General features: G+C 46.4%; 7 protein-coding genes across 15 annotated transcripts; 2 read left to right on the forward strand and 5 right to left on the reverse strand.

Moving 5' to 3' along the window:
• Positions 1–16,461: 16,461 nt before the first annotated feature.
• Positions 16,462–42,227, reverse strand: SHD (Src homology 2 domain containing transforming protein D). 2 transcript variants are annotated; one of them, XM_072978149.2, is made up of 7 exons: positions 41,901–42,227; positions 34,842–34,971; positions 33,673–33,900; positions 30,328–30,414; positions 28,546–28,714; positions 26,040–26,159; positions 16,462–17,685 (listed from the first exon to the last, which is right to left on the reverse strand). In XM_072978149.2, the coding sequence occupies exons 1-7, from the start codon at positions 42,225–42,227 to the stop codon at positions 17,499–17,501; spliced, it is 1,248 nt and encodes a 415-aa protein (XP_072834250.2). In that variant the 3' UTR covers positions 16,462–17,498. The 2 variants fall into 2 exon arrangements, with proteins under 2 accessions (XP_072834250.2, XP_072834251.2); XM_072978150.2 differs by lacking the exon at positions 30,328–30,414.
• On the reverse strand, positions 42,166–67,434 carry YJU2 (YJU2 splicing factor homolog). Of its 6 annotated transcripts, none has more exons than XM_078378862.1 (10): positions 67,304–67,434; positions 65,955–66,055; positions 65,171–65,315; positions 63,552–63,686; positions 62,070–62,251; positions 61,798–61,918; positions 60,951–61,104; positions 44,075–44,186; positions 42,580–42,697; positions 42,166–42,392 (listed from the first exon to the last, which is right to left on the reverse strand). In XM_078378862.1, the coding sequence occupies exons 1-9, from the start codon at positions 67,325–67,327 to the stop codon at positions 42,619–42,621; spliced, it is 1,053 nt and encodes a 350-aa protein (XP_078234988.1). In that variant the 5' UTR covers positions 67,328–67,434; the 3' UTR covers positions 42,166–42,392; positions 42,580–42,618. The 6 variants fall into 6 exon arrangements, 5 of the variants coding, with proteins under 5 accessions (XP_078234988.1, XP_072834254.2, XP_072834257.2 ...); XM_072978153.2 differs by having other exon boundaries at positions 42,166–42,398; XR_013537927.1 differs by lacking the exons at positions 42,166–42,392; positions 42,580–42,697 and adding exons at positions 44,968–45,076; positions 47,211–47,436 and having other exon boundaries at positions 43,963–44,186.
• Positions 67,435–67,941: 507 nt separating this feature from the next.
• On the reverse strand, positions 67,942–73,313 carry EBI3 (Epstein-Barr virus induced 3). 2 transcript variants are annotated; one of them, XM_072978159.2, is made up of 6 exons: positions 72,239–73,313; positions 71,863–72,120; positions 71,663–71,777; positions 71,085–71,257; positions 69,322–69,488; positions 67,942–68,454 (listed from the first exon to the last, which is right to left on the reverse strand). In XM_072978159.2, the coding sequence occupies exons 1-6, from the start codon at positions 72,324–72,326 to the stop codon at positions 68,380–68,382; spliced, it is 876 nt and encodes a 291-aa protein (XP_072834260.2). In that variant the 5' UTR covers positions 72,327–73,313; the 3' UTR covers positions 67,942–68,379. The 2 variants fall into 2 exon arrangements, with proteins under 2 accessions (XP_072834260.2, XP_020649940.3); XM_020794281.3 differs by having other exon boundaries at positions 67,942–68,459.
• Positions 73,314–77,580: 4,267 nt separating this feature from the next.
• On the reverse strand, positions 77,581–83,582 carry LOC110079244 (cathepsin K). 2 transcript variants are annotated; one of them, XM_072978160.2, is made up of 7 exons: positions 82,445–83,582; positions 82,168–82,290; positions 81,293–81,448; positions 80,236–80,460; positions 79,543–79,708; positions 78,679–78,784; positions 77,581–77,856 (listed from the first exon to the last, which is right to left on the reverse strand). In XM_072978160.2, exons 1-7 carry the CDS (start codon positions 82,595–82,597, stop codon positions 77,763–77,765), a joined length of 1,023 nt encoding a protein of 340 aa, XP_072834261.2. In that variant the 5' UTR covers positions 82,598–83,582; the 3' UTR covers positions 77,581–77,762. The 2 variants fall into 2 exon arrangements, with proteins under 2 accessions (XP_072834261.2, XP_072834262.2); XM_072978161.2 differs by lacking the exon at positions 80,236–80,460.
• Positions 83,583–84,809: 1,227 nt separating this feature from the next.
• LOC110079242 (cathepsin K) lies at positions 84,810–91,344 on the reverse strand. The gene is made up of 7 exons (XM_078379092.1): positions 91,222–91,344; positions 90,277–90,402; positions 89,306–89,464; positions 88,362–88,586; positions 87,878–88,034; positions 87,506–87,608; positions 84,810–86,707 (listed from the first exon to the last, which is right to left on the reverse strand). The coding sequence occupies exons 1-7, from the start codon at positions 91,342–91,344 to the stop codon at positions 86,611–86,613; spliced, it is 990 nt and encodes a 329-aa protein (XP_078235218.1). The 3' UTR covers positions 84,810–86,610.
• Positions 91,345–93,008: 1,664 nt separating this feature from the next.
• LOC140701692 (cathepsin L2-like) lies at positions 93,009–105,225 on the forward strand. The gene is made up of 8 exons (XM_072978163.2): positions 93,009–98,637; positions 100,185–100,313; positions 100,470–100,592; positions 101,227–101,385; positions 102,313–102,537; positions 103,132–103,297; positions 104,065–104,170; positions 104,946–105,225. The coding sequence occupies exons 1-8, from the start codon at positions 98,635–98,637 to the stop codon at positions 105,037–105,039; spliced, it is 1,005 nt and encodes a 334-aa protein (XP_072834264.2). The 5' UTR covers positions 93,009–98,634; the 3' UTR covers positions 105,040–105,225.
• A 4,502-nt stretch (positions 105,226–109,727) lies between these two features.
• LOC144584017 (cathepsin L2-like) lies at positions 109,728–113,461 on the forward strand (the record flags this gene model as incomplete). Its single annotated transcript, XM_078379093.1, has 5 exons — positions 109,728–109,872; positions 111,168–111,280; positions 111,432–111,554; positions 112,216–112,374; positions 113,120–113,461. Coding segments are annotated over 5 exons (840 nt in total), but the record flags the coding sequence as incomplete, so codon positions are not given.
• Between the last annotated feature and the right edge of the window lie 14,724 nt (positions 113,462–128,185).

Genomic DNA, 128,185 nt, shown 5'->3' on the forward strand with positions numbered 1-128,185 from the left:
GCAAGTAAATGACTCATGAAGATTTTAGTGATGGAGTTGCTTCTTTTGCTTCTGGTGGGATCAGCCTTTTTTTTTCCTGCAGAAAATCAGGGGAAAAAAAGAATCTGACCAATGGCTCTGAATCCAGCTTGTCTTTTCTAGAAAACCTAGTAGCCCTGAATACGACATGATGTGGGAAATAAATGAATGATTTTATTCCCTCTCTCCCCCTCGGACTCTCACCATCTTGCGGTTTCCTGTTCGAACTCTGTAGATCTCTCTGTATGACCACAGCGCTTAAAAAAAATCTAAACCACTAAATGTGACTCCAAAGTTCATAATCTTTCCGGCCATGCAAAGTGTTTCATGGTGGTTTAGATGAGAATAGGAAATTAAGAGCCGTTGGCTTTACAAATGACCGGCTCTTTGGTATGGCCCGACCCAACTGTGGTTTTAGGATTCTCCTCCTGTCTTTCTGCCAGCAGGAAAAAGGCATTTTTATATGTCTATCATTTTCCTCTCAAAGGATGAAGAATTGCTTGGGAAACATATAGGAAGACTCAGAAGCCCTCAATCAAAGAAAGAAAATACAGAGAGAAATCTATTTCAGGATGGCAGAGAACCAAACTGGGAGGGTTAAAATGGGTTGACAGAGCCGTCTCTCCAAGACACCCAGAAACATGGCAACTTCCACAAGGGAAAACCTGGAGATTATGTTTAGTGGTACATGGAATGGACGGATATAGATAGGGGTTCTCTGTCATCCATCTCCTTCCATTATAGGGTCCTAATAGGTTTTCAAAGTGCCTGAAAGGTTTGAGAAGAAATTTCCCGTCGTCTCCAGTGAATTCCCATGGCTGATCAGGATTTGAACCCGGGTCTCTGAATCCCAGTGGGATGGCCAATCCGCTAAACCATGCCAATTGGAGACACAGGTAGGTGGACTTTTAACCCTTTCCCTGATTGCTAATGAAGGGAGGTGGTTCGTTTAGTCGTGTCTGACTCTCCGTGACCCCATGGACCAGAGCACGCCAGGCCCTCCTGTCTTCCACTGCCTCCCGGAGTTGGGTCAGATTCATGTTGGTCGCTTCGGTGACACTGTCCAGCCATCTCATCCTCTGTCATCCCCTTCTCCTCTTGCCCTCACACTTTCCCAACATCCGGGGCTTTTCCAGGGAGTCTTCTCTTCTCATGAGATGGCCAAAGTACTGGAGCCTCAGCTTCAGGATCTGTCCTTCCAGTGAGCACTCAGGGTTGATTTCCTTCATAACGGATAGGTTTGTTTTCCGTGCAGTCCAGGGGACTCTCAAGAGCCTCCTCCAGCACCACAATTCAAAAGCATCAATTCTTCGGCGGTCTGCTTTCTTTATGGTCCAGCTCTCACTTCCGTACATCACTACTGGTAAAACCATAGCTTTGACTATGCGGACCTTTGTCGGCAAGGTGATGTCTCTGCTTTTTAAGAAATTGTCAAGGTTTGTCATTGCTTTCCTCCCAAGAAGCAGGCGTCTTTTAATTTCGTGGCTGCTATCTCCATCTGCAGTGATCATGGAGCCCAGGAAAGTAAAATCCGTCACTGCCTCCGTATCTTCCCCTTCCCAGGAGGTGATGGGATCAGTGGCCATGATCTTGGTTTTTTTGATTTTGAGTTTCAGACCGTTTTTTGCACTCTTCTCTTTCACCCTCATTGCAAGGTTCCTTAAATCCTCCTCACTTTCTGCCTTCATAGTGGTAGCATCTGCATATCAGAGGTTGTTGATATTTCTTCTGGCAATCTTAATTCCAGTTTGGGATTCCTCCAATCCGGCCTTTCGCATGATGTATTCTGCATATAAGTTAAATAAGCAGGGGGACAATATATAGCCGTGTCGTACTCCTTTCTCACTTTTGAACCAATTAGTTGTTCCATATCCACTTATAACTGTTGCTTCCTGTCCCACGTATAGGTTTCTCAGGAGATAGATAAGATGGTGAGGCACTCCCATTTCTTTGAGGACTTGCCATAGTTTGCTGTGGTCCACACAGTCAAAGGGCTTTTGCATAGTCAATGAAGCAGAAGTATATGTTTTTCTGGAACTCTCTGGCTTTTCCATAATCCAGCGCATGTTAGCAATTTGGTCCCTAGTTCTTCTGCTCCTTCAAAATCCAGCTTGTACTTCTGGGAGTTCTCGGTCCACATACTGCTGAAGCCTATATTGGAGGATTTTGAGCATAACCTTGCTATCGTGGGAAATGAGTGCATTGTGCGGTAGTTGGAGCATTCTTTGGCAATGCCCTTCTTGGGGACTGGGGTGTAGACTGATCTTTTTCAGTCTTCTGGCCACTGTTGAGTTTTCCAAACTTGCTGGCATATTGAATGTAGCACCTTAACAGCATCATCTTTTAAGATTTTAAATAGTTCCACTGGAATGCCATCACCTCCACTGGCCTTGTTGTTAGCCAAGCTTTTTAAGGCCCTCTTGACTTCACTCTCCAGGATGTCTGGCTCAAGGTCAGCAACTACATTGTCTGGGTTGTCCGGGACATCCAGAACTTTCTGGTATAATTCCTCTGTGTATTGTTGCCACCTCTTCTTGATGTTTTCTGCTTCTGTTAGGTCCCTCCCATTTTTGTCCTTTATCATGTCCATCTTTGCACAAAATGTTCCTTTCATATCTCCAATTTTCCTGAACAGATCTCTGGTTTTTCCTTTTCTATTATTTTCCTCTATTTCTTTGCATTGTTCATTTAAGAAGGCCCTCTTGTCTCTCCTTGCTATTCTTTGGAAGTCTGCATTCAATTTTCTGTAACTTTCCCTATCTAAACTCCCTAAATCCACTGGAATGTACATCGATCAAAACTGACCTCAGTCCCATGGATTCAACAGCTTTCCTCTCCTTGACTCGAGCCTCTGAATTTAACCCGATGGCCTTGAATTATAGCTGTTGGCTTCCTATTTGTTATCTGATTTTTCTTATTTTAAATCTTGGTGAGATGCTTTGAACCCCATTTTTGGGAGAAAGATGGAAGGATGCACCAATTGATCTGTAGATTAATTAATCAACCCGATGACCCAAAGCAGGTGAGGACCTGAAGAAGCTGTCAACTTTTCAGGCGAGGGGGGGGGGGTAGGTGAGTTAAGCCGTGAGAAACAAGTGGCCTCAGGACACATGGCTAGATCTCAGAGACGTCTAGGGTGGGACCCAGAAAGGAGATGGTCTATGCTTTGATGGGGTGTTTCTTGGTTCAGCAAGGTCTTTCCCTGAGAATAACAGCATTTGGAACTGAGATTTGATGCGAATATAATTAATTTCATAAAAAGAGAGAGGGATTCGGTCGTCTTTGCCCTACTCTCCCCGATCAGATGCTTCCCCTTGGAGGGCTGGAGAAACAAGCCTTAAGTAATTAAATACTCACGTTATTAATGGTAGGGGTCTAATCCAGAATCTGGTTGCTTTCTCCAGGTTAAGTAGAAAATTCATGCCTTAGAAAAGGGACCCCGAAGATCATCTAGACCAGTGGTTCTTAACCTTTGTTACTCGTATGTTTTTGAACTGCAACTCCCAGAAACCCCAGCCAGCACAGTTGGTGGCGAAGGCTTCTGGGAGTTGCAGTCCAAAACTCCTGAGTAACACAAGGTTAAGAACCAGTGATCTAGACCAGACCTGGGCAAAGTGCAGCCTGAGGGCCATATACAGCCCGTGAGCCACTCCTGTCCGGCCCGTGGGCAGTTTTGAACATCAAAACCATTTATAGCTTTTTGTCTAAAGTTGATTGGTTGCTTGTCTTTAACCTACTGCAAAAAACCTCTTTATTATTTGTGAAGATTAACAAGTTTAAAATAAAAACAATCATAACATCACTCTTTCATTTGATTTTTAAGTAAAGTTGGTTCGGCCCCCGAACACAGTTCAGATTTTTCATGTGCCCCCCCTATAGAAATTAATTGCCCACCCCTGATCTAGACCAACCAGCCTACTAGAGATGGACACAAATGGACAAAGTGGTGATTTGTTGTGACTTGTAATTCATAAAACCTCATGGATAACGAATCACGAATTTATGATTTTTTTTCGACGGACAAACTAATTGTTGGTTGGTTGGCTGGCTGGCTTTTCAAAATGCTAGAGACATGTATATCATTGGGAAGCTTCCCCTGACTCTCCTCCCTGTATGTTTGGTAAAATTTGGGTAGGTAGCAGAGATAAAAGTTCCTTCTTCCCCTGGGTCACAGAGGTAGCAGATGGGACATGATGTACTCTGAACGGCCCTCTGCTCCACCAGGCGGGACACCCCGGTGCACGGTGCCTGACACCTCAGAGAGCACAGAGCAAGCATTGGGATTAAAAATCTGAACAGAAGGGGGGAAAGGCTGCAGGGAAATGGCTTGTAAACATTATGAACAAGCCACTTTTCCCAGAGGCCTTTGAGGCATATGATTGGCTGCCTCACCTGCCCATTCAGAGATCTCTAGGTCCCTCCCAGGGTTGCCTAGAGCTTCTGATGGACAGGGGCAAGCTGCAAATGGCAAAAGGGGTAGACGAATGGACGAATCAAAAATGGGCGGAAAATCTGTCGCTTCCTATTCGTCCGTTGAATTTTCAACGAATCGACAATTTAATCTCGTGATTCATTTCTGATCTGTACCCGTCTCTGCCCCACACCAATGTAGGGCACCTCCAGCTAAGGCTTCCCCATCAGCTGGTTTTTCTTGATGTTGTACAATTTAGGGCAACCTGAAGAATGTTATTGTTTTGTCATTTAGTCATGTCTGATTCTTTGTTACCCCCATGGACCAGAGCCCGTCAGGCCCTCGTGTCTTCCACTGCCTCCTGGAGTTGGGTCAAATTCATTTTGGTAGCTTCGATGACGCTGCCCGTCCATCTTGTCCTCCGTCATCCCCTTTTCCTCTTGCCCTCACACTTTCCCAACATCAGAGTCTTTTCCAGGGAGTCTTCTCTTCTCATGAGATGGCCAAAGGATTGGAGCCTCAGCTTCAGGATCTGTCCTTCCAGGGAGCACTCAGGGTTGATTTCCTTCAGAACAGATAGGTTTGTTCTCCTTGCAGTCCAGGGGACTCTCAACAGCACCACAATTCAAAAGCATCCATTCTTCGGCGGTCGGCCTTCTTGATGGTCCAGCTCTCACTTCCATACATCGCTACTGGAAAAACCATAGCTTTGACTATGCGGACCTTTGTCGGCAAGGTGAGGTCTCTGCCTTTTAAGATGCTGTCAAGGTTTGTCATCGCTTTCCTCCCAAGAAGCAGGCGTCTTTTAAGTTTGTGGCTGCTGTCACCATCTGCAGTGATGCCCAGGAAGATAAAATCTGACACTGCCTCCATATCTTCCCCTTCTATTTCCCAGGAGGTGATGGGACCAGTGGCCATGATCTTAGTTTTTTTGATGTTGAGTTTCAGACTGTTTTTTGCGTTCTCCTCTTTCACCCTCATTACAAGGTTCTTTAATTCCTCCTCACTTTCTGCCATCAGAGTGGTATCATCTGCATATCGGAGGTTGTTGATATTTCTTCCAGCAATCTTAATTCCCATTTGGGATTCCTCCAGTCTGGCCTTTCGCATGTGGACATTTATGTGGTCCTTGTCTAAAATCCTCAAACAGGGGTCCATATATAATCATCCTGTCAAGATGCTGATGCTCTAGGATCTAAATAAAATTGTTAATCGGCACATTGGGTGATTCAAACCCCCAACCTCTGGCTCCGCAGCCAGAGATTAAAACCAAGACTAGAGGATGATTATTGCAATAGAAGGGGAAATGCTGATCACATCAGGACAGAAGCTAATACTTTAAGGTGGAAAAATGCTCCCAGTTGAAAACAAATCTAACCAAATTTAGGGGGACATTTCCCACAAATAAGCATGCCTTGAACTGTATTAATTTCCTGAGGTGTTAGCCCATGCCGTGACCAGAAGAGGGTGGTGAAACCATACAAATCGGCCCAACAGCCTGCATGAACCTGTCCACGCCACAAGGTGGCGCCATCCCACCACAATAAGACACTCTTCCCGGCTCACCCCTTGCCATAGGTGAAGACGGAGTGTCCCTGTGCCATCATCCCCATCACCCTTGGCTAGAAAAGAGATCTCCATCTGCCGGCAGACCGGCCGGGGGCTTCTTTTCCAGCAGAGGGGCTATGCGAAAATGCAATTAAAAATCAACGTTTGCTGGAAGTTGGACAAGCCATGTGCACGGTTCAATGGTGAGAGATAACTCAATCGATCCATCAATACTTTCCAGGTGGAGAATACACGGAAGTGGTTTGCTGTTCCCTTTTTCTGGGGTGGATACTTAGCACTAAGCAGCTTGCCCAAGGCTACATGGTTGGCTCTTCTGGAAAGCCCACTGAGGGATTTGAACTCCCAGCCTCTGGGTCTGAAGCCGGATAACTATCCAGCCAACTCCGACTTATGCTCCTTTCCTGGGTTTTCCAGGTAGAGAATACACATAAGTCCCTTCTTCTGGGACTGTGGAGCTAGCCCAAGGCTACCCAGGCTGGCCCTTCTCCTGAGAGCCCCAGTGGAGATTCGAACCCCCAACCTCTGACTCCATAGGCAAAGACCTCCACCCCTGAGCTGTCCAGCCAACAACACCTTCAATAACCCCTTTAAAGTCTGGACCGCAAGCCGGAGCGGATTTCCTTTCCCCATGGTCAGCCGGGGAGCCCCATGGCTTTAAAGAAATCAGAAATTGGAGTCCAGAACACCATAGTTATCCCTTGAAGCCTCTCCTTTCTTATTACCTGTCTTGGCCCCCTTTTTTGGCAGGGGGTGGGGAAAGAGCCGAAAGCCAAGATCGTGGAAGGCTCCTTCCGGAAAGCCGAAAGGAACTGGGCCCTCGGCCAAAAGCCGAGTCTGACTCCTGCTAAGCTCTTTCCCGTAACCAGACGAGACGGAGGCAGCTTTCCAGCTCCATTTATCTTGATTAGCCGAGGGCCGGGGCTTCATTTATCAACCTGTACGGATCAATTGGAGGAATGGAAGCGAGTCAGAGGACAGGAGAAGGACCAAAGTTTCGGCCCGAACGGGGTTTTGAATATAGGAGGTTTTGGGAGGCTGGAGGGAAAGCGAGAGAATGAATAGGGGGTCGGCCGCTGGCATCCTGGGAGGCCAAACACGGCCGGCCCCCCAGGGCTACCAGGTCCCGCTCTGCAGGGAGAAATTGCAGTTCAGTTCAACATTGCAAATCACAATCCCCGGATTTGGGGTCATGATTTGGGTTTTTTTAAATACATCGCTCCCGGCTGGGCCCTCCAAGGCTTCAAATGGCCTTTAAATGAAAGAAGGCTGTTTTCATAGACCATGTGCAGAGTGCCATCACCGCCATGACCTTTTGTGCATTTCCAGGATCGATCCACGAATAAGTGGTTTCCGCTGAGCCCAATAGAAAACCCACTTTGGCCTCCTCCTGCTATGGGTCTCCTCTGAGTCTGAATCAAATCCGTTGGAACTGCCGGACACTTGATAGTTCTATTAGCAGATGGAGAGGCCGGGCTTTTCTTTCCTATTTATTCATTTATTTTTAAAAAACAAATCAATTACTTTTATTGATTGCTCTGCCTTTCTATTAAGTGCACGGCCTTGGAAGCGCTCCAGATAGAGCTGTCATCCTCTGCCACAGCTCAGGAGAGAGGGGGAACCCTCTGCACATACTCAGAGAAGGGCTTTTCAAAAGTAAAAAACACACACTCTAAGATGGAAGAAACATTTTTACATGCTCAGGGAACAGCATTTTTTAAAACAAAAATGCATGTGTTCTAAAATGGAATCAAGAAATAAAGGAGGAGAGAGAAGGAGCAAGATACAGAAAAACTCTGTACATGCTCAAACACCGTAGCATCCCCGTATCTATGTGGAATACGTTCCAAGCCCCCTGGGAGTGCTGGAAAATGCAGATTATAGCAAAAACTGTAAGAAGCATGTTCTCCGACTCCCTCTCATGGCCAGTTCTGGTAAATACACCTTCAAAAATATGTATTTCTAGCATTTTTCTTTTCTTATTTTCAGACAGTGGATAAGTGAATCAGTGGTTACTGACCCGTGGATAAGGGGTTACTGTTATTATTACTATTAGTATTTATTGTACATCATTATTCCTGAAGCCCATGGATGATCTGTTCTTTTCTGGTTACTCAAATGAGGATGATGAAGATGATGGCTGGCCAGTTTCTGCGCAGATGGAAATCTGTTAAACAGGGGGAAATTTTGCCAAGTGGGATATAATGGTGATCCTGTGCAAAATATTTTGTTGGCTTTGCTGAAAAACAATTTTCCTGGACCCCAAATCTTGATTTATGGGGAAAAATAAAACGCTATTTTTTCATATGCCTCTACCTTCCCATCCACACGCTTAAAAAAAAAAAGCAACTTCTCGGCTGCTCAAGACCCCTTAAAATGCCAGAGATTTTTGCTTCTCATAGTACGTCCCTGTAGCAGAAGCCAAAAAAGGTGACGTCATTCCTGCCTGTCCATCACAGCCGCTAAGGGGGAGGAGCCAAGGATAGAGAAGGAGGGGCGGAGCTGGAGTGACAGTTAGAGGGAGTTGAAGGGACAGTTGGAGTGAGGGAGAGGTAGAAAGAGTCAGGGACCAGAAGATGTACAGAGAGTGTTAGGGTTTAGGAACAGGTTAAAGAGGTTTAGGAGAGAAAATTGAAAGTAAAACACATGGAACAAGCAGGAATGAACGCATAATGAGATATAAAATTGATAGTAAAGTGATCGACTACATGATCTTAAAATTATTATCACCTGAACCAACTCATATATGATTTTCCTGTTGATTTGGTCTATAATAAAAGAACACTTAATCCTAAACCCTGCTTCCTAAAGTATATGACTTTTTTGGGGTGGCAGCTCCTGTGTGGGACTTGAAGTGGTATTACAGAATACCTGGTGGCAGCAAAAAGAGTGTGTGTTCCTTTGTGAGGCCCAAAGAAATAGGGGCAACAAAGGGTTGATCGCCACAAGCCCTTCTGGCCTTTTTTTAAAAAGAGGTGTTTTTTTAAAAAAAAAAATACACATTTCAAACTATTACAGCAAAGTTGTAAAACCGCCCCCCCCCCAAAAAAAAGGCTTAAGAAGAGGAGATTAGCCTGCTTTTTAAAAATGAAAAACATAACACAGACTCCACAGTGTTCAAGGTCATGCAAAGATGGAGTGGAAGATCAAGGGTTTCGCTGCCATTCAGAATCTGGTGGCAGGGGGTTCCGCAGCCTCCCGGATATGGGAAGAAAGGGGCTTTTTGAAGTGGGAGGGGGTCTTTCCCTGCCTTGACGCCTCCCCTCCTTCACTGACAGCAAGGCAAGGGGAGACTAAGAGGATCCTTGAGGATTTCGCGCTCCCCCCTGCCAATTTTTGAGAGCCCCGGCCGCCCCTGAAAAGGGCTCCGTTGACTGCAGAGGCTGGGATGAATCCCTTCAAGGCTCTCCCCTCCCTTTCTGGATCCTTTCCAGACCTGATCCCTGTGCAAACACCTCCCTGGCCAACTGGCACATCCGCTTTCAAAACCTGGCAGAGTTAGTTTTAGAAATGGATTCATCTCTTTCGCCAATTTTGATTAGCGCCGTTCCTCCGTAACAGACCGGCCCCTGGAGGGATTAAATTACTCTTTCTCCGACAAATAACAAAATGATCCTTTCCCCCTAAATCCCTCGTCTGCCGGTTTTTATGTCCTTCGTCTTTCCCCCCATCAAAGCCCCCCCTCTCCTTTTCCACTGCTTTGATTTGCTAACTGATCAGAACACAGAAATTCGAAAGGAGGGGAAGAGTGGGATGATGAGAGTGGGATGACGAGAGGCGGGGGCCTCCTCCCTCCTCTCGTGGAAAAGACCGAAAAGAAGGGTCTTTTCTCCGCTTCCTGGTAAGTTAATGAATTGCTTTCCGTTGCTTGCAATGGTCCCCTGCTGCGACATTTCTTTACAGCGCCGGCAATCCCCGGGGATGCCAAACAGATGCCAGTATTCTGGCAATTAATTATAAGTCCCCCCTAATTTCATCTCTGGTATACAAGGCTGAGACAGCAAGATTCGCTGGGGGGAAAAGACCATCATGCTGGGGAAAAATCGGAATGCAGGAGGAGGATCCAATGTGAGACGGATCAGCTCCCTTAAGGAAGCCACGACTTTTGAGTTTGCAAGAGCTGACCGACGGATCAACTTCACAACGCGCTTTCGTGGCTCCAAATCCTTTTTAGACACAGGTTGTGCTGCATACTGACATATATCCTCACGACTTGGCAAGGGTGGCAGTAATAGACAAAGTGACGGCCGTCAGTGGACACGGAAGGGGCCATCAAGTGTTTCCTTAGCAGACCCAACTCAGGATGATAAGAAATGCTGAGAATTATTTTAATGGGATGAAGATCAGAGAATCATAGGATATGACAGAAAGCTGGGTTTATTAATATTTGTTGTGAGCTAAAAAGCCCTGATCTCTGTCCATTCCCTTAGAGATGTCCCTGAATTTGCTTATGCAGCCAATTTCTGCTCCCTCTTTCTTCATTCTCCCTTTCTAACTTTATCTTTTCTAGAATAACCGGGAGACTTGATCAATCTGGATTCCTAGCAGGGCCACTTCAGGGGTCAAAGCGGGGAGACCCAAAGACGATGCAGCCACTCTCTTTGGGAAGAATCGCCACATCCATAGAAGATTGATGGGGATGGAGAAGGGGGAAGGAATCAATTCATTTGAAATGGGGTGTCAGAATTGAGCTTTGCTGAAACCATGGAAAGATCAATAAGTAGGTTCTAGATCAAATCCAGCCTGAACACTCTAGAAGCTAAAAAAAATGGTGAATTGGAGGCGATTCACACTCGAGACAAAATAATAATGCTGGGAAAAGCTGAAGGCCGCAGGAAAAGAGGTAACTCAAAGGTAAGATGGGTGGACTGCCTAAAAACAGATCAGTTTGCAAGACCTGAGCTGTTAATGAGGGCGACAGGGATGCTGTAGGTCTGAAGGGACCCGACTTATCAAAATCACCATCTTCCAATTCCTGGGTTTGATTCCTACCATTTCAGTTCTGGAAGGATGGAAGGGGGGGCAGAAATGGTAAAAGGGGGTTCACCAGATGTTCAGAGCAGGAGAAAGCTAATTGTTACAGACAGAGAAACCCAGGAGGGTATCAATAATTCAGCCCAGAGAAGTGTTAGAGCATGTTGGATTAATAATAAATCAGACAGCTGGGGTCCCCTCGCAGCCCCACAGTCGGGGCTACAGACTAAAAACACCCACGGCTCATCTCTGATGCCTCCCGAAGCTTCTTGGTTTCCAATTAGCTGACACAAAAAGGTGACCCTTCCGAGGTGGACACAGAAAATGCAGCTGGGGGGGGGAATGTCTCGGGGCTAATGAAAGCGAAGAAAATCTGGCCGTACAGAAGACAGGGACCTCAGAGGCCAGGAAGGGCATTGTTCTGTCAAAGCACTCCTTGTCGGCACCTTTTTGCTTTTAAAGTTGGCTCACGTTTCATGGAAGCCTCGACGCCCACCCATCTTATGTGGGGCGGCCAGAGGCTGGCGGTCTTGAATTTAAAAGGAACTTCCCAAAGATTGGAAGGGAGAGACAGAACACAACGATCTTTAATAAAAAATGATTGGGAAGAATAAAAATAAAAACAGAGACGAGCACAAACTTTTTGGCCCATGAAGGGATTCAGATTTCCGGCCCCGGGCAGTACAGAAGGAGGGGATTTCTAAGCCCAAATCAAGGCTGCGCCGGAAGAAAAGAGAGCCCCCGAACGTGTGCCTGGGTGCCTGCCACCTCGTGGCACCACCGGTGAGGTTGGTACATGGTGCTCCATTTTTAAGTCTCCACGGATCACCCTGTTGGCATTGTCTCACGCTTGGCCAGTTCAGGGCCAAGCTGGGAAAGCAAGAGGCAGGGCTCTTGTGAGGTCATGAGTATGGGCATTATTCCAGAGAATATGGGGCGGGGGGGTGGGAGGAGGAGAGCTTCCCTCTGGCTTTGGGTAGCCAGTGCCTGAATTGTGCACCCTAAGAAGTCTCGGGAGTCAAGACACTGGTTCTCCACCTATTTCGATGGGCCCAAAAAAGCCAGGAGGAACCGGGGGGGGGGCACTGATAAAGAATGATTATCAGGATCCTCATGGCATGGGGTATAACACCCCACAGGGGCGTGGGGTGGGTGAACCCCCAGCCTCAAAATCCACCTTGCCTCAAAGCACGCCAATTTAATTTCCCTTTCCCTCCAACTCCTTTTGCCAGGAGAGCTGCTCTCCCTTGGGGGTCCAGGGGAAGGAAACTGAACCCGGGAGACCTGGGATCGGGTCCCAAGACCACGAGGCAACACGCCAGATGCGCCATGGGCGTTGGGTGCGAAACAAGGCCATTTGGGGAGATAATGTGGGCAGGGAGGTAAGAGGAAAAAAATTAAGCCTGCTTCCTCGGTATCAATAAAGGGGACTTTACAAGCAGAAAGTGGTCGGCTGGAGCCTGGCAGTGTCATGGTCCCTCCCTCCCCGTAAATCGGCGCCACCGCTTCTGCTTGGGGGACCATCAGGCCGGCTGCCATAATTCTGCTCTTTTACCTCTTTCACCTTGAAGTGACAAGGAGACGGCCATTGGTAGGATGGCTGGTTTCTATGGTGACAGGTCTCCCTCCAGGAGATGTGGCTGGGATGGAGCCAAAATGAACAGGGGGTGGGAGGGGGTGGGAGGGCCTATGCATTGTGAGTGTGCGTAGTTGTGTGTGCACAGAGGAGGGAGAGAGAGAGATGAAGGTGAGACAGAAACCTCTTTTCCCTCCCGTCAAAAAAACAAAACAAACACCAAAATCGAATATAGCGTAGTATGGTGCTATGGCAGTACAGCCCACATCCATGCCCAAAACAGGCCCGCATTCTACTGCCTTGAATTGTTCAAGCGACATAGCGCCTGTTCGAGATGCCGGAAGGGACCCAAAGGTTACGTCAAAAACCAGCCTAACCATTCACACCACATGCTCCCCCTCAGCCGCCGTTTCCCATCACGTTACTGCTTCCCGAGCCGAGAATGACCCCGATGCTTCCCCCGGGGAGGTTGCAGATGGAATGAAAAGCGGATGCAGGGCAGGAAAGTGCAGAGAAAGAGACCCAAATTTGCTCTTTTTGAGAACCCAGGCGCCGAGTTTGGCCCGTCCCTCCTGGTCTCTCTAAATCTGGATGACAGGCAGGGCGGTGTAACAGCCAGAGTCACCGCTATCTGCTGGGGAGACCTAGATCGCGGGATGAATGACGTCCGAGACTTAGGGGCCCCAGACTCCATGGGGTGAGCTCGGACCCCTGTCCCTCTCTGACCTACCTCATAGGGCTGTGGTGGGGAGGAGGTATCGGAGAAAAAAGCCCCAAGTGTGTGGCTTTCACTAAGCAGAAAGCTGTTGGAACTGCCTGTAAAAAGTTGTTGTTGTTTTATTTATATGCCGCATTTCTCCCAATAACGGACCCAAAGCGGTTTACAACATTAAAATTCACACAATTAAAAACACAATAAGTTAAATATTAAAAGACAAATTAAACAAATATGATTTAAAATAAAATTAAAAGATTAAACATTAAAACATGGAAAAGAATAAAATTATCTGCTAAAATGGGGTTCAGGGTATCAATTGTATTTGTTAAAAGCCTGCCGGAAGACATGGGTCTTTAGCATTTTGGGGGGAGGATAACAGGGAAGGGGCTATTCTGATCTCCCATAGCCTGGGAGCTGCCACAGAGAAGGCCCTCTCCCATGTCCCCATCAGCTGTGCTTGTGCTGGCAATGGGACCAAGAGGAGGGCCTCCTCTGCTGAATTTAATAGCCAAGAAAGTGCATATACAGTGGTGCCTCGCTTAATGAGCGCTTCGTTTAACGACGAATTCGCTTAGCGATGGCTTTTTCGGAGCGATCTTGCGCTCCGTTTAACGATGTTCCCTATGGGCGATTTTCACATAGCGATGTTTGGGATCATGCTTCGCATAGCGATGACAGTTTGGGTCCCCCTGTTTCGCTTAACTATGGTTTTGACAGCCTCATGTTGGCTGTTTTATATATGTTTAAAAATGTTTAAAAATGTTTAGAATGCTTGAAATCATAAGTGCACTTAATAAACCCTTTGTTAAACTAATTTGACTTTGTTCCGACTCTTTTTAAATTTGTTGTAATTTTTCCCCCCATTGAGATGCATTGAATAGGTTTCAATGCATTTCAATTGGGGAACGTTTCGCTTAGCGATGCTTCCTATGGCAATTTTCGCTTAAGGACGGCAATCCATTCCCATTGGAACAGATTATCTGGTTTTCAATGCATTTCTATGGGAAACCGTGTTTCGCTTAGCAATGTTTTTCCATAGCGATGATTTTTTTGGAACCAATTAAAATCGTTAAGCGAGGCACCACTGTACAGTCCTTCAGGTAGCCTGAACCCAAGCTGTTGAGGGCTTTATAGGCAATGACCAGCACTTTCAATTGTCCCAGAAACAGACTGGCAGCCTGTGCAGTTCTTGTAACAGGTGTCTTATATTCTCCCTCTAGCTGGCTCCAGTCAGTAGTCTGGCTGCAGAGTTTTCCACCAGCTGAATTTTCTGAACCATCTTCAAAGGCAGTCCCACATAGAGTGCGTTACAGTAATCCAAACAGGATGTAACTAAGGCATGTGTCACTGTAGCCGACATATCAAGCAATGAGCGCATCTGGTGCACCAGCTTTAGCTGTGGCAAATGCACTCCTGGCCACTGCCAAGACCTGGGCATCCAGGCTTAGGGATGAATCCAGGAGGACACCCAAACTGTGGACCTGAGTTTTCAGGGGCAGTGTAACCCCATCCAGCACAGGTAGTATCCCTATTCTCTCATCTGCCTTCCGACTAACCAGGAGCACCTCTGTCTTGTCTGGATTAAGTTTCAATTTGTTTGCCCTCATCCAGCCCATTAATGATGCCAAGCACTGGTGTAGAGTCAAGACAGCTTCCCTGGAATTAGGTGGAGAGGAGAGAGAAGAGTTGTCACTGCATACGGGTGACACTGAACCCCAAAACTACGGAAAACCATTCCCAGCACTTTCATGTAGATGTTAAAAAGCATGGGTGACAAAGCAGAACGCCATAGGCCAAATGGCCAGGGTGTTGAGCAGGTGTCACCCAGCACCACCTTCTGAGTTCTCCCCTCCGTGAAGGACTGGGGCCACTGTAAAACAGGGTCTCCAAGTCCCATCCCAGAGAGATGGCCCAGAAGGATACCATGGTTGATGGTAGGACCTCCTTATCTACAGAATCAGTACCCACTGATTCACTTATCCACAATCTGAAAATATTAAAATATCAAAAGAATGCAGAAAAAAAGTTTTCTCATGCATTACCAGAACTGGCCACTAGAGGGAGACAGAGACCATGACATGAATACTCGTTAGTGAAGAATACATAGCATGGTCTCTCGCGCCCACCAGTGGCCAGCTCTGGAAATGCATCTGAAAATAATTTTTTTTTCTGGTGGGAGACAAATTTAATAAAGAAGTCAATGTCTTCCTTCATTTTTCGCCGCTTATGTCTGGAGTTTGCAGAAATTTTCTGGGTTAATTTTAGCCTCCGAACTTTTTGTGTCTCTCTGTTCTCTCCAACCACTTCTCTCTTTTTCTGCCACCCCTTTTCTCCCCTCATCATCATCCTCCCCACCCACCCAGCTGGTGGGAGACAGATCACGCCATCCAGGAAGGCCCACAAAAGACCTTCCTCAGCCACCAAAATTTAGAAGAAGAGGACCTTCCTGCTTCCCTCGCTAAAACGGCCCCTGTCTGGGCCAAATGGTTTCCTCTCCTGAGCCAATTCCAGTCTCATCCGCATGGCAGACCAGGGTCTTTGGAACTACCAAGCACTTGATTGGAATCACCCGCAGATTCCAGGGTCTTCGGCACTACCAGATACTTTGAAACATTTATTATTCAGCTCAAGACTTGAAAAATCAGATCCGGCATTAACTTATTCCTTGGGCAATCACGTTTCGGATTCAGGATCTGAACGTTCGTATGCAAAACACTGCGTCTACCGATATATTTGTAAAAAGACGGGCCGTGACTTCATGCTCAGGGTAGCAAGAAGGTTCTGGGGTTCCTTCAGAAAGCTGTAATGCCTTGAAAACACAACCCAAGGCAGAAATGTGGGGCGCTGGGGTGATCATGAGAGAGACCACCTTAGGTCCAATCCTGCCATTCCAGCTTTGAAAACAACAGGTAGGGCAGTGCTTCCCAATCTTCTCCACGTCTTTGGAGGTTCCTGAACTACAACTCCCAGAAATCCTGGCCAGCATAGCGACCGGTGAAGACTTCTGGGAGTCGTAGTCCCCAAACCTCTGAAGACCCAAGTTTGGGAAGCAGAGTTTTGGGTCCATTGGAAAAAAAATCCGAGCGTCCCCGAGCGGCCACAGCCTGGAGAGGTGAGCAGAAACATCCATGACTATAAAATAACTTTTGGGAGGAAAAAAAAAAAGATAAAAAGTCAACCACAACTGAGATTGCACAGGACTGTCAAACCCACACACCGTCTGTGGCATTTAATGGAAAGGCAAGACTGTCAGGGTGAGGAGGAGAGACAGAGGAAAGGATAATATTGCACCAGAAACACGGAAGCAACAGCACAGAGTCTTACACAACCAACACCTGAGTCGACAGGAGAAAAACAGGGTGAGAATAACTAGGAACAGGATCCGGCCGGAAACCTCCTTCCCAGGGACGGGGGGAATGGATGAATAGCAGCCAAACACCTCCAATAAAGGGGTCTCTTCCTTCTTCTGATGGACATTTCAGCTGCAAATGTAACTTGACGGGGGTCTTTATTGGATGCCAAGCATGTATCTTCCCCTCCTTGGGCGATGAAATCGCTTCCAAAGTCCACCGCGGCCTGTTCCTCTTCCGCCCCCAAAAACGGCAAAACCGAGATATATTGTGCGATCGGAGAGCATACCTATGGGCGTTTTGGGGGCGCAGCTGCTCTGCGAATTCTAAGTCAGACGAACTTTGCAAGAGCTAAGCTGCACGGCGAACGTCAGCTCCCTCTGCAGGAAGGACGGGAAACCCTCAGGACAGTATCCAAGCCCCTGGTTTGTGCCGTCGCCCTCCCCTTGCAAAAACTCAGCCCCCTCCGGTGTTGCGTCCCAACAAAATAAGCTATGCAAGAGGAGAGCTGTTAGATCAGGAGAACAGATCTCAGCTGGACACTCGCACAGGCAAGAGCCGAAATGCCGACCAATTCTGGAGTGTTTTGCAAGACCTGAGCTCCCCCATCCATTCCTGCAGATAAGGTCTGCCAGGCGGAACGAAGAAGAGATCACCGCAAAAATTGGAAAGAGGTGCGGATCGGACGTTTCGAAAACAAAACCGGCCCCGTTATTGCTTGAAAACTGGAGAGAGAGGGAGGGGTGCCCCCTTAAAAGATTGCCCCAAAATATGAGGCTTTTTTCACCCAGACAATCATCACGCCAGACTCTTTGGATTTGGAAAATAAAAATAAAAATTTAGCCCCTTTGCCTGTCTCCCCAGCGTTTGGGTCCTGAGTTCAAATCACAGGGTCTGCATGGCCACCGGATAGAGTAAAGAGAGGTGTTCGGCCCCCTTGATGGGCAACTCCTGGGAGGTGTAGTGGTGGATGACCTCTGGGATGCTGTCGAACGGAGCGCTGTTCTGGCCCAGAACGAACTTGTTCTCCTTGGTCCTAGTGAATTTCATGTGCATAAACCCCTGGCTGCTCCTAAGGGAGAAAACAGAGGAGGCATCAGTCAGATCCAGCCGTGGATTTATCCCAAGAAGCACTGGGTTCCGTTTCACAGCAGAGGAAGCCCTGAAAAGATGCTAGTCCCCATGGTTTCACAAGCTTGCAAAAGGCAACAGCAAAACCAACACACACACACATACACACACACCAAGGAGTCCTAAAAACGAATGATCCTAAAGGCATCTCTCAGGAATGCCAGAAAGACAAACCAGGGGTCCCGGATCAAATCAAGCCTGAACAGTCTCTGGAGGTGAAAATAGCAAAACTGAGGCTGTCCTGGCATCATGAGGATTTTCCGGAGAATGGAATAATACAGGGAAAGGCAGCGAGCAGCAGGGAAAGAGGAAGACCAAATATGAAATGGACTAACTCCATAAAAGAAGCCACGACTTTTGAGCTTGCAAGAGCTGAGCCAGGCGGCAGATGGATGGGGCACCTTCGCCAGACACCCTAAAGTTGGAGATGGCTTGACAGCAAGAACCCCAAAGGTGTCCTAAAGATTAGTTAAAAGTCCTACTATGGATTAACCCTGTTGTTACTAAACCCTATCACTCTTTATTACAGAGAAATCTCTCTTTACTATGGTGGAGATATGCAACCAAGGTTTTTGGGAGAAGGTGCGCGGTCCTGCTGTCACGCGAGCCAACCCCAAGCGATGAATATTTCATTTGGCTCACGCAATGATCAGAGACCCCCGTGTCTGTGTGTGTGTGTTCCTGGCGTGCCTTCACTGTCTCTTGATTTCAGAACTCAATATAAAATATTCATCCCAGCACCAGGAGGTGAGAGAGGAGACAGCCCGGCTTTGCCTCAGCTGGTGTGCTCCAGGCCATCCCATAATGCCACGGACACCCTTGACTCTTTCCTGCCAAGCTTCTGGAACAGCGAGAGTTTGGCAACACTGGAAATAACTCATCTCTTCAAACAAAATCATCATCTTAGAACGGCAGAAGCTGGAAGGGACCCCCTTAAAGGATCATCCAGTCTCGCCCATCAAGTGGGGGATTCGAACTCCCAACCAATGACTCCCCAGGCAGAAACCTAAACCGCTGTGCTATACAGCCATTCCCAGAACGGCAGGGCTGGAAGGGACCCTGAAGACTGTGACAAACCCAGACCTACTGGGATATGTCACACAGTTACACTAAGCTGCCACCAACCATTCCCTGTAAGAAGTCACACAGACCAGGGATGGATTTTTAAACAATAAAAGAATAAGGTTTATTTAAATACACACAGGGAAAAATAAACAATCAGGTGAATAGGATAAAGTAACGTGGCTTATTCTCACTCATACATGCATACAGTTTGGCTCACCCAGAACCCTTAACTTGAAGCACAGACCCTGAACCTATCAGTTCTGGCTAACCAACAGACACCTGAACCTATCAGGTTGGTACTCTGACACACAGTAGTACCCTGTCTGACACACAGACTCCCACAACAGCTTCTTCTTCCCAGCTGCTGCTTCGTCACAACCCAGAGTCTCCCAGCGTCTCTCTCTCACCACACAGGCATCACATATTTATACAGTACAGCCCCTCCTCCTGATGTCCCGCCTTCCACTCTCCATAGGATGGAACTTTCCCTCCAAACCCATGACAGACAGGTAACATCAATGCTGTATGTAACACCTCCCCTCTTTATAAGTTGTTTTGTAGGGGGAAAGCTAACGTGCTTTTCACCAAAAAACAACCTGTATAAAATACACAACAACAGTTATACATACCATATTATACTCACTTATACTTACATTCTAAGTTAAACCATAGCAAATAGGCATTTAAACATTTACCATATACATTACATCCATTTACCTTTATTCATACAAACCAAATTCAAAACCAGGTACATTTAACTTTTTGTCATCATTATATACATATAGTCCATGTTCTTTCGCCGTCTTCATTCTTCAGGTCTTCTTGATAAGGCGTCAGCAACACAGTTCACTGACCCTCTGACCACCTTCACTTCAAAGTCATAGTCCTGTAGGTTTAAAGCCCACCTCATAAGTTTGCTATTGTGGGTTTTCATTGTCTTTAACCATTGCAATGGTGAATGGTCAGTACACAGAATAAAATGTCTTCCCCAGATGTAAGGCTTGGCCTTCTGGATCGCGTAGACTATGGCCAAACACTCCTTCTCCACGGTTGCCAAATGTCTCTCACCTTTTTGAAGTTTCCTACTCAGGTAGGACACTGGATGCTGGTCACCATTCTCATCCTCCTGGCACAGAACTGCTCCTACCCCGCTGTTAGACGCATCGGTGTAGATGATGAACTCCCGGTCGAAGTCTGGAGCACGCAGGACAGGATAGTTGATTAACGCCTCCTTTAACCTCTGGAACGCCGCCTCACAGTCGCTGGTCCACGGGATGCGGTCATCAGCCGTCTTCCTCGTCAGATCGGTCAGCGGAGCCGCAATCTCGCTAAACCTCGGGATGAACTTTCTGTAGTAGCCCACCAACCCAAGAAATGATTTGACTTTTTTCTTGGTGTTGGGTCTGGGCCAATCACGAACAGCTTCTATTTTGGCCTCCAGGGGTTTTATCATTCCTCCCCCTACCATGTGACCCAAGTATTTTATTTCTGGGCTACCCAGCTGACACTTGCTGGCCTTTACTGTTAGCCCTGCTGCACTTAACCTCTGCAGCACTAACTCCAGGTGTATCAGGTGATCTTCCCAGGTATTACTGAAGATCCCTATGTCGTCAATGTAGGCCACTGTAAAGTCACTGAGCCCTGCTAAGGTCTGGTCCATCAGCCTTTGGAATGTGGCTGGTGCATTTCTGAGACCAAAGCTCAGGACTCGAAACTCATAGAGACCAAAAGGGCTGCAAAAGGCAGTCTTTTCTTGATCCCTGGGATCAATTCTTAATTGCCAATATCCCTTTACCAGGTCCAATGATGAGATGAACCGACAACCCCCTATGGTTTCAATCAGGTTGTCTAGCCTGGGCATTGGGTAGGCATCAGGAGTGGTTACACGGTTTAATTTCCTGTAATCGACACAAAACCTAATGCTCCCATCAGGCTTGTCCACAAGGACTATCGGAGAGGACCAAGGACTAGAAGAGGGGACGATTATGTTCTCCCTAAGCATCTCGTCCAGCTCCTTCCGCACCTTGTCCCTATAGGGTCCCGTTACTCGGTATGGGGATACTGCCTGCGGGGGTGCATCCCCTGTATGGATCCGATGCATCACTCCCTTCACTATCCCCGGCTTGTTGGAAAACACCTGTTGATATTTGCTAAGCAGCATTTTTAGTTCTTGCTGCTGGTCTTGGGTGAGTGCAGGACTGATCTTTACCTCCTCTGGGTTGTATTTTACTTCCCCTCTACCCTCCCAGAAGGGTAATTCCGCTTCCTCACTCTCAGCTGCTTTTATCGCAAATAAAACCCTCTGTTCCCCTCTGTAGTAGGGTTTTAGGGCATTCACATGAACCACCCTCCTTGCTTGGTTCTCCTCCTGCTCTATTAGGTAGTTCAGGTCTGACATCTTGGAAATGACCCTATATGGTCCTGCCCATTTGAGCTGCAGTTTATTCTCTCTGCAGGGCCTAAGCCAAAGCACTTCCTCCCCTGGGTCAAAGTGCCTCTCTCTAGCTTTGTGGTCATACCATGTTTTCTGTCTGACCTTCTGAGCTTGCAGGTTTTCTGCTGCCAGCTCTAGATTTCGCTTTAGGTCATTCATCAAGGTGTCTATGTAAGTCACAACGTCTTGTGGGTCATCCTGGGTGATCTGCTCCCAATTTTGTTTGATCAAATCAAGGGGCCCTTTCACCCTTCTCCCGAATAAAAGTTCAAATGGACTGAACCCGGTACTGGCTTGTGGCACTGATCGATAAGCAAACAAAAGGGATTGCAGCTTCTGGTCCCAATTGTTTGGATTCTCTGCCAAGTAAGCCCTAATCATGCGCATTAGAGTCCCATTGAACTTCTCAGTTAACCCATTACTTTCAGGATGATAAGCAGTGGTTTCCTTGTGCTTAATTCCACAGATTTGCCATAAGCGTTTCATGAGCTTTGATGTGAACGATGCGCCCAAATCTGTGATTATCTCTGAGGCAAATCCCATCCTGGACATATACCCCACCAAAGCATCGGCCACTGTGTTAGTTTCAATGTTAGTCAAGGGTATGGCTTCAGGATACCTTGTGGCATGGTCCACAATTGTTAGAATGAACCTGTTCCCCCTCTTTGTGGCCTTGGGCAAAGGTCCCACAATATCCACCCCTATGCATTTGAACGGAGTGTCAATCACAGGCAAAGGGCACAACTTTGCTTTGGTCCTGTCGCGGTTATTCCCCTGCCTTTGACACACATCACATTGTTTACAGAACTCCCTGATCTGCTTCCCTATGTCAGGCCAGTAGAAATTCTGTGTGATTCTCTGCTGTGTTTTGTTCACTCCTAAGTGCGCAGCAAACATGTCAGAGTGCCCCCTTTGTAAGATCATGGGGCGATACTTTTCAGGTACCACCAGCTGACTTCTGATCCCATCTCCCCCTTTTGAGATATTCTTCAGGGTTTCTCTATATAAAATCCCCTTTTTCTCCAGAAATCTCACTGGGGTTTCAGGTGTTAGCTGGGCGTCAGTCACCTGTTCAAAACACTTTTGGAGAGTGGCGTCTGCCTTTTGCTCCTGTCCAAATCTGCTGTCTGTGGTTAAGGTTTCCACCACAGCTTCTGAACTTCCCTCTGCTTCCGTCTCTGGCTCATCATTACCCCCCTGAACTGTCCCTGTGGTGGCTTGTGAGCGTGTAATCACTAACACCCGTTTCACATGTTCAGCCAGGTCATTTCCCACGAGCACGGCTGCTGGCAGAGTCGATGAAATTGCTAGCCGCCAATCTCCCCTCCAGCCTTGAAAGTTGACAGGTACCTCTGCTACTGGCAGAGAGATTACCTGCCCCTCAATCCCTGCCACCTTCATGCTCTCATTTGGGATTATAAACTCCCTAGGGATGATATCTGGATGGCACAGGGTTACCTGGGAACAAGTGTCCCGCAGCCCCCTATACTGACGGTCAAGTATTCCTACGTCCACCCCGGCTGTCTCAAACAACTGAGAATCTGTTTTTATCAGCAAGCAGCGCTTTACCTCTACAAGAGGACCATTTTCCTCAGCCTGATCAGCAGAGGTAGCTGTTCCAGACTGAGTAGCCATGGCAACAGGCTCCCTCAGTGACACTGAGCCTTGCTCTTTCTGGACACAGAACACAGCTTTTGGCTTGGTCCCACTAGCATTCTGAGGCACCATTCCTTTTAGCTGCTTTAATTTCTCACACTCTGAGATTAGATGACCCTTTCCCTGACAGAAATAACATTTTCTGGTGTATTTTGATTCTCTCTCATCTTGTTTTGGTTTTCCCTCCAAAATCTGAGGTCTTGGTTTCATGTCTGAGGGCTTCCCTTCACCATGGGCCCCTCCCCCTTGCTGGCTTTTCCCTGGTCCCTGAGAGTACTTGCTGTAGGTTTCTTTGGGTTTACCCACAGATTTCCCCTCACCCAAGGGCTTTCTTATTTGGGAAATAAAATCTGCGATCTCTGCGGCTGCTGCCACAGATTTCGGTTTCCTTTCCCTCACCTGGAATTTCAATTCCCCCTGCAGGACTGAATAGAACTGTTCCAGTGCTATCAAGTCTTTAAGCTGCTCATAGGTCTCTGTCCCTTCCTGCGATAGCCATTTCTCAAGCAGCCTCACCAATTGGGCCCCCACTTGGGTAAAAGTCTGTTCTGGTTTTTTTGTGAGGGACCTGAATCTTTGTCTCAGCTGCTCTGCATTTATCCCATGTCTGGCAAACACCAGTTTTTTAAACTCTGCAAAATCTTTCATCAGTTCCTCAGGCATCTCGGCATAAACCTCAGCCAGGCTACCACTGATTAAAGATCGCATGATGGTCATCTTCTCAGTTTCCCTCACTGAGAAGTCCACAAACGCTCTTTCCACTAAGGAAAAGAACACCTCAGGACAATCTCCCTTGTGGTACACAGGGAATTTCTTCAGGTCAGCTTTAGACAGTTGGCCTCCCTCAGAATCCCTATTGTTATTATTGTTCTGGTTCATCAGTTCCAATTTTCTTAATTCAAACGCCATTCTTTCTTTTTCCAGAGCAATTTTCTCTCTCTCCCTCTCCCTCTCAAACGCCATTTTCTCTCTCTCCAATCTTTCTTCTCTTTCCCTTTCCTCCATTTCAAATTGCCTCATCCTCAGTTCATGCTGTTGGGCTATGAGCAATTTTCTAAGTTCTGGGTTCTGCTCTCCTGTGCTGTCACCCTGCACTGAGCCAAATTCATCCTCAGAACCTTGGTCAATCTGGGGGTCTTTCACGTCACTCATTTCTGCCATCTGGCTTCGAGTCAAGGGCATAATCCCCCCTCAGAACAGGCTGCTTTAAAAAGTCAAGCCTCAGAATAAAACGACCACTTTTTTCCTTTTTGCCTCAGAACCAGCTCTCCCTAGAGATTGCTGCTGTTCTTCAGCACTAACTTGCAACAGTATCAAGTCAGAGCCTACCCCCCTCTGCTGGGCCTCTCAGCTGGCAAGCTAGATCACTGTTACTATGCAGTTTTGCCTCAGCTTTTTTCCCGCCAAAACTAGGCTGCCTCAGAGCACCTTAATCTAAGTCTCCCCAGTTGGCACGTTCTTCTACTAGCGCACCTCCCCGTGAGGTACACCTAGAAGATTACCTACGCGCCTCAGACTGTCCCTGACTAGACCCCCCTTGCTCTGGGCACACCTGCCAAGGCTTTGCTGGACCGCTGGACAACTGGACCAGTCGTATCCCACACGCTGGACACCAATCAATGTGACAAACCCAGACCTACTGGGATATGTCACACAGTTACACTAAGCTGCCACCAACCATTCCCTGTAAGAAGTCACACAGACCAGGGATGGATTTTTAAACAATAAAAGAATAAGGTTTATTTAAATACACACAGGGAAAAATAAACAATCAGGTGAATAGGATAAAGTAACGTGGCTTATTCTCACTCATACATGCATACAGTTTGGCTCACCCAGAACCCTTAACTTGAAGCACAGACCCTGAACCTATCAGTTCTGGCTAACCAACAGACACCTGAACCTATCAGGTTGGTACTCTGACACACAGTAGTACCCTGTCTGACACACAGACTCCCACAACAGCTTCTTCTTCCCAGCTGCTGCTTCGTCACAACCCAGAGTCTCCCAGCGTCTCTCTCTCACCACACAGGCATCACATATTTATACAGTACAGCCCCTCCTCCTGATGTCCCGCCTTCCACTCTCCATAGGATGGAACTTTCCCTCCAAACCCATGACAGACAGGTAACATCAATGCTGTATGTAACAAAGACCATCAAGTCGAGCCCCTGTGAGGGTGGCACAGCGGGGATTCGAACGCCCAGGCCTTGGCTCTGAAGTCAGAAACTGAAACTCCTCAGCGATGTGCGGGGTGGACGGATCGGGCAGAATTGAGGGAAAAGAACTTTATTTCTGAATTTTGGGGCAGGGAGAGCAAATATATACAGGGGCTCAGCCTTTGAAGGGCTTATTGGATTCTTCTAGGGAACAATTTTTAAAAAATTCTCCCTCTCAGAGGCGATGATGAGATTTTCCCCCACCACCACCCTGCGGTTTAACGAGATGGAAATCAGAAACAAGCCACGTTCTGGCCACGTTTCTGCAATGCTGGAGTTTCATTCCTCCCACTGAGCTCCCACTCTGGAAACCTGTAGAGCAGTGGTCTCCAACCTTGGGCCTCCAGATGTTCTCCCAGAAGCCTTCACCACCACCTCTACTGGCCAGGATTTCTGGGAGTTGAAGTCCAAGAACATCAGGAGGCTCAAGGTTGGAGACCACTGCTGTAGAGGGAGGGCCGGGTCTATGCGGCCCTGTTGTTGCAGGCGGAGATCCACTCTGAACCACTTCGGATCTCATGGCTCCGTCTCGAAGGATCTTGTGATTTAACGGCTGGGAAGGCCACTCAGAAGCCGACGCTGCTCTAGATGGCGCTTGAGTGCTCATAACGGGGATCTCCATGTCCACCACCAACTACAAATCCCATGATTCCGTGACCAGTATCAATCCAGCTTAATCAGGGGCAGGAGAGTGCAGTTTTTAAGTTCTGATTCCAGTTCCACGGGGGCATTGGGAGTCCACTTCGGGTTTTCATGAGCCCTTTGCAAAAATTATCCAGGGTTCAGCACCTCGGAGAGGGGTTGAGGAAACTGGGCACACAGCTGGACAAGGTATGCACGGGGGGGGGGGCGGGGAGACTGAAATCAATGAATAAGGGAAAAGGCCAAGTCCAGAAGGAGGAGTCGGTGGCATCACCTTACCTGAGCGAAAGGGAGTAGTCGTTTCGGCTGGTTTCGCTGTTCCTCACCAAGTAGCTCCCTTCCTTGCAGAGGGTCAAAAGGGACTCAGTGTCGGCCCGGCTGATCGTGCCGTGAAACCAGCTGTTGGGGGTGAAAAACAAAAGAGTCGTTCACGGCCAACCCTCGCCTTTCGAGTTCGTAAACGTGGAAGGGACGTCGACGGCTGAATTCGAAACTATCTCTGAATTCTCAAGTCGGGAGGGTACCCCAGAGGCCATCAACTCAACCCCCCAGCTCCACTCAGGGAAAATCTTGAATTCAAGATGGTCTACGCCGGGATACCCTGTTGCACTCGGCCGCGCACCTGAGGTTGAGAGTTCGAGTCCCCCCACTGGGCCTCCTTGACAGGATCTGGACTTGTTGATCTATAGAGTTCCTTCCAGCTCTGCATTATTATTATTATTATTATTATTATTATTATTATTATTATTATTATTATTATTATTATTATTATTATTATTATTATTATTAAAGTCTACAAATCCCAGGATACACTAGGGATGAAGCTGTTAAAGGGGCATCGATCTTAATAACATAGACAAATCTTCAATTTTTTAAAAAAATAAAAGTATTATTATTATGTTATCCTCCGGCTGTCCCGCATTCTAGCAAAATAAATCTAATATGCCCAAGCCATTTTTCCAATGTTCATAACGGATAGAACACTCTCAGTATTGATTAGAAATAGGAACACTAATATTTCTTTTCTGTCCAAGCCACCCTCATAATCCATCATTGAGGTTTTCCTGTGTTTTGTCAAATATATCTATATCTATATATATATATTAATATATCGAAGCTTGCTCGTGCACTATTTCCCCAATAATTTCAGCTCAACAGCAACGCACGAGAAAAGCTGCAGGCGGGCAAAATAATTAGAACATCAACCATTCCTTGAGGGAAGTTGTCAGCAGGACAATAATAATGGTAATAATGAGTTTGGATCAGTTCAATACAACACAGTAAAATAAAATATGCTTTAAATTGGGCCTGAATGGGTGGGGAAAAAGCAGGTGGAGGTGAGAAAGAGGCCATTACTGAGTGATATTGCCCCAGAATGGAAAGGATTTATTTTCACTGACCAACACCCGTATTAACTAGGAATTAAATACGACTTCTGGTACAACATCTTTATTTTAACAGGCATCCCTCCCCTAAATCATGATCCTCTTAGAATTGCAGAGTTGGAAGGGAACTTATAGATCATCCAGTCCAGCCCCTGACAAGGAGGCCCCGTGGGGGGTTTCGAACTCCCAACCTCTGGCTCCACAGCCAGAGAACTAAACCATCCAGTTGTTCAAAGGTAGCTAAGAGAAGAGTTCTGTGTCACGCCAAAGCTCGCATCCCATACTGTCAGCTTTGATCAACCCTGAACGCCACCCTGACCTCCCCATCTGTGTGACTTTGGCTCTCCCAGCTCCATTGCTCCCGAAAAAACACACACAAATTATTCCCCCCCTGTGGAAAACCAGTGAACCCCGACATTGGGGAACGGATGTGCTTTGGGTCCAAACTTTACTTTGGCCCGAACTTTATGTGGAGCTGTCCGGGGTGCTGAGCCCTAATCCAAACGGCAGGCCAAGTGGGTTCAGGACCCTGAAGAGCTCCTTGTAAAAGGCCTCTCTGAGCCCAAACAAGGAACAGGGCCGCACTCACAAGCTCCTTGACCCACAGGCGCTTGGGGGGCAAAGCCGGCCCTGTGATTTCAACACACGGAGGAAAAAAACCCTACAAACCACTCTCAACAGTGAGAATAAAAACACAGCAGTAACATGTGATTTTTTTTAAAAAAAATCCATCCCTTTGGGAAACCTGGTGCACCTTGGAATCGGTTGTCCGACACAGGCAGCCCCTCACAAGATGCACTAAATCTCCTGCTCTATTTTTTTACACTTGGAAGGGACATCCCAAACACTCCAAAGAGCTCCAGATCTTTTATTTCCTCCCTGGGGGGTGGGTGCATGGGGGGGGGGTCCAAACTCACAGCCATTGTGTGTCTTCTTGTCATGACCCCTCCCTACAAGCCCTGAATCCCATTCTCCCAACAGGTTCGGCACCGGTAAAGTTCAGGCTACAACCCGGAATGGATCCAGAGACACACCCCTGAAGAAATCCAAAGGACCAGCTACCACTGCTTCTTCTACCTTTAACTAACTCATTCCCTACGTTCTTGCTTCCTTTAAGGCTTAGACTTCCCTTGAGTTTCATAGACCTCCGGCTCCTTTAACTGTCTCCACTCAGCTTCTTTCACTCTCCCTTGCTGGCCTTACATATAGGTTGGGAGTTCGAATCCTCCACCATGCCTCCTTGAGAGGAGCTGGACTCGATGATCCCTAAAGTCCGTTCCAGCTCTGCTGTTCTAAAACTATGGATTATAATTTACGCAGGTGTTCAGCCTTGCTGGCATTCGTCTTTTCCATTATTCTTGCACCACCCAGCCCTCAAGCTGGCCGCCGCAATCACTTACGCTTGATTTTCCAACGGGATTGAAGGGTCGATGCGCTCGGCGACAAGAAGGCTGGGCTCGGGACTCTGAGACCGGCCAAACTTGGATGTTGCGGCGAGCTGCTTTGGCGGACGCCAGCGCTCTTTAAGCGCGGAAGAGGTGTGCTCCCATTCCTGGGTGTCAAACTGGGCTGTGAGAAACGGAGGACAAAAAAGAGTGAGCACGAGAAAGATGCTGAGTAAGAGGCATCATTATTGTCCCTTTATTAACGAGAAGGCACACCTACGCACATGGAAAAGCTAGAAGCACACCAAAGGTGTGCCAGCGACAAATCCGTGTCCAACCCAGAAACCATAGGAATTTTATTTGCAACCTCGCATGCTGCCTGCGGTTTGTGTGGCTCTGGTATCTGTCAATCTCTCCAGCACTAACCAATCATTCTTTCCCACCTCAGAATTCCAAGAAAGCCCCGCCTCTCTGCTCAGTGTTTTTCCCCCTCTCTTTAACGTGTTGGAAACAATCACTCTGCTTGTTCGGTCGTTGCTAATCCGTTCACAACAGTTAAGCCTTGAAACATTTTTTTCTCTTTCACCTATCAATGTCTCAGAGTTCCTGAGACCTTTAGGGCCATCGAGTGAGAAAGGGATGGACTATCTGGGGAAACTGTAGGCTATTCTTCTCTCTTGAGGCTTTGTACTTCTGCTGTGTAGCCAAAAACACACACACAAATACACACACAAACATAAAGGATTTTATCAGAAATTCCAAACTCTACAACAGAAATGAGGGATGTGACAAACAAATGGTGTAAAAGAAAGAGGAGTGGAGGAAAGAGTAAAGAGAACAACAGGGAAAGGGTGTCACAGACAGACTTTGGGAAGTTATGTCAAGTTACAAAAAGTAATTTTGTTACTGTAAAATATCAGAAATTTTACTTTCTTGAATCCCCCAGTCTATGTATGTAGTAGCCACAGAGTCTGGCTGATTCTGGAAGCTACCAACTCAATATATATATATATATTTCTCCACCACCAAGTTACACAGAAGTTACACTTTACACACACCCTTACTGTAACTAACTACTAGTTACTTTTCGTTGCTTTTTAGCCCTTTTTATAAATCCCTGAAGGTGGATAAAAGAATGCCATAGAAGCTTGGAAAACCTTGCACATTTTCCCTGCACAGCCTTAAAAAGTAACTAGAAAAGCTGTCTTTTTTTTTTTTAAGCCAAGTTACTTGTAACTTATTCTTTCCAACCTGACCACAGGGTAATGAGAAACAGAAAAAAAGAAAATCACAGATGTGCAAAAGGGCCTTTGAGGAAATCCTGACTTCGTAGTGTATGGTTTGAGGAGGAGGAGAGTCTGGCTCCCCAGAACTGGCTGGACTACAACTCCCATCAGCCTTTACTCACTGGGCAAGTGGTGAAGGAGAATGAGGACTGGCATGCAGAAGATCTGGAGGGCTGCAAGCTGCCCGACTCAGATGTAAGGAAGGCAACCAGCTTAAGCTACCCCTGTTCAATTCCTGTCTGTCACAATAGGCTGCCACCTTAAGCCACCCCTGATGAACTCCTGCCTGTTGTGTCTCATTTTCTATCTATATACTGGCTACAACCCTGACATTGCCTATATATGGAAGGCAAGAAAGCACAGCTCCAAGCAAGGTGAACGGAAGATGTCATTCATCCCGTGGGCCTGATCCGGCCCGCTGGGAGGCCTGATCTGGCTTGTGCTAACTTCCAGAAAGAAGAGGGAGAGAGGAGGAAAATTGGGGCATTACAGTTTTTAAAAAAGATGTCACCTGCTGGATTTAGGCCTTCTTCCTCACTCCCTGCGAGTTCTCCTACTGGCGGTGGCCAAGGCAAAACGTTTGACTCCTTAACGTCTACTGCAGTGGGAAGGGGGTATTATGGGGCAGGAAAAGTTATGGGGAGGGGAAAGGAGGTGGAGGGAAACATCACGAGGAACCGGAAGGGCGGGGAGGAGATGGAAGAGCAAGAAAGGGGAGACAAAAACCAACATGGTAAAAAAAGAGGAAAGATTTAACGGCAGACGGACAGAGAAAGAGACAAAGGAAAGACAGACGACGTTCCTCCCAGACAACCCCTTCCAACGTTCCCTTAAAGCAAGAGATAAAACAAGCAGGATCTGGACCACCGATTATCCCAGATCATCCCACTCTATTATCCCCTCTCCCCATATATCCTCTCCCCCACCCGCACAGGATAAATAGGTAAAGGGAAAAGAATAGGGGCGGGACTTGAATGTTCGTTGAACATTATTAACGTGTGCATCCTTTGAGCTTAAGTGAGCGCTGTGTCACTATGCTGCGCAAGGGAAGTGTCATAGCGCTGCAGCACTGTAGCGCTACACTATTTCTTTATCTGAAAGGACGTCCAAGTTTTCAGAGCAAAGCTGTATTTTTTTCTTTAAAAACCAAAGGTGTTTTTGGTATTTAAATGATTGCGGGGAGGGAGTTAGGCACTATAAAAACAAATAATTTTAAGATAGCCAATGGGAATGCCAAGAGAAAAAAGCAGACTGTGTAAGGTGATGCTGGTCTTAACCTGGTGACAGACATTGGTAAAGAATACACGGGTACAAAATGGATATTTGGGTCCCAAACTATTCAGACCCCCTTCGTTTTTCTAATCTTTCTTCATTTTCTCCCATCCCGCTTGGGAACCCATCACCCACAGCTGGGCACAGTCAACTGTGAGGGATGATGGGATATAAAAATATATACCAGTGGGGGAAAGGCCGGGAGCAGAAGTTTCCCAGATATTCAGCACTCAGGTAACTCAGGACCTCAGACAGAGAAGGGAATAACTTCCTCCACAGAAATCAGAGTCTTGAGCCTCCATGTGGTCCCTGCAACACGCATGCCATTACTTGAAAAGCTGGCTTCTTTATTTATTTGTCTGTTTTAACCAAGTTTCTAGTCCTGATTCTAAATCATGTTTGGGGAAAGATCAAGATTTTCCTGTTTGCATCCGCCTCTCATCTCATTATCTCGTCAAGGCACGTTCCACCCCGAGAGCAGAATCCGGACGGGGTTTCTTGCAAAGCCCAGCCACTTCTGCCCTCTTGAGCACGCTGCCTGAGCATGTCTGTGCATGCACAGTTGAGGTCTTAGAAAGCAATTTCTTCTCCACCAAGCTTAGCCTTAAGATATCGGGATTTTGCATTGATCTTGGCATCATCCTGCCACGGTGCAAAATGCAAAGGAATCACCCGGAACGAGGCTGTCCTTGTCGACAGGCAGATGATGATAAGGGGGAGTTGTGGAGCCCCCCCCCCCGTCTCCAATTCTTTTATAAGATCAACCTTTCAGCTGCTGGCTCAATGCTGCAACCCCTTTTTGGCTTCCCCCCTCACCTTTATTAACTGGTGTTTATGCTTCTTTGAACAGCCGCTTTGAACAAAATCGATCATCGCCAGGCGTGATAAAGGCCGCACGGTGAGAAAAAGGGGGTGTGCAGACTGGGCCGAGGGGAAAAGATAACAGGGAGAGCGCAAGATAAAAATAACGGGAGGAGCCTTCCATGGAAAGCTTTTGAAGCACAGTAGGGGAGGTGGGCTTGTGGAGTTTCTCAGCTCAAAGACACTGGAGAGGATTTATTTGTTCATGTATATGGGATGTCTTCATCCTATTTTTTTCTGAAATCAATGCAGCCTCCATGGCTCTTCAACCAACAATATCCTGCAAAGTAGATCCACTCTGAAGGAAATCATCCCTGAGCACTCACTGGAAGGACAGATCCTGAAGCTGAGGCTCCAGTACTTTGGCCATCTCATGAGAAGAGAAGACTCCCTGGAAAAGACCTTGATGTTGGGAAAATGTGAAGGCAGGAGGAAAAGGGGACGACAAAGGATGAGGTGGCTCGACAGGGTCATCGAAGCGACCAATGTGACTTTGACCCAACTCCAGGAGGCAGTGGAAGACAGGAGGGCCTGACGGGCTCTGATCCAGGGGGTCACAAACAATCGGACACGGCTTAACAACTAAACAACAACAACAAAAGACCAAGCGAGGGCAGGGAGTGACCAGTCCAAGGTCCGAGCCCCAAGCTTTAACTACCACACTGGCAACGTTGGGCAGTTGCTGGAGAGGTAGACCAACCAGCCACCATTCAGAGCAGTTGAGCAAATATCTATGAGGAAGGGCTTAAAGGCCTCGGGATCTGTTTATCCTGGACGGGAGAGGATTAACTGGGGGGGATCATATCAACCTAAAGGGAGATCGCAGCCAAGATATCATAAGAAGACTGAGACTCGGAAAGGCAGCAATGAAGGAAGTGGAGAAGATTCTCAACTGTAAGAATGTGTCGCTGGATACCAAGGCGAACACCGTCCAGATAATGACGATAATCCCCAGTTATTACGTACGGGTGTGAATTGTGGAAAAGTCATGAAAGCTAACCGGGGGTGGGGGGGGGATCAGATTTGTTCATAATATGGTGCTGGAGGATATATGCTGAAAGACAGACAAGTGGGTCCCAACCTAAATCAAGCCTGAACTCAGCTCTAAAAGCAAAAATGATCAAACTGCAGCTGTCGGGCACATATAAGATCTTTAAGTCAGTCATATTTTCTCTTCCCAAATTGTCTTACAAGATGGTTGTGAGATTCATCTCAGTTGCTTTTCCCCTGGAAGTCAGGGAGTCCTGTCTGATGTTGGGCTCTTGTGTCTTGAGGACATCATGAGAAGGCAAGATTGTCATGCTAAGAAGAGTGGAAGGCAGCGGGAATAGAGAAAGATCGGACATAAGACTGACTCCATAAAGGACACCACGGCCTAGACTAGAGTTTGCAAGATTCACTAAAAATATAAGATACAGAGATGAGGGGGAAACCGCATGCTGTGACAAGCAGACACTTTTTGCTGCTTGAAAGAGCACCACTTCAACATACACGATAAGCTCCTTGCTTGGCCTTTGTACAGCTTTGCAGAAAACATAACAAACAGAGTTTATCTCTGCTACATAGTGGGACTGTTTCAGCAAATTTATCTCCGCTACATAGCAGGACTGTTTCAGCGACATGCGTCCATCTTAAGGAATAATGGGATTTGTAGTTTTGAGGGACTATGAATGCTCTGCATTTCAGGCCAGTAGTTCTACTTCAAAGCATGCAAAATACTTACCAGCAAAAGCCCGAGAAATGTGATTTTTCTTCCATTCCCAAGGCTGATCGTATTCGTCCGCCGGCCGCTCGTCGTCCTGGGGGAGGCGGCTTTCCCGGGGTTTCTCGGCCGACGGGCCCTCCGGGTCAGCCTCGGGTTCTTTCTCCTCGTACGGGGTGTCGTAGAGCTGGAGACCAATCCTGGATTTCTTCACCCGTCGGTCGTCCCAGTTGCTTTTGCTTTGGAAATCTGGAAGTCAGTGGATTGTGGAGGGGAGGCTCCATCAAAAGTGAAACCAAAACAGAACAACAAAGCCTATGTGGTGTAGCTTGTCGAGCAGGAGTTTAGTAACACCAAGATCCTAGTCCTGATTGAGTCCCTGAAGTCTCTCTCTGTTTCACTCTCACTTATCTCTCAATTAACAATGCAGTGGGAAAGAAGAGTTTGAGGTCCTTTTTTCTTTGAAGATGATGGGTCCTGTTGTCTCTCACACACATGGTACAGCCTGAATGAGGCCTTCCCAGTCTTTTGCGCTATTTTATACACTTTGAATAGAACTAAATATATTACTCAGCTTCTGGCATTTCGGTTGCCCTGCCTTTTCTGATTTCAAACAGAACTCGACATCCATAGGGACCAGGAACTTACAGTACATGTCTGATGCCGCATCAGCCTTTAAAACCCGCAGGCCAGAGGAAGACATGGCTGGTACCACAGACAGCTCCAATTTCCAACAACTATCAAGCTCTGAACAACAAATTAGACATTAAGGGAAATATATATTCCCTGGGATTAGTTCATTTTTTTCCTTCCAAAATACAATTTTCCTCAGAGATATGAAGTGTGGGCAATCAGATACACAAATGATGCCCCGTGCTTCATTTCCTACGACCAACTGCAATCGGAAGCATGCTAAGTATAAGATAACAGAGGTGAGGGAAAAAGAACTTGGTGTGACAGACAGACCCTTTTTGGCCCTTGAGGGAGCACCACTTCAACGTACATTCTAAGTGCCTTCTCTAATTTAACTGTACCTTCAGCCGAGAACTGAGCTTTCTTTAGGGTGAGTGACCATTGCACACTGCCTGCACCCTTTTAGGTCCGAGGGGAAGAAATTGGGGGGGGGGAACCCTCCTGTGGACCACATGCGGCTCAATTCATTGCAAACTGAACCCCTCTCACTCACTCACCGGCCACCACCTTCTGAGCATCGTAGGGTTCCATGTATCCATTGTTCTCCACATCAACGGCCTCCTCAGTCTCTTCGTTAGGCTGCCGGTGGGCGTCAAAGGGATCCGAGTACTCGCTCTCCCCCGGGGCCTGTGGCAAAGGAAATATTTGAATCTATTAAAAACACTTGTATCAAATCAAGCCTGACCTCTCTCTGGAGTCAAGAAATGATGAAATTCAAGCTGTCCTCCTTTGGGCACCTCATGCAAAGGATCCCTGGAAGAGACCATCATTCTGGGAAAAGCTGAGGGGCAGCAGGGAAAGAGGAAACCCTAATGTGAGATGGACCAGCTCGCTAAAGGAAGCCACGACTTCTGAGTGTGCAAGAATCGAGCAAGGCTGCTCCAGATGGGATTTTTCTGGAGGCCTGTCATTCATAAGGTTGGTAGACATCAGAGTCAACATGCAGGCAGCCAACGGTAACTGTTTGTTCATGCGAACAACCCCTGTGAATTCAGATAGAATCTGCCACCGCAGGCGGCTTTTTGCCCGACGTGAGAAAGGTTAAAAGGCTTTCTCTCCCCCACCCCTTTCTCGCTCATCAGACTAGCTTTGTCTCCCAGGAGAGCTGTCCTCCTCCTTTTCTGCCTCTCCAAACGCCACTCCATCCTTATTTCCGCTTAATTGCTGTTGTTTCCCCAAACGGGGTCCCTCTCCGACGGCGCATTAGACGCTCTCCAGCAGTCTGCAGAGGGAAAGGGGCGGGCTGGAAATGCTTCGAGAACCCGCAGGAAAGAAAAAAGAAAAAAAAGAAGAGCCCGGCTTATGGAAATCGGCGATCGGCTTCTCCATGAAGCAATTACCCCCATCCTCTCCTCTGTGCGTGACAAGTGGGCGCCGCGGAAAGGGGCTTCGTTGAAGGACGTGAGAGGCCCTTCTCCATCACAACCCCAGACGTGACCATCTTGAAGTGGGTTCGGGAGCACGGAGGTACGCTCGTCTCTTGAATCCGGACCGGGGCCTCTCACAAGGCAGAGAGAGAGGCAAGGGCCTCAGTCATCGCATGTTGTGGGGGCGGCAATTCAACCCAAGTTACCCCAACCAGTGCAGGCAGCTGAGTCGGATGATCCGGGGACCTCAAAACTCGGAAGCACTAAGTTCATTTCAGCACCTCGGGTAAGTTCTTAAAATTTGGCCTAGAGCTACCAGGAATTTGCCTGTATTTGGATTTCCGTGGACCACCGTGGCTCTCTCTCCTCCCTAAACAACCCATTTCGGGCCACGTGGTTGTTCCTGTTAACACGACTCAGGCAAGAGATGGTGAAGGGTTCGCCACGTGACCCGAACCCAAGACATTGGGTCACTATTCCCGTCCCTATCTCTGTGTTTTTCAAAACGAACATGATGTTCTGTTTAGCCAGTCTCGATAGGGCGTGGGAGGGTATGGGGTGGCCCTCCAGATGTTGTCGGACGCCAACTCTCATCATCCCTCACTGCCAGCCACGCTGAGGGCAGCCAGGGTCCCAAAACATCCCAATCTTGATTTCCATGCTGGTCAAACAAGCCAAGATAGAATCAACAAGTACGTATCATTTGCTCACAGTAAGCCAGGATTCCTGCCAAATCCAGGCTTACTGTTATATATAAATGAAACCCTAAACCACGATTAGGCAGCAATCCTAGCTTAGTGTCCCACGTCAATGAGCCTCATAATTAGTTACAAGCGCATAACACACTGCCCTTTGGAAAGCTGAAGGCGAGACCTGAAATTTGGAAGACTTCTTCAACATTATTCAACGTTCTGTGTCCAAAACAGCATTTGTTTCCCCAAATGTTCAACCTCTGGGGTTTGTGAGAACATTTGGGAATGTTACAAGATGGCTGCCAGAGGAAGGAGGGCCAGCATGCTCATTGACAAGGACCAAAAAAAAAAAAAATCTCTACCAAAACTCATATTATAAACCTCGAGCCTTTCTCTGAATGTTTTGGCCCACTGTGCTGGTTCTTGGCTTCACGGCCCAGAGACCCCTCACGACCCAGCTGGAATTGGCATTTCCGCCTCCCAGGCCTGGCACTCTGCCAGCCCCGTGCCACACGTCCAGGGTTGACCAGACGAGTCGAAAGGAAACGAGGAAGAACCAAGGGTTTCTGTGTCTTCCAAACAAACTCATGTTTGTTTGCAGAAATTGCTTGGGGATTTTTAAAAGGAACACATGTACACACCCACCCTTCCTCGGTTCTTTCCAGCATTCACACATTTATAGACTCAGTCTGGGGCTGAGAGGAGGGAGGGAGGAACCGATGAGGAATAGAAGGAAGGAAGGAGCTGATGATGAATAGAAGGAAGGAAGGAGCTGATGATGAATAGAAGGAATGAAGAAAGGAGCTGATGATGAATAGAAGGAAGGAGCTGGTGATGAATAGAAGGAAGGAGCTGATGATGAATAGAAGGAAGGAACTGATGATGAATAGAAGGAAGGAAGGAAGGAAGGAAGGAAGGAAGGAAGGAAGAAGCTGGTGATGAATAGAAGGAAGGAAGAAAGGAGCTGATGATGAATAGAAGGAAGGAGCTGGTGATGAATAGAAGGAAGGAGCTGATGATGAATAGAAGGAAGGAACTGATGATGAATAGAAGGAAGGAAGGAAGGAAGGAAGGAAGGAAGGAAGGAAGGAAGGAAGGAAGGAAGGAAGGAAGGAAGGAAGGAAGGAAGGAAGGAAGGAAGGAAGGAAGGAAGGAAGGAAGGAAGGAAGGAAGGAAGGAAGGAAGGAAGGAAGGAAGGAAGAAGCTGGTGATGAATAGAAGGAAGGAAGAAGCTGGTGATGAATAGAAGGAAGAAAGGAGCTGATGATGAAGAGAAGGAAGGAAGGAAGGAAGGAAGGAAGGAAGGAAGGAGCTGATGATGAAGAGAAGGAAGGAAGGAAGGAGCTGGTGATTAATAGAAGGAAGGAAGGAAGGAAGGAAGGAAGAAAGGAAGGGAGGAGCTGATGATGAATAGAAGGAAGGAAGGAAGGAAGGAAGGAAGGAAGGAAGGAAGGAAGGAGCTGATGATGAATAGAAGGAAGGAAAGAAGGAAGGGAGGGAGGGAGGGAGCAAGGAAGTAGCTGATGATGAATAGAAGGAAGGAGCTGGTGATGAATAGAAGGAAGGAAGGAAGGAAGGAGCTGATGATGAATAGAAGGAAGGAAGGAAGGAAGGAAGGAAGGAAGGAAGGAAGGAAGGGAGGGAGGGAGGAGCTGATGATGAATAGAAGGAAGGAAAGAAGGAAGGGAGGGAGGGAGGGAGCAAGGAAGGAGCTGATGATGAATAGAAGGAAGGAGCTGGTGATGAATAGAAGGAAGGAAGGAAGGAAGGAGCTGATAATGAATAGAAGGAAGGAAGGAAGGAAGGAAGGAAGGAAGGAAGGAAGGAAGGAAGGGAGGGAGGGAGGGAGGGAGGGAGGGAGGGAGGAGCTGATGATGAATAGAAGGAAGGAAGGAAGGAAGGAAGGAAGGAAGGAAGGAAGGAAGGAGCTGATGATGAATAGAAGGAAGGAGCTGGTGATGAATAGAAGGAAGGAAGGAAGGAGGGAAGGAAGGAAGGAGCTGATGATGAATAGAAGGAAGGAAGGGAGGGAGGGAGGGAGGGAGGGAGCAAGGAAGGAGCTGATGATGAATAGAAGGAAGGAGCTGGTAATGAATAGAAGGAAGGAAGGAAGGAGCTGATGATGAATAGAAGGAAGGAAGGAAGGAAGGAAGGAAGGAAGGAAGGAAGGAGCTGATGATGAATAGAAGGAAGGAGCTGGTAATGAATAGAAGGAAGGAAGGAAGGAAGGAGCTGATGATGCATAGAAGGAAGGAAGGAAGGAAGGAAGGGAGGGAGGGAGCAAGGAAGGAGCTGATGATGAATAGAAGGAAGGAGCTGGTGATGAATAGAAGGAAGGAAGGAAGGAGGGAGGGAAGGAAGGAAGGAAGGAGCTGATGATGAATAGAAGGAAGGAACTGATGATGAATAGAAGGAAGGAAGGAGGGAAGGAAGGAAGGAAGGAAGGAAGGAGCTGATGATGAATAGAAGGAAGGAAGGAAGAAAGGAAGGGAGGGAGGGAGCAAGGAAGGAGCTGATGATGAATAGAAGGAAGGAGCTGGTGATGAATAGAAGGAAGGAAGGAAGGAAGGAAGGAAGGGAGGGAGGGAGGGGGGAGGGAGCAAGGAAGGAGCTGATGATGAATAGAAGGAAGGAAGGAAGGAAGGGAGGGAGGGAGCAAGGAAGGAGCTGATGATGAATAGAAGGAAGGAAGGAAGGAGGGAAGGAAGGAAGGAAGGAAGGAAGGAGCTGATGATGAATAGAAGGAAGGAAGGAAGGGAGGGAGGGAGGGAGCAAGGAAGGAGCTGATGATGAATAGAAGGAAGGAAGGAAGGAAGGGAGCAAGGAAGGAGCTGATGATGAATAGAAGGAAGGAGCTGGTAATGAATAGAAGGAAGGAAGGAAGGAAGGAAGGAAGGAGGGAAGGAAGGAAGGAAGGAAGAAGCTGGTGATGAATAGAAGGAAGGAAGAAAGGAAGGAAGGAGGGAAGGAAGGAAGGAAGGAAGAAGCTGGTGATGAATAGAAGGAAGGAAAGATGAGAAGGAAGGTGGAAGAGTTAAAAAAAAAGGAAAGGGAAAGTGGAAGAAAGAGAGAGGTGTACCAGGGACATGTGAGGAGAAGGTACAACTAGAACCTGTGATCTGGTTATCTGGGGTGTAAAATTCTCTGCCAGGCCTTCGCTTCTGCCGACAGGGGAGGAAAGTGGACAGAGTTCTAAGGAAGAGAGAGCAGAGGAATCGGTGTGTGAAAATCCCTCTAGGGCAATTAACACCTCCGTGTGGATCCGTGCAATGGAAAAAAGGAAAGAGTGAGAGAGTGAGGAAAAGGAGGGGAGGAAGCAGCCAATCTGAAAGAGTTTGGGGGAAATGGTATCAACACCTTGGTTTAATTGGCAATTTCTCTGCTTCCCGCAGTCCTGGATATGACACCTCCGTCTCTTTCTGTATAAGGTCAGGGGAAGAACATTGCCCTTTCCAAACTACACCTGAGCCACAGGAAGGATCAGAAAATCTCTGGATGGGTGTGTGTGTGTGTGCACGCGCGTATGCACAGCAAAGCCAGGTCAATCCTGGTTAAACCCTTGATCTCAACCTGGGCCTGACCTCCATGGGAGGAACGGGGGACAACGTTTCTTTTATTTTCATTTTTTCTCCCAAACCCATGCAAAACATAACTTACAGGACACACACTAGACTCTTTGTAATGGTGTGAAAATGCTGTAGCGCTCCAGTGCAATGCGAGGTCTTCTGCAGATGGAAATCATGCCACAGGAGCTGATGATGGAAGGAAGGAAGGAATAGCTGGATGGATGGAAGGAAGGAAGGAAGGAAGGAAGGAAGGAATAGCTGGATGAATGGATGGATGGATGGATGGATGGATGGATGGATGGATGGATGGATGGATGGAATAGCTGGATGGAATGATGGGAGGAAGGAATAGATGGGGATGGAATGATGGGAGGAAGGAAGGAAGGAATAGATGGATGGAATGATGGGAGGAAGGAAGGAAGGAAGGAATAGATGGATGGAAGGAAGGAAGGAATAGATGGATGGATGGAAGGAAGGAAGGAAGGAATAGATGGATGGAAAGATGGAAGAAAGGAAAGAGGGAATAGGATGGAAGGAAGGAAGGAATAGCTGGATGGAATGATGGGAAGGAGGAATAGATGGGGATGGAATGATGGGAGGAAGGAAGGAAGGAAGGAATAGATGGATGGAATGATGGGAGGAAGGAATTGATGAAAAATAAAAGACCCTTCTGTCTGCTCGGGAATCGCTCAAGCATGGTCCCAAAAGGCGGAAGACCTACAGCCGGAGCAAAACGGTCCATCTTGAGTATGGAATGGGTTCAAACTACTACGCCTCCCCCCGTGCATCATGTGATCACCAGGAAATAGATCTCACCAGGCTGATCCATCAGCAGTCCAAATGGCCATCTATTTCCCAGGACGATCCCGCCCTTAGTTTGCATTTCTGGCATGAACTTTCCAGATTTTTCTGGTTTTTTTCAAGTCTTCAGATTTCACTGCACTGTTTCTCCAGATGAACAAACCAAGGGATAAGCCATTAAGCTAAAAAAAAAGTATGGAAGGGGGCACCTGGAAAAAGAGAGAGCAACGCCCCACTTCAGAAGGTGCTTATAGCGTGAAACGTCAGCACCAGAGCTATGAAAATTCCCCTTGCAGCTCCCGGATGCTTTCATGAGGACTAGAACCCCAGCCTGGTGAGGCAACGGAGCACCCGGCAGCTGAGACAGGGGGGGTCAGGCGCTTGATTCCCCACAATGCTTCCCAACCTGTGTGGTGTTGGGCAAGTTGCAAAAAAGAGGGGGTTCCTGCCAGAGTAAAATGCACCTGTATTTTTACAACACCTGAAGAAGGGAATGGTGAACCACTTCTAAAGGATGCTTAGAAACCTCTGGAAAGGATAGCCAGAGGTCCGAATCCATCTGACGGCACATAATCATTAGTAATTAGACCCACGAAAAAGACATCATCCTACACACTGTCCCAAAGCTTGATCTCTCCTATAATAAGAAGTGTTCCAAGGACTTCTGTGCCTCCATAAACCTCATGGGTACCACCCAGTTGCTCGTTTTTCTAATCGTATCCATGCGCTTGAGCATCGCCGGATATTGCTCACACGAATCACACAGCCCCTGACCTGCCTTTGGACAGACCTAGAAAACATTCAGTTCCATTATCCAAACTCGTTGCTTTCAACCCCTTTTCCTGTGCCATCTCTTTCTCAAAAGCCATCCTGACTTCATGAGGGCCAGGAACTTAGCCTCTGGTTTAACAGTTCCATGCATGGATTAGTGGATTGCACTGTGTGCACTCAAATACTGACTAGGATGTTGGCTTTAATGTTTTTTTGGGGGGGAGAAACCCTCTCAGTGTGACCGGGCTTCCATAGGACAAGTGCAAAAGCATGGCTGGTCCTGCGGAACTCCCCACCACAGTGTCTGACAATGGTTTTTTTTTTTTTTTTTAAATCAGGGCTTATTTTAGGAGCCTTACCTGATCCGGTTGGGTCAACCCTTCTTCGGCAGCCAAGAGGGCTTTACTCCTGTTCAAGTCGGACGCGTCCACTTTGATCAGCCGGTGTTTGGGCGAGCTGTACTTCCCGTCCAGACTGACGCTGGGGGTCACCCCTTTGCTCGGGGACCCTGCCGGGTCGGCCTCGGGCTTGGTGGCCTCACCATCCTCGTAGGGGTCTTCGAAGTCCAGCGATTTCTGTGCCCGATAAGCCTTGAGGATCTCGCTCTCGGTGTAATCGGGCTTGGGGGGCTGTGGCGGAGATCTCTTGGCCCCAAAACTCAGGTAATCTTTCAACCACTTGGCCATCGGTTCCGTTCGCCCGACGGCCGGGGCTGGCCAATCCCTCCCCTCAAGCCGAGTTCGAGAGAGGGCGAAAAAAAAGGACCAGACCCTCAAACGGAAATGAGGGAATCCTTCATGGTGCAACGGGATTTATAATCCAAATTACGAACAGTCTGTCTTTTCCTTTCCCTGTGCCTGCCGTGAAGAGAAAAGGGGACAGAAAATGAGAAATAATCGGGCTTGCTTCCTCCAAGGATACGCTCCCGGGCTGGAAAGCTTGTTTGATTTCCTTTAACCCGGCGTCCTCTGCCCCGGGAGGACGTCCGACGGGGTTTGCACCATCGGAGAGGCAGAGGAAAAAGAGATTAAACATTACCTCAGCTGGTATGACACACGGGCTCGCGAAATGAATTACTCAGATCCCGAGTAATAGGTGCACCAGGTGGGCGGGAAGCTCTGGCGCTGAACCGCAAGCAGCCGCTTCAAAGGCTGACCTACAAAGCAGAATGCCTTGCGTTCGAATCCCGGGACAGCAGATCACAGGAAACCTTCCTCTCTTCCCCCCCCCCCATGCAGCCACCCCCAGGAGGGTCATGAACCCCGGCCAACCTTGCTAGGCTGTGGTCGAGAATACGGAGGTCACAAACTTGGATGTAGGGGGAGAAGTCGTGCCCTGGGCCCGCCCTAAAGGGTCGTCGTACAGAGAAATCCTCACAAGCATCTTGGGTCAATCTTCCAAGATCTACCAGGCGTTAAATCTTCTGGTAGCCGCCCAGACTAGTAGCTTGGGTGGGATACAAATAAACAAACAAATAAATATTCTTTTTTGCCAGCTTTCAGGGGTCCCTACCCCACTCGCCCTATGCAACAGCTTATCTGAAGCACTTTGAACAGCGTACCAACACCTACTACCATCACCGTCATCATCATCATCATCCTACCAGAAGTTCAAGGCACCACCAAAACCCTCTCCTTGTGCAGAATAGGCACTTTGGACATTATTATTTATTTGTAGTTCATTAGTATATGTTTGATTTACTGTTGCAAACTGAGGCTATCTATCTATCTATCTATCTATCTATCTATCTATCTATCTATCTATCTATCTATCTATCTATCTATCTATCTATCTATCTATCTAATCTACCTACCCCCTTCTCTCTTTCTATCTACAGTATCTACCTATCTACCTACCTACCTACTTCCTGGTAAAAATCACCACTCAAATTTTGGGTTCAGGGAACACTGAGGAAGGATTTTTTTAAAGGAAGATTTCATCCATCAACCCTCCAAAATCCACACTGCAAAAAATCTACAGTTACTTCTGCCTTAAGCCTAGTCCTTTCTGTCTTCCACCAGAGTCCCAAGAAAAAAGCCGGTGCGTTTTGTAGGAGACTGGAAACCATTCAAAGGGAGAGGGAGAATGATGATCGCCTCACTAAAAAATGTGAAATACTTCTGCACTCTTTTACTGGGGAGTAAGCCGCACTGAACCAGCTGAGGCTTCCTTGAGAGTAAATACAGAGAGAGCATCAGGCGATACACATACAGCCCTCAAAAGAGCCGACCCACCATTATTTATACATATTTAAAAAGCTAATTATGTCTCATTTTGGGGTGGATTGAGGAGCGAGCGTTCTCTTATTTTTTTAAGTATTTTGCACGCTCGAAACAGAAGGAAAAAGAAGAGAGGAAGCAAAAACAGGAGGGAGGGAACGAGACGCACCATTTCCGAGGGAAATGATGGAGAAAAAAGCAATTTTCGGAGACGAAAACGTTTTTGTTTTGTTTTTTTGCAAAACCTAAAAACACAAGACAACCCCTTAACCCCTTCCATCCTCCTCCTTCCCTAACCATCCCAGAACCGGTACCTTGCAAGTCCATGGACCAGCCATGGTGGTTTTGTTCTTAAAACTCCTTTTTTTTCCTTCTCTCTTTTTAAAGAAACTTCAGTGTTTTGTCGCCATCCGAGCCCCGATGCATCTGGAGAGGAAATTTAAACACACACAAAACACCCAACGAGTTGCTGTTTTTCTGCCTTTGTTTGCAAATTCACATGGGGCTGCATCGCCTGCCCCCCTAAAAAGGGGGAAATTTGAGATTATTCCCAAGATTCTTCATGTATTCTTATTTATTTTTTTTTCTCCTCGCCCTCTCTCTTCTTTCCAACAGGCGAGAAGGGTTCTCCCAGCTTAAAGCTCTCTTGAAATAAGAGATGGAGAAGGAGGAGGAGGAGGAGGAAGGGGGGGGCGAGAGAGAGAGAGGAGAGATTTTTTTTAAAAAATCCACAAGCAAAAAGAGGCACGTGCCATCCCATAATTTGCTACTTTCAAGCCGGCTGCTCCATTGATCTGTTGCAAAGGGAGGCCCAGCAGGAAAAAGGAGAGAGATGGGGAGAAAGGAAAAGCCAAAGGAAAGGATGAGCAGTTTTTTTAAAAACTGGAAATTAAAAAAAAAAGAAAGGGGAAAAAATAATCTCCAACCCACCGAATTGCTTGCCATGCCCTTTTCAAAGGCGATCAGCAAAAAGAAAAGGAAAAAAGGAAAAACTTTACATGTGCGACTTTGCCAGCTTTTCTCTCTCTCTCTCTCTTTCAATTCCCTTCTTTTTGATTTGATTCCTTTTGCCTTTTTTCTTCCCTCTCCGTGCAAAAATATTTGAATTATTGCTTTCCTCCTCTGGGGGAATCTTTCAAAGAGAGGTCGCTTCTGCCGAATCTACCAGCCAAAATGTAAAATAAATAAATAAGTAAATAATGCATACATGCATGTGTGTGTCTATCTGAAGTGTGTACATCTGTGCATTCATCACTGCACACCCATCCATCCATTGAGTCAACGTTGGATACAAACAGGCGCAAGTGGGGGCTCGCCTGGCTGAGCAGAAGAAAAGAGGAGGGAGAAGGAAAAATTACAACGGGGCAAGAAAACAAAACAAAACAAAAATCCAGAAAGCAAATATACATGTAATAGAGACGCAATTCACAAACCTATCCTTTCCTTTCTCTTTCCTAACAAAAGCTCCTACAGGTCGGGGAAAAAAGATGAAAAATTGGCGACGTTCCCTTTTTCTCAACTACAACTCCCATCGCCCTGACGGCAATGGAGGGGATATGCTGGGAGGTGGCCGTCTGGAAAGGAAATTTGGCCAAGTCAGTAGGAGACACGGTGGAGGAAGGCAATGGAAGGAAACGCACAGGGATAGGCATATACAGCCCTCGATGTAAAAGGCCTTACTTCTGAGTAAGTCTGCGGAGGCCTGAACTGCCTGCTGGCTTCGTTTCTCTCCCCCAACACTGTAGATGGAGGACATGGACATATTTGCATGCTTAAAATAATAAAAGTGGGAGGACCTATGGGCTTCTAATTGGATGGAAGGAAGGAGTTAATGATGGATGGATGGAGGGAGGGAGGGAGGGAGGGAGGGAGGGAGGATGGATGGATGGATGGATAGAGGGAGGGAGAAGTGATAGATAGATAGATAGATAGATAGATAGATAGATAGATAGATAGATAGATAGATAGATAGATAGATAGATAGATAGATAGATAGATAGATAGATAGATAGATAGACAGACAGACGGACGGACGGACGGACGGACGGACGGACGGACGGACGGACGGACGGGATAGAGGGAGGGAGGGATGTAAAGATATAAGATTATAAAAGTAGATAAGATTATAAAATCTGATAGATGGACAGATAAGAGAGAGAAAAGAAGGCATAGAGGGATAGATGGATAGACACAGAGAGAGAAGATTATAAAATTAGATAATTATAAAATCTGATGGACAGAAGGGATGGATGGATGGATGGACAGATAAATAGATAAACTCTTAAAGCTGGTGGGAAAAAATTGCCAGATGAAAAGGACAGAAAGGTGGTATTGATTGGGCGATGGGGGTGGTCACATCTCTCCCACCCCCCACGTTCTTTGACCTTAAAGCTAAGCCCTAGAGAGAATACATTTTCCCCCTTTCCTTTCCACCCCTCCCTCTGCTTTTACTGTTTTACAGTTAATGGCTCCCTCGATTTTTGCCCCCTCCTCCCCAATTGTGTCCAGATATTGAACGAGGAGAGACAAGGTGCCTGGTGTGAGCGCACGCGGATGAAAAGAGCCCGTAGGAAATTTTGAAATTCGTGCGCCTGATTATAATGGGGAGGTGACAGGGGAGAACACACCGAAAAACCCGCTTGCTAGCAATTGTCAACAGAGCGAGACACAACCCCTGGCTTGAGCAACTCCGCAATCCGCCGGCTAGACTACAGCACCAGGATGCTTGCGGGACCACCCTTGGAGACAGGTCGGAAAGAATGATTTGTTCAGAATCTAGGCGCTCTCAAGCACGTTTTGCGAACACACGGAGGGGAAGATTTCCAGGCCGTGTGGGTATCTCGTGTTTTAAATTCTAAGCCTGCTCCCTGCAAGTTTCTTTAGGGGAAAAAAATTGAAGAGACACATCTAATTTGTATGCCACATCCTTCTTAAACGATGCAGAAATCTCCCTCGATGTCTCTCTTCAGCACACAAACACATATCCACACCACCAGACAACACTGCCCCCCCGAGACCACGTCATCTCTAGTAACACAAACAAACTATGATGCCCATAACCAGAACTAACACCAGATGATGGTTTACGAACACAAAGAGCTTGAACCAAGAGAGAAAGAGATCAATGGACGAAAAGCTGAAACCGTCCCTCTCTCTTAGCAAACCTGACCATCATCATATTCATCATCATATTCAAACTCCAGAGCTGGAAAGGGCCCTACCTCACCACTTCCATGCAAACCCATGAAAAGGCCTCATCAAGAAACAAGAAAATCAAGCAACCATTTCCAATTTCTGATTAATGAATCAGATTTACAGCCTGCTTCCCCACCACACTCCCCAAGAAGCTGGATGCAGGACGGGTGACCGCATGCTTCAAGAACAGACATTATAATAAGTATGAACACATAACTGGAATCCGTTTTTGTGCTAAAAACATGTGTTCCATACCTTTTGAAATCTCCGGAGTTCAAATCATCGTGCAGAATAATGAATTCTTTGTTTACTATTCAGGGTTGTTGTTTTTAAATTGGTGGTCAAGGGACAGGACTAGTAGAAGTGCAATTTTTTGAGTGGGGGATAACCTCACCAGGTTGTTGTGATGACAGAGCTCAGACGAACTCCACATATGCTCCTTTTTGCTCACTTCTTATCTTCCATCTGCTATGGCATTTGCCTATTAGAGAACACCAGAGCGGAAATGTGATTAATTCTACAAAGTCCTTTTTTCTGTAGGACGCTGGAACTCCCTGCCACAAGATCGCTGGAGGAAGAAGCTGAAATTTAGGCTGGGAATTATGGCCACAACAATGTGAAGATCTTAAACCAAATGGACCGCTGCTCAGGAGACATACACACACACCCCAAATATTCCTGAAATACTGACCCTGTCCGGATAAGAACTCGGACCCTATTGTGATTGTGCGAAGAGGTTTTAAAATTGGATTTCTCCCCGGCTCAAAACTGGGCAACCAACACTCTTTGCTTGGCCCAAATCTCATGCTTGTTTCCGCTCCTTACAAAACAGAAGGAGAATGTCTTCTACGACATTGCGTCCTTAATTGTCAACAAGACACCCGTTTATTCGGGATTTAATGGTGATAAATATTTTGCCCGCCAGAGCCTCCCGTTTTCTCTCAGCAGCGCAAAAGGCTGGACATCAATTCGCCGTGAACAAAATGACAGATCCTGCCGGGCGCCATCTGTAACGGGAACAGAACAATGTGCTGTTCTCCCTTTGATGCCGTACCAAGTGATTCGAACTCGTGTTCTCCTGCCCAGATTTTATAGCAGCCCATTTTTAAAAATAAACCCGCTAAGGAGAGAAATCTCTTATCATTCAGAGGCTCCAAAAGTCCTCTTTCATGGGCTATTGTGTTAAAAGCAAAATTACAATAAGACCCACTTGCTTCAGCAAACTGGGATTCAAATTTGAAAGACTGCAATTAAAATATGGGATTTCTGCTTGGTTCAAAAACAGGACTTGATCCTCGCTCTGCAGGGGCGGAGCAAGATTTCCAAGGAATCCTCTGTAAATTGGCTGCCGAGCCCGGGGTCAGGAGTTCGAATCTCCCACTGGGCTTCTTTGACAGGGGCTGAACTTGATGATCTATAGAGTCCTGTCCCAGTTTTGCAGTTCTAACATTATTTGAAGATCAATATAATTGGGGAGGGGGGGGGAGAAAAGCATAGCCGTCTACATTTCTGCATTTGGAAAATGGGGCAAACCCCCAATAAACCTATGGCTTGCTTGGAACGCAACTTATTGCATCATCTTTGTGTGTTCAATTGTGCAAAACAGACCAAATATTCTCCCCCCCCCATGTACTGACACTATTTTTATTTTATTGGACATACTTTTTCCCTGCCGACATTTCGCTTTGGCAGACATTGCGCCAACACAGCACCCCAAGTTTTGCAGGTTTCAGGGACCCACACGTCAAAATGGGCCGCATTTGCTTTTCGAAAACCGACAACCTTCAGAATCAGTTAACAAAGCCAACGATTCAATTCTTCGGGGGCCTGAGATCCCGTTCGGCCTTTTTGATTTCAAAGAATATTATTTAATTTTTTAATAATGATTTTATTTTAAAAAGCACCACTCTTTTTATTCCGAATATTTTTCCACTCCAAAACCACCTGCCCAGTGTCAGCATCATGCATTTCTCTCCGGGCGATCCAGGATGGATGTGCCTCGGCCATGACCCCGTGTAGCTTTTTTAAAAAATGTCACCTTCGTAAAAACACACACAGTCACAATGGCTTGTCATGTATCTCACCCCGCTCGGCGGCGACGAGGACAATAAATCTATTTTCCCCCCTTTCCTTAGGAACAAAGATTCAGCAACACTCGCACACAGAAAGAGACACACACATACACCCATGCGCACACCGCCCAAGAACAGCCGGCGCGGCGCACGAGCGCCTTTCTAAAGGGAATAACCGTAAAAGCCGACTAATTGTTCTGTTTCATGTGCACGGCTGGAAATAAGGTGCACCAGGGAGGAAAAAAAAAGACAAGAAGGGGAAGGGAACAGAAAAAAAAGGTTGACCAGCCACCCTGTTGATAGATCTCATCAAATATAAATGCCCGGCCTTCGACAAATACCCCAACTTGGAGCGCATGAATATTTGAAGAGGGAGCCTCTAATTATAATTTGTACGCCGCGAATGTTAATCGCTCGGCTAACGGGGAAATCAAGATGCCATCTCCCGCGCTCTCCTCTTTTTTATCTCTCTTCACCCCCTTCAAACGCGAGAGGTTAACCCGTGCGCCGTCGCAGGCCGCCGGCATGCGCCCTGCGGCATTGTGAAGTCTGAAGCTTTCATGCGCTGGGGCTGTTTTTGAACACCAAGGTTAATTAGATTGGGGAAAGTGGCCGGGTGGTTTTTTCCCCTCTTTAAAGGATTTTAAAATAAAATAAAAAAACAGCTCGTTAATTAGATACCTCGCGCATGGCTTTGGGAATGCCAAATCCAGAACCTCGGGGCACCTTAGCATCGATGCAATGGGTTCGATCCCATTAGCAGGTGTCCGGATCAATCCTGCCTGCAACAACCTTGAAGCGCTGAAGGAAGCTGCTTATGCTTCCCAAATGCGGTTTTGATGTGCTTCGTCTCCATCATCCAGCTTGAAACGAGTCAAGGTCGACGGCTTTCGTTCACAAAACAGTCCAGAACACAGGTCTGAGCACTAACAGCTTGCATGAAGGGCTTTTCTATCAGCCACCCCATGGTGGAAAGGGGGGGATTTCGGGTGTAGGAGATGGTGCGCAACCCAGGCCACCGCATTTTTAAAAAAGAATACAGAAGTGGAAGAAGAGAAAGTTGACAAGGTTGACAAAATAAGAGAATTTTCTATGACTGCTTGTGGAACTCCCTGCCACAGGAATGTAGGTTTTTCCCCTCCCTTTTGAAATAACTTTTTGCCATCAAGTAAAGACTTTTTTAGGGCCCTGTGTGAAGCTCACTTTGATGACACTGTCTCTCTCTCTCTCTGTGTGTGAGTGTGTGTGTATGTGTGTGTTTAACTCTCATGGAACTTTTGCTTCCTTCTCCCAGCCGAGATGGGCCAAGCTCAGTCCAGATGCAAAACCGAGATGGGTCAGAAGGCTACCCCACGCCCTTTGACCACGGCAAGCTGCCCACGGATCTGGATCGGTCCCACGCAGGAAGCAGTATCTGACAGGACCACGGACAGCTCCCAGTTAATGGAAACAGGTCTCCGGAAGGGAAAATTTGGAGTTTTTCGAGAAATCCCGAAAACCTTCTCTGGCATATAAAACAGTGACAGACTCTGGGAAGAACGTCCAAAAAGTTCGGGAAGTTGATTTGATTTAAAATATTTTTTACTCTGTCTTTCTCCTTGAAAAGGGTTCCTGAATCACTGCCTCGCCAGCCGAGACACCCGAGGTCACCTCCTAAATCCTACCATTCTCTCAGATAGAGCCACAAAAGTTTCTCAAATTGGGATCACCAAGTGTTGTAGCCCCGAGCCACTGGGATTTCTTGAATAACGGCCAAGGAGTCCTCGTGAGATTCTTTCTCCCCACCCCCCGTTCTAAGCTTACCTGTAATCCTTCTTTCTGTGCACAGGAGTAAAATTTCCAAGGGATGGTCTATTATTGTTTCTCCCCAGCGTATGGCGTTTTGCCACACCTCGGGCAATCAAGAGCCGTTATCTCTACAAAAGACCGGCTGCCGACGGAGAGGAAGAGTCAGGTTTATGCGGGGATACAACTCAAAAGCTCGGCTCCAGCAGGAATATGAAAAAGGTGCCTTTAAGATGGTGAAGAACGCCGTTTGCATAGTACTGAAGGGAAAAAAAGCTTCCTTTCGAACACCCGAGAATCCCAATTCCACTCATACGAGCGTTATCTTAATTGCGTCCTTGTTTTTCCAGCGCGCCACCTCGTTTCCCCACCCACGGCCCCCGCTGGTTTAATTTTGTTTGTACAATACAATACAAAATATTAATAGCATGCATTAAGAATCATTTCCCATGAGGAACCACCAAAAAAAACCCTCAAAACACCCCGAGGCGTTCGTGACTCATCGAGTGCCGGAGAAGGAAACACATATGCGTATTTCAAACACAGAAGCCTGTGACTTGAGAATGTTTTCTGGAAAAAAAAGATCTGCAAATGGATTTAGGATTAGGAGGGGGGATTTGTGGAAGGAGGACAGGAGATGAGTTTGTAATAATGTGGGGGCAGGATTAGGGGTCGTCAGAGACCTCCTGAATCATCCCAGTATGGCCACTTGGATGAATAATTTTGGAAGGCCTGGGAAGGAGAGGTTGCGAGTTCAAATCCCCCATGGTACCTCCTTGACCAGGGCTGGACTGGATGACCCATAGGGTCCCTTCCACCTCTGCAGATGATGATGGACAGTTCAGGGGCTTAAGCATTTGGCTGTGGAACCAGAGGTTGGGGGTTCGATTCCCCCACTGGGCTTCCTTGAATGGGGGCTGGACTGGATCAGTGGTTCTTAACCTTTGTTACTCGGATGCTTTTGAACTGCAACTCCGAGACACCCCAGTCAGGACAGCTGGTGGTGAAGGCTTCTGGGAGTTGCAGTCCAAAACTCCTCAGTAACCCAAGGTTAAGAACCAGTGGACTGGATGATCCTTCGGAGTCTCTTCAAGTTCTGCAGTCTAAAAGGATGAGGATGATTTCATTCCTAAGATGATGCTCCTGGCTTCAAGACAGCCAAAGGAGGAGAGAGGGCAGAAGCAAATCTGGAAGCAACCTAATATCTACTTATCTACTTCTATTTTTTTTATTTGGGTTTTCTTTCCCTCATTGACTGGGGGCTCCCAAAGACCCTTAAAACACCCCTAGCTATGGAGGGGGGGAGAGAGAATATTTTTCTAATGCATGATTTTAATTGCAGTCTTTTGACCCTGACAGCAGGGAAGTGAAATACCCTTTTTAATTTTTTTTTCTTGCTGGAAAAAAAATAATAAGTGGAAGATTTGAGGTTTTTAAACCTGTGAACACAGATGGCGAGGAGACCGTGTTAGCTCATCAAATTGAATATTCTCTCGCCTAGATCTTTTTTCCTCCCCTTCCCTGCTCGCATTTTTACATTAAAAAAGGGAAATTCCTAAATCAAACAGCGCCCTGATGGGTGAGAGAAATACTAATGAGAACATTAAATTTGAATTTCTGGGAGCCTTTGGAGGCAGTTTGGTTCAGATTTCACAGGCACCTGCGGGCATTTTTTTGGGGTCCCCATGTCAATTCTATTTTTTCTTATTTCTTTTTCTATTTTGGGCCTTTTCACCCCCCAAAAAACCCACCCGCACCAGGCCCCTGCTGGACCATTCTTCCCAGCTCCCTCCCCAGCAGCTGGGGAGATAAATTACCCCTCCAGGTAATCAAACCAGATGAAGAAGCTAACGGAGATGACACCTCCAATTTATTACGCCGCCACCAGCCGTTTTTAACAGGGAATAATGCAATTCCCGCCAGCCGCGGCCATAAAGGAAACGACACACATACAGGCCAAACCGGCTCCAGAACATGGGGGTTTATTACGGTCGTTTGTGTGTGCGTGTTGAGTTGCCGGAAGCCAGAATACAAAGGGAACAAGGGGGTGAGGGAGAAAATCCATTTAATAATAATAATAATAAACTTGGAACGGCAGAGCTGGAAGGGACCCTATAGATCATCGGGTCCAGCCGGTTGGGAGAGCAGGAACCGAGATCAGAGGCGAAGGAGGTAAAGGAGGATCTTAAGGAGGAGATTGGCAAGTTTTGAATCGGGAGCCAAGTTCAAGTCATTGGGGGAAGAAACCTGAGTCGCATCGGTGGTGCAACTTAAGCCCCATTTGACATTGAGTCCCGCCACTTGAGTCCTCACGCCCGGTGGTTTCAATGGTGGTAAGCTGCCTTAGGTCCCCCTTTTCAGGAGAAAGGCAGGGGGCCTAAAAACATTTGAAAGAAAGAAAGAATAAAGAAATAAAAAGTCCAAAAGGGTGTCACAGAAAGGAAGGAAATGGGTATCGAAAAGTCAGGGAGAGAGAGGAGGAAAAGGCGACATGGAAAGGGGGAGAGAGAGGAGGCAGTAGCAGAGAAGAAAAGATGAAAGGATGGAGATAAAGAAAGGAGAAGTGGGGAGAGGGAGAGAAAGGGGGCAGAAGAGAAAAGACAACCTTCCTGAAATCACAAGCAAGGCCCCTCCTGTTTTGACCGCAGGATGAACCAAGTAACGCCATAAGCGCCCGTCATCTCCCGTTCTTTATCATATAAATCTCTCCTGCATGGCAGACGCGTTGGCTTTTTTCCCAAACAACCCACGCAAGCAAGCAACTGGCTTCAAGGTAAACGGTCCCCCCCCCCAATTCCAAGAGGAGAAAACACAGAACAAGACGGACGCCCTTTGTCACATCATTGTTTCCGAGCCCTCCGTGGCTTGAATAGCTGCGCCTCTCCATCTGCCGTTGGTCTGAACCACATCTGTTGTATGAAAGCTTTAAGGATTCACAGCACCCTTTGTCTCGTCTTCGGTGTGATGTCTGGCCTTAGCCTGGGAATCCCATCATTTCCAATCAATACAGCTGATTAGAAAGGATAATGGGAGTCCTTTGAAATATACATAGCTGTCCCCCCCCCCATTTCTTCAGAAAGCTAAAGAAATCCACTCAAATGTTCTGTTTTGGATTGGGAGGGCTGCTTTTTCACAGCTCAAGGGGGAATTTGAATTCCCAGCCTCTGACTCCTCAGCCAGAGACCTAAACCAGGGGCTGGGACTTCACGATCTATAGGAACTTTGCTGTTCTAGGATGATGATAAAACATAAAGGCAAGCGAACAAAGAACAAGAAGTCAGAAAACATACAAAATGCAGAAAGTGAGCCGATTTCGATCACATGGTGAGCAACAGAAAGTACAGGTTGTTACAGCCGATCCTTCGAGGCTCATAAACAGACGATCGTCTAAGACTATAAAAGATAACGGGAAAGACCCCCCAAAAAAGAGATGAAAAATCTCAGGGACTGGTACAGCCGCAACATGGCGTCAAGGCTTAGAGCAGCTGCCTTGAAAACCAGAATACAGTTACCCCAAAATCTGGTCACGGAAGAAGAAAGGTTTCTTGAAAATCTCATTGCTATCCAAGGATTCAGAACCAATTACCCACGTCCGCCGCGCCTCGGATGGAGATATCTCCGGTGCGGAAAGACTCCCGGATAAAGTTTGACAGGACTCCCGGGAGAAGACGATCACAATCGAGGAAGACAAGCCCATGACGGATGGAGAAAGCAGAGGGAGGGCCGCTAAGCAGAAAGAGGGCTTGGGGGGGGGGGGGAGAAGGAGATAGATCAGAATCAGCCGGAAGCGATACAATGGGGTCAAGAGACCTTTTTGGGGGAAATCAAGGAAAAGGGGACAACTGTCATCTCAACACGGAAAGCCTGGGAAATCAAGCACGGTGTGAGAGCACTGATCCAGGTCTATTTGCTGATAACTGGATCCCTTCTGAGCTTAAAAAGGATTTTTCTAAACCCCCCCCCCCTTAGATAGGGTGGAAAGATTTAAGTGGGTTCCCCTTTTCCCGCGTTCTTGTCCAGAAACATCAACAGTTCCAGAATACGGCAGCCAGGTTGGTGTGGGGAGTTCATAAAGACCACCTGATCTCCCCCGATCCTGGCCACCTTACACTGGTTACCTGCCTGTTTCTGAATCATTCTCAAGGTGCAGCCCCTAAACCAGGGATGGGAACGCAAGCCACGGGTCTGGCTGTCAAGGCGGACTTAAGAAACACCTGTGAGTTGTGTTCCCCCCCTCATGACTCGAACTCGAAACCCACTCTCCCCTCTCTTTTTTCTGGGGGAAAAAAGCTTTTTTTTCAATAGGGATTCTGGGCCAAAGACTTGTCAATTTAGCCTTACCTAAATGGTTTGGGATTTCAGTATATGGCAGAATGCAGACCTCCAACTAGGAATGCCCATCCAACTCGAGCCCGGGGGGGGGCTAAGGATGCTACCCCCAAGAGATTTCCCCAAAAAGAGAAAACAAGTAAGGAGGCCTTCTGGATGGTGGTTCCTCCTCTGCTCTGGGATGAAATGCCCCCCCCCAAGATTCGCCTGGCCTCTTTCCCTGGAGACCTTTAAAAAAAAACTTTCAAAACTGTATTGTTTATCTATAATATTTGTTTACTCCACCTTTCTCCTTAAAAAGAAGAAAGCTGGCTTACAACAGTTTAAAAGAAACAGTTTAAGAGCTAAAAACTGTGAGCATACAAACATTTTAAAAGGACGAAACAAGGACGAAATCAAAAACATCAATAATATCAGTACTAAAAGCCCATTTCAAAAGAACAGATTTTCTTATTCCAGCAGGCTTTCCAAAATATTCTGTCTGAAAAGCCTGCTGAGATGCTGAAAAGCCTGGGATCTTTAATGATTGCCTGTTTTTAAATGCAATCTCCATTTTAATTCTAATTTTCATGTTTAACTACGTCATGTGGTTACAGAGGACTTATCATTGAGGCACATCGCAGACGGGCGGTAGAGGAATTAAATAAATAAAATGAATAAATAAATTTAAAAAAAACACACAGAGGAAAGTTTTCGGCAAGCCTCTCAGCCTGATGGACAGGGCCATCCGTCTGTCGGAGATTCGTTTTCCCCCAGCCACTGGAGATCAAGGGCAGAATTCAGCTCCTATTAAATGTGGTTTCTTTCATCCCACTTCCTAATGCAGATGGGGAATCCGACGGAGAGGAATCTTACAAGGACCTTGCTAGGGAGGACAAGAGCCGGGTGACCGTCCCAAGGTCAGCAAAGGAGCCAAATAGCAGCTACTGCTGGGTTCTCTTTAAGGATGAGAAAATGAGACAGAGAAAGAAGGGGGAGACCGGGATAACTTTACCGCACACTCCATTAGCCGACTGATGATGGGGCCTGGGAGAAATGGCACATGATGGATATTCAGTGTCACCCGGTGACCTCTAGCTTTGTCGGAAAGACAAAACCCAGCTTGGGTTGCAGCCACTGCCGTGCTAGCTGTACGAGTCACCCACAACACACACACACAGAGGCTGCAGTCCAGAAAGCAAGCCAGCCTGTCTCCCCTAATGGAGATTCATCTCCCAGCGTTATGCTTTGCTGGCTCTCCCCATAACTCATCGGCAAGGCCGGTGGTGGCAGCGGAAAGGGGGGGGGGGACACCCAGTGATTGAATATTACTAGAGAAGCCGGCCAGCATCGGTGAAGATAACTGAGATTTAAGATCAGCGCCGGCATTTCCTCCTTTTTCTCCATCTTACTCATCTTCCTCCCTTTCTAAAATGGGGGTCCTGTTTTCAAATATAGCCCAGACACGAATAAAAGGTGGTGTGTTTTTGTGTGACAATTGCACTCTCAGCCACATGCTTTGCCTCTGCTTGTTCCCTGCCGAAAAAAAAATCACACTTTTGGGGCTCGGCTTCGCCGCAAAAACGGCCCTGTTCTTTCGCCGACGATCACCTTTCTAACGGCGTTCAGGGGTCTTGTGGTCTTTTCTCCCATCGCTGGGGACTCCATTTCAAATCATCCTCGTCCATGAGCAATACCATTGGGATCTGGAGTTCCAACCCTCTTGATGCCTCCCAGAGGCTGGGAAGATGCCCCATTAAGATTCTTTTACGGCACAAATTTCGACAAACGCCTAGTGGCTCTTCCCATGTGCCCCAACTTATGAAAACACCATGAAAGAGCGACCTTTAAAAATCTCCTATCCAATTGTGGCTTCCTTTATAACGCTGATCCATCTCACACTGGGGTCTTCCTCTTTTCCTGCTGCCTTCCACCTTTCCCAGCATTATTGACTCTTCCAGCGAATCTGGCCTTTTTATGATGGGCCCAGCGTAGGACAGTCTGTGTTCCAACCTTTTTCCCTCCAGAAAAAGTTGAAGCTTGCCTTGCTCACTCGTTCCTCTTTCTGACACCTAATTTATTATGGGTTTTCCTCCAAATGAGATTTTTTTAGCAGACTGCTGTGTCACTGATACAGGCTTTGCAACGATCAATGATCAATCACGCTGTTTTCACTGGGCCATACTGGGTGCTTTATTGGGATCCTCCGTTCTCATTAACTCTCTTTTTCATGGTGTGACATTTCTCATTTTCAAAATGTACTGCCTTTTTGGTATTGCTCTTTTATATTGTGGAATAAACAGTCTGGGGAAGGTTTTACTCCTAAAAAGGCCGCCTAGAGAGATGAGCAAATGCGAGATTCTAAATCCCAGAAGTTAAACCCAAAATCCTCGAAATCCAGGGAAAAAAATCAGCGTGCTCAGAGTAATTCATTCTCTAGACTAATAGCAAAAGTATTTTTTCCAGTTCACTCCTTGCAAGGTACGGAAACTGGGGGGGGATCCTTGTGCCGTCTGGAAGGGAATCCTCATGCTTATGGGAAACCTGAATTAAAACAGCTCGAGGAGGTGTGAAGACATGCTTCCTGTTTTAGTCAGGAAATGGTAAACAGCGGTAGAAAAATAAAAGAAAATATGGAAAGAGGGAGGAAAAACTGGCTGGCAGAATCTAAGAGGGAAGTCTCCGGCGCTGTGACATTTTGTTGCAGGTTCCACCTCTGTAACACTTCAATGCATATAAGAAGCTCTCCTTTGTCCCTTGGGAAAAATAAAACCCGGATCATCATGGCCAGAAGCCAGCCGGGCCTTCTTCCTTTTGCCTTTTCCGAACATCCCCGGGGCTGGGTGTCACTTCCGGGAGTTTTTTCTGAGGGTGGCAGGATGGTCACGGCCCCAGATAGTCAACACGCATGCCAGACAGATGGCCTGGGAACTCGTCCGGCATCCGTTCCCCCTCCCGTTGTTGAAAAGCATTGCCTGCTTGGCAAGGAAGAGTTAAATTCTGGCCAGGCAAGCGGGTTTGAGGTGCCACCTGCTGGCCATCGTGGGAAAGACAGGTGAGGGACAACACCGGACCTCCCTTTCACGGATAACCCCCCAACCAGCTTTTTTTTTTTATCATGAGAAGCTGAACCTCCCCAGCTGCCTGGATCCCCTCACGACCTGCAATCTCTGAAAGATTCAGACTCCAAAGGCAGGAGACGTGCCTTCCAGCATTCCTTTCCTTTTTCAGAACACACACCTCTCTATAGAAAAACACCAAGCAAATGTTTTAGAATGGGGGAGCTGGAAGGGACCTCTAAGGATCATCCAGTCCAGAGGTTTTTAACCTTTGTTACTCGGGTGTTTTTGAACTGCAACTCCCAGAAACCCCAGCCAGCAGTTGGTGGTGAAGGCTTCTGGGAGTCCAAAACTCCTGAGTAACCCAAGGTTAAGAACCAGTGATCCAGTCCATCCCCTGTCAAGGAGGCCCAGTTAGGATTCAATCATTTCTGGCTTCATGTATCTCTGGGTCACTCCAAAATCAATGATCACCACAATGAGACTCAAAAGGACGCTTTCCCCTAGGCCCCCGCCCGCCTCCATGGATTTCCACCTCCCATCAGGGATTCAAACCCAGGTCTCCCTAGTTTGACACTCTAACTCCGACACCGGCTTTCAATGAATGACAATATTATTCTTACAGTAGAGTCATACTCATCGGCTATGTATGTTTCCCCCCCTCAATATTTTCCCCACGTTGCACGATGAGGGGGTGGAAGCACGGTTACATGGCTAAATATTTCTTCTAAAAGTCTTCTATCAAGGTCACGGAGGCAAGTTTATGGGGCCGTAAGTGGAGGGAGAAACCTCCCTGAAAGTTCTGTTTCGCTCAGTAACAGAAGAGGGCAAAAAAAATGGAAAAGAGGTTGAGGACCAAGTTGCCATTGGGCTACTCACACCGGAACAAAGCACCACGCTGCCACCCTCTGTTGCAGCAGCAGAAGGGAAGGGAAGCAGCTCCTTCCGTTCACAGGCAGTTCCAGGGCGAAGGAGCTCAACAGAGAAACATTATCTTGAAAACAGTCACCAGTGTCTACTAGCGGGATGGGGGGAAAAAAAACAGGTGGAGCCGGGAAATGCAAGGTTCCTCGAACCCAGGGCCGGTCAGTCGCTTTTGCTGTCCTCGCTGTCGGAGTAAGCTCCCAGGAGGCTGAGGGATGAGCTCCCTGCACGGGACTCCGAATGCAGGAGAGGGCCGGTGGAGGCGCTGGCACCGCTCCGATTCTCCGCCCCTAGGGACAGCCAAAAACCTGGGGTCAAGTCCTGAAAAGTGTTAAGATTCTAGCAGATGGAAAGGGGAAAACGCAGAACTATCCCCAAACCTGTGTCACCCGGAGTTCTCAGAATACAAGGCCCATCGCCCCCCAACCACAGGGGAGTGCAGGATGGTAGCAGGAGTTTGAAGACATTCTGAGGATGGAGTGGGAAAGCTCAAGAAGTGATGGCACTATCTGAAGAGATGATTTTTATTTAGGCTCTAACTCTCTCCATTCTCTCTTGTGCCCATGGGGAGGGGGACAGTGTTGTCTAGTGGGTACAACCCCTGCTTTACATGCAGGAGCATCTTGGGTTAAATGGCCGTGCGTTACGAACAAGGCTTAGCGAGGATCTCAGAGACATGCCATCAGCAAGGTCAGGTCCAAATCAACACCCCTTCCTTATTTCCATCAGTGGGGTCTTGACCACCATGAGTACCAGGAACTTGCCCAGTTCTTCTGCCGGAACAGAGCAAGGGTGCCCAAAGAGCAACTCCCCAGCCCTCTCTTTTTATGAGAAAGAAAGGCACCCTAGCGAAGCTTGACCTTTCACTTTTTCAATTAGAGACAGGCCACCCTCTCCCACTAAATCCACAAGGTCGGCCACCCCTGACCTTTTAAGACAGGCTGGAGAAACCAGATCATAATCAACGGGCACACTGGAACAAAACGTTTTAAGCGTCCAAGGACTTCTGGGTTCTAAAATGATTTCCCTTTCAATACGTATCAAATACTTTGTGTTGCTATAAATGCACACGAGTCGGCAGCAAGGAACCTGTGCAAAAGACGCGTTCCTCTCCTGCCAGAGGAGCAGTTCTCACGAACCACACAAGGAGGGCCCCTCCAACCCGCAGGGAGCCAAGCAGAGGAGGAGGGTAAGAGAAAAAGTCGAAGCGACATTTCTTACATGAGAGATCGTCACGGAAGCGCTTACAGGAACTCAACTCTCACAAATACAAAACAGCGATTATATCCTACCGTTATACTCGTGTCATCGGTGGAATTCCGATGCCTGTATATACATGTCAATTGGCAGAAGGCTGTAAACCCACCGTCGTTACACGTCTGTCTCGGAATGGGTGGTGTGCAAACTATTCAAGGAACTGGAAACATTCCTTTGCTTATTATGGGATACGAACCCTATTAAAGGAATGCCTTTTCTTCCATTTTGATCTGGCCAGCACTTCTCTTCATCTTTAGGCTGCACAATTTTCTATCCTTGACCACAAACCAAAACCCTCTTTTAAAAGACAAGTTCATGTACCTTTGGTGGCCAAGTCCCCCTCCTCTCAGGTTCCCCCCAAAAGGAGCGGGTTCTGCCAGAGGTAAAGGAGCCAGAATTTTTAACTTGAAGCCAAAGAAGCACGGCTCCCTCTCTGAAACCATTTAAGGTCTCTGAGCCACCCAGTGGAGAAACCTGCCAAGGGATCCATCCTTCCACCTTTTTTAAAGCTCCCTGTCAGTGCCTTCTCTCCCCATCTCTCAAGTCCAGACTATCTCCACCTCACGTCTGCTGTTCTCCGCACCCCTCACCTGGTGCATCCGGACCCCCTGCTCCGTTTGCCAGGCCGAGGACCGGCCGCCTCTTCGCTGCCACCAGTCCCGAGAGTTTGGTCTTCTGAGACAGCTTCCCGACGCTCTTCTCCCAGCTTTCTACTTTCAGCTTTTTTGTTTTCGGCTCAGAGTCCTACAAGGGGGGGGCGGGAATGGAAACAGAGACACACACAAAAGCTGAAGGACACCCATCTAAGGCATGTGGAGAGTCTTCCCAACTCTGCAGCTGGCTACCCTAACTCGGCTGCAGCACCCAAAATAAAATTTCCCCCCTCCCTTGCTCTGAGGAAGCCCCACACACATTAAGGCTCGAGAATCCGCTTTGCAGGAACCAACTTCTCCGTTTCTCCCCATCATCTTCAGATCCAGCTGAGAACACGCCTCGTCCGAAATCCTGAGGAGTGATGAAGCCAATACAAGTCGAACCAAGGTTCTCAGCCAGGAATGCTAAACAAGGATAGGAGTTTCTGGTTCCTTGGACTACATATCCCATAACTCCCCATTCCAGGAGTTCTACCTGATTTGCACACACTTTACAGAGACCTAAATGTGGCTCACCTGGGAGGCAAGGCCTTAGCCCGAAAGGCCTTGAGCTAGGCCGAGCTCCACCCAAGCTTCCTGTTCCTGCCCCAATGCTAGCTGGGAGTTTGTTTTCTCCAGAAGCTAAGTTTTATCTTGGTCCCATTGGAGGGAAGGCGGAATAGATATGTAAAAAAACAATCAGTGAGTCTCCTGCACCTTCCTCAAGGCCGGGCCGCTCATTCCTGCAGCAGGAAAGGGGACGAAAATCAAAGCTCTGGGTGGCTCTCTGGTTCTCACCACATACCTCCTGCAGGATGTCCGTCGGCTTCCCTTTCGCTGGGGGCTTCACACGAGGTGTGGGACGATCCTCATCCGAATCGGAGTCTTCCAACAGCTTTCGGCCCTGGGCTTGCTCCAGCATCGCCCTGAAAGAGGAAGCGAGGGAGAGAAAGAGGACGGGCGTATTACCGGAAGTCGAAGGCAGCTTGATGGAACAGATTTGCACCACCAAGAACGCCAACGAGGGGTGATCCCATGCTGACACAATTCAGCTGAAGCAAACCCCAGATGGCTCACTTCATCTCCTGCTCGTCCTCCTCCAGCTCCCGCTGCTTCTGCTGGGCCTCGTAGTCCCGGTACTGCTGGAGCATGGATTCAAAGTCCACATGCGCCTGGCGCTGGTTGAGTTCTTTCAGCTCCTGCAGATTCTCCAGGACCTCCATCTCCAGCTTCGAGTCTTTGGTTCGGTTCTCCAAAACCTTGGAGAGTCAACAGAAAAAGGGGGAGCGTGAGGCAAGAAACGCCTGTGGAGGGTCTGAATTCTCATCGGGGGAATGCAGAAACATCATGACCCGGGAGCGTGACAATCAGGCCTGGAACGAACTGTCCCCTGTGGATTGCAGTCCGAAGATTCTAGCTCAACATTAATGACACGGGTGGGGAGATCTGGTCTGAAGGGAGAAAAGGCTGCTAGAGGAAGGGCTGGATTCTCCCTCACTATACATACTCTGGCATTTATCTACCTTTTAACGAATTAATTATTCATCCATCCTTTCTTTTATTGCATTTAATTTATATACCACTCCCATTAGTGTCACAACACAACTCTAGGTGGTGGTTCATGGTAAATCATAGCATTTCTGCCTCTTCTAGAGGTAAGAAAAGTCTCCGCTAACTTTTTTTTTTTAATTAAAAAGAGGAGAATGGTTCTGGTTCTCAAATTTGCAAATCCAAACCACACCCGGCACAAAAGGAGAAAGAGGCAGGCTGGGAGAAGGAAAAGCATATGCGCTGGCTATGTCTCAGTAGCTCTCGTATTGGGCAGAGATTATTTTGAACAGAGAGCAGTTATCATGACGAGGGGGTGATTTTAGAAGCTAGGGAAGACGAAAGGCCCAGCCATTAAGACCTTAGACGAGAGGTGAGGGATTTACACCCGTCTGAATACTTCTGATCACACCGCCTCAAATTTACAAGCCCATAATAAAGGATTATGGGAACTGAAGTTTAAAATGTCTTACTTTTGTGTTTTGTTTGCTTGTGAGATTATTTATGCATTATTTTAACATTTTAGTTTTCTACATTTTGATGAATTGCATAAACTGTACCGAGCAGGATCTCATAAGCAGGGCAGTCTAGACGCACAATAAAATTACAATAAATAAACATGTCCACCTATAAGGAAAAAGGTTCCCCCAACTCTACCTTACAGTTTCTTCTGCCTGGCACCCAATAACACCCCCCAAAAAATTAGAATGCAATACACCAACATTCACTTCCTTACTTTTAGGTCCACCTCAAACCCAGAAGAATCCTGAGCTCCTTTTTGCTTCCTAAAGATCTCCAGCTGGATGGACTTCTTGAAAATCTTAATTGTAGAATCTAGTGCTTCAGCCCTTTATTCCCCTAACTGAAAATTCTGGAACAATCAGGTCTAGAAACATGAGCCGTTTTCTTTGTCTGGACATACTGTCACCCCAAGATGCCAGATTCCGCTCTCCAGAAGTCTAGCACAAAGAAATTAAGTTCTTTTTGGAAAGAGGCCTCCGGGTAAAATACCTTCATGGGATTGTTCAGCTCTTCATCCTCACGCTCCTTCTGCACGCGCTTCTCCTCCTCCTCCAGCAGCTTCTCGGCCTGGAAGTTCCTCGTGGCCCCGTGCTCCATAGCATAATCTGTGTTCTCTGGGTCTGTCTGGGCAGGACATGGTAGAGAGGAGACAATCGTTTCAGCGCAACAGACTTAGTAGGAAACACTCATTTCTCTGGGTGACACAGATCTTAAACTGTGAAACACTCATTTCTCGGGGTTCCAGGGATTTTAAGCTGGCAGGAGGGGGATGGTGGGGAGCTTAACTCTCTGAGGAAAGACAGAAAGAAGCAGCCATGTTCAGCCTTGACAAAAGAAGGCTGAAGGAGACTGGAGAAGTCTTTCAAGACTGAAAGGTGGTCCTGCAGCGGAGGGGCAGGATCTGTTCCCCATCCTCCCAGAATGCAGGATACGTCATCATGAGCTCAAGCAATAGGAAACCAGATTTAGGCTGAAGATCAGGAAAAACCTCTTAATGGTTAAGAGCAGTATGACAAAGGAAGCCATGACTTCAGGAGGTGGTGAGCACTCCCACGTTGGAGAACTTCAAGAGAAAACTGGACCACCCTCTTTCAGATCGGCTTGGACTTGGACCCCTGCCTTGCGCACGGGGTTGGACTGAATGACCTTAAGAGACCCCTTCCAACTCCATGATTCTGTGAATCAATGACTTACACTCCACTCATTTAACACTCTTGCTCCTGCTGGTTGTACCCACCCCCTTCTCTATTACTTTGAGAAGTTTGTCCTGCAGAGATTAGAAGACCTTGTTCCAGGCCAGATTCATGCCTCTGTGGCTTCCAGAGGCAAAATTCCATAAGTTTTCATCCATCTTTTTTTGCTCCCGAGGGGCTCTGCATAAGCTAACCATGATGATGAGGGGGGTACCTCACTCCCAGGTCCACTTTAAAAGATCAAATATCCTGTCCCAAGGGATGGATTTCTGTCAAAGCAAACAATTTTTATTTAAGCACATTTCCCTAGGTGCATTTCAAGCATTTCTGCACCACAGTAAACAAAATTATACACAACTAACACGATACAGTAAAACCTTCTGATCATACAACACAAGAGGAAAACAGGAACACTGTTGGTTAAAACCACCAGGGGGAAACTGATCAGGTTAACAATAATCTGGAAAAAATATCCCCCTCTATACAAATAAATAACTCATGTGCTGAAAGAACTACTGGAGAGCTCAGGGGCTGAAGTCACCGGTTGTGGAGCCAGAGGTTGTGAGTTCAAATTCCCTACAGTGCCTCCTTGACAGGGGCTGGACTTGATGATCCAGACTTGCTGTTCTAAGATGCTGGAAGGCTGCCTCACCTAGATGGGGAGATTATTCCACACGACAGGGGCCAACCACAGAGAAGGCTCTGCTATATGTGACTGGATAAAATTCACAACAAGCCAATGGACTCTCAAAGAACATAAAGCACAGGGCAGGGTATACTCAAGAAGCAGGGTCTCTTTGTTAACATTATCTGTCTGTCTGAGGACTGCCTGAGCCTTTAATGATTTTATCGCATGTTTTCAGCTGCACTAAGAGCAAGAAAGAGGGAGGAGGAGAAGATCAAAAACAGACTGACTTTGAACGTGATCTCTGCGAGGCAACGCGTGCATTTGATGTAGAACCGGAAGATCGGAAGGCCCAGGTAAGACTCATTCTGGACGGTCTCCTTTCGGGCATTGAACTTCTTGCCTTTGTAAATATATTCACCACAGGTCTTGCACCTAAGGTGGAAAAACAAAAGCAACAGATGGGCGCTACAATCAACACAATCCTGAGAACAGCGGTTCCAGATCCACACCAGCCCTCTTTAAAACGGGTAGATTTCTTCGGCTTTTCGCCAGTGAGTTTCCCAATACAGGGTGAGAAAAAGTCCCACAATTTCATGAACATTTTTAAAGTGCAAGTAAACCCTGGCTAACTCAGGAGTTTACATCTCTGGCTGTGGAGATGGTGGTTAGGAGTTTGATTCTCTGCTGGGCCTCCTTGGAGAGGGGCTGGACTCGATGACCTCTAGGGTCCCTTCCCGGTCTGCAGTTCTAAGAGGATGATGATATTAAGACATTCCCCTTCCTCTGCCAGGCAAGTCCAATAACACTTGCTCTCAAAGTCTTTTGACCCACAAATTAGAAACAGAACACAAATTCAACTGACAACTTTCCAACTTTTTCAGATCCAAGCTGCATTTATAGTTCTAAAAGGCAATGGCAACAATTCCTTGATCTCTCTAAATCTACCAGCAAAGACTGAAATCAGAGCATCTTACAGAAAGATTGCAAAGACGTTAAGTGATCCTGAAAAAAATCAGAAAATTCTTGAGGAAAATTAGTCTGGCTTCCAACCCTGCCAATTTTTTTTCTTACCGCATGTTAAAAGGCGCCATCAACCTGACCACATACTGCCGATCCTTCGGGAGCTTAAGCTTCGGGATTTTAGATGGATCAAAGTCCGGAGGGTAGTATTTCTGGGAGACAAGGAAAAACAAAGTCAATTGATGGAGTGTTCATCTACCTTGTTACTGTCATGCGGCATCAACTCACTTTAATGTGAATTAATGAGTTCTCAAATCTCATTAGCAGCCCGGTTGAATTCTTGCAAACTCAAGGCTGTGGCTTCTTCTACCTAGTTGATCCATCTCATATGAGGTCTTCTTCCTCATCTCCTCTATGGCCACTATTCCTCTCCGGACCACAAAATTTTGCTTCAACAAGATGCGTAAGAAGCAATGTTTGGTCCTCATAAATAAGTCTGTAATGTAGACCTCTCTGACCGCCCCATAACTATGGGGATTGGTTTCTTCTGCGGGCCCCCTTCCTGGCCTCCTATTTCACCCCACTTCCCACCTTCCTGCCCCATAACAAGCTAGTGTCAAACACCCAACCTGGCTCCCTCCACCCTATATATAAATGGGCAAACTTCCACCCAGAGACCTTTCAGAACTATTCTTTGTGGCCTCTGGAGAACCTTCTTTTTGCAAGAAAAAAGTTATTTGGATAAATATTATTTCCTGTCCCTTCACATCTCCATGTAGCTTTGGAACTTTAAAAAAGAGTGCAGCCCACACCCCCACCAAAGTAACAAACCAACCCCAATTGATCAAAAGAGTTTTTTAAAAAAATAAATAAGGAATTATTCAAAATAAGTAAACAAGCAACAACCCCAAGCCACAAAATGCACACAAAAGTGGACATTTCAGCAACACCTGTTTATTTAAAATAACGCACTCTTGACTTTCTGCTCAAAAGGGTCCCTTTTAAGGCATCTAACCTCGCTAAAAACCAATAGATAAACCTAGAAAACAGTGTATTATTCAAAGACAAAACAAATTACCAACATTACACCGAGAATGTAGATATACCTACACACATGTACTGTATAGACATATATAGACACACACACGCATACATAGATATATGTATGTATATATAAGCAGATATAGATATAGATATGGCTTTTTAGAATTTATTTTGCATCTTTTTTTGGCGGGGGTGGGGAACGACTGGGGCCCACAAGCCTTCCAAACGGTTATACGTGGTGCCCTCCTGAGAGGCAGGACTACAAGCCCCATCCTCCCCCGAAGCCAGCAGGAACCCTTGGGTGGGGAAGATGGGAGATGCCTTTGGAGCCTCACAACGACCCTGCCAGGTAGACCCAACTCCCCCCAAATCGAAGCCCCCCCAGACCCCCCCCCATTTCTTGCCCCCATACTCACGTTTAACACTTTCCTCTCCGACATGTTGCCTCTTCGTCGCTACGCAGAACCTTCCCGACCGGCACTTCCGCGATTTATCCCTTTCGCCCCGCCTCCTTTGCCGCTATTGGTTCCCGAAGCACCGCCCCGTGGCTTTACTTCACCTTTATGGGTTGCGGCGACCGCCTCTTAGATGTCCTTGTGCGCGATTGGCTGGCTTGCCTGCCTGTCAAAGACGCGCCTCTCCCTAGTCTAGTGTTTCGTCTCCCACGGAATTTAAGACGAGATCCGTGCGTCCTATTTTCAAAGCGGTCCGTCGGTGCAACACAAACGCTCAAATCTTTGGTTCCGGTCATTTTGGGTATTAAGGACAGGGTTTTCAACAATACAAGTACAAATAAAAATAAAACATAAAATAAAAAAGGCTTCTTGGGAGCAGGTATTAAACCATGCTGGGCTCACAGCTCTAAAATATGATTCCAAAGTCATGTGAAACATTTTAGGCTCTCATTTCAGCAATATAATAAAAGAGTACTGGTTTTAGCTACCAGTTTTTAATAAGGGATTTGATTCTTTCACAATATTGTATTTTATGGTTTTTAGCTTTGATGCTGCAATTCTCTTCTTGAAACCAAAACAAAGAGATATGATGCCGGAAATTGGCCAAAAACAAGCACTTTATTTCATTTCTATAAAATAGCAGGGATCATCCATTCAGTCACTTTCCTTCCCCGAGTCCACATTTAGAAGAAAATTCTGTGACATATTTTCAAACCACACCTATCCCTTGCCACATGAAGGGCTAGATGCTTGATTTTAAAAACAGCAATGACACAGAAAGGAAGAAGGGATTCAATTTTCCCAGTGGGAATATTCAAATTAGATGATCACAGAATAGGAGATGTGACTTGCACAGAGAGAAAACCAGGGAAAAGAAATAACCTCCATTTGAAGTCAAGGAGGGGGGAAGGCGACAGATAACCAAGCCGCATTTCCCTGAAGATGGAAGGCATTTTCCGACCCTTCACTCTGGTGCCCAGGCAGTTCCGGAGGCTGGCAAACTCCAATCACTGTCTTCACCGTTGTCTAGGGCATCTCTAGCAGCCACTTGGACGTGGTAAATTACTCCAGGACGGATGCCAGTCAGGGTGAAGGATGTTTCCTCTATTGTCCTGCTCTAAAAAAGAGATGACAGAAAGACAAAAACAGAAAACAAAAAAGGTCACGAGAGAGACCAATTTATGATTTATTTTTCACACATGCAGCCTCTCTTGCTGCATTTAATAAAACCATCACTGGGGGACGCAGCGAGTAGAATTTATTGAGTTTTGTTTTAAGTGATTAAGAGAAGCCGATCTTGTTTGTGTCATTGATTAGTGCCTGGGGAGCCAAGCTGGATTTCTACATTCACGTCACACAGCATGATTGAACAAGAGAGGAGTGGAAATTCAAAATATTCTAGAGCATCCTTCTTCAAGAGTCCTTCACACTTGGGCCCTCAAAAAACCCGGGAAATGGGGGCAGCTGGAATTGACAGAATCTCTCGCTGGACCTCACTCTGTAGCCTCAGAGCCTGGGAAATTACTTTTGAAAAGGAAATAGTTCCCATTACTCATGGCAGTGCTTCGAAAGGAGCCCACAATCATTACTCATTAGTGACAAACGAATGGGGCATTTTAGCTGGGTTATGGGCCAGAAGTTCTCAGGGTAGATTCTGATAACAGTGGCAAACATGGGGAACAATGCCTAACAGAATGGTTATGAAATCTAGCTTCTGAAAGTAACCAAAAACCAGTAATTACTTATCACCTTGTTTCTGACATGTAACTTCATTATGCCCTAGTTACCCCAGAGTAACTAGTTACACGAAACGGAGTCCCTTGTTATTTCCAAGTCCTATGTGGCACAACTGGAAATAGATGTGATTTTTCTCTTAAAGTTCGACTTAGCACCATCTAATCCTGATTAATATTCCCTGCTGATTAATAGCCGGTTCCAAAGGATAAACGCCTGCGGTGCTGTAAAATGGCCCAACTCACCACTCTTTTGCTGTTGTTGGAACCATCCACTGAGTACTTGATGGAGTACTTGAGGGGGAAATACTCAGGCAGCAGCCATGAACCGGGTGGTTTCCATGTCAAAAGCAGTTTCTTCCTCTCCTTGTTGATGGGAGAGACTTTTACGTCTTCGGGAGGGTCCGGCTTGACTGTGAGAACAACATTCAGTAAACGAGAGAAAATGGCACCAGGGTGTGAGCAAGGAAAATACATAGATCCAGAAGTCCCTCACTCTACAGGTTTGATCCCCCTTTATCTGCGGGATCAGTATCCACTGATTCAGTTATCCACAGTCTGAAAATATTAAAAGAAAAATCCTAGAAATATACCATTTTCCATGTATAAAGTGTGCATCACCCCTCCCCACTTTTCTAACCCAATACTTAAAAAATTAAGAAGTGGGAAAGCAGGGATCAAAGCAATCACACAGATGTGGCTGCACAATCGCTTTGATCCCTGCTTTCCATCCTTCTCGCTAAGCCCCGCAGGACTTAGCAAAAATAGGGGGAAAGGGATCAAAGCATTGCAGAATCCTTACTGTAGGAGAGTTAAGCCTCATGACTAAAGGAAGCTTGTTTGCTGAGGCAAGGTATGGGCCGTTTTGTGCTCTCCTCAGCTTACTTCCATGTATAAGACAACCCTCATATTTTTGGTCTAAAGATTTTAGACAAAAGTATCATCTTTTGTCTAAAATGTTGCTGGGGTTAAACCACAGAAGCCTTTGGGCTGCAAGGTTGGAAGACCAGCCATTGTAAGATTGAATCCATGGGACGGAGGGAGCTCCCATCGCCTGTCCCAGCTCTTGCCAACCTAGCCGTTCGAAAGCATGTAAATGCGAGTCAGTAAATAGGTACCACCACAGTGGGAAGGTAACAGTGTTCCGTGTCCAGTCACGCTGGCCACGTGACCACAGAAACTGTCTTCGGACAAACGCTGGCTCTATGGCTTGGAAACGGGGATGAGCACTGCGCCCTAGAGTTGGACACGACTGAACTAAACCTTTATCGTCTTATACATGGAAAAATATGGTATATTACTAACGCTGAAGTTATGGGAATTGCCACTAGCGGGAACTAGAGACGATGGTATGTATAATGTTCACTATTAAAACAGTGTTTGCTATCATCCATATTTTTTAACATCCACAGGAAGGCTTGGAACCAAGGCTTGGGGGCCCTTGGAACCAAGCATCCACAGGAAGGCTTGGGGGTCCTACAGTAATCAATTAGTGCTTTAGGCAGCACCAGGGTTTATGCCAGGACAGGGAAAACAAGCTGCTCCATTTGCTACATAGTTGAGCAGACCATTAAGTCTCTAATGTTTTCAAATCTTAGGACAAATTTAGAAGTAGCAACCATCTAAGAGGCTGAGATTCCCTTTGTGTTGCAGGCACACGAGTGTGACTTGCTTTAGGATCTGAAAATCAGAGTTATGTACTAGAACCAGGTTTGCATCTTGCAAATCAATCACAAAGAACAAGCCCCAGTTTATCTGCAGAAAAGCTGTTCTGATAGCCAACCTATTTTGGAACGTGGAAGTCCCTCCTTTTAATGGTGTTTGTGTCTGTAATGTGCAATTTGACCTGGAGATGCTCTCCGAATGTCTTGAAAACTAGTTCTTCTGCCCTCGTGAGAAGACAGGGCATTTTAAATTGAACCATTAGAGGGTGAAACGGTGGTTTTTTGGGGGGGGTTGTTCAGGTGGTGGGAGAAAAATGGGTATCTTGAATCTCAAGGAGCACTCACTGATCTGATCGAGGAAGATGAAGGAGAGGGTGGTTGCCGTTCCCAGGGGGTTGATTGCTGTCACATTTAGCATGTAGGGGTCGGTGGAGAACAGCTGGAGATTGGTGATGGAACAGACATTGGCCATGGGGACCGACTGTGGGCACTCATACGCCTCTCCTTCCAACCCGTGCCTAGGGCAAAAATATTTACATGATTAGCATAGGATCCCTGAACAACTGATAAGGAAAACAGATTAAATGACTAGTACAGTAGGACCCCTGTGGGACATCATCGGTTTCAACCTACTTGCAGATGCTGAAAAATGCCTACCATTCTAATAACGAATGCCATACATCGCAGAGTCTCTGGCTCCCTCTAGTGGCCAGATCTGCTCACCTTTAGAAATACAGTACGTACAGTATATTTTTCTAGGATTTTTTTCCTTTTAATATCTAAACTATTTTAAGAACTGTCAATAGCACCTATCAAGGGCAGACTAAAACTTGGAGTGGATTCACAGAACCCTCGGAACTGGAGTCACCGGCTTCCACCACAGCCGGGAAGCCACCACGGAGCTGGTTTCTCCTCTTTTTTACCTGTATGTGGAGATGAAAGAGGTGGCCAGGTGAGTCTCGGTTTCCAAGCACCAGCTGCAGTTGATGGCGGCATAGCTAATGGACCTGCACTGGACAACAGGTTTGTCAGGAGGATCTGTGGGGAAGACAGAAGAAAAGCAGCGAAGACAAAAGAAATGGGAAGACCAAGGGGAATATGGGATTTTTATTCTCTCACTTACAACCCAGCTTCAGATGAATCTTTCGGAGGATTTGTCCTGTGGCGGCATCATGGCAAGTGTATTCCCCATCATCAGCCAAGCTGGCGTTCAGCAGCACCAGGTGGTCGCCTTCTCTGGCCTCCGTCCAGCCAGCTGCGGATGTGCCATTCATGCGCCATTCCACATGGGACGTGGCTTTCAAGGCAGGGCAGGATAAGACCACTTCAGGCCACCCAAGGTCGGCATACTGGTGGTGCACGGGAGCGGTGGTGGCCAAAACTCAAGAAGGAGAATGGTGGGAGAACGAACAATTAATGATGGGCAAGCAGAGACCTATCTATTACTGTTAGAGATAGAGACGTGGGATGAGATCCCCATGGCAGGGATGGTTTTATACCTGCATCTTGGCCACAGCAGGCAACATCTTCCCGGGAAGCCAGGCAGGACGACAGGAAACCATCAGAAAGCGTCAGAAGCCCCTGCATCAAGGAGAATTTTTTTCCATAGGGCCTTTAAACCTCTGAATCCAAGTTGTACTGTGTCCGCTTTTCTTATGCCTTCCCCTGTCTGACCTCCAAAGACCCTCCCCATCCTCCAAGTTACTTTCCCCCCGGGTATGATTGCCACAGGGTGGTGGAGTGGAGATATCTGGAGCTAGGATTCTGAAGATCATCATCATAATCATCTTAGATCTGCACAGCTGGAAGGAACCCTATGGATCATTGAGTCCGGCCCCTGGCACAAGGCGGCACCATGTGGGAATCGAAATCCCAGCCTCTGACTCTGCATACCTGGCAGCTCTGGGTTCAAATCCTGGCTCGGCCACAGAAACTCACTGATGGACAGGAAATCCATTCCTTGAACATCTCAGATATGGCCAACCCCCTTTTTAGGGCTGCTGGAAGTCAGAAGCTGCTTGATAGCACATAACAATAGCAAACCACCACCACCACCAAACGGCCATGCAGCCGGTATATATAATTTATTCCTTGCCTTTATCACCCTCTCCTCCAGTGAACTCAGAAGTGTTTATCTCCACAATGACCCTGTGAGGTAGGTCAGATATGAGAGAGAGAGAGAGAGAGAGATGCACAATAACTCAGTAAGTTTCATGACCAGGTGAGGATTCGAACCCAGATCTCATGAGTCCCAGTCGGGCACTCTATACTATACTATAAGGGCCAGGTGTGCTTTCTCTCTCTCTCTCTCTCTCTCCCTGGGTATTTGATGTAAAACTTTGAATCCAAAATGGCAGGAGAGCTCAGGGGGTTTAGGAATCTGGCTGTGGAGCCAGAGGTTGGGAGTTCGAATTCACCCACGGAGCTTCCTTGACAAGGGATGGACTGGATGATCCAGGGGGTCTCTTGCAGCTCTGCTGTTCTAAGATGATGATTAACCATGGATTATACATTGATGACACAGCTTATAATAATAATAATAATAATAATAATAATAATAATAATAATAATAATAATAATAATAATAATAATAATAATAATAATAATAATAATAATAACAACAACAACAACAACAACAACAACAACAATAAATAATAATAATAATAATAATAATAATAATAATAATAATAATAATAATAATAATAATAATAATAATAATAATAATAATAATAATAATAATAATAATAATAATAATAATAATAATAATCCACAACAGTAATCAGAACTCCAAACTCTCTTTTTTTAACAAGTTGCAAGAAAGAAAAGGACTCACCAGAATCCAAAAACTAGCCATTCCATAGGATAACAAGCAAATCCTCTTTCTCTCTCTTTTCAAAAAGTGAGATTTGTGTCTTATTTGGCTTCCACCCCACTTGTGATCTCTTTGTTCCCTCCCCCCCTTCCCGGATTTCACCTCCGAAACATCGTCTGCGAAGGCTCCTGATTTTTCCCAGCAAAAGGGCCGATCCTCCGAGGAAAGTTTCCCGGGCCAGCCCTGCTGACTCGGACTTCCTTTTCCTGTCCCGAGATCTGGACTCGCTGAAAGAGACCTCCAAGGAAGACAGAAACCTGACTGTTTGCATCTCTGAATTTCTCCTTTGCTCCTCGCTCGGCCTCTGAAGGCGCAGGGGGTGGGCACGTCCCACAAGTTGGATGGTCTTTTGGCACGCACGACAGCCCTGCAAGGCAGGCAAACTAAATCTAGCAGTGGAGAAGAACACTCTGGGCTTCCTCGTCTTTTTCAGTTTCAGCCCGGCTGTCAGAAATGCCAACCAGAAAGTTGGGTTTCCCCATTTGTTCAGACCTTCTTGTTCCAGTTCATTCTTTCGGGTTTTCAACATGAATGGGGGAAAGCTTCCAGAAAACTCCAGCTTAGAGCATGGTTACACGTGGGTGAAAACCCCCCACTATTTTTGAATTGGATTTAGGAAGTTTGAAATTGATTTTTTAAAAATCATGATTACACCACACAGAGAATTGTGGTTTTTTTTTTGGTTGGAAAGTGAGTGATCTTACCCCCCCCCCCCCGAGGGGAGGTCACTTAGTTTAAATCACTTGTCAAATTATTTTAGAATTGTTATTTATTTATTTATTTATTTATTTATTTATTTATTTATTTATTTATTCATTCATTCATTCATTCATTCATTCATTCATTCATTCATTCATTCATTCATTCAACTTATATGCCGCCCACACTACCCAAAGGTCTCTGGGGCGGGTTACAACATTTAAAATATAATAAAAAGACAAAATAATTAAAATGCAATTAAAATATACACTCTAAAAATTGCCAGCAGACCCACAGCTGCTATTATTTCAATTAAAAGCCTTCTGGAACAGAAGTTTGGTAGATGCGAATGCCTCCGTCAATGTAAGTTGGGACTGTGGGGTTTGTCAGGTAACGGATGCCAGGATCATGGGGTTCGGGCTGCAGGGAAACCTCGCAGTCTGATCCAGAAAGAAAGCCTGCCGTGGGAAAAGGGGGTTGTGTGGGGGAAAGCGCTCCTTCCTTGGCCAGCCTGGAGAAGTTGCCCTTCTGGTCAATGTCTCTGGTCAGTTTCCATTTGCTGTGGTCAGTTTCTCTTTGCTCCTGACTGGCTGAGGGTTCCCTTCTGGCTGCTGGTTCTTTCTTCCTCTCCACCCCCTCTGTGTGTGTGTCTGTCTGTCTGTCTCTCTGTCTCTCTCTCTGTCTGTCTGTCTCTCTGTCTGTCTGTCTGTCTGTCTGCCTCCGTGTGCATGGGTTGGTCAGCAGCAAAACCTCTGTTTGAATTCCTTTTTCCTATCTGTCATACCAAACTAGCGCTATATCAGATTCCAACATTGTAAAAAGAAAATTTTAAAAAAACCACAGGAAGCAGTGGTAATTGGCTGTGAGAGGCAGCCAGAGCAAGGGGCGCAGGACAGAGCCTCAAACACAACGATGCCAAAAGTCCGCATAGCCCCCCCCCTTGACCGATTATGCAACACAGCTTATCCAAGAGGATGCACAAAAAACCCACACAGGTTTAAACCGGCTTCAAAATCCCCTATTCATCTCCTGATCCATTTTCTTACTGTAACTGTGCCCTTACTCAGAATTGTCTGTTCTGAGCTCGTGGCATCTTCCCACGAGGAAACGTGTTCTTCCTCTACACTTCCCCCACTTCAGAATATATGATTGATTGATTGATTGATTGATTTCATTCTTCTGCCACCTTTTCCCCCTATGAAGAGATTCAAGGTAGCTTTGCACAAACGGGAACACCAGTGAAACCACTGCCAAGCCATGAAACACAACCTCATGAAAAGAATGTCCCCCCCCCCCAGAAAAGAAAAGATTCAAGACCCCTTCAGATCACCCGTCTCTCTTTGCAGGAGAAAAGCCACAAGGCTGCCTTAAAGGAGGCGACTCCCTTCCCACTAGGCCACCCTACCCCCCGCTCTGTTTCCTGACCCCTCTTCTTTAGCCCAGCACTTTGTCAACCACTCGGGGTTTCGGAGAACGGCTCCAAACCACCGAGGCAGCCGCTGCCCTGCAGGATGTTGTGACTCCCGGAACTCGGTGCCTTCGCTGATTCTATTAAAGCCAAGTCCCGAGTAACAATAATCATAACCGGACAGTTTCTTGGAGGAAAGGGCGACAGGCTTTTCCGGGTAAAACAATGCACCCTCGGGGGCCCAGCAGGGTGGGGGACCCCGAGATCAACAGGGTTCCAGTTTTTATACAGTTCTAAAAAAAGGAAACAAATGTTTTGCAACTGTCGATTCGTCCCTGACGAAGATATGCTCGTTGGTGAGAATTTATTGCATTTCAGCAAAGCCGTTCCCCATGCACAGAGCTACTTATTACTAAGAAATGTTGAGTCTCCCGTGGAAGGCGCTGGATTCTCTGTAGCCATGACTTCTTCCTTACAATGTAGCCTCAGCCGGCGTTTTTGCTCCCCAAGAAACTTTGTCTCTGTTTTAAAACAGATCAGATCATCAAGTTTCTACCCTTTCACGGGTGTTGGCGGACAAGACCTGTGACGGTGCCCGGAATAGACATTCTTAAATCCAGGAAAGACGGTCATCCTCTTAGAACGGCAGAGCCGGAAGAGATCTTAGAGGTCATCAAGTCCAGCCTCTGTTGGGCAGTCCCAGTGGGGGATTCGAATTCACAGCTTCTGGCTCCTAAATCAGAGGCAAAGAACCCCTGAGCTGATAATATGAAATGAACCCACACCACGGCAAATGGATTCACAAACATGTGCTGGCCGCCTTCTCCAGCCCCTGTCCAGCCAACCCGGGACGTGCTGTTTACTCTCGATTTCTTGGCAGATGGGGCAAGACAAGACCACATTGGGTGAGCTAAATGTGCCTGGAAAGGTTGAGAGGTTTGTGACTTCAAGCAACGGGAAGCAAAGAAACGTTTTTTACCTATTTCTCTTACAAATATCTCGGAGAGAGTTATTGAGACAGTAAGTGCCAGTTGATGAGAAAGGGGTGAACTCTCTAGGGAACTCGTTACTATTCTCCTCTGTGGCTCTCTGTACTTCTATAGCATCTTAAGAGGGATTTTAACAGAAATTCAAAGCTCTGTGACAAAAATTCAGAGCTTTGTTTCATTTATTTCATTTATTCCTGGGATATCAAAGTATATTCCATTTGGCACTTCTGCCATGAGACCCGAAGGTTGTGTTAGAGAAAACATGCTAAAATGGAGATTCGGAGCATTAGATAATCAGCAACAAATCAGGGCTGGGCTGTGTCTGGATCTCTGCACATCTGCCGCATACTAAGAGGAATTTTACCTGAAAATCAAAACTCTAAAACTGTACAGCTGCCCTGTTTAATTTAATTAAACATTTTGCTTAGTTTCTCTAATTTTTCATGACCTGCCTTTTATCTGGTTGATTGTTTGGTCTGTCACCATCCTGTATCATCTTAAATAGACTTATTTTAAGCTGGCCTTTCCCCATGCTCTTTTGTCTAATGTCTTCATGGTTGTTTATTCTTGAACCTTCATGTTTCTGACGCTCTTTCTGTTAGCCGCCCCAGAGGAGTGGCCTGGCCGCTAGAGGGGCAGGGGGAAATTGGAATTAAATAAATAAAATGGCATGAATCAGACAAAAATTTGATATTCAAAACCCGCCTGAAAAACTTTGAAACTTTTATAAACAATCCTCCCCTTCTTTCCTTTATTTTTAGTGGACACCACGGGCATCCAGGTATATTCCATTTTGCACTTCTTGCATGAGTGCCGAAGACTGCGTAAAGGGAAATAAGTTGAAATGGATTAAATAATCAGCAATGAAAATCCTTTCAGTGCAAATCAAGCTGTTTAATGTTCAGCAAGGGGATTTAAGAAGCCATTCTCTAAATTTTAGGGCGGGGGGGAGGGGAATGAGAGAGAGGGAACAGCTCCTGGGGGGGTGTCACGTGGGACAAAAGAAGGATCAGGAAAGAGAGATCCGGCCACCCCCCAGCCTCCGAGGGGGGGGGTTACACGGGGTAGTATGCCTCGTTGGCTATGCCGCACAGGTTGGATCCTTTCTCCAGATACAGGTAGCCCTTGACGCCCCATTTTTCAGACCAGCTGTGAGGAGACAAGAAGAATAAGCAAGAAAAGATGAGGGCACAATAAAAATAAGAGAATACCACCATATTCATCTACAGGCAGGATGGAGTAGTGGTTAGAGGGATGAACGGATAGCAAGGAGGACTACGCCTGAGTCGCCCCCAAAGCTGTGTCATTCCCTGCTTGATCTTGGTTTTCTTTCTCCCTCCACATGGCCTACCTTGCAGGGCTGTGGGGAGGATGAGCTTCCATGAATACCACCTTGTGCTTCACGGAGAAAGGGCAGGAGAGAAACAAAATAAATGAAGACATCCATCTGCCTTCTACACAAGCAGAACGTTCATCAAAGATGTGCGGAGGGTCAAAACTCCTGGCCCCTGCTCCTCAGGAATTCAAAGAGTGGGTGTGAAAGGCAGAGATGCTTACACTGTATCCCTCAGCGAGGCTTGGAAAAAAAAACGGGAATCTGGGCCTCCTGGATCCCAGTCTGACCCCTTAACCGGCAAAAATCCTCGGTCAAAACACTGTTGACTGACACACCCTGGTTTTCCTCTGTCCAGTGAGCGGTGCTTTGGACGACTGGTTGGGCAACCGAAGCACACCTGGTTGTGCGAACCATGCAGAATTGGTGGCCCAAAGGAGAGGGAAGGAAAGGCCAGGACAACGTCCACAGTCGTTGAAGCAAATGGGATCCTGACTGTTGTGTTGAAAATTGCCCTCAGTTTTGGGCCAGAAGGATCCGCTTCTCATCCTCTCAGCACACCACCACCATCATCCTTGGGACCTCCCACGAGGCGTCCATGGCACCCCTCAGCTTGACCGGCCTGGGGAACGTCTCACCTGTTTTTCACGATCCAGTAGCTTTTCCTTACTTTTTTTCCCCCGTAGCCGACCACCAGCACAGCGTGCCTCAGCTTGCCATGTCCGCAATCAGCTGAAAAGATTCCTGGATGGAAGACAGAAAGGATGATGATATGAGGAGGAGGATTCAGAAGCCTCCTGGAGATTCACGCAGCTGCAAGTGCCACAGAATAAATTGTTCTCAATGAAGAAACGGCTGCTCTCATTCCCGGTCGTGCACCAAGTGACTCAACGGGCACATGGCTGGGAATACAAGCTGCGACTATTTGTTGTCATTTTGATTGACACCATCTTTCTAGAAGGGTCACAAACCCTGCCACGCAGCCTTTCGAAACTGGATGCGGGTCCTGGAGCAAATAAAGGCTGAATTTTTTCTGGAGGCAAAAGGGATGGAACGGAGGCACTCCTCCTTTGGGCCCTTCAGGAGAAAGCAGGATTCCCTGGAAGAGACCGTCATGCTAGGCAAGGCAGGAGGCAGCAGGAAATGAGGAACAGGTCAATGTGAAATGGATCAACTCCATGAAGGAACGCACAGCTTTTGGGTTTGCAAAAACGTGGCAGAGCTGTAGAGGACAGGACCATTCATAGGGTGACCTGAAGTCAGAGGCAACTTGATAGGACTTAATAAATAACAACATCATCATCAAAAAGAGTTTTGATGGCTAAGCAGGGATTTGAAGCCAACTCTCCTGGCCCTTGTTCTCTAGCCCATGCGACAAATTGCCATTTCTCTTCTTAGTATTATATCTTATATCTTTTTATACCAACACTCGCAGGTCTTAACTGAACCCTATCCAAAGTTCTTGCCAAGACCACCCGGCCCTCTTTCCAAGGGAACCTCACCTGATTTATAGAATTGGAACTTTTTTCCATTAAAGTTTATTCCTACTGAAACAGGCCCAAACTTTGCCACTGCATGCTCCAGTGCCTTCTCGTTTCCCTGTGGCACACGCCTAAATCCTGAAATTTTGATCCCGATCTTCTTGACATTCCTGCAGCATATTCCGTCCTGCAGAAAAAGGTCCAGAGTTGGGTTTCATGCCTGGAGACTCAAGAGACGGGTTCGGATTTTCCATCTCAACAGCTCCCTTGAGGCATTATAGATCATTTGTATAGCTTGCTGTTCGGACCAAGCTTGATTCCGGACGGTTCACAGCAGGGGAAATTAAACACAGCAACAAGGAAATGAAAATAAAACCAGTCAACGGATAAAATCAGAGGCAAGAAGAGGCATGAATTGATATCTGGGGCAGTGGACAGGACGGGAAACTCGGGCAAGGTGACGTCAGAAACCCTCTCGAGCGAACAGCCTCTCCGGAAGGCTTCTGGAGGTTGGGAGGGAGCCCCGCAAAGCCTCCCCAGGTGCCCCAGATGCAATGGGTCCCCCAGAACTGGGGAGATCTGATCAAATTTGCTTGCATCAGCTGCCAGTCTGGCTACTGCCTTCGGGACCTGCTCCAATCAGCGTCAAGGGAAGCCCCACGGAGAGAATCTTGCAGTAGCCTATCCAGGAGATGAGCATAGATTTTCTTTTACCTTTCCTCTGTAGGGGTAGTCCTGCTCCGAACTGAGGCCCCCGTTCTGGCGGACGTATTCGAAAGCCTTCCAGACCTGTCCACCACAGCACCCACGGTTGCCCTGATCCGGGGAGCAATCCACGAGGTTCTGCTCGCTCAAGGAGACCCGTTGGCCGGTTTTCTTGAAATGCAAGTTCTCCAGAGCCCCCGTGGTGCTGAAGGCCCAGCAAGACTTACATCTTCCCTGTGGCGGGCATATTAAAAGGAGGGGTAAAATTAGAAACCAGGAACCTCTCCAGAGGTCCAGACTCTGAGCTGAGTCCCCGGAGGCTGGTTTATTCTTTTCTTAAAGGTGTTTCTAAAGTTCCTCCATGTTTTCAATAGTTATGATAGGATGTATTAATGGGTTTAATTATTATGGTATTGTTAATTCGTGGAGTTTTAGTTCTTATTGCAAACTTAAGGGAATTTTAATCATTATTGTTTCATTAATTCATGGAGCTTTTATTACTGCGTAATTAATAGAGTTTTTATTCTTATTGTGTGCTCCTTAAGCATTCATAATTATGACTTAATCCATGGCTTTTCCTAAATGGATCTGTAAACTTTTTAAATGCCTTTATATCATCCTCATCATCTCACAACAGCAGCGCTGGAAGGGACGCCCTAGAGCATTGATTCCACCCCCTCTCAAGGAAGCCCAATCGAGGATTCGAAGCTCCACCTAAACCACTGAGCTATCCAGCAGTCTGCCAGACTGTGGAACTCCCTGCCACTGGAGACCGGCTAGCCCTTCTTTGCTGTCCTTCCAAAAGTAGGCAAAGACCTTCCTCTTCAGGCTGGCTTTCATTTCAAGGACTATCAACCTGAACGTTAGCTGGTCTATTTATGCAGGATTGACCTCACAAAGGATGCTCGAGTTTGCAAGAGCTGAGCTGCACAGTTGAGGACAGGATGTTGTGAAGGTCATTAATCCACAGCCGCCTCAGAGCATCTCACCAAAAAAACCCTCATTCATTGCAGAATTTATATCTTGAACTTTAACAGGACATCTCTGTTCTGGAGTCCAGACTTACCTGGTTCTTCACCCGTGTAACATAACCTTTCTCCCGCCAGTCCACATTTCTGGGGACCCTCTCAGTGGCCGATTCATGGAAGAAACTTACATTTCCCACAGCTAGTTCAACCTCGTCGAGCAGGAAGCTGTTCATCTGGTTGAACTCCTCATTCGTCTGGAAAGGAGAAGAAGCAGAGGTGGGTGGCCAGGCATGTGACAAACCCAGACCTACTGGGATCTGCCACACGTTAACTAAGCTGCCACCAACCATTCCCTATAAGAAGTCACACAGACCAGGGATGGATTTTCAACAAATAAAAGAATAAGGTTTATTTAAATACAACACACAGGGAAAATAAACTAATCAGGTGAATAAGATAAAGTAACGTGGCTTACTCTCATTCATACATGCATACAGTTTGGTTCACACAGAACCCTTAACTTGAAGCACAGACCCTGAACCTATCAGTTCTGGCTAACCATTCAGACACCTGAACCTATCAGGTTGGTACTCTGACACACAGTAGTACCCTGTCTGACACACAGACTCCCACACCAGCTTCTTCTTCCCAGCTGCTGCTTCGTCACATCCCAGCGTCTCCTCTTCACCACACAGGCTTCACATATATATACAGTACAGCCCCTCCTCCTGATGTCCCGCCTTCCACTCCCCATAGGATGGAACTTTCCCTCCAAACCCATGACAGACAGGTAACATCAGTGCTGTATGTAATAGCTCACAAACCCCTCCAGCGAACAGAGATGGAGGCATCAGCAGGGACGTACGTCCCACTGATTCTGTGGGTCTATGCAAACAGAGACCATCCATCGGATGTGACCCACATTTCCTCAACAGGAAAAAGGGCGTCTCTGTGCAAGATCGGGGGTGCTCACCAGGTCACCAAAGTGGTTCATGCCCAGCCGGTAGGTGTGTTTCCCCTGGGAGGCCTCCCAGTTATGCTGCTCAATCATCCTCAGGTTCTCCTCCCAGACGACTCTGTGGGAAGCCTCTTCCCCCTGCCAGGGAGAAACCGGATTAAGCCCAAAGACAAGAATGGATTTTAAGGAAACAAATTTCCTTCGATACAGAGGCTTAAACAGAAGATGTCCAACTTTGGGCACCTCATGAGAAGACAGGATTCCCTGACGGTGTGGCTGGGAGGGGGCTCACCTCCAGGTATGCTTTCCCGTGGAGACTCTTCCACTCCTCCCAGGCCGTGTCCCGGGCCGGATCCAGGGCTGCCGACACTCTCAGGAGCGCCACCAGCATAGATGGCCCCAGGAAGGGCATCATCTTTGCCTGCAGAAAGCAGCAGGAGCCCATCAGGATTTGGGGCAGAATCCTTTACCTGGAGCCCCCGATGACTCATCTTTCCAACCCCGATAGCCAGAGAGGCCTGATTTCCCCCCAACGCCCTCCTGCAAATCCATGATCGTTTGAATTTCAGCTCGAGGGTGCATCTGCTAGCACCCATTCCTCTAAGCGATCTTGTCCCCTATCTTGTCAGAATTGACATGAGGGCACATCATCATCATCATCCTCATTATGACTACCCACCCAAAATCCACCTGGAAGGATCAGGTCTCTTTCTACCTCACCTGGAGAAAATAACCAGATGATAGACCTTACCATGAAGAACGGGGGCCTTTAATCACCTAAAGGTTCTTGCTCCAAACCTCCAAGGGAAGCGTCTGATCGGGGAGATGTGGGGGTCCCTTTTATAGGGCAAAGACAGCCGAGTCCCTCCCTCTTTTTTTTCAATGAACCCAGTTTGCATCATTTCTTGGTACCAAAGCATCTCTCTCATTTGCCTGAAGTTATCTTCCTGAACTCAGAACCTTCCCAGAAAGCTTAAACCACATCACTTGTGTGTCCAGCCCTAGACCTCGCTGAGATCTAGCCACTTTCCTGTGGTCAACTGTTTCTCGCGTCGCTTAACTCCCTCCATCCGGCCACTTTCTCTGAAGGCATTAGATCTTTTTCTGGCCTTGACCCATTTGGGCAATCAGGATGATTAATTAAGTCGACCAATCCGTTCGTTTCTCCTTCCACCTGGAAGTATCACAGCAAGACACATAAAACTAACACAAAAGTTATAAATCAACACCATGTCATGCAAAGAAACAAACAAACCAGTTAGTCTGTGATGGAGGCCCTTCTTCCGATATTTTGAAATTGACATCAAAATTGCTCACTAGCCAGCAAGAACCCTCCCCAGAAGCTTAAACCACAACGCTAGACTTCACTGAGATCTAGCCACAATCCTGAGGTCAACTGTTTCTTGCAGCTTTACTCCCCCTCTCCCCATCCAGCCACCTTCCCGGAGAGTTTTAGAGCTTTTTCTGGCCCTCACGCCCCCCCCCTTGGGCAATCAGGTTGATTAATCAATCAACCCGATCGATAAGTTTATCCTTCCACCTTTCTCCCAAACATGGGAATCAAAGCATTGACTAAAAATTTTTTTAAAATTCAGATATCAATAAGAACACAAAAGTTATAATTCAAGGTGGTTGGGCCAAATTCAGGGGCTCAAAGCTGTTGAATCTGTTGAACTTCTAGGAGAGGAAATAAGAGCAAAGGAGGATGGGACAAGGGGGTGGACGTCCATTTTGGTCTATATTCAGAATTGATCCCAGGAGTCTTCCTTTATCGGGATTAAGAGGGGAAATGCAGGAAAAAGAAAATGAGTTTAAAAGCAATTTGGGGGCTTGCCAATCTAAAAAGTACAACATCCTTCCATTAAGACGCCCCCTTCATTAGCAATCAACCAAACAGCCAAAGTCCACCTGCCTCTGTCTCCAGTTAGTATGGTGCAGTGGATATGAACCTGGAATTCAGAGGCCCGGGTTCAAATCCTGCTCAGCCATGGAAACTCACTGGGTGGAGAAAATGGGAAATTCCTTCTTGGACATTTCAGGCACTTGGGGGGTTGGGAAGGCTTTTGGGAATTAAAATATAGCTCTTCAGTTATTCTCGGCAGTCCATACTTTTTGGGCTTTACAAGTCTAACTCCAATTAAAAGCAGGGAGCGAGGTCTAAATGTGACAATGCAAATCATTCTAATGACAGCCCCCCCCTTTCACCATTCCTTACAGAAGGAGGATCCTAAAACCACAACCAGGTCAGGCCAAACCAAAGAGGGGGGTCTTTTGTAAAGTCAATAGCTCTTCATTGCCTGTTCACCACTAACTTCCAAAAAGACATGATGAACAACCACATCCTAACGCTGGGGGAAATCCATTTCTCTCCCAGCATCTCTGAGGCAGGAAATCAGGAAGCCTGTGATTCAGGAGAAGTAGCTAAGCCTGTTTGTTGGATAAATAATGAACTGGTAAAGAAATAGGTCTTGCTATTTAAATGGGCCTTTTTATCTGGCTGAAAGCTATTGCATTTTTCAGATGGACAGTGTGCGTGCAGAGAGAGAGAGAGAGAGAGAGAGAGAGAGGATGGATTTAAAAGGCAAACATTATATTTAGAAACAACAGTGGTGAGATTTTCCAGTCTCATTTCTAAGTGGCACTCAAGGTGGTTTAGATTTTATTTTTTTTAAATGCTGTGGCCATACAGACAGAACTGCAGAGTTCGAATAGGAAACCGCAAGACGATGAGAAACAGAAGTGAAGAGGGAGCATAATATTATTCATTGAGGACTAGCTTTTCTAGAGAAGGCATGCTAAATTCTAAGTGGTTTTTCAGAGTCCCTTTCTCCAGATTTTTTTGCGGGGGGGGGGAGAAGCCAGCTGAAGGCAACTGACCCCACCAGAAGAAAAATGAACCACTTCATCATTGAAATCTTCATAATACTTTTTTTTTCTTTTCACCTCCTTGGGCTTACTTTTGCTTTTTCTCACTCCGTGGCACGTCCCAACGCGTTTCACAAGTTTTCAGGGGGTGAACCATTTCTGTGTGTTCTACCAAAAAAACCTCTCCTGGAGCACATTAAAGATCAGCAAGATGTATTTAGCCACAGTTTTGGCATGGTGAACCATCTCTGTGCATGTGCAGAGAGCAGCCCTAGACATCTGAAGATAAGTTCAACCGTCAGTAAAAACAAATAAATAAAAATCTGGGCATATGAAACTCCTGTGTCTTTTGTGTAGCTTCAGCTTTCAAAATGCTTCATTTCATGTGTGTGGAACCTTTTTTGTTTTTTGGTAAGGCTAAATTAATTAAGTAATAGTAATTAAATCTGTTCTTTTGTCTAATGTCTTTAATGATTGTTTGTTCTTGAAACTTTGAGATCAACAGAGGAATCAGGACTGCTTTTGCAAGTCCCTGTAAGGACAGGATGATTGAGTCAAGAGTCATGGTAAAATAATCAGTACGTACTCTGTGTTAATTATTTAGCCAACACAAGGAATTTAAAGAAGTCATGAGAAATTATAAGAGGAAAGTACAAATCAGGGAGGTAGCCTATTATACTGGCAAAAAGATTGAGCTAGTCGGCCAAAGTAAGAAGGAAGGAAGTTAATGAGTCAGTTCGAATGACCGCAGGGAGGTTAGGAAAAGGGAACATACACCAACTAAGGATAGAAATAAATAAGAGTCTGGGGTCCAGGTAAAGAGGGGAGTGGGAGATGTCAACAAAGGCGGGACTTCCTATGATCAGTTTAGGCGCACCGGATAGGCTGTACACCTTGGAGTGCCTGACCAATGGGGAGACAAGGGGGGGACCCTGTGGGAATAGGGGATAAATACTGTGATACCTGTAGCGACAGATGTGTCTACCCAGCTTTTGCAAAAGTGCTTTCAATAAAAGAGTGCAGCTTGTATTCGTGGTTGTCTGGTTACTGCATTTAGGTAACAAGTGTGACAATTTCTCAGACCTTAGTTTATGTTGCGGATGCTCTTTTTTGTAAGGTGCCCCACAGGAGTGGCCTGGCCACTAGAGGGGCAGGGGGAAAATAGAATTAAAGAAATGAAAGGAAATGAAAGAAACAAACATTAGATATCCAGAGACTGCCCGGAAAGCTTTCAGACCTTTAAAGGGAAATGTTCCCCTTCTTTCCTTTATTTTTAATGCACTCCTTGTGCATCCAGGTATATTCCATTTTGCACTTTTAGCACGAGAGCCGAAGGCCACGTAAAGGGAAATATGTTAAAACAGATTAAATAATCAGCAACCAAAATCATTTCAGTGCAAATCAAGCTGTTTATTGTTCAGCAAGGGAACTGAAGAAGCCATTTTCTAAATTTTAGGGCAAGGGGGTCCATTTCAGCTCAGCAGAGGAAGGGGGACGAGAGAGAGGGAATGGCTCCTCGGGGGGAGGTGTCAAGAGGGGCAAGAGAAGGATCTGGAAGGAGAGATCCGGCCGCCCCACACCCTCCGAGGGGGGTCACCACTTGGGGTAGATCGCGTCATCGGCGATGCCACATTCTCTCGATCCTTCCTCCAGACGCATGTAGCCTGACTCACCCCACAGTTCAGACCAGCTGTGGGACAAGGATGAGGAGAAAAAGATGAGGGGGGGGGGGAAAGAGAATATCATCATCATTCGTAGGCAGGAAGGAGTAGCGGTTAGAGGGCTGGATAGATAGTGACAAAGGCTACTCTTGAGTTCCCCCCCCAAAAAGCTGTGCCATTCCCTGGTTGATCTTGCTTTTCTTTCTTCCTCCGCCTGGCCTACCTTACAGGCCTGTGGGAAGGATGAGCCCCCACAAATACCACCTTGTGCTTCACAGAGAAACGGCAGCAGATAAATGGAATAAATTAACACATCCATCTTCCTTCTACGCAATCAAAACCTTCATCAATGGTGTGCGGAGGACCGTGATTCCCAGCACCAGTTCGCCAGCGAGAGAAAAAGACGGAGGAGACGCATGGCTCAACAAGGCTGGGAGAAAACCCGAACTCGAGATGCCCAAATCCCTGCCCGACTCACAGCGGGCAGTGAGTCTGGTGCAAAACAATCCGTGGCCAAAACTCCGTAGCCTAAAACTCACTGGTTTTCCTCTCTCCAGAGTGAATGTTGCTTTATACGACTGGTTGTGCAGCTGAAACACAACCGGTGGCCAAAAGGGAGAGGGAGCGAAATACCTGGGAAGTTCCCCTTCCACCATCGTGGAAGGAAACAGGATCCTGACCCTTACATTTCAAGGTGCCCTGGGTTTTGGGCCAGAAGGCTCCCCTTCTCCTCCGGTCAGCACACCACCACTATCATCCCGGGGGCCTCCCATGACTCTCCGTGTCCGTGACACCCTTCTGCTTGACTGGCCTGGGTGCCGTCTCACCTGTTTTTCAGGATCCAGTACTTTTTCCCTTTTTCTTCCCCGTAGCCGACCACCAGCATGGCATGGTTCAGGACGTCCCCTTCCCAAGTGCATGAAAAGATTCCTGGGTGGATGACGGAGAGGAGGATGAGATGCTGATGAGGAGGGTTCAGAATCGCATTGGAGATCCACACGGTCGGTCGTAAGTGTGACCGAAAAAAGCCATAGCAACAAATTGCTAGAGATGAAGTAACACCTGCTCTCATTCCAGGTCACGTGCCAAGCTGCACAATGGGCACGAGGCTGGGAATTCAAGCTGCAACTCGAGGGCTGAACGAAATCCTAAACCCCTTCACCCAGACGCCCTACCCCTCCTTTCAAAGGAAACCTCACCTGATTTATACAGCCTGAACTTTCCACTCCTGACATCAATGCCGACAGAAATGGGGCCAACCCTTGCCACGGCTCTTGCCAGGTCTCCCTTTTCCACCTTCACAAACGATGTGCATTTCACGTCGCCGTTCCTGGAGTGGTAATGACACGTTCTTTCCTGCAGAAAAAAGGCCCCGTGTCGAATTTCTTGTGGTGGTGACCCGGACCGGAGTTCACTAGGATTCCGCATCGGTATAAAATGAAATCCGGCTGGTGTTCTAGAGACGCGATTCCGGCAGACCTTCAGGCCCAAGCAGTCATACTAGCAAACAAAGCTCGGGCTTACCGCCGATTCTGCCCCCCAGTCACCGAGCAAGGAAGATTGCATATTCCGCGCTCCCACGCCAGGCTAGAAATTTCCAGGAACCGGGGGGGGGGGGGCTGACCCGGCCAACAGCTTGCCACCCACGCCGTAAAGACCCGCCAAGCCGCTCACGTGTTTTACCTGTCCTTTGTAAGGGTAGTCCTTCTCCGAATTGAGCCCCCTGTTCTGCTGGACATATTCGAAAGCCAATATAGGCAATCCACCTTGGCAGGCGTGGTTGCCCTGATCCCACGAGCAATCCATGAGGTTCTGCTCGCTGAAGGAGACCCGTCGGCCAGTTTTCTTGAAATACAAGCCTTCCAGAGCCCCCGTGGCACTGAAGGCCCAGCAGGACCCACATTCTCCCTGTGCCAGGAAATAAAAAGGAGGGGGGAAATTAGAAACCAGGAACCTCTGGCCAGAAAGTCCAGATCTGGCTTAGCCATAAAGCTCCCTATTCAGGCTCAAAATAAAGATTACACGGAGCAGATTTGCTTAGAAGTCCATGGATACTACTTTTCCCCCCTAAGTGTGATTTTAAAAGTCCTTAATTCTACTTAGAGAGTTATAATTAGGTGAATAAGTATAATGTAATTAATGAACAGGCTTTGATTATAATTGTTGCATAATTCATTAATGGATTTTTAATTCTTATTGTAGAATGAATTCACGGAGTTTTAATTATTACCGTGTATGGCTTAAGAGGAACTAACTACAAATGAGTCCCCGGCTGCTGCTTTTCTGTTTTCCTACGTTTTAAAGTTTTTAAAGCTATTAAAATTATTAGTATATAATGAGTTACTGTTTTTTAAAATTATTAATGTAGAACTCATTAATGTTTTTTTAATTGATTATTCTCTGTTTCTAGGTTTCCTTTCATCTTGCAACTTGTGGTGCGATGGATTAGCTCCTTAAAGGAAGCCACAGGCTGTTTGCAAGAGCTGAGCCAGGTTGTTATGGACAGGATGTTTCGAAGGTCGTTGAATTGCAGCAGCACTGTTAAGCGGTAAATTTGAGTGCACCTAATGAATAACCTGGCAAAGTTTATCTCTTTAGCTTTAATGGGAAATATCTCCCAGACTCACCTGGTCCTTCACCCACGTGACGTAACCTTCCTTCCGCCAGTCCACGCTTTTGGGGATCTGCTCGGTGGCCGATGCATGGAACCAACTCACGTTCCCTCCAGCTGGTCCGACCTGGTTGGGCAGGAGGCAGCTCATCCTCTGGTTGAACTCCTCATCCGTCTGATGGAAAGAACCAGAAGTGGGTCGCCAGTCCCCCTGTTTCTGCTCACCCTGGCGAGCACCAGCTTCTGCCCCTCCGGTGAACCTGGGAGGAGGAGGAGATGGCCCAGCCTGGATTTGGGGGGCTCCAGAGGGCAGGGGGAGAACCCAAAAGGGCCTGAGAGAGAGGGGACGGGCGGGTTTGGGTCCCACATTATGGAAACCATCATCCTCAGAGGGAGGGCAGTCTACCCAAGGAGATGGGGAATGGTCTCAATCCTTCTTTGCTGGAAAAATGGAAGCAGAAGCCGTCCCTTCTGGCTCTGCTGGCATTACAAGATTTCCACATAGCGCAAGGGGTGGGCTAAATGACCTCGAGGGGCCCTCTCTACTACAAGGCTTCCCTCAGTAGAGAAAAGTTGGGTATTGTCCTACTGCTTTGTTTCTCTGTTTAAAATGTTTTTACCCCAAAGTTTTCCTGAAGAAAGTTCTGAGTTGTGAAATTTTAGACTCCAAGCTGCAAACAGAGGCTGCTCTGTGTTATTTATTATACGTACAGCCCTCTAGCATCCTTTTCGGTTCTTAAGAAGTTGGGCCAAAATTCTTCGGAGTCAACTAAATAGCAGCCATGCAAACTCTGCTTACACCCCTGCAAAGCGGTCCCCGATGTCTCAACTCTCTGGCTTAGATAAAAACAAAAGCCACAGATAGTTTGACTCTAAACTAACTAGAATGCCCATCAAGTGAGTGGAGTCGGAAGCATCAACATGGACGTGACCCATAATTTCCTGAGCAGGAAAAGGGGGTCTCTGCGCAAGATCGGGGGTGCTCACCAGGTCGCCAAAGTGGTTCATGCCCAGCCGGTAGGTGTGTTTCCCCTGGGAGGCCTCCCAGTTATGCTGCTCAATCATCCTCAGGTTATCCTCCCAGACAGCTCTGCGGGAAGCCTCTTCCACCTGCTAGTGACAAACAGCCCAAACACAAGAATGGGTTTTAAAGCAGCAAATTTCTTTTTAGAGAGAGGCCTAAACCCAAACTGTCCTTCTTTGGGTACCGTACATCACAAGAAAATAGGATTCCCTGGGAAAAAATCAGAATGATTGGAAGGCAGCAGGAAAAGAGGAGGACCCAATATGAGATGGACGGCCTCCCTAAAGTAACCATCATTTTTGACTTTGCAAGAGCTGAGCAGGGCAGTTCAGAACAGGGTATTTTAGGGCTCACTCCTTCATGGGGTTGCCCTATGTCCAAAGTGAGTTGACAGCACATAAGAACACCAATAAACCAGCTGAGAGGAAAGCCTTAGCTGTGGATGCCCAGGATTGGTGAGGGGGGTCTGTCTAGATGACCCTGGAGGGTCCCTTTTCTGCTCTTCTGTGATTCTAAGGCTGGCATTCTTATATACCTATGAATCCACTTCCTTCCCAATAAAACAGGGCTCAGGGGAAGCTCTAGTCTTCTGCTGAAGGCATTGGACTCCAGTTCCCATCAGTCCCAGGTGACATGGTGCTGCAGGCAGGGGCGATGGGTGTTGTAGTTAAAGAGTACCTGTTGCTCTACAGTTTCTCCACAGCATGGAGGTCTCCTTCATATGGGAGGAAAGGGGAAGGCAGGTATCCTGTTTTGTCTGGGGATGATGGGCAGTGTAGTCTGAGCCTGAAAGATTGGGGAGTCCCAGAAGGAGCAGGGGCACTTCGTTTACAGCTCCCAACACAGCTGACCCCCGGGACCCCCAGGTGGTTTCCCAGGCCTGACGGTGGGGCCGGGAGGGGGCTCACCTCCAGGTATGCTTTCCCGTGGAGACTCTTCCAGTCCTCCCAGGCCGTGTCCAAGGATGGATCCAGGGCTGCCGACACTCTCAGGAGGGCCACCAGCACAGAAGACACCAGGAAGGGCATCATCTTCACCTGCAGAAGCACAAAACAATCCCACGGTAACGGCCACATTGCCCATGGTGCAAAACACGGCCGCTCGAATGTTAAGAGCACACATTACATGTTATGGTGGCAGCCTTGTCTCCGTCCTGGGTTTTGGTCCAAACCTTGACACTTCAGTCCAAGATTCTGGATGCTCTTTTGTCAATAAACATCCTCAGCCTCGGAAGCTCTTGCAAGGTATGGACCGAAACCCGATTCGTCTAGTAACCCAACACACACACCCTTTCCTTCTCGGGCCAAGGCTCCTCTGAGGGCCCCCTTGACCGCCCCCGACCTGCTCTTCTTCCTTTGAGATGGGGGCTCAAAGGGGTGCCTTTAATCATCATAATAATCTTAGAATGGCAGAGCTGGAAGGGGCCCTCTGCATCATCCAGTCCAGCCCCTATCAAGGCAGCTCACTGTGGGTGGGGGGCAGATTCGAACTCTCAACCTTTTGCTCTGCAGCCAGGGACCTCAATATGCTCAAGACAGGATTGTTTGTAGGGCCAGATGTGGGAATTTTTCAGTTTGACCTGGGGAGAAGATTGATGTGAAAAACAGACGCCGCCTCCCTCTTTCCACATCAACTGATCTAAAAGGGTGGGCTGAAGTAATACGGCCAGCTCTGACCGGCAGCTGCAACACAGCAGGAATTGGGGCAGAAACCTTTTCCTGGAGCCCCCCGGATATTCCCCAGATGTTCTCGCTAACCCCTCGACTTTGCTTAGCTTCCGAAATGAACCAAGATCGAGAACTCTGAGTCCCATCATCCCCACCGTTGGCTGGGCAGGAACCAGGAGGTGGACTAGCAGATTTTAGATTTGAAACCGTCAGCCTCTCCTGCCCTTCTTCAGGTCCAGCGTTGACAGCCAGAGCTTTTTCTTCCTTGGAGAGAGGACCCCATCTGGCCTGTCTTGGTGGGAACTCAGGCCCACGGCTACAGGGGCAGAAAGGGAGGGGAAAGGACGGTGCCCCCACGTCTACTGACAGCCCTGCTCTTTGCTCTGGTGGATGGGGGGGTTCATGAATAGATACTGGGGTACACATCCCACAACCCACTCCTCTGTCTCTCTTAATAGAAATTCAGCTTGAAGGTCTGTTTACGAGCCCGAAACACACTTTTGAAGGGATCTCGTCCCCTGACTTGGCTTGCTGGTCCTGCGGCTGGATAGCTCAGGGGTTTTGCCCTCTGAGTTGGGAGTTCGAATCCCCCACTGTGTACCCTCCTGGGGGGGGGGAAGAGCCAGCCTGGGTGGCCTTGGGTGCCCAGCTGCACCCACCTAGAAGAAGGGAAAGGGGAACCACTTCTGAATATTCTCTCCCTTATTGAAAAGGGGACGCCACAGGGGAGAACTAACTGGAGAGCACATCATCATCTTCTGCTTCATCATCATCAGTATCAAGAAACGCACATTTCTTCCACCCACCATAACTCACCTGGAAAGATCAGGTCCATTTCTACTTAGCCTGGAGAAAGCGATCGGATGCTAGTCCTTACCATGATAAACGAGGGTCCTTAAGTGTTCAAAGTTTCCTCCTCCAGCTCTCCAAGAGAAGCGCCTGATCGGGGAGACCAGGGGGGAACCCTTTTATAGGGAAAAAAAGGGTCTCTCTCTCTTTTTCTAAAATTAACTCAATTTCTTTCATTTCTCCATCACCAATGTTATCCTGGGGGAAGATCTCTCTTTTGCCCAGTGTTATCTTCCTGAACTCAGAACCTGCCCCACCCAAAGCCTGAACCACATCCCTGGTGGGTCCCACCCTGAATATCACTGAGATCTAGCCGCATGCTTGGGCTCCGATGTTTCTCTTGCTTTCCTCCCTCTCGTCCAGCTGCCTTCCCAGAAATCATTACAACACTTTCTGTGCTATCTGGTAGATTAATTAATTGACCGACCAATTAGTTCGTGCTCCCACCTTTCTTCCAAATATGGGATTTGAAGCATCTCACCAAGATTTAACATAAAACATTCAGATCCAAATAAGCAGTTATCATTCAAAGCCATCAGGCTAAATTCAGAAGCTCATGTCAATGATAGGAGCCCTTTTTCTGGGTGCCTTTGCTCTTAATTTTATGCTATAATAGAGTCACAAAGGATTTGTGGATTTACTGGCATGCCCGGCTAGGGCATGTCGTGAGAATGGCTGATGGTTGGATTCCAAAAGATCTTCTGTATGGAGAACTAGTGCAGGGAAATCGCCCCAGAGGGAGACCGCAGCTGCGATACAAGGAGATCTGCAAGTGGGATCTGAAGGCCTTAGGAATAGACCTCAACAGATGGGAAACCTCGACCTCTGAGCGTTCAGCCTGGAGGCAGGCGGTGCATCACGGCCTCTCCCAATTTGAAGGGGCCCTTGCCCAGCAGGCCGAGGCAAAGAAGAAGTCACAAAAGCAGCAAAAGCAGGGAGCTGGACAGGGGACAGATTGTATTTGTCTTCAGTGTGGAAGGGATGGTCACTCTCGAATTGGCCTTCTCAGCCACACTAGATGCTGTTCCAAGTCCTCAATACAGAGCATGTTACCATAGTCGCTCGAGACTGAAGGATACCTAATTAAACTAAAGGCTCAATTCAGGGGCTCAGGTCAACGAGAGGAGAGAGCCGTCGAATCTGTTGAACTTCTAGGAGAGGAAATGAGAGCGAAGGAGGACAGGACAAGGGGGTGGACATCCATTTTGATCTATATTCAGAGTCGATTCCGGGAGTCTCTGTTTATCGGGATGAAGAGGGGGATACAAGATAACTCTGTGAGAATATGAAAAGGTTTAAAAACTATTTCTTGACATGAGCCATTAAATTCAACCCAAGAACACAGCTATACACTTTTTGGGGGTTTTATTCATATCTGAAAAATCTTGGTAAGATGTTTCAAAACCCGCGTTTGGAAGAAAGGTGGAAGGATAAGCTAATTGACTGGTCAATGAATTGTCGTGTTCTTGTTTATACCCAATTTTTAAATTTTAAATCTTGGTGCGATGCTTTGAATGCCATATTTGGAAAAAAGGATCGAATATAGCAATTGATTGGTCGATTAAATAGGGATACAGCAATTGATCAGTTGATTAATTAAGGATACACCAATTGATTGGTTGATTAATTAAGGATGCACCAATTGGTTGGTTGATTAATTAAGGATGCACCAATTGATTGGTTGATTAATTAATCAACCCGATTGCCCAAGAGAGCGAGGGCAAGAAAAAGCTTTAAAGCTTTCCAGGAAGGTGGCCGGACAGGGGAGTTAAGTTGCAAGAAACCTCAGGGAGGTGGCTAGACCTCAGTGATCTCAGTCGTGGGTCCCACCCGGGATGTGGTTTAAGCTTTGAGCAATGGGTGGGTTCTGAATTCAGCAAGATAGCAGCATGTTCCCCAGATTGAAAGGAAGACATTTCTGGGGTCCCGGTCTAAAATCCCAAACCTAGCATGTGTGTGTAAAGAACATTATTAGTCCCCCCCCCCCCGCAATCCCATAAACAGGCTGGGAAGAGTAGCAAAAATTTGTATTAATTTATATTTCAAGGGAGGTAAAATTGCTTGTGCAACACACAGAAAGACACCAAAACTCTCAATCAAACAAAGAAAAGAAAGAAAGAAAGCTATTTCTTGACGACAGAGAACAAAACCAGAAGGGATAAGAGGGTTTAAGGCAGCCGACTCCGGGAAACTATTTCTGCTTCTCAGTGGATGGTGATGTACCAGGAAATCCATAAATCTTTTGTGGCTCTGTATGGTTGCCTATAATTCCCATCCAACTGGGAGCAGAGGCACTCAGAAACATGGCAACCTCCACAAGAGAAAACTTGAAGATTGAATGATAACATTTAGTGGTACGATTGGATGGATGGATGGATGGATGGATGGATGGATGGATGGATGGATGGATGGATGGATGGATGGATGGATGGATGGATGGATGGATGGATGGATGGATGGAGAGTTCTCTGTCATCCATTTTCTTCCACTATGGGGTCCCAGTTGGATTTCCATAGTGCCTAAAAGTTTGAAGAAGGAGTTTCCCATTGTCTCCACCCAGTGGTTTTCCATGGCTTAGTTAGAATTTGAACCTGGGTCTCTGAATCCTGGTTGGATGGCCAATCCACTACACCACCCAGAGAAGAGAGAGAGGTAAGTGGATTTTGGACATTTCATTGATTACTAGCAAGGGGTGTGTGTCTTAAGACATGGATGCTGCGCTTTTCAAGCTGGCATGCCCTAAAATTGCTTTTAAGCTCAGTTGCTTTTTCCGTATTATTCCTGAGTGGTCCTGCACCCCATTTATAATCCTGATAAAGGGAAACTCCCTGAATCAACTCTGAACGGAGATCAAAATGTACTTCAAACCCATGGATTCAACTCTCGTTGACCCGAGCCTCTGAATTTAAATCAATAGCCTCAAATTATAGTAGATGAGCTCTTGTTTGCACTAGATTTTTTTATTTTAAATCTTGGTGAGAGGCTTCAGATCCCATGATTGCGAGAAAGGTGGAAGGACAAACTGATTGATCGGTGGATTAATTAATTGACCCAATTGCCCAAGGGGGTGAGGGCGAGGAAGAGATGTAAAGCTTTCAGGGAAGGTGGCCACACGGGGGGGGGGGAGTTAAGCTGCACAAAACCTCATTAATGTGACAAGATCACAGATAGGTTCATGGTGGGACCCGCAAGGGATGTGGTTTAAGCTTTGAGCAACAGGTGGGTTCTGAGTTCAGGAAGATAACACTGGGAAACGAGAGATCTTTCAGCCAGATGAGATTTAGTATCAAGAAATGTTGTAAACTGGGTTCGTTTTAGGAAAAGAGCAAGTTACTCTGCCCGTCTTGTCAGGTAAAAAGCTTTATCGGCTGGCATGATTCATGCGCCGCTCTCTCTGAACTCCCTGGTGCGCCGGTGCTGGGAATCGGGACCCTCTCCCCCTCCTTAGCTGATCTTCTGAAGTGTGAATTGATCCCGTGGATACTGGGTCTTTTAGTCTTGCACTGGGGGTGCCATTCCTTCAGTGGCACAGCCGATGGGCAGAGAGCGGCTCACCGGGCTGAACCATTTTATGTCCCCCAGATTGAGAGGAAGACTTTTCTGAGGTCCCTAAACTGGGATGTGTCTGTATTAATAGATTCAGGACGTCCCTAAAAAGCCATAAACAGGAAAGCTTTCAAAACTTTTATGATGTTTCATCAGGCTGGGAAGAGAAAGATTAAATTAGATACATATCATTTACCTCTCATGGGCTGTAGACTTGTTAGTGAAACACACAGAAAGACACAGAAGCCCTCGATTAAAGAAAAAAAATGATTTCTTGACAACTGGGAGGGATAAGATGGGCTGATGCAGCTGTCTCTAGTGAGCTGTTTTGATTTTTCTCCTTCCCAGAGGCACCCAGAAACATGGCAACCCCCGCAAGAGAAAACCTGGAAATCACATTTAGTGGTACGATGGACGGACGGACGGAGGGACGGATGGGTGGATGGTGGTTCTTTGCAGATGGTGTTGTGTCAGTAACTCCATAAATCCTTTCCGACGCTGCATTGTATATAATTCCCATCAAACTGGGAGCAGAGGTACCCAGAAACATGGCAATTTACAAAATTAGTCATTTAGTCGTGTCCGACTCTTCGTGACCCCATGGACGAGAGCCCGCCAGGCCCTCCTGTCTTCCACTGCCTCCCAGAGTTGGATCAAAGTCATGTTGGTATCTTCGATGACCCTGTCCAGCCATCTCATCCTCTGTCGTCCCTTTCTCCTCCTGCCTTCACACGTTCCTAACATCAGGGTGTTTTCCAGGGAGTGTTCTCTTCTCATGAGATGGCCAATGGATTGGAGCTTCCGATTCAGGATCTAACCTTCCAGTGAGCACTCAGGGTTGATTTCCTTCAGAACGTTGCCTCCTCCAGCACAATTCAAAAGCATCCATTCTTCGGCCTTGTTGATGGTCCTGCTCTCACTTCCATACATTGCTACTGGAAAAACCATAGCTTTGACTATGCGGACCTTTGTTGGCAAGGTGATGTCTCTGCTTTTTAAGATGCTTTTCTAGGTTTGTCATCACTTTCCTCCCAAGAAGCAGGGGTCTTTTAATTTCGTGGCTGCTGTCACCATCTGCAGTGAGCATGGAGCCAAGAAAGTGAAATCTGTTACTGCCTCCATCTCTTCCCCTTCTATTTGCCCAGAGGTGATGGGACCAGTGGCCATGATCTTAGTTTTTTTGATGTTGAGCTTCAGGCCGTTTTTGCGCTCTCCTCTCTCACCCTCTTACAAATAGAAATCATTAAATGATTACCTTTACTATTACACTGATGGTTCTCTGTCCTCCATTTGCTTCTATCATGGGGTCCTAACAGGGTTTTCAAAGGGCCTGAAAGATTCAAGTTTCCCATTTTTTTTCCACCCAGTGAGTTTCCATGGCCGAGCAGGATTTGAACCTGGGTTTCTGTATCCTGGTTGGATGACCCATCCACTACACCATGCCAACACAAGACAGAAGTACTTTGGCTGTTTTGTTGATTGCTAACAAAGGGGAGGTGTCTTAATGGATGGTTACTGTGCTTTTTAGGCTGGCACCCCCCAAAACTGCTTTTAAACTCAATTCTATTTTAATCTTATCCCTGAGTGATCCTGCACCCCATTTCTAATTTTAATAAAGGGGGACTCCCTGAATCAACTCAGAACATGGGTCAAAATGGTCCTCAATCCTATGGATTCAATCGTGCTCCTCTTGTTGACCTGAGCCACTGAATTCTTACCCAATGACGTTGTATTAGGACTGTTGGGTTCTTATTCGGACCCAAATTATTTATTTGTTTGTTTTAAATCTTGGCGAGATGCTTTGAATCTCATGTTTGGAAAAAGGTGGAAGGAGACACCAATTGATCGGTGGATTAATGATTTGACATGATTGCCCAAGTGGAGATGAGGGCCAGAAGAAGATGTAAAGTTTTCCTGAAAGGCAGCTGGACTTGAGGAAGGTAAGTCATGAGAAACATCGGAGCCCAAGCATGCAGCTAGATATCTCAGTGATATCCAGGGTGGGACCCACCAGGGATGTGGTTCAAGCTTTGGGTGGGGCAGGTTCTGAGTTCAGGAAGATAATGAGGACCAACGGCAAGATCTTTCCCCGGGATAACATTGGTTATGAAGAAATGAAAGAAATTGGGTTAATTTTAGAAAAAGAGGGAGGGACCCCTTTTTTCCTATAAAAGGGTTTCCCCCTGGTCTCCCCGATCAGGCGCTTCCGTTGGAGAGCTGGAGGAGGAAATTTTGAGCAATTAAGGACCCTCGTTCTACATGGTAAGGTCTATCATCCATTCACTGTCTGCAAGCTAGGTAGAAACAGACCTTTCCAGGTGAATTTTGCGGGGGTGGATGGAATGGAGAAGTTGGGTCTTTTTTCTTAATAGTAGTAAATAATGATGATGATGTGCTGCCAAGTCAGTTCTCACTTAGGGTGACCCCTTATCAAGGTTTTCCAGGGACTGAGACCTCAAAAGAAAAAGGTCTGGCTGTCAACGCTGGCCATGAAGAAGGGCAGGAGAGGCCAATGGTTTCAAATCTAAAACCTGGCACCAGGGAGGAAAAATCTGGTTGTCTCCCCCACCTTGGTTAGGGCCTGCCCAGCACTGGAGATTATCGGACTCTGAGTTCCTGATCTTGGCTTATTTCACAAACTAAGATAATGGGAAGAGTTAGCAGGGATGCCCGGGGAATATCCAGGCAAAGGTTTCTATACTAAATCTGCATGTTTCGTAGCTGCCAGTCAGAGCTGGCAATATTAGCCTTGGGGGCATCAAACAGCTGACTCAAGTTATAACAGTCCTGAAATGTGGGAAAGTAATGTCCTTTTATATCAGTTTACAAGGAAAGAGAAGAAGGTTTTTTTGGGGGTGGGGTAGACAGATTTCTCTATATAGTTGAGAAATTACTAGATCAGGTTTGGGAAACAATCCCATGTCTGGCAGGTTTTATTTTATTTTGGCATGATTAGCCCATCTCTGACCCCCCGAGGATTTAACCCATAAGAGCAAACATGGCCCTGGGGTAGAGACGCCATCAGAAGAAGCCGGAAAAGGATTCCGGCACGTAAGGGGCTAACGCCGAGAGGGCCCCGTTTCCAGCCTCTTCCCTCCCCCCCCCAGAGGTGGCCCCACTTTTGAGCCCCGATCTCAAAGGGAGAAGAGCAGGTCAGGGACCCTTGGAGGAGCCTTGGCCCACGGACGAAAGGGGGGTTGGGATATCAGAGGGCTCGGATTTTGGTCCGAACTGAGCAGGAGTTTTCCAGCCAGATTATGCTTATTGCTGAAATAGCATCCAGCATCTTACCTGACTGCTAAGGTTTGGACCAAAATCCAGAATGTACACATCTGCACCATCATCGCCCACTATGTATCTACTGCATATAAGACCATACATTTGTCTAAATTTTTTAGACTAAAAATTGAGGGTCGTCTTATACACGGAAGCAAGCTGAGGAGAGTACCAAAAAAAAAAATGGAAGGGAAAGCAGGGATCAAATTGTTCCTTCAGGGCGCTGATCCCTGCTTTCCCCTCTGCTTGCTAAGTTCCATGGGGCTTAACAATAGGAGGGGGGGAAAGAATCAAAGCAATCCCATGGCTGTAGAAGAGTGAAAGGGATCAAAACAATTGTGCAATTGTGGGATTGCATTGATCCCTTTCCCCTACACTTGCTAAGCCCCACTTAGATTTCTTAATTTTGGGTTAGAAAAGTGGGGGGCGTCTTATACACTGAAAAATATGTTACTCTATTAGCATTCGAGTGGCCGTGTTCTCCACCACAGAAATGGTGGCAGCTACCATGGGATTGTTCTGCCCTTCCGCAGGCAAAGATGATGCCCTTCCTGGGGCCCTCAGTGCTGATGGTGTTCCTGACGATGTCGGCAGCACTGGATCCGGCCCTGGACACGGCCTGGGAGGACTGGAAGAGTCTCCACGGGAAAGCATACCTGGAGGTGAGCCCCTTCCTGCCCCCACCATCAGGGAATCCTGTCTTCTCATGAGGTATACAAAGTTGGATATCTTCTGTTTAAGCCTCTCTATAAAAGGAAAATTCCTTTTTTAAAAAATCCATTCTTGTGTTTGGGCTTAATCCGGTTTCTCTCTTGCAGGGGGAAGAGGTTTCCCGCAGAGCCATCTGGGAGAAGAACCTGAGGATGATTGAGCAGCATAACTGGGAGGCCTCCCAGGGGAAACATACCTACTGGCTGGGCATGAACCACTTTGGCGACCTGGTGAGCACCCCTGATTCTGCACAGAGACCCCCTTTTCCTGCTCAGAAAATGTGGGTCGCACTCCACGGATGGCCCCCATTTGCGTAGATCCACTGAATCAGAGGCTAATGCCTTCGTCTCCATTCGTTTAAGGGATATCCCAGCTAGTTTCAATCCAGTTGAGATTACAGCTGTCCATGTTTTACTCTAAGCAATGGAGGTAAGAAGTCTGGACCGCTTTGCAAGGGTGTAACTGAGATTTTCACTGCTGTTATTTAATTCATTTCAAAGTATTTTAGTTCAGCTCCTAAACTCAGAGTAGAAGAGAGGGGCTCGCATATAACAAATTAAACAAGGCAGCCTCTGTCTACGGTTTGCAGTCTGGAACTTGACAAGACTTGGTGGCTCCAGTTTCATGTGTTTGTGTGTGTCTGCTCTGGGTTTTCATCCAAGGTTGTTTTCCTACTTTCCCAATGTTTATGTTTAAGCCACCCATCCCCTCTCCCTGGGGGTTCTTCCCCTGCCCTTTGGAACCCCAAAACGCCAAGCCGGGCTGTCTCCTCCTGCTGGGTTCTCCAGAGGGGCAGAAGCCGGTGCTCAATAGGGTGAGCAGAAACAGGAGGCCTTGCGACCCACTTCTGGTTCTTACCATCAGACGGACGAGGAGTTCAACCAGCAGACGAGCTGCCTCCTGCCCGATGAGGTCGAACCAGCTGTGAGAAACGTGACTTGGTTCCACGAATCAGCCACCGAGGAGGTCCCCAGAAGTGTGGACTGGCGAGTCAGTGGTTTCGTCACACGGGTGAAGAACCAGGTGGGTCTGGTCTTCGAGAGAGATACAGAACTTAAGAACTTGTTATCCTTTGTGTTGTAAGCTGCCTAGAGTGGTCGAAATGACTAGATAGGCGGGGTATAAATACAATAAATAAATAAATAAATAAATAAATAAATAAATAAATAAATAAATAAATAAATAAATAGATAAATAAATAAATAAATAAATAAATACATACATACATACATACATACATACATACATACATCTATCTCGTTAAAGTTCAAGACAAACTCTGCAAGGGTCTTCGTGGGATGTTCTGGAGGGATTTGCCACTTCATGGTGTTTCTGTGAATGAACAACCTTCACAACTCCTGTGGGTTCTTTTGTGAAGTCAGTCTATCACAATATATACTACAAGTTCAAATAGAGAGAAAGAGATCGGGAGTTTGATTCCTCCATGGGGCCTCCTTGAGCTGGGCTGGACTGGATGATCTTTAGAGTCCCCCTTCCAGCTCTGCACTTCTAAAATTTTTGCTATTACATTTTTCAAGTATTTAAAACTTTAAAAATCCACTTAGGAAAAGCCTGGGAGTCAGACATAGTTACAGTATCTTACACAACACCCAATAATACTAAAGATAAAATAATTAATTATAGAAAAATTAAAGCTCCCTTGATTGATAATACAGTATAATAATTATTAAAACTCCATTACATTTACAATAAGAATGAAAACTCCATGATTTAATGGCACACTAATAATTAAACCCCCTCTGAAGGGGGACTCAGATCAGAGTCTGGACCTCGGGAGCCACTCGGCTTCTCAAGAAAACCTTCCTTATCGTCTGGATTTGGACCCTTCAGAGTGATTTTCTGATCCTTTCTGGCAGACCCGGATCTGAGCTCACTCACAAGAGGTTCCTGGTTTCTAATTTTCCCCCTCCTTTTTATTTCCTGAAACAGGGTGAATGTGGGTCCTGCTGGGCCTTCAGTGCCACGGGGGCTCTGGAAAACCTGCATTTCAAGAAAACCGGCCAACGGGTCTCCTTGAGTGAGCAGAACCTTGTGGATTGCTCGTGGAATCAGGGCAACCACGGGTGTCAAGGGGGATTGCACTGGAAGGCTTTCGAATACGTCCGCCAGAATGGGGGCCTCAGTTCGGAGCAGGACTACCCCTACAGGGGAAAGGTACAAAAATCTATGTGCGTCTTCTGGATGGGTTACTGCAAGACTCTCTCCGTGGAGCTTCCCTTGACACTGACTGGAGCAGGTCCCGAAGGAGGTAGCCAGACGGGCGGCTGATGCGAGCAACTTTGATCAGATCTCCCCAGTTCTGGGGGACCCTTTGCATCCTGGGGCACGTGGGGAGGCTGCCTGGGATTCCCTCCCAACCTCCAGAAGCCTTCCGGAGAGGCTCTTCGCTCGGGAGGGCTTCCGATGCCACCCTGCCTGAGTTTTCGGTCCTGTCCACTGCCCCCTATTTCAAATCATGCCTCTTCCTACCTCTGATTTTATCCCTTGACTAGTCTCTTTTTTTCATTTCCTTGTTGGTGTGTTTTATTTCCACTGCTGTAAACCGTCCAGAATGGTGCTTGGCCCAAACGGAAAGCTATACAAATCTGAGAAAGAAAGAAATGTATCAATCTAGGACACCGATACCATTCAAGCTTCTAAGGATGGGCGATCTCTAATGCCTCAAGGAAGCCGCTGAGACGGAAAATCCGAACTCACGTCTTTTGTCTCCAGGCAACAAAAACCCAACTCTGGGCCTTTTTTCTGCAGGTCGGAAGGTGCCGCAGGAATGTCAGGAAGATCCGGATCAAAATTTCAGGATTTGGAAGAGTGCAAAGTGGGAACGAGAAGGAACTGGCGTATGCAGTGGCAAAGTTTGGCCCTGTTTCTGTAGGAATCAACTTTAATAAAAGAAAGTTCCGATACTATAAATCAGGTGAGGATCCCTTGGAAAAAGGGCCGGGTGGTCTTGGCAATAATTTTGGACAGGGTTCAGTTAAGACCTGCGAATGTTGGTATAAAAAGATATAACCCATAATACTAACAAGAGAAATGGCAATGTGTTGCAGGGAGTAGAGAACAGGGGCAGGAGAGCTGGGTTCAAATCCCTACTTGGCCATCAAAACTCTTTTTGATGATGATGTTGTTGTTGCCTCTTGTCAAGTTGCCTCTCACTTCCGGTGGCCCTATGAATGAGCCACCTCTGGGAGGTCCCGTCATCAACAGCCGTGCCACGCTCTTTCAAACACAAAAGCTGTGGGTTTCTTCATGGAGTTGATTCTCCCGCCTTACCCAGCACAACAGACTCTTCCAGGGAATCCTGCCTTCTCCCGAAGGGCCCCAAAGAGGAGAGCCTCTGTTCCAACCTTTTTGCCTCCCGAAAAAGTTCAGCCTTGATTTGCTCCAGGACCCGCATCCAGGTTCATTTGCTGAAAGGCTGCATGGCAGGGTCTGTGGCCCTTATGGAAAGCTGTGTGGGACTGCAGCCACTAGGAAGATGGTGTCAATCAAAATGACAACAAATAGTGGCAGCTTGTATTCCCAGCCATGTGCCCGTTGAGTCACTTGGCGCATGACCGGGAATGAGAGCAGCCGTTACTTCATTGAGAACAATTTATTCTGTGGCACTTGCACCTGCTTGAATCTCCACAAGACTATTGAATCCTCCTCGTCATATCATCATCCTTTCTGTCTTCCATCCAGGAATCTTTTCAAGAGACTGCGGAAGGGACAAGTTGGGGCACGCTGTGTTGGTGGTCGGCTACAAGACAGATAACAATGGGAACGGTTACTGGATTGTGAAAAACAGGTGAGTCAAGCTGAAAGGTGCCACGGACACGGAGAATTGGGGGATTCTGGGGATGATGGTGGTGTTGTGCTGAGAGGATGAGGCGGAGATCCTTCTGGCCCCAAACTGAGGGCAATTTTCAACGCAGCAGTCAGGATCCCGTTTGCTTCAACGACTGTGGACGTTGTCCTGGCCTTTCCTTCCCTCTCCTTTGGGCCACCAATTCTGCATGGTTCGCACAACCAGGTGTGCTTCGGTTGCCCAACCGGTTGTCCAAAGCACCGCTCACTGGACAGAGGAAAACCAGGGAGTGTCAGTCAACAGCGTTTTGGCCAAGGATTTTTGCACCCGACTCGGTGCCGGTTAGGGGGTCAGACTGGGACCCAGGAGGCCCAGATTCCAGTTTTCTCCAAGCCTCGCTGAGGGATATGGTGTGACAGTCTCTCTCTTTCACACACACTCTTTGAATTCCTGAGGAGCAGGGGCCAGGAGTTTTGACCCTCCGCACATCTTCGAGGAACGTTCTGCTTGTGTAGAAGGCAGATGGATGTCTTCATTTATTTTGTTTCTACCCTGCCCTTTCTCCGTGAAGCACAAGGTGGTATTCATGGAGGCTCATCCTCCCCACAGGCCTGTAAGGTAGGCCAGGTGGAGGAAGAAAGAAAACCAAGATCAAGCAGGGAATAGCACAACCTCTAACCACTACTCCATCCAGTCTATGGACAATTATGGTTGTTATTAACCCATCTTGTTATTACTCCCTCATAATTTTCTATCTGTTCTTGTTTTCCCACAGCTATTCTAGAAATTGGGGAATAAACGGCTACCTACATCTGAAGATAGGATCCAACCTCTGCGGCATAGCCAACAATGCATTCTACCCTGTGTAACACCCTCGGAGGGTGGAGGGTGGCCGGATCTCTCCTACCAGACCCTTCTTTTGCCCCCCAGGAGCTGTTCCCTCTGTCTCATCCCCCTCCCTCTGCTGAGCTGAAAAGGACCCCCTGGCCCTAAAATCTGAAAATCGCTTCTCAAAGGTACCTCCTGGACAATAAACACCTTGATTTGCATTGAAAGAGTTTTCGTTTTTGATTATTTAATCTGTTTTAATGTACAGTGGTGCCTCGCTTAACAATTGCTTCATTTAACGAAGAATTCGCTTAGTGATTGGTTTTTTGGGAGCATTTTACGATTCATTTAACTATGTTCCCTATGGGCGATTTTCGCTTACTGATCTTCGGGACCATGCCTCGCATAACGATGACAGTTTAGGTCCCCCTGTTTCGCTTAACGATGTCCGTTTTTGCTATTTTTAAAGTGTCTTGAAATGTTCAAAAACTGTTTAAAATGCTTCAATGCATTCCAATAGGGGGGAAAAATTCACCAAAAATTAACGAAGACTCAGAACAAAGCCAAATTAAGTTTGCAAAGGTTTTACAAGGTGCACTAATGATTCCAAGCATTTTAAACAGTTTTTGAACATTTCAAGACACTTTAAAAATAGCAAAAACGGACCTGTCAAAACCATTGCAATGCACGGAAACCTATTCAATGCATTCCAATGGGGGAACCGCGTTTCGCTTAGCGATGTTTCCTATGGTGATTTTCGCTTAAGGATGGTAATCCGTTCCCATTGGAACAGATTATCCGGTTTTCAATGCATTCCTATGGGAAATGGTGTTTCGCTTAGCAATGTTTTTTGGGAACCAATTAACATCGTTAAGCGAGGCACCACTGTATTTCCCCTTATGCTGCCTTCGGCTGTCATCATAAAAGTGCACTTTCGAATATACCTGCATGCACCTGGCGTCCATTGAAAAAAACTGAAAGAGGGGTTATATTTCCTTTTTAAAGTTTGAGTTTTTCCATTTTGAATATCACATTTTTGCCTATTTAAATCCATTACATTTATATAATTCAATTTTCCCCCTGCCCCTCTAGTGGCCAGGCCACTCCTCTGAGCCAGCTTAAAATAAGAGCATCTGCAACATAAACTAAGGTTCAAGAATAAACAACCATGAAGACATGAGACCAAAGAGCAGACCAAACCCCGACTTGAACTAAATTTGAAACAGAATTCACTATGGTGACGAACCAAACAATCAGTCCTAAGAATATGGGTCATCACTAATTAAGAGAAACAAAACAAAAAAGAATTAACTCAATTGAACAGGGACAGGAATATGGTTGCCAAGTTTGGAATTTCTAGTAAAATTCCTCTTTCTATGAGGCAGAAGGATAGAGATCCACAAAGGAGGATCGTTAAAAGTCATCAACTGGCACTTTACTTACTTCGTGGTCATTTAGTCGTGTCCGACTCTTCGTGACCCCATGGACCAGAGCACGCCACACCCTCCTGTCTTCCACTGCCTCCTGGAGTTGGGTCAGATTCATGTTGGTTGCTTCACAGACACTGTCCAGCCATCTCATCCTCCGTCGTCCCCTTCTCCTCTTGCCCTCACACTTTCCCAACATCAAGGTCTTTTCCAAGGAGTCTTCTCTTCTCATGAGATGGCCAAAGTATTGGAGTCTCAGCTTCAGGATCTGTCCTTCCAGTGAGCACTCAGGGTTGATTTCCTTCAGAATGGATAGGTTGGTTCTCCTTCAGGGGACTCTCAAGATCCTCCTCCAGCACCACAATTCAAAGGTATCAATTCTTCGGTGGTCAGCCTTCTTTATGGTCCAGCTCTCACTTCCATATTTTATTTATTTATTTATTTATTTATTTATTTATTTATTTATTTATTTATTTATTTATTTATTTATTTATTCATTCATTCATTCATTCATTCATTCATTCATATCCCACCCATCTGGCCTAAAGATCACTCTAGGCGGCTTCCAGTATAACATAAATAATAAAATAATACAAAAGTTACATAAACCATACGATAACATACACAATACAAAAATAGAGTAGTGTCGCATACAGCACTGATGGTACCTGTCTGTCATGGGTTTGGAGGGAAAGTTCCATCCTATGGGGAGTGGAAGGCGGGACATCAGGGGGGAGGAGCTGTACTGTATATATATTTGGGGAAAGTCCATCGTAGGGGAGCTGACGTGGAGAAGTGGAGTTGGAGTCTGTGGGTCAGACTGTGTACAACTGTTCGTCAGATAGTACATACCTGATAGGTTCAGGTTTCTATCTAGGTAGCCAGAACGGATAGGTTCAGGGTCTGTGCGTTACCTTAAAGTGTTCCGTGGGAACCAATCTGTTGTATGTGTATGATTGGGACTATACCAAGTTCCAGTATCCTATTTACCTGATCCTTTTATTTACCCTGTTTGTTTTTTTCAATAAACCTTGTTCTTTTGTTTAATAAAATCCATTCCTGGTCTGGGTGACTTGGTAGAGCGAATGGTTGGTGGCAGCATAACTACAGGGTGGGATACTCCAGTAGGTCTGGGGTCGCTACAAGTAGAAAATAAATAAAGAGAGAATAAACAGAAAAATCAGGTATTAGCTGGAGGGAAGGCCGGAATGTATAGCCATGTTTTTAATTGACTTTTAAAGGTGCCCAGAGGGAGGGTGCGAATCTCAGGAGGGAGATTGTTTCAGAGGCGAGGAGCCACCGTGTCTTTTCCTTCCGGGCCTCTCTCGGCGTCAGGCTCCTCAGCCTCACCTCCTGGCTTGCACGGGTGACACGGGTAGATCTTGGTGGGAGCAGGCGTTCCGCCAAATATCAAGGTCCTAAATCATTTAGGAACCTTATAAGTGAGCATTAGAACTTTAAAGTCGATGCGGAAACGAACGGGAGCCAATGCAGCATGTCCAGCGTACGAGAAATATGCTGGTTTCATACATCACGACAAGAAAAAGCATAGATTTGACAATGCGGACCTTTGTTGGCAAGGTAATGTCTCTGCTTTTTAGGATGCTGTCCAGGTTTCTCATTGCTTTCCTCCCAAGAAGCAGGCGTCTTTTAATTTTGTGGCTGCTGTTTCCAACTGCAGTGATCATGGAGCCCAAGAAAGTAAACTCTGTCACTCATCCACTAGACCGTGTCAACTGGAGGCTGTGGTAGGTGGATTGTGGTCCTTTTGTTGATTGCTAACAAAGAAGGTGCTGTAGTTGTAAGAGACGGGGCGCTGGGCTTTTAAAGTTGGGATGCCCCCCCAAACAGCTTTTAAACCTTTTCATATTTTCAAAGAGTTATCCTGCATCCCCCTCTTAATCCCGATAAACAGAGACTCCCGGAATCGACTCTGAATATAGACCAAAAGATGGACGTCCACCCCCTTGTCCCGTCCTCCTTCGCTCTCATTTCCTCTCCTAGAAGTTCAACGGATTTGACGGCTCTCTCCTCGCGTCGACCCGAACCTCTGAATTGAGCTTTATTGTATTGAATTAGAATGTTTGCGTTCATCGTTGTAGCTGAATATTTTTAAAGTCTTCCTATGAAGTTTCCAAACTCATGTTTGGGAGAAAGGGGGAAAGATAAACTAATTGATTGGTCAATTAATAAACCAACCCGTTTGTCCAAGAGAGCGAGGGCGAGGGAAAGATGGAAAGCTTTCAGGGTAGGTGGCCAGATGGGGGAGCTGAGCCACCAGAAACCTCAGGAACGTGGCTAGATCTCAGTGATATCCCGGGTGGGACCCAGAAGGGATGTGGTTAAAGCTTTGAGCAACGAGTGGGTTGTGAGTTCAGGAAGATAACAAAATGGAGGGATCTTTCAGCAAGATGACATTGAGTCATAGAAATGATGTACGCTCAGTTCATTTTAGAAAAAGAAGGGGGGACTTGGACACTTTGCACAATAAAAAGCATAATCGGGTGGCAAGATTCACGATTCATTTGGGTCAACTGCATGTCCATGGTCTGTGAAGGCCTGTCCGTCCTGAATCTCAACCTTCACCCAAGGATCGTCCACATCCCCGAACCCATCGCTGGGAGGCATCCCCGGGCAGGTGTTGAGTGACTTCTTGTCCACATCTTCCGTGTATACGTCAGCAATAATGGGAGACACCAGGTGACACACGGATGGATGGATGGATGGATGGATGGATGGATGGATGGATGGATGGATGGATGGATGGATGGATGGATGGATGGATGGATGGATGGATGGATGGTGTTTCTAAGTCTCTGTAGACAGTGGCATGCCAGTAAAGCCACAAATCCTTTGTGACTCTATTATAGCTTAAAATTGAGAGCAAAGGCACCCAGAAAAAGGGCTCCTATCATTGACATGAGCTTCTGAATTTAGCCTGATGGCTTTGCATGATAACTGCTGTGTTCTTATTTGGATCTGAAGGTTTTATTTTAAATCTAGATGAGATGCTTCAAATCCCATGTTTGTGGGAAAGGTGGGAGCACAAACTAATTGGTCGGTCAATTACTTAATCTACCAGATTGCCCAGAAAGCATTGTAAAGATTTCTGGGAAGGCAGCTGGACGAGAAGGAGGTAAGCCAAGAGAAACATCGGAGTCCAAGCATGCAGCTAGATCTCAGTGATATCTGGGGCAGGACCCACCAGGGATTGTGGTTCAGGCTTTGGGTGGGGCAGGTTCGGAGTTCAGGAAGATAACACTGGGCAAAAGAGAGATCTTCCCCTAGGATAACATTGGTGATGGAGAAATGAAAGAAATTGGGTTACTTTTAGAAAAAGAGGGAGGGACCCCTTTTTCCTATTAAAAGGGACCCCCCTGTCTCCCCGATCAGGAGCTTCCCTTGGAGAGCTGGAGGAGGAAACTTTGAGGACCCTTGTTCTACATGGTAAGGTCTATCATCTGGTTGCTTTCTCCAGGCTAAGTAAAACTGGTCCTGATCTTTTTCAGGTGAATTATGGGTGGGCGGAAGAAATGGTGCAAGTTTGTCTTAATACTGATGATGCAAGTTTGTCTTAATACTGATGATGAAAAAGAAGAAGAAGATGCGCTATCCAGTGTGTTCTGCCTTATGGCATCATTTTTTCAAGGTTTTCCAGGCAGAGAATATTCAGAAGTGGTTTCCCTTTCCCTTCTTCTGGGTGGGTGCAGCTGGGCCCCCAAGGCCACCCAGGGTGGCTCTTCTCCCCCCCCCCGGGAGGGTACACAATGGGGGATTTGAACTCCCAACTCAGAGAATAAAACCCCTAACTATCCAGCTGGACAACCGGCGAGCCAAGTCAGTGGAAGTGATCCCTTCAAATGCGTGTCTTTGGCTCTTGTAAACAGACCTTTAAGCTGAATTTCTATTAAAGGAGAGACGGGAGGGGGTTGCAGGATGTGTACCCCGGTATCTGTTCATGAACCCCCATCCACCAGAGCAATCAGCAGGGCTGTCACTAGACGTGGGGGCACCGTCCTTCCCTCCCGCTTTCTGTCCCTGTAGCCGTGGGCCTGAGTTCCCACCAAACAGGCCAGACGGGGTCCTCTCTCCAAGGAAGAAAAAGCTCTGGCTGTCAACGCTGGGCATGAAGAAGGGCAGGAGAGGCTGACGGTTTCAAATCTAAAATCTAGCACCAGGGAGGAAAAATCTGGTTGTCTCCCTGACCTTGGATAGTACCTGCCCAGAATTGGGGATGATTGGACTCCGAGTTCCTGATCTGGGCTTATTTCACAAGCAAAGCTAATGGGAAGAGTTAGCAGGGATGCCCAGGGAATATCCAGGCAAAGGTTTCTATCCTAAAGCTGCATGTTTCATAGCTGCCGGTCAGAGCTGGCAATATAAGTCTTGGGGGCATCAAAGAACTGACTCAAGTTACCCCATCTAGAAGGAAGAAGAGCAGGTCGGGGACGGTCAAGGGGGCCCTCGGAGGAGCCTTGGCCCAGGGGAGGACGGGGCGAGGATACCAGCGCACTCGGATTTTGGTCCAAACTGAGCAGGAGCTTTCCAGCCAGATTATGCTTGTTGCTGAAATGGCATCTGGTGTCTTCAAGAGGACTGTTAAGGTTTGGACCAAAACCCAGAACGGACACGACACCACCACCATTGCCCACTATGTACTGTATCTATCAGCATTTTAGTGGCCGTATTTTGCACCACGGGTGACATGGCAGCTACAATGGGATTGTTCTGCCCTTCTGCAGGTGAAGATGATGCCCTTCCTGGGGCCGTCTGTACTGGTGTTGCTCCTGAGAGTGTCGGCAGCCCTGGATCCGGCCCTGGACACGGTCTGGGAGGACTGGAAGCATACCTGGAGGTGAGCTCCCAACCCTGGCCCCACCATCAGGGAATCCTCATGAGGTGCCCAAATTGGACATCTTCTGTTTAAGCCTCTCTATAAAAGGAAAATTGCTGTTTTTAAAAAATCCATTCTTGTGTTTGGGCTTAATCCAGTTTCTCTCTTGCAGGGGGAAGAGTTTTCCCGCAGAGCCATCTGGGAGGAGAACCTGAGGATGATTGAGCAGCATAACTGGGAGGCCTCCCAGGGGAAACACACCTACCAGCTGGGAATGAACCACTTTGGCGACCTGGTGAGCACCCCCGATCTTGCACAGAGACGCCCTTTGTCCTGCTCAGGAAATGTGGGTCGCATTCCATGGATGGTCTCCGTTTGAGTAGACCCACAGAATCAGTGGGACTTATCTCTTTGCTGATGCCTCCGTCTCCTTTTGCTTAATGGGTATGGGAGCTAGTTTCAATCCAGTTGAGATTACAGCCGTTCACAGTGTTTGTTTTAATCTAATCAAAAGAGGTGAGAACTCTGGACTGCTTTGCAGGATGATTTTCACCGCTGTTCTTTAATTTATTTTGAAGAGTTTTCTCCCAGCACCTAAACTCAGAGTAGAAGAGAAGGGCTCACATATAATAAATTTTAAAAGGCAGCCTCTGTCTATGGTTTGCAGTCTGAAACTTGACAAGACTTGGCGGGTCCAGTTTCATGTGTTTCTGTGTGTCCGCTCTGGGTTTTCATCCAAGGTTCTTTTCCTGCTTTCCTAATGTTTAATATTTAAAGCCCTCCGTCCCCTCTCCCTCGGGCCCTTTTGGTGTCTCCCCCTGCCCTCTGGAGCCACAAAAAGCCGGGCCGGGCCATCTCCTCCTCCTCACGGGTTCTCCGGAGGGGCAGAAGCCGGCGCTCGCCAGGGCGAGCAGAAACCAGAGGCCTGGTGACCCACTTCTGGTTCTTTCCATCAGACGGACGAGGAGTTCAACCAACGGACGAGCTGCCTCCTGCCTGACGAGGTTGAACCAGCTGTGGGAAACGTGAGTTGGTTCCACGATTCGGCTACCGAGGAGGTCCCCAAAAGTGTGGACTGGCGGAAAGAAGGTTACGTCTCGCCAGTGAAGAGCCAGGTGTTCAAGACATAAACTCTGCAAGGGTCTTCGTGGGATGCTCGGGAGGGATTTACCACTTCATGGTGTTTCTGTGAATGAACAACCTTCACAACTCCTGTGGGTTCTTTTGTGAAGTCAGTCTATCACACCATGCATTACAAGTTCAAATAGAGAGAGAGAGAAAGAGATTGGGAGTTTGATTTCTCCACGAGGCCTCCTTGCGCGGGGCTGGACTGGATGATCTTTAGAGTCCCCCTTCCAACTCTGTGCTTCTAAGATTTTTGCTATTACAATTTTTAAGTATTTAAAACTTTAAAAATCCACTTAGGAAAAGCCTGGGACTCAGGCATAGCGGCAATCTCTTACACAACATGCAACAATACTGAAAAATTTATTAATTATATAGTAATTAAAGCTCCATTGATTGATAATATCATAATTGTTAAAACCTCGTTAAGTTTACAATAAGAATGAAAACTCCATGAATTAATGACACACTAATAATTAAACCTGTCATAATTATCCAAAACGTCTAGAAATTGTGGAAACACCTTGAGGAAAAAAATTAAACCAGCATCGGGGGACTCAGATCGGAGTCTGGATCTCGGGAGCCACTCGGCTTCTTAAGGGATCCTTCCTGGTCATATAGATTTGGACCCTTCAGAGTGATTTTCTGATCCTTTCTGGCAGACCCGGATCTGAGCTCGCTCACAAGAGGTTCCTGATTTCTAATTTTCCCCCTCCTTTTTATTTCCTGCCACAGGGTCTATGTGGGTCCTGCTGGGCCTTCAGCGCCACGGGGGCTCTGGAAAGCTTCCATTTCAAGAAAACCGGCCAACGGGTCTCCTTGAGCGAGCAGAACCTCGTGGATTGCTCCCAGCCTCAAGGGAACAACGGGTGCTGTGGTGGAACGGCCAAGAAGGCTTTCGAATACGTCCGCCAGAACGGGGGCCTCAGTTCGGAACAGGACTACCCCTATGAAGAAAGGGTAAAAAAAAATCTATGCTCATCTCCTGGATGGGCTACTGCAAGACTCTCTCTGTGGGGCTTCCCTTGGCGCTGACTGGAGCAGGTCCCGAAGGCGGTAGCCAGACGGGCGGTTGTTGCAAGCAAATTTGATCAGATCTCCCCGGTTCTGGGGGACCCATTGCATCTGGGGCACCCGGGGAGGCTTTGCGGGGGCTCCCTCCCAACCTCCAGAAGCCTTCCGGAGAGGCTCTTCGCTCGGGAGGGCTTCCGACGCCACCCTGCCCGAGTTTTCGGTCCTGTCCCCTGCCTTCAATGGAGGAAAACAATGAAACCTATTACTTCAATCCTAACTAAGAATGGCAAGAGATACAACTGGGGTTATCCTGTTTTTTTGAAAATAAGGAAGGATGGAACCCTACACAAAATACACTCTTTTGACGAGGGAAAACATTTGTTATTGGCTTGGGGAATTTGGGACCAGAGTGTGCAAGAGACAAGTAAGCAAGTACCTCTGTAAGGACAGCTGATTTGGAAAAGAAGATACCTTCAGAAGATTTTTTCTTTATTTTTTGAAAATTTTGATTGGAAGAGACTAAGGGAACCATTGGATGTTGGTATAATCTGGCTTTTTTCCCTCCTATTTTCTTTCTTTTTTCCCCTGCTTATTGTCCCCTTTCCCCTTTTTTTTAAGACAGTTAATTTGAAAAAGAAGATTATTATTATTATTATTATTTATTTTATTTCTATCCCACCTATCTGATCATATTATTATTATTATTATTATTATTATTATTATTATTTATTTACTGGCCAGGTATGTAAACCATACCCGGAATTTAATATGGCTACCGGCCACACTTAAAAACAATACACACACACACACACACACACACACACACACACACACCATAAACAGAAAAATTCACAAGACAAGAACAAATTCTACAAAAGCCAATTGCCTCAACTCCCAGTTGCATCAGATGGTTACAAATTCAGCAGTTTGATGGCACAGGGAAAAAAGCTATTTTTGTGCCTCGATGTTTTAGTATACAGCGTCTTGTATCGCCGACCAGAGGGGAGAAGATTAAACAAGTTGTGACCAGGATGCCGTGGATCTGCCGCGATCTTTTCCGCTCTCTTTTTAACCCGTGCAATGTACAACTCTTCCAATGATGGCAAATCAGCTCTGATTATTTTTCCAGCAGTTCTGACAGTCCTCTGAAGCCTATTCTTGTCCAGTTTGGTTGCCGAACCGAACCAAACAGTTATGGAAGAGCAGAGGACAGATTCAATAATGCCTCTGTAAAATTGGACAAGCAGCTCCCGAGGCAGATTGAATTTCCGAAGTTGTCGTAGGAAATACAGACGCTGGTGAGCTTTTTTAATGATGCCATCGATGTTAATTGACCATTTCAGGTCCCGAGAGAGTACAGTGCCCAGGAACCTGAACGACTCTACTACAGAGACCGTGCTGCCTAAGACGGAAAGTGGGAGTATACAAGGGGGGTGTTTTCGAAAGTCCACTACCATCTCCACCGTTTTCTGTGGGTTGAGCACTAAGCTATTACTGTTGCACCATGCAACAAGATGCTCAACTTCCCGTCTGTATGCCGACTCGTCACCGTTCTTAATAAGTCCAATGACCGTCGTATCATCTGCAAACTTCAGAATCTTAACAGAGGGATTCGTGGAAATACAATCGTTCGTATATAAGGAGAAAAGTAATGGGGAAAGTACACACCCTTGGGGGGCTCCCATACTAACTGTACGGATATTAGATGTTATTTTCCCCAGTCTCACTTGCTGTTTCCTATTTATCAGAAAGCTATGTATCCATTTACAAACAGAAATGGGTACCTTTAGTTGAATCAGTTTAAGATACAATTTAGATGGTACAATTGTATTAAACGCGGAACTGAAGTCGACAAAAAGAACCCGTGCATAAGACCCTGAGGAATCCAGATGTTGTAGGATGTAGTGCATAGCCATATTGACAGCATCATCTACTGATCTGTTAGGCCGATATGCAAACTGGAGAGGGTCCAACAAAGGATCAGTGATGTCCTTCAGATGGGTCAGCACCAATCTCTCAAAGACTTTCATCACTACAGATGTTAAGGCGATGGGTCTGTAGTCGTTCAGTCCGCTAATAGAAGCTTTCTTAGGTACAGGGGTAATAGTGGAAGTTTTAAGACATGTAGGGACACTACACAACTCCAACGAGCTGTTGAAAATCCGTGTTAGGATAGGCGCTAATTGTGCAGCGCACACTTTCAAACAGAAGGGAGTCACCCCATCTGCTCCCGGAGCTTTCCTAACCTTTTGTATCTGAAGAAGATCACGCACCTCTTTTTCGCAAATCACCAAGGAAGTAGATTCCTGAGATAAAGGAACAACAGTAGGAGAGGCGGTTTTTAATACTTCTGAACCCAAATGGTTTACCGCAGGTGTAGATGGTGGTGTTTCAAATCTGCAGTAGAACTCGTTTAGGTCATCTGCCAATTTCTGGTTTTCCAGAACCGGGGAAGATGTTTTCTTATAACCCGTAATGTTCTGTAAGTTCCTCCAGAGAGTAGCAGAGTCATGATTTTCCATTTGTGTCTTCAACTTGTCGCTGTACGTTCTTTTTGCCACTCGAATTTCCTTATTCAGTATATTTCTAGCCTGATTGTACAGAGTTCTGTCTCCGTTCCTATAAGCTACCTCTTTGGCATGTCAAAATTTCTTAAGCCTTGCTGTAAACCAGGCTTTGTTATTATTGTAGATACGCACGGTCTTAGTAGGCACACATAAGTCTTCACAGAACTTAATATAAGATGTTATGGTTTCAGTAAGTTCGTCTAGGTTATTGGAAGTAGACTCAAACATATTCCAATCGGTGCAGTCAAAACAAGCCTGCAACTTTAACTTTGCATCCTCAGTCCAACGCTTGACTGTCTTAACCACTGGCTTAACAGCTTTCAATTTCTGTTTGTAAGTTGGAATAAGAAAAATCAGGCAGTGGTCAGAGCAACCGAGGGCAGCACGAGGGACAGAACGATAAGCACCCTTAATTGTGGTGTAGCAATGGTCTAACGTATTCTTATCCCTGGTGGAACAACTAACATGCTGTTTGTATCTAGGCAATTCATGTGATAAATTTGCCTTGTTAAAATCCCCTAAGACTATAAGCAGAGAGTCAGGATATTTCCTCTCTAGTCTATTTATCAAGTCAGCAAGAATACATACTGCATTATTGGTACAAGCTTGGGGGGCAATGTAAATTCCACCTAAGATTATCGAAGAGAATTCTCTTGGGGAATAAAACGGATGACAATTAATAAACAAAGCTTCCAAGTCCTCACAGCAGGTTTTCTCTAACACAGTCACATCTTTGCACCAATCTCTATTTATATAAAAACAGACTCCTCCACCCTTCGATTTCCCAGATGTTTCAAGTACGCGGTCTGCTCTGTAGATCTGAAACCCAGATAGTTCAATTATACTGTCCTGGACAGAACCGTTTAACCATGTTTCTGTAAAACAAAGAGCAGCTGAGCGTGAGAAGTCAGGGTTAACCTGATTGATGAGATGCAGTTCGTCCATTTTGTTAACAAGTGAACGGAGGTTGGAAAGATGAATAGATGGTAGTGCAGATCTCATTCCACGCTGTCGCAGCCTATTTAACGTGCCAGCACGTCGTCCTCTTTGGTGAATTCTTCTCCGAGTATCATACACAGCTGCTGCACCTCTCTTGACCAAAGCTATTGTGCTACTTTCTTCTTCCACAAAAACAGGAGGATACGTACATGGGAGGGCTTTGCTAATATTTAGAATTTCTTCTCTAGTAAATGTAATCCGGGAGGGGACACAGGACGCCATAAAGCAATGGATAGTTTTCCGTAATTACTCCAAGGCGTAAATGCAGTAATTGCTCCAAAACATAAGCACAATAAAGCTGAGTAGTAAGTCTTTACCAGCGACGCCGTCCTGGTATCCTGATATATTGAGGAGGCAGGAGGCAGAAGGCAGAAGTTAACAAGTGTTAGCCATAAAACCATAAATCCATGAAGAAGTAACAGCTAAAAATAGTAAATAGCCATTTATGGCCACAGGAACGACCCTAATAACAGCTCTAAAAAGACTATAAAACCGTAAAAACACGCCACTAAAACACAAAACACAAGCCGAGCACAGCCGCGGCTGCCGTTCACGGCGCCATCTTGAATTGAATTTATTAGACCACTCTGGGCGGCTTACAGTAAAAAACAACAATATAATTTTAAGACTTTACAGCAGAAGCGTAAATGAAAATAAAGAACAGAATAAGAGAAAGATCGTCAAGGGTTTTCTGTTGGGAAGGCCTGCCTATACATCAATGTTTTTAGTTGTTTCTTAAAAATGCCCAGCGAGGGAGCCGCGCGAATCTCAGGGGGCAAGTTGTTCCAAAGGCGAGGAGCCACCGCCGAGAAGGCCCGGTTTCTGGTCTTTTCCTTTCGGGCCTCTCTCGGCGTTAGGCTCCTCAGCCTTATCTCCTGGCTCGCGCGAGTGACACGGGTAGATCTTGGTGGGAGAAGGCGTTCCGCCAAGTATCGAGGTCCTAAACCGTTTAGGGCTTTATAAGTAAGCGTTAACACTTTGAAATCAATGCGGAATCGGATGGGCAGCCAATGCAATGCGGCCAGAGTGGGGGAGACATGTTGGTATCTTCTCAGCCCACTGAGTAGTCTGGCCGCCGCATTCTGCACCACCTGTAGTTTCCGCAGCAATCTCAAAGGTAGCCCCACGTAGAGCGCATTACAGTGGTCTAATCTCGAGACTACAAGCGCATGCACCAGAGTGGTGAGAGACCCCACATCAAGGTAGGGCCGCAGCTGGGCTATCCGCCTGAGATGGAAAAAAGCGGAACGGACCACGGACGCCACCTGGGTCTCCATGGTGAGCGCCGGGTCAAGATGGACACCCAAGCTACGGACCCCATCCCTGGCGGGCAGGGTCACCCCCCCGAAAATGAGGGAGTTTCCCATGTCCCCAGGTGTGGGGGCGCCCACCCTCAGTACCTCCGTCTTGTCCGGGTTCAGCCTCAGCCCGTTCTCCTGCATCCATTCCTGTACAGCCTCCAGCAACGCCGAAGGGACAGAACGGCATCTCCTGCAGTTGGAAAAAAGGAGATGTAGAGCTGTGTGTCATCCGCATATTGATGGCACTGCGCTCCACACCTCCTGATGACCCCTCCCAGCGGCCTCATGTAGATGTTAAACAGCATTGGGGAGATGATCGACCCCTGAGGGACCCCACAATTAAGGCACCACGGGGCCGAAACATTCTCCCCAAGCTGTACTCTCTGGGGACGGTCCTCCAAGAAGGAACGGAGCCAAGCAAAAGCCCGGCCACCTATCCCCAACTCGGCGAGCCTCCCCAGGAGGATACCATGGTCAATGGTATCAAAGGCCGCTGAGATATCGAGGAGGACCAACAGAGACAATTTGCCCCTGTCGGCCTCCCTCAATAAGTCATCACACAGGGCGACCAATGCCGTTTCTGTCCCATGGCGCGGCCTGAAGCCCGACTGGAATGGATCCAGGGCATCTGTTTCATCCAGGAACGCCTGGAGCTGATCGGCCACCACCCTCTCGACTACCTTGCTTAAGAAAGAAACATTGGCGACGGGCCTATAGTTGCCAATTTCGTCCGCCGCCAAACTAGGTTTCTTTCTTATGGGCCTAATGAGTGTTTCCTTGAGGGCAGAGGGAAATCTACCCTCAAGGAAAGACCCATTAATTATTACAGTAGCCCATTCCGTTGTTGAGGGCCTGGCTGCCTTGATTAGCCAGGCCGGGCAGGGGTCCAAAGAGGAGGTGGTGGCACGACAGCGATCAAGCGTCCTGGCCACAGTGTCGGGCGATACGGGCTGAAATGAGTCAAAAGACACCGGGCAAGACGGAGCGCTGGACATCTCAACTCGACTCACTGTATTCAAAAAAGGAGCGAGATCCCGGCGGATGGCCTCCACTTTGGATTTTAAAAATGCTGCAAATTGGTCCGGGGTAAGACTAGGGGGAGGCCTATCTCCCGGGCCAACTCCGGATAGGTCACGTACTATACGGAATAGTTCCGCCTGCTGGTTAGATGCCTCACTTATCCGTTTAGCGAGGTAAGTTCTACTGGCAGCCTTTACCTTGGACTGGTAAAGGTTAGTTGCGACCTTAACAGCTATACGATTGAAAACCGTCGGGTCCTTTCTCCATTTGCGCTCCAGCCGTCTCCTGACCCGCTTCGACACCCGAAGATCCTGGTTAAACCAGGGCGCCGGGCGATCTCTGCGGTGGAGAGAGCGTTTAGGTGCGATCATGTCAACGGCACTAGCCGCGGCGGTGAGCCAGCCGTCAACCAGGGCCTCGACAGGAGCGCCAGCCAGGTCAGCCGTAACCCCTCTCATGGCATCCTGGAATCCAGTCGGATCCAGTAGCCTTTGAGGGCGGATCATGACAATAGATCCCTGCTCCCTGCGAGGGGGGAGGGCCATCTTGAGGAAGCATTTTATTAGGTGGTGATCCGACCATGACAAGGGGACCGACTCAAGGTCAGTCACCATCGGTCCACTCTCACTCCCATTGGTGGAAAAAACCAAATCTAATGTATGGCCGCCCACGTGCGTAGGGCCGTTGACATGTTGGGACATATTCAAGAAGGCCATGGTCTCCAAGAACTCAAGAGCTGGTCCAGCGGGCTCTGCCCCCGCATGCACGTTGAAATCCCCCAAGACCAACAATCTCGGGGAGCCCAACAGTGCCGCGGAGACAAAGTCCACCAGCTCCGGTAGGGAAATGGCTGGGTCGCGGGGAGCACGGTAACCCAGCAAGATCCCAATACCGTCCCTGGCCCCGATCCACACGTGGAGAGCCTCAAGACCTGGTTTTACCACCGAGGAGCGCCTAATTACTTCCAGGTTGGATTTATAAATGATGGCAACTCCCCCCCCCGACCCTCTAGTCTGCCCTGGTGTTGGACAGCATAACCGGGCGGGCAGATGAGAGCTAGAGGGGGACCCCCCTCTCCGCCAATCCATGTTTCGGTTATGCAGGCCAGGTCTGCATCTTCCTCCAGAATAAGATCATAAATTAGCTGGGTTTTGTTAGATACAGACCTGGCGTTCAACAACACCAGGCGTAGAGTAGAGGGTTGGCTGGTCTGACTACCTCGGCACTGGAGGTTGGTCTCCATCTCAGAACAAGGAACAGCCTTTAAACATCTGTCCCTTGTTCTTCTAACACGAGTAGGGAAGGAGCCAACGCCATATCGCCCTCTACCCATCAGAAGATACCATCAGAATTATTTTTTTGATTTTTGATTTTTTTTTTTTATTGGAAGAGACTAAAAGACATTATAGGATGCTGGAATAATCTGTGTTTTTCTCTCTCCCTAATCTCCCTACTTTTTTCTCTCCTGCCCATTGTCCCTTTTTTCCTTTCCCCTCCCATTCCCCTCCTTTTTTCTTCTTCTTTCTCTTCTCCTCCTCTCTTCTTCTTCTTTTTTTCTCTTTTTTTCTTTTTTCTTTTTTCTTTTTGGTAAGGGGGGAATCTTGGGGAAAACTCTGTTTTTTTGTTTGTTTGCTTGTTTGTTTAATCTCTCTCCCTTTTTTATTTTTTATTTTTTTAATAAACAAAGAACTTGTGTGTTTGTTTTGGGGGGGGTTTCTTCCCTTTTTTAATTATAAGCATATGTTTTACAAGTATGTGCACACATATATGGCTCTAAAAAAAAAGAAAGAAAGGGGGGAAGTTTTGGTTATTCTTATTGGTTTGTTTTGTTTTGTTATTGTTTTGGATTGTCCGACTAAGATGGGATTGAACAAATAAATAATAAATAAACAAATAAGTGAGAAGAAAAGAAGAAGAAGAAAAGATGTTTAAAGTTAAAAGGGAAGGCATTTGGATATATATATGTGAATAAATATATGATGTGGGGTGGAAAGGAGGTGGAGGTTCAGCTGGGGTCCAGACTGGTGGGAGTGGCGTCTCCCCCCTTCCCAGATCACGTGTCTAACATTAGTGAGACGCGGGGAAGCTGGAGGGAGGAAAAATGTTTATATGTAGGGAGGAAGGGTAGGAATAGAGAATTAGAAAGAGGTGAATTTAATTTTTTTAGTTGTGTTTGTTTATGTTTTGGGAATTGCACAAAGGGACCGACTAAGAAGCAAAAGACTGAACAGATATGGGGAAATACATAAGAGTAGCCACTTTAAATGTGAAAGGCCTAGGAGCTGTATTAAAGAGAAGGAAAATAGAATTATTATTAAAAAAAAGTAAAGTTGACATTATCTATCTACAAGAGACACATCAATTAAAGGATGGAGTCAATGAATTGAAATTGCAAAATATACATATATATATGAAAAAACATTTGGGACATCCAAATCTAGAGGGGTAGCAATATTAATATCTAAACATTGTGAATTTGTAGTAAAAGAAGTAATAAAAGATAGTAATGGCAGATATTTGATAATCCAAGGACAAATGGGGGAAGAAGAATACACATTAGTAAATGTGTATGCACCGAATATGAACCAAGGAGAATTTTACAAACATGTCATTAAAGAAATGGAAAAGGTTAGGAAAGGATATGTGATTATGGCAGGAGATTTCAACATGGTCTTAGATAAGTTGAAAGATAAATCTACACATAAAAAAGATGAATTGCATAAAAGGGATACCCCCCTAAGTAAGATAATAAATACTACCGATCTAAAAGATACATGGTGAGAATTGAAGGGAGATGAAAGGAGGTTTACATATTATTCTGCGGTACATAAAAGTTACTCTAGAATAGATTTTATGTTTATATCACAAAATTTAATTTCAAAAGTAGTAGACACAAATATTAATGTGATAAAGATAACAGACCATGCATTGATGGTGATGGAAATAAAAGTGAAGAAAGATTATAGAGAAGCTAGGAGATGGAGGATAGACTCCAATATTCTTCAACATACATAGGTGATAGACAAAGTCAAGAAAGAATGGTTAGAAATATGGTCATTTAATGAAGCGGGTGGGAACAAAATAGGCGTGTTATGGGACACCATGAAAGCTATTATGAGAGGAATTGCTATAAGAGAATCTTGTAGATTAAAAAGATTGAGAGAAGGAAACGTAAAAAGGATTGAAGAATCATTAAAGGATTTAGAAACTAAATATTTTATAGCTAGAGATAATAAAAAATTATTAGAGATACAAGCTAAAAGAAAGGAATTGGAAAGCTTAGAATTAGAAAAAGTACAGAGGGACCTGATATACACTAAAAGGAATTTTTTTGAACATAGTAATAAAAATTCAAAACTTTTAGCTAGAATGGTTCATACCAAAAGAACAAAAAATAACATTGGTGTGATTAAAGATAAAACAGGAAAAAACTGCAGTTTAATGAAAGAAAAATTAAAGATTATACAAGATTTTTATCAAAATTTATATAAAAGTAATAGTGCATCAAAAGAAGAAATAGAAATTTATATTAAAGAAAATGTTAAGAGTGAAATATCAGAGAATGATAAAAAAGACTTAGATAAAGAAATAAAAGAGGAAGAGATTATAGAGATAATTAATAAACTAAAATATGGTAAAACCCCAGGTTTTGATGGATTAGGTTCGGAATACTATAAAACCTTTAAATCAATATTGATCCCTAAATTAAAAGTGCTTTATAATGAAATCTTGGAAGGAGAGAGAATACCAGATTCATGGAAACATTCATTGATAACTCTTATCCCAAAACCTAATAAAGATCTAACAGACCCAAGTTCATATAGGCCTATTTCTTTACTAAATCAGGATGCAAAGATATTTACAGCAATACTTGCAGATAGAATTAATAAATTTATTATAAAATATATCAAAGAGGATCAGAATGGTTTTTTGAAAGGTAGGCAAATGGAAAACTTAACTAGGAGCGTTTTGAATATTATACACAATATAGAAAAAAATAAACTGAAGGCAGGCATTTTATCATTAGATATATTTAAAGCATTTGATTGTGTGGAATGGCCAATATTAAAGACTTTGTTAAAGGGTTGGGGTTTTGGAAAAAAGTTTAGGGGGATAATATATCAATTATATTTAGAGAATACCTCTGTAGCAATAGTTAATGATGGGATGACAGATCAAATAGCTCTTGGCCGAGGTACTAGGCAAGGTTGTCCTCTCTCTCCAGTTCTGTTTTGCCTGGTTATTGAAATGTTGGCAAATGTAATTAGGAACGATGACTTAATTGAAGGTATAGGAGAAAAGAAGACAAAGATTAATTTATTTGCGGATGATTCCTTATTGACAGTGAAAAACCCATTAGAATGTATAGATAAAATTAAAACACACTTAGAAACATTTGGAAAAATAACCGGATTAAACATAAACTGGCAAAAATCTGATTTAATGTTGTTTAATTATAGTAGAATAGAACAAGAAAAGTTTACTGAAAAACATGATTTTAAAATATGTAAAACAATTAAATACTTAGGAATAGATTTAGCGAAAAATATTCAAAAGATAAAGGATTATGATAAGTTCAAGTTATATTGGTTTGGAAAGATTGCATTGGTAAAAATGAAAATTTTACCAAAAATTAATTTTTTATTCAGAATGTTACCAATGCAGTTAACAGAGGATGATTTGAAATATTGGCAAGGAATAGTTAACAAATATTGTAATGAAGGGAAGAAATCTAGAATAAATAAAAAGTATTGGTATAAAACAACAAAAAAAGGTGGTATAGGTTTACCAAATATAAGAAACTATTATTTAGCTAACCAACTGAGGTTTATTGGTGAAATTATATATAATCCGGAAAGGTTAATTTGGTGGGAAATGGAATCCTCAGAATTACAAGGAAATATAGAAAAATATTTATTTGCTAAAGGTAAGAAAGACAAAATAAGTCAAGTTAATAATCCTTTTTTAAAGACACTGTTAAATATATGGTATAAGTATAAAAAGAATTTGTGTTCATCATACTCTCCATTTGGATTAGTGACAGAAATAGAAGATTTTCCTACCAATATGAAGGTGTATATGGATTTATTTAAAGAAGAAAAAGTGATTAGACTGAAAGATTGGCTGTATAAAATGAGATCGATAGACCAAATGAAACAAGTATTTCAAAACAAGACTATTTCATGGTTGAACTATGTACAACTGGAAAGATGGACTAAGGAATGGGCAAATAAATATAATAAAGGTAGAGAACACACAAAATTTGAGCAATTTCTATTCTCATATGAGGACATTCAGATGACTGACTCAGTAAAAGGTACAGTGAGTAAAATTTATTCACTTCTTAATTTAGAGGAAGAAGAAAGTGAGAAAGAAGGATTGAAATTGGTGTGGGAACAAGATATTGGGAAAAGAATAAATGAAGAAGAATGGAGGAGGATATGGAAAATGAGGATTTTAAGATTTATGTCAGTAAGAATAAAGGAAAAATTTTTTAAACTTAGTTTAAGATGGTATTTAACACCGGTAAAATTAAACAAAATTAACACCAGTCATCCGAATGTCTGTTGTGGGAATGTGAAAAGGTACAAAGTTTTTGGAAACAAATTTTCAAAGAATTAAGTTGTATCTGTGGAAAAGATATAGAATGTAAGGCTGAGATTGCTTTGTTATCAATATATGAGAACGTGGAATATGACAAAATGATTAAAGAATTGATAACTAATCTAATAACAGCAGCTAGATTGATTATTGCTAGACAGTGGAAATTAAAGACTGAATTACAAATTGAAGAATGGTATAAAGAAATATGGAATATAGCATTAAATGATAAATTAACTTGTAATTTAAAGATGAAGAAAGGAGAGTTGAAAAAGAACAATTTTTATTTAATATGGGGCAAATTTTTGAAATATGTGTTAATAAGGGGAAAAGGGAGAGCTCCAAATCAAGAATCTATACAGTTCTGGAGAGGAGGACAATAGAAGAAGAAGAATGAGAAGAAGAAGAAAAAGAAGAATATGGCAAGAGATCCCGTATATGGTGGTGGGGAACACTGTTATTGTGTTATAAGTGTACAGTATATGTTTTATGTATATGATTTGTTTTTTGTTATAGTTATACGTAAATAAAAAAATACTGATGAATGGACTCGTCTTTGGAGGACGAGGGCCACTCTCTGCGCATGCACAGAGAGGTGGGTGGTCATCCCAAAAGGGATGACATATAAATCTTGCTGGTCCTTTTTAGTTAGTTTTTTTCCCTTATAACACACCGGCTCGGCTACCGTCTGCAAAGTCTGAACCTTTTGTGAAGGGCGACAGAGTAAGAAAGAGCGAAAGGAAGCCCAATGAGGCAAAACAAAAAGATCATTAAGATTTTAATGATGGAGTGGCTTCTTTCAGACGTTGGGATCTGTGGCCTTGGTCTCCTTTATTTTTTTCCTCTGCAGAAAAGCAGGAGAAAGGGGGGTCTGGCAAACCGCTCGGAATCAAGTTTGCCTTTCCTAGAAAACCTAGTCCTCAATGAATAGCATTCTCTCCCCACGGCCATTTCTCACCGTCTTGTAGTTTCCTGTTCTAACACGGTCGTTCTCGCTGTACGACAGTCAGCAATTTTTAAATCTCTAAACCTCCTTGAGTGCCACACTCGGAAATGGACCTGGAAAACCTCACAACCGTTGGGTCTAAATAGTCCGCCCGTCTATCTTCCTCCCTCCCTCCCTCTCTCTCTGCACCCACACTGTTCATCTGAAAATGCAAAAGCGTATAGCCGGATCAAAAGGCACACTTACATAGCAAAACCTACTTCTTCACCAATTCATTATCCAACAAACAGGCTTAGATACCTCTCCTGAATCATGGGCTTCCCGATTTCCCGCCTCAGAGATGCTGGGAGAGAAATGGATTTCCCCCAGCGTTAGGATGTGGTTGTTCATGATCTCTTTTGCAAGTGAGTAGAGAACAGGCAATTAAGAGTTATCAGCTTTACAAAAGACCCGTTCCTTGGTATAGCCTGATCAGGTTGTGCTTCTGGGTTCTCCTTTTTTAAAAAAGGAATGTCTAGTAAAGGGGGGGGGGCTTTCCTGAGAAGTAGCTGGACTTCCAAATTTAGACTTCCATCCATGCTTTTAATTAGAATCAGCAAAGACTTGTTACACCTTAAAAGAGAAGAACTGAACAAACACATTTTCCTTCCTAAAAGCATTTTTGGGGCTCTGAGATCTTGGGGGGGGGCTTCTCTCAGTCCTGCCACCTTCACAGCATGTTGGATGGAAATTTCTGTGTGTGAGAGAGAGAAGAGTCTTGGTGGCTCTTTCTAACCTGGGGAACTCCCTCCCACAGGAAATTAGACTGACTTCCCTCCCCAGCTGTCTTTCTGCCAGCAGGAAAACCCATCCTTAATGCATTAAAAAAAGAAACATGTTTATGTGCTCCTTGTCTAAAATTCAAAAATGTGTGTGAATATCTTTTTATTTTTTATTTATTTATTTATTTAATTTATACCCCGCCTATCTGCTCAGAACGAGCACTCTTTTAGGCTCTTAAAATGCCATAACCAGGATGGATGGATGGATGGATGGATGGATGGATGGATGGATGGATGGATGGATGGATGGATGGATGGATGGATGGATGGATGGATGGATGGATGGATGGATGGATGGATGGATGTGGTTTAAGCTTTCGGGGAGGGTCCTTATTGGCTAGTGAGCAATCTTAACGTCAATTTCAAGATACGGGAGGAAGAGGCTCCGTCCCAGACTAACTGCTTTGCTTGTTTGTTTGCATGCTAACTCATCAGAGGGGTTGGTTTTTCCCAGCCTAGAAAAAACTCTGCTCTTGTTTCTTCCCTTCTCCTCCTCACACGTTTCCAGGAGACTTCATTTAGTCTCAGACCCTTTCTTCACCTTGGAAGAGGCTAGATCTCCAGGCAGGATCTCTGAACCCTGGAGATCCATTCCCAGCCACATGGACTGAGGAAACAAACATTTATATATATATTTTTTACAATTTTCCTTTCTATCCACTTTAAGCCCAAGGAGTGCCTCTTTTAGAAATGGACTTTTAAGGGAGCAAAACACACAAAAACCTTTTATATTTAAAGATCGGCTCCTGAGTCTTTATTTCCTAAAGTGCCAGGCTTTGGAGAAGGTGGATCTCAAGAAAAATCGGGTAAAGAAGGGGATTTTGGTAGCTAATTCTCACCTTGAGGAGCTGGCCTTCCAATGTGCGTTTGATGGAAACTTGACCAAGTTCACAGAACTCTCAACCGGTTCTGAGTTCAAGAAGATAAACCTCAGGCCAAGGAGCGATCTTTCCCCGAGATGACATTTAGTAACCGAGATAGGATGCATTTTAGAAAAGAAAAAAAAATAGGAAACGATTCAGCTGCCTTGACTGATAAAAAATGTTGTTTCCTGATAGGGCCACGCGTGCTTCTCTCTGACCCCTTGGTGAGCCTGTGCTCGGAATGATGACCCTCACACCCTCCTTAATAAAGATGTGGGTATTAATAATCGTAAACGAATACAACTATCCCCAGGGCAGCTGCACCTCATGCGGGGCTGGCCCCCCAGAACCCATCCACTTGTGCCTCCCGGTGCGACTAGTGCCAGTCGGGGACGTACCTTCGCTTTCGCCCAGCTCGGCTGGCCACTCTACAGCCGTCCGGGAGACCCTTAACGCCCCCCCCGCCTCCCTACCCATATTGATTTAGAAATACAGTACGAATATCCGCCTCTCTAATACTTAACAAATCTTCCGAAGCTGAATCGGTCCCGTTGATACGTGGCCTTTTCCACATCCAGAGAAATACATTTCTGGGGTCCCTTAACTGGGATGTGTCTGTATTAATAGATTCAGGACGTCCCTAAAATGCCATAAACAGGAAAGCTTTCG

This window comes from Pogona vitticeps, chromosome 7, assembly GCF_051106095.1.
Source record: "Pogona vitticeps strain Pit_001003342236 chromosome 7, PviZW2.1, whole genome shotgun sequence".
NCBI lineage: Eukaryota > Metazoa > Chordata > Lepidosauria > Squamata > Agamidae > Pogona > Pogona vitticeps.

Coding starts and splice junctions, on each gene's coding strand:
- LOC110079244 (XM_072978160.2), bottom strand. CDS start 82,597: ATGGGCTCCTGCTGCTTTCTGCAGGCAAAGATGATGCCCTTCCTGGGG. Junction 80,461..81,292: donor TTACACGGGTGAAGAACCAG/GTAAGTCTGGAC, acceptor TGCCCGCCACAG/GGAAGATGTAAGTCTTGCTG. Junction 78,785..79,542: donor GTTCCAATTCTATAAATCAG/GTGAGGTTCCCT, acceptor TCTTCCATCCAG/GAATCTTTTCAGCTGATTGC.
- LOC110079242 (XM_078379092.1), bottom strand. CDS start 91,344: ATGATGCCCTTCCTGGTGTCTTCTGTGCTGGTGGCCCTCCTGAGAGTG. Junction 88,035..88,361: donor ACTACCCTTACAAAGGACAG/GTAAAACACGTG, acceptor TTTTTTCTGCAG/GAAAGAACGTGTCATTACCA. Junction 87,609..87,877: donor GTTCAGGCTGTATAAATCAG/GTGAGGTTTCCT, acceptor TCATCCACCCAG/GAATCTTTTCATGCACTTGG.
- EBI3 (XM_020794281.3), bottom strand. CDS start 72,326: ATGCAGGGGCTTCTGACGCTTTCTGATGGTTTCCTGTCGTCCTGCCTG. Junction 71,778..71,862: donor GATTCATCTGAAGCTGGGTT/GTAAGTGAGAGA, acceptor TCTTCCCCACAG/ATCCTCCTGACAAACCTGTT. Junction 69,489..71,084: donor CATCTTCCTCGATCAGATCA/GTGAGTGCTCCT, acceptor TTGTTCTCACAG/TCAAGCCGGACCCTCCCGAA.
- LOC140701692 (XM_072978163.2), top strand. Junction 100,593..101,226: donor TGAACCACTTTGGCGACCTG/GTGAGCACCCCT, acceptor TCTTACCATCAG/ACGGACGAGGAGTTCAACCA. Junction 103,298..104,064: donor GTTCCGATACTATAAATCAG/GTGAGGATCCCT, acceptor TCTTCCATCCAG/GAATCTTTTCAAGAGACTGC.
- SHD (XM_072978149.2), bottom strand. CDS start 42,227: ATGGCCAAGTGGTTGAAAGATTACCTGAGTTTTGGGGCCAAGAGATCT. Junction 34,972..41,900: donor GGTTGACCCAACCGGATCAG/GTAAGGCTCCTA, acceptor CCTTTGCCACAG/GCCCCGGGGGAGAGCGAGTA. Junction 17,686..26,039: donor GACTACTCCCTTTCGCTCAG/GTAAGGTGATGC, acceptor TTTCTCCCTTAG/GAGCAGCCAGGGGTTTATGC.
- YJU2 (XM_078378862.1), bottom strand. CDS start 67,327: ATGTCGGAGAGGAAAGTGTTAAAC. Junction 66,056..67,303: donor CGGAGAGGAAAGTGTTAAAC/GTGAGTATGGGG, acceptor CTTGTCTCCCAG/AAATACTACCCTCCGGACTT. Junction 61,919..62,069: donor GAGGACGAGCAGGAGATGAA/GTGAGCCATCTG, acceptor TTCCTCTTTCAG/GGCGATGCTGGAGCAAGCCC.